The sequence below is a fragment of the Pholcus phalangioides genome, unplaced genomic scaffold, assembly GCF_987345545.1.
Source record: "Pholcus phalangioides strain wild (caught in Gottingen) unplaced genomic scaffold, Ppha-v1.0 ptg000043l_1, whole genome shotgun sequence".
NCBI lineage: Eukaryota > Metazoa > Arthropoda > Arachnida > Araneae > Pholcidae > Pholcus > Pholcus phalangioides.
Genome location: NW_028301629.1, coordinates 513,085 through 657,263, shown reverse-complemented (window position 1 = coordinate 657,263; position 144,179 = coordinate 513,085). Strand labels below are relative to the sequence as shown.

The window sequence follows — 144,179 nt, the reverse complement described above, 5'->3', positions numbered from 1 at the left end:
CGACTCGTCATAAGTTTTTAGTTCAGTGCCTTCAATTTATTTTAAAAATTCGATGTATGACATTAATGTCTATGGGAATATGATTAATTAAAATAATATGAAGCTGCAATAAAATGTAATTTCATAATTTTTTTCTTTTAACTGTTTATCTTGCCTTTTTGTTTCGTTCATCATTATGATAGATCCGGGACATTTCGAAAGTGTTTGAGGCCCGTGGGCGCTCGTCTTAAGCTTTACATGAAGAATTTTGATTTCTGAATCAATCCTGAGGTGCTCGAGCACCTTCTGACAGGGCCGTAGCTAGGATTTTTGGCACCCGGGGCAAACAGCATTTTGCCGCCCCCGTGCCTCAAACGGGGGGGGGGGGCAAAGGTGGAGTCGACTGATGTAATGTATATATGAGCTGACATCATCATCATCGTGCCCCCCCCCCCAGCAATAATGACCTTGCCCCCCAGACTTCCAAGTCAATCTCCGCCTATGGCCTCAAAGTACTGGAAGTGCTCGAGCGTCCTCCGCCACTGTGTATTTATGGTTTTGCTGCCTGTAGGCTGTACGGATTTCACCACCCTTCTTCCGTTCCACTCTCATATTCTTGAATACGTATTACTGGAAATATATGCCACCCATCCGAACTTTCCGCTATGTAGATGTATTGAGAAAAAAATATTAAAAAATAAAAAACTTTTTTTTACGAGCCGCGATAAGTCATCTCTCTCTGGCCTATAGTGTTTATAAAAATAATCTGGGCTTTTTTTTTCCTCTTCATTTTGTACCAATTACTTTGCTTTTAAAGTGGTACGTGTACGAAAATTTGACAAAAAAGTTTCGAATTGAATTCTAAATTGAAATCTAAAATTTTGTCTGTGTTCGTCGAGTTTTTGCCTGGAATGGAGAAATATTTCTACAATATTTTAATATAAACAGCTGAAAAGCGTTATATATGCTAATGTTTTGCATATATAATATGTTTTTCGCAAAAAAAGGCAGATTTTTTTTTCAAACACCGCTTGTTCAAGTGTCTTTAAACATTGTATTTCTCTCAGCACTGAGGTATTACATGTTTTGGCATAATATTTTTAAAATTAAAATGCCAAGAAGAAATTTTGTGGCACAAGATATGGGTAAATTTTGGTTATTTTTGCAAAAGGTTCCATGTTGTAGAAGTTGATATTCGAAAACAAATAACAACTAAAATTGTAAAAGCTCTCGTTCAATTGTATAAATATATCCAAAGAATTTGAGCAAAAAAAATCGAGTTCCTAAAGTGAATAGTAAATTTTTAAATGATTTTTAAAAACGGGGATGTTTCTCATAGAAAAACATGGGAAGCCACGGTTTGTTTGGGCTTACTTGGTCCCTTTAATAGAGCGATCACTGGCTTCATCTGGCAACCCAGATTCCCCATGCTTTCCCAACGGAGGCGCTGGTCGCGTCACCTCCTGTTATTTTCCTCCATGACATTATGTAAAAAATTTTAATGGCAGCAACCAGTTAGTGTGAGTGTGCACGCGAAAAATTTTCGCCACTCGCCATTTTCAAGGAATCGTTTCCATTAAGAGTTTTCTTCCCCACTCCTTCCATGGTGAGTAATTCATTTTTATTTAATCAAATTATTTATTATTATTAAAGGTGGAAAATATCCACCCAAACTGCCACGATTTCCGATGCCTGCTAAATTCTGCTACAACAACACCGAAACTGTTCAACTTTGCGCCATCTGGCGCCGAAAAACAGAATTTTCTAACAGGAAACTGAAATCGCGTTAAATGAAAATAGCTTTCAATGTCGTCACCTGGGCTAATTTTCCATAAACGTGCTCATCTCCAATGTGGCGATTTTTTTTTTTTTGGCAACTCTTTATATATCGACCGTATTAATTAACTTCATATTTCGTTAATTCAATTCTTTTTGTGTAAAATGTTTTCGTAGTCTTCCACATATTTCGGTTGATTGTAGCATATTAGATTGATTCATGCTTTAAATTACATTTTTTGTGTATTTTGTGCACGTGTTTTTCGTCGGCCATCTTGAATCACCGCCGCTAAAGTGGCGATTGCTTGGCACGAAAAAAACAGCCACGTTTTCGCTGACCATGAGCATGGAAAAATTAACCTCAAATACAATACAAATCGTGTTTTCCTCAGCTATATTTCTTTAAGGAAAAAGTTGATGCCTTTGATTAATGACTGTTCTGACCATTTTCGCTCGAGAAAAATACGGGATGTTGCCAATTATTGCCAAAAATAAGCAAAGTTGCCAACTCATGTTGAAATCACAAAGGAAAGTCGCCAATCGCTGGAAATGAAGTGCTACTGAAAATTGCAGTGAATAAATAAAAGAAAAAATCACAAATATGTGTGAGATGAATATTTTTATTTGTAAAAATAATTAAAATGAAAAATTATCGTAATGTAATTTCTGAGCTGAGAAGATAATTTTAATCGCTGATTTGAAGAATAAAATGAACAAAAAGTTAAGTTTGCTTCTTTGAAAACGAGTGAAAAACCGGGACATTTTTGCAAGAAAGTCGGGACAGGCAGAAAAATAGGGACTGTCCCGGAAAATACGGGGCAGTCACCCTATTGATGACTAGCTATGCCCAGCAAAAAGTACTTTGGGGAGAGTCGAGAACAAATACAATGAAATAGCTGCCAAGTCGTCAGAAGTTTGAATTTTTATCCTATCTACCCAATATTCTATGGAATTGCAAAAAATCCTTATGTTTTGGAAAAATGCCAAAGAATTTGTTCGGTAGTCTCTTGATTTTGCTTCTCCCCGCTTTCACTAAACGACGTCACATTAAATATTGCATCGTGCCAAATCTCGGCGAAATATTTGATTAGGGCGAGGAAAAAACAAAATTCGCCAAAATGCTGGTACCGAAGCGGCTTCTCAACATTGGATGACTTGCGTATTGCGGGACCATAAATCCCGTTTTCGCACGTTTTTTTCATCTCAATCTTTTTTTTTGGGCCATATATCAGGTGGGGGAAAAAGAAATCTATTATTTTTACTTGAACTTCAAAACTTTATTTACCATATTTCGGATTACCAATTTTGGTCAAATATGCACCGTTTTGTTCTATAATTTGTTGCCATTTTAAAGGTAGCTTCATAATGTCTCTCTCGTAGAAATATTGGTCCCTATTGGCGAAAAATTCTAGTAATCGATTTTCACAATCTTCTCTTGATCAGTGCCGTTTTAACGCATGGGCTCGACCGGGCACGGCCCGGGGGGCCTCAGGAGAAGAGGGGCCTCACAAAAATGAGATCCGATTGAAATTTTCTAGAATTTGCAAGGTAGGACCTCAGAAAAACCAATTGGCCTGGGGGCCCACGATGCTCTTAAGACGGCCCTGCTCTTGATGCCAATTTCTTATCACTAAGGAAGTTTTGCAATGCAAGAAAAACATGGTAATCGGTTGGTGAAAGGTCCGAACTATATGGTGGAAGCTTTAAAACTTTCCAACCAAGCTCCGTTTCCAACCAAGTTTCTGGCGAGTCACTATTGACGTGTGTGGCCTGGCGTTGTCCTGATGGAACACAACACCTCTCCTGTTGGCCAATTCTGGCCGTTTCTGGTCAATCACTAGCTTCAAACGGTTGAGTAAGTTGTAACCACTGTCAACAACTGGACATTGGCATCAAGAGAGGATTGTGAAAATAGATTACTAGAGTTTTTCGCCAATAGGGACCAAGACTTATGAAGCTACCTTTAAAATGGCAACAAATTACAGAACAAAACGGTGCATATTTGACCAAAATTAGTAATCCGAAATATGTTAAATAAATTCTTGAAGTTCACGTAAAAATAATGGATTTCTTTTTCCCCCAGCCTAATATTAGAGCAGCTGTGTTTTATTCAATTGAGTGCTTGTTAAATCCCAGGCGCCAGGCCATCATGGCGAATAAGGTGTTGGTGCCCAAAATTTTCTATGTGCGGTTGTTAAATAAGAATCCGAGGACAATACGAAATTTTTGAAATTTATATATTATCGTATCTATCAGTACCGACGGCGGCCACTATGTCCAGGAAGAGTCCAAATAAACATTATTTTTGACCAATTTTTTTTGTAGAAAATAATATTTGGTGCTTATATGTTTTTGCAATTTGTCATGCCCTGATTTTAACTTAACCTTTTTCCTCATTTGGTACTAGTTTTTCAATATTTCTTTTGATGCAGTTTTAGAATAACAATCAGAATTTTTGGTTGTTATTCCACTTGAGATCAGAAGGGAAAACAATCTCTACAATTCTACTTTCATCTAGGGCCTACTACATGCTTGTAGTAGCCTGGGCAAGCACGCATTTTGGCGTCCCCTTGTAATGTTGAAGAAGAGATGAAAAGATGAAATTCGCGCCTCCCTTTGGTTCGGCGCCCGGGGCACCGGACCCTCCTGCTCCTACCCAGTTGTGGCATTGCTTGCATCTGTGAAAAAAAAATCCCTTTTATTCCTGTTCCGCGGGGGGGGGGGGTACTGTTGCCCTTCAAAAAAAGTTTCCGTTGTTTCAATTCGGCTTTAATTGCTGTAATTAGCTCTCAACTACTTCTCTGTGAATTTAATCAGTTAGGCCTACACATTAGAATTTTACAGAAACAAGAAAAAATCCGACTTTTCTTTTATCAATTATTCGTATTATTAAGCGTCGATGTTTTTTTTTTTATACTAATAGCCAGAAAAATAAGATGGTAGCATTACAAATTTATTGCAGTGAAACCTCGCTACAACGATACTCGGTATAACGATAAATCTCTACAACGATAACTTTTCAAATCTTGTTTGGAAATGTCTACACAATCGCCCCTCCCCCGTATCCGCGGGAGTTACGTTCCAAGAGTGACCGCAAATACGGGAAATCCGCGAATAACCGAAACTATTGGTTTTTTTTCTTTGCATATCTCGTTTATTGAACATCATGAGAAGAGCAGAGTGACGCAGAGGCAGAAAGAATGTAAAATAGGTTGCAGCGATTTTTGGCGATGTTTTCTGAAAGAACATTGTGATTTCTGTTTGTCGTTTCTTCTTCATATCATCAAGTATGTTGATAAGGCTTCTTCTACCAATTTTTCTACATGTAAAGAACATACCATAGAGGGATCTATGTCATGAAAATAATTTATTGCTGATTTGAACTTGCGAAGCCCTTCCGCTATGTTACTCATGGTGAACTTGTCTTCCACTTCCTTATCTTGATCTTTTTCATCTGGTACCGCTTCGGTTTCAGGAGCAGTTAGCTGCATTAACTCCTCCACGATCAATGCCTCTGAATTGCTATTAATTAGCTGTTCGACTTCTTCTATATTCATATCATTGAACCCTTTTCCATCCACCTGTTTCGCTGTGACAATGTCTTATAATCCCTTCATTTGGCTCTGTAGAAATGGTTGTGTTCCGGAGCGCTCATTGCGGCCAAAGTTTAATCGAACCTGAGTTGATTTTCTCTCTTGAAAAAGAGCTGCCATGGCTCTAGTGATTATATTATCATTATAACGATAAATTTCTCTACAACGATAACTTATAACTGACGGTAAAGACATTAGCAATAGTGTAATTCTCCCATACCTTCAAGATATTTTCTGCATTTCCATCTTCTTCTATTGCGTGCACAATCATCTACATTGAGTGACGTGTATAGTGAGCCTTGAATGCTCGCATTACCCCTTGATCAAAGAACTGAATGACAGATGCTGTATTAGGACGCACATAAAGGACTTCCACACCATCAGCTTTGAACTCATTGATATCTGGGTGTCCAGGAGCATTATCCAATATCAAAAGAACTTTGAATGGCATGTCTTCATTCTCGAGGTACCTCCTGACTTCCGGAACGAAACACCATTTAAACCAATCCAGGAAAAGTGTTTTCGTAATCCAAACCTTTTTATTTTTCATCGGAAATACTGTGGGAGCTTTGACTTATCCTTTCCCTTCAATGCTCGCGGATTCGCAGATTTGAAAATGATGGTGGGCTTTATCATGTGCTCATACACATTTGCACAAAACAACATAGTAAGTCCATCTTAACTTGTCTTAAAACCAGGGGCTCGCTTTTCCTCTAGGATGATAAATGTTCTTTGTGGCATTTTCTTCCAAAATAGTACAGTTTCGTCAGCGTTAAACACCTGCTGAGGTGCATAAAACTTCTCTTCAATAATTTTCTGCATACTCTTTGGGAATTTTCCAACTGCCTCCTGGTCGGCGGTGGCTTGGTCGCCAGTGATTTTCACATTGCGCAATCCGAATCGTTTCTTAAACCTATGAAACCAATATTTACTTGCATAAAATTCTGATTAAATAGACGTTTCACTTTATAGAAGAGTAAAAACTTATTCGCCCTGTCCATTATAATATTATAATGAATTGGAATACCTTTCTTGTAGCAGTCTTTTTCTCATTATTATAATATCTATAATAATAATATATTCACACACAAGTCTGTCGGTTGTATTAATTTCATCAAAAAATCATTTCAATCTACCAAGTCAATGTCGTCGAGCATAAGCAGCCCCCCCCCCAACCAAAGCAGAATGTTTTGCATTGTTGTGCAACGATCCCATGGCTGACTATTTCCAGTCAGCCAAGGGATCGTTGCAGATCAATGGATGATAAATGTTCAAAAATGCGGTAAAAATTTCCACAATAGTGTGTTTCCTACACTTCTCTTGAAATTCTTTCAGATTGGTCTGCAGCAGCATGGATTGTTTTGCGACGTAGGTCGCAAATTTCGGCGCATTCTGCTTTTGGGACAGTTCCTAACAATACAAAAAAAATAAATAAATTGAAACATAATTTTCTTTCAAATTTTTGTAACTCCAGCCATTTTTGACCCCCACCCCTGTCAGTAAAATTTCGTTGGCAGCTTTGAATATTTCATATCTTCATAAAGGTGGTTGATGAAGTAAGCAACCTTCAACCTCCCCCCCCCCCCCACCCCGATGCTGACGTAATACTTGTATGACCTCTTTCCACAAAATTACTTATTTTCACAAAAATAAGAAAAATTTTCACAAAAACCGGACCGTACGAAAAAAATTGGAGATCCCTGCACAGTATGACTTGTTACCCTCGGGCTTCATGAATTTTTTTTTTTTTTTGGCCATTACTGAAAGATAAAACTTATTGTCTGAATGTGAAACTTATTTGTTAATATAGAAACGTTGTTACATCGCATTCCTTTATTTTTTTTTTCCAGGTACATATGCTTCAGCCGTCTTAATAGAATTGCAGGAAAACAGTCTAAAAACATAGTTTATCCGAAACTACGAGAGATTGTTACAGCAATATTCCGTTCTGCCAAGTTTCTTTCGTTTGCAGCTCTACATATTGTGTAATTGATTCGAGTTGAACCCGTGATAAAAATGGAAACGATATCCTTATTCGTATCAGAGACGAGTTCTTCCACAAACGATCAAACAAAGAGTCCTAAAGTCAATGGAAAGGACGTTGTAACGAATGAACATCGAAATCTCCAGATGGAAAAAAGTATCTCGAAGCAGAACAAGAAAGAAAAAGTTTGTGACGTTTGTGAAAAAGGATTCCCTACCAAACGTCGTCTTGATAGACACATGGGGATTCACGCGAGAGAGAAACCTCATGAATGTTTGGTTTGCAAGAAAAGGTTTGTACAGTTGAGGACTTTGAAAGATCACGAGAAAACTCATTCTGGGGATAAACAATACAAATGCGTTGTTTGCGATAAGGCTTTTTTGTTTCGACGTTATTTAAGTATTCACGAGAGGATTCACACCAAAGAAAGACTCTACAAATGTTTAATTTGCAGCAAGTCCTTCTCGAATCAATCGAACCTACGTATTCACAAAAGGATTCATACCGGGGAGAAACCTTATGAATGTCTCGTTTGCAGAAAAAAGTTTTCACAATCGAGCACTTTGAAAGCTCACGAGAGGACTCATTCGGGGGAGAAACCCTATCAATGCGTTATTTGTGGCAAGTCTTTCTCTTCTTACAGCAAAATTCACAGTCACGAAAGGATTCACACCGGAGAGCAACCTTACGAGTGCTTCGTTTGCCAAAGAAAGTTTGCGCGATCGAACAATTTGAAAGCTCATGAGAGGATTCACACCGGGCAAAAACCCCACGAATGTGCAATTTGCAGCAAGTCCTTTTTGTGTCGATGGAGCCTACGTGCTCACGAAAGGATCCACACCGGGGAGAAGTCCCACGAATGCTTCGTTTGCGAGAAAAAATTTTTACACTCGAGCAACTTGAAAGTCCACGAGAGGATCCACACCGAACAAAAACCTCACAAATGTGTAATTTGTGGCAAGTCCTTTTCGCGTCAATCGAACCTTCGTATTCACGGAAGGATTCACACCGGAGAGAAACCTCATGAATGTGACGTTTGCAATAAAGCATTCCGGTACACATCGACTTTAAGAGTTCATGAGCGAAAGCATGTTTCCCAGAATCATCACGGCGACTGTTCCGTTTGTGAAGAAAGGAGCTCGACGGTTTCAAATGTTAACAGGCATCAGAGGATCCTGACGAGAGTGAAGTCTCCGAAAGGTTCAACAAGCAATGGGAATCAATCTGCCATCGCAAGTCAACTTTCAAAGAAGGGAACGGTGGTTAGAGGTCCGGCGCTCACCCAGATGATTCGCATTGCTAGTCAATTACTGTAGTTGGTCAACTGTGATAGAATACGACCCGAGAACTCTTGCAAGAGCGTTATGAAACACATTCGGTAGTCATGAACTAGAGAAAATCATCGTTGAATACTTTTATTAGCCCAAAAAGGATAAAAAGTATTGGGATTCATCAAATGAAAAGGTGAAGATGAAATAGTTCTAGTATTTAGAAATATTAACCCTTACAGCAGCAATCCCGAGTTATCTCGCGTCCTTAAAATACTCTTATTTCGGCTATGCCGAGCTCAGATACCGTTGTAGGTTTCCTTCTCTTGATCACATGTTTTTCATTCCTCCTAAGAAAGAATGCATAAGGGTGGAGGAAGAGATGTCCGCACTTGGTAAAAAATGAAAAGGAGGATAGAGAAAATGACCGGAGGGGTTCTGAAATGTAAGGGTGTGTTTATGGTGATCCCCCTCCCCTCTCTACAGAAGAAGGAAACGGACCAATCAGCAGATAGCGAAAACCAGAAGATTGGGGTGAAGACAAACGGGGTCGTTCAATTCACCCATCTCGTTGAGTGGCTTCTTTCTCTCCTTCGCCTCGTTTCTTGAGAATGGGTGGTGTAGATACAATGGGCTGGTCTCTATTATACACTCCCGCACCTTAGTGTGCGACTTAACTAGTCAGACCAACTGTCAGTGGGTGGAGTTGGTTTTCTGTGGTTCCCAACTTCGAGGCGCGAATGCGAGCCGATCTCCACGTTAAATATCTCGCTACAGAGGCGTCTACAGATCTAAAATGGTACAAATATTCAAACATCACACTTCACTTAGAATTTGTAATATACATAGATGGCGCCACTAAAAATTCACACGCAACGCCGCTATATACGCACTCAGACCATTAGATACACGTACTCACAATTCCGGCTTAACTCAATCGGTAGATTGACCGGATTCGTGCTCGGTTTAAAAGGAAAGAAAGCAAGTGGATGGAGTGTTCATCTTAGTTGAAAGTTAAACAACAGAAAGATAGAGATGGCGTTTTTTCTTGACTATCCATGGCTCCCCAGAATAATCTAACAAAGAACCGGTTGAAAAAAAGCAAGTACGCACGCATCAATATCGGCAGCTCACCTCGACGCCCCTAGAAACCGCGACGCACACTTTGAGAATCGCTGCCCAAAGCTTTTAGGGGGTAACCATTGCATTGCAATTAAGCCTTCAGCATTAACATCCATTCCTCCAGATTGCGCTCTGCAAAATCACGTTCGGCTCTTACAAATTGCATATTTTTGCTGCAGCTCTCTTCATTTTTTCATTTGATTACACCTGTTATCATATTGTTTGCATGTATAACGTACCCAGTATGTATGATTGAGTTGTGTCTTTTCGATAATTTGCATTATGATGTTTTTTCCATGCTTTCTACGAAGGAAACTTGTATGAGTTTCCCTACGTCAACACAGTTCGAATCGCAAGATGTCGAGGGATAGATCGAGACAAAATCTCCGTCCGTGTGGGACCTATTTTTGGTGCCCAACCCCCAATTTACCCATCCCGAGAAACTCGTGAAATAAATAAAATTAAAATGGAAGATAGTTTTTGCTTTTTCTTGGACCCTTGAATATAAGGTCACTAAATTATGGTAACCCTGCACGAATTTCTTTTCGCTCAGTTCTCGAATAGTAATTTAATCACTTCACGATCAAGGATGTGGTATTGTGTCCAAAAGCCAGTGGAATAAATTCAAACAAGTTCTCTGTTTTCTTACCTCTACCCTCATCATCGCGAACTTTGTTGTAAATCAAGTTTGTTTCCTCTTCGTTTTTTCTATAACCTGATAGTGATTTTCCTCCCACATATGATGTATCTTATAAGAGTGAAAGAGGAAAATCTACTTTGTACCTACTTTCTTATATATTATACTGCTTTACTCTTTCGTTTGTTCTTTTTTCCATTCCCCTTCTTTTTCTTTTTATAACGCGCGATAAGGTTAGGACAAGGTTACCATATTTATCGCCGATTCGTGAGATAGAGATCATTCGAATTTGTTGCCAACCGCTTGTAAGTGAATGCCGTTAACGTCTAAATCCCATCAAGATCCAATTTCGGCCTTCTTTCACGATTGGTGTTTTTTCTATCTATGTACTTGCAGAGGTCTTCAACCTTTTTCTAGTCGTGAGCAATGCCTGTACATATCAACAGAAGAAGAGCTTCTTCCGGCAAGTATGACACACGAATGCATGGACTCGGGTTGATTTTAATCATTGGATGCAATTTGTACAAGGTGTTTAATTGGGACTTTGATTAAGTACTCACGATCATGAAATCATACACGAGCGTAGTATGGATTTGTGTATACGCTTCCGGGTTATACACATCCGGGTTGTATTTATCACAAAGGAAATAAATGTATTTTGTAGTGCTGCCATCTTTTGACAAACTCTGGAACTAGACACGCATGTTATGTGTGATTATTTTGTAGTTTCGTCGATAGATGCCAGCAGCGCATATACTGTACATGGCAAATATATGTTTAGAAAGGCGGGGGGGGGGGGGGGGAAAGAAAAAATAATTCTGGAAACCTGAAACAGACAACAAAAGCACGAATTTTCCGAAACGTAGGAGGACACTCGAAACGACAACAAAAAGGAGGACGGTTGGTAACCCTATTGTAGGTGAAAGACAATGGACGCGCTTTGCAAGTTCCCTTCCCCCCCCCCGGATAAAGGTTTTATTTCGCAAACCAGTGATGCAACTCATGGGGCAATATTCCACATTCGTGGGAAAAATTAGCCAAAATTCGTTCCCTTTGGAAATTTATTAATATTTGTGGAGAAAATTGAAAGTTCATCAAACAAAAGAATTTTTCTAGTCTAAAAATAGTTTAGCACGTATTTTCCCCGGTAGACGGCAGCACATTTTCGAAGTGTGTGTGTGGGGGGGGGGGGATATTTACTCAAAAATACGCTTACCAGATTCCAAAATTGAAAAAGGGAAACGCCTGCGCTCTCACCCTTAGGGACGTCACTTATCTCAATTTCACAACAGATGGCGCAACTATTCTGACCGCTAAAAAAAAACCGGCCAATAATTTTTCCGGACTGAAACAACCGCGCAGAAAAAAAAAAACATCTAGAGGTTTTGACGACTATTGGGCAATTGAGAAAAACCGAAAAAAAAACCACTCATGTTAATGACGATATGCAGGGGGTGGGAACTCTGCGCCAATTGCACCGCGCTGCGCCAAAATTAACATCTTGTGCCATCCTGCTCCAATAGTGTATTTTATTATCTTATGTTATCAATCTTATTTTTCGGCGCGAAATAGCGAATTTTGCTTCAGTATGCCCGAATTTTGGAAAGCACGCCAAAAAAAATTTTCTCCTGCTTTCCGCGAAACGATTCTTTCCGGGAGAAGAGCGTGTTTTATTCCACTGTACTTAAAATATCGCCTTATTTAAACTTTCGGCCTCTCATATCGGGCTTTCCATCGCGAAACCCCGATAATATTCGTGATCGTGCAACTGAAGAAGGTTTGCAATCTCCTTTCAGCTATTAAAACGTAAATGTGAGTCGGTTTCCGTTTCCAAAAAAAATCGCTATTGCAAGCAGTAGAAATTACTGTAGTCGATCGTCATTGCGTCAAATCCCGCTGTTTCGTGGAAAAAATTCATTCCAGGAGTAAAAAGAGCATGTCCGCCGAATTACGAATGCTAATTTAGAAACTTTGTCGAATTTGTTATTATTAAATCCAGCGTTAAATCACCGATGTTGCCGAATAACGAGTGTTAAATCGCCAATATTGTCAAATAACGAGTGTAAGATCGCCAATCTCGCCACAGAATGAGTGCTGAATCGCCAAACGTCGTGTTGATTCTTCCGAAATTCTATCCCATTTTGCAACAATTTCTTTCCGAGTATAAAAAAAATTTGAAAACTTATAGATATTTTTTAGCCCATTTGAAGAGCTGCTGCTCCGGACAGCAAATAGTAAGACAAAACATCTTAAATATACTGGTGTGAAAATTTTTACGACAGCCGCTCTTTCAAACAAGGTGTTAAAAGCCTGAAACACCAAAAAACAAAAAAACAAGCTGATGAAAAGATGCTTGATAACAAAAGACAGTGCAGTTGTTTTATTTCGAAAAGGGGTGAAGGTTAACGAAAATATTCTTGAAAGTCAATTTCGCTGCTCCAATTTATAAATATTTGCTCCGAATCCTATATTTTGCTGCTCCAAAAATACTCCAAATCCTGAATTTGCTGCTCCAAAACTGCTCCGAATCCTGAATTTTGCTGCTCCAAAACTGCTCTGACTTCGTCACTTCCAACCCCTGAGATATGTCTTTCAAAGTGGGAAAAAAAATTCTAAGGAAAAATGATTCCCGGAAACCTGAAAAGGATGACAAAAGGGTGAATTTCCCGAAACGTAGGAGGGCCATCGAGCTTATACAACTGGTGGGAGTGTGACGTCAGCGGTCTCCGCCTTGGCAGTGCTGAGAACAACATCATTCGTCGGGAGATCTCGTGACTCGTTGAAAAAACACACACAATCCCCCGTTATTTTCTAATGACATAAATAGGAGTTTAAAACAATAAACGAAAGAAATAATTTGAGCATCGATGAGATAATTCCTAAATTAATGAAAGCAATAATTACAGAATTAAGGAAAGAGACAATTCGAAAATTAATGAAAAAAAAATTCTGGAATCAATGAAAGTGGTAACTGCAAAATCAATGAAAGATATAATTCCAGAACTAATGAAAGAGAAAAAATTCTAGAATTAATGAAAGAGAATTTCAGCATTGATGAAGTGATAATTCCAAAATAAATAAAAGCAATAATTCCAGCATTAATGAAAAATAGTTCCAGAATTACTGAAAGATAATTTTAGAATTAATGAAAGAGAATTTCAGAATTAATGAGAAATAATTCCAGAATAAATGAGAAATAATTCCAGAATAAATGAGAAATAATTCCAGAATAAATGAAAGAAAATTCCAGAATAAATGAAAGAAAATTCCAGAATAAATGAAAGAAAATTCCAGAATAAATGAAAGAAAATTCCAGAATAAATGAAAGAAATTATTCCAGCATTAATTAAAGAAATGATTCCAGTATTAATGAAATGAATAAGTTAATCTTTTTTTTTATCTTAAGAAGTTCTCTCTATCCTTTTTTTTTAATCTTTAAAACGAAATGAAGACCGAATTGTACATTTCTATGGGGAAATTGCCAGACAGGAACTGTTTTCACCGAGTCACGTGATTTCCTTGCATTCGATGTTGACCCCGTCGCAGCGACTCGATGAGGAGGGCGCTTGAAATGACATCAAAAAGGAGTACGTCTGGTAACTCTACTCAAAAAGGGAAATTCCGGTCGACGAGATTACATTAGATGTAAATTAATGTTAATGGATATCAAAACGTGTTAAATTAGAGCTACAGACTGGTCTTTCTTGTATCCACAGAACGTTTTTTTGGACACTTCTCGAGATGAACGTCGTGTCGGTGTACTTTTTCAAGAGTTTTCATGGACAGTTGACGTCACTGAGTTCTGCGATCCAAGTGGTTCGCGGTTTGGAGGAAAGTCTATTTTTTTAGTTGTTTCTCGTATTTCTTTCCTTTCCTTCTTTTTCGTAGACCGAAAATTGCTGGGACGCCGTAAATTTTACTACACTGCTGGACTTCGTGAAACGCCGCACTTCGTGCAGTGCTGAGGTCAACCACAGGGGTTCCCGTGGTAGCCCCAGGTCTGACATCGCAAACACTGCTTTGGCGTGATCCGGTTGGGGGGGGGGGGTAATCACCTTCCGATCGGCTGAGAAGTTGGTTTTCTGAGTTCCCCAATTTCAAGGCGCAAATGTGAGAGCCGATCTCTTCGTTAAATAGTCTCGCCACAGAGAGCAACAGGCCTACAAACAGTACAAGTATTCAGCCATTACACTTCACTCACCTAACTTCTGAAATATAGATGGCAGCACTGCAAAAATCAGACGCAACATTGTGCACTTACACACACACGTTACTCTTCCGTCGCAACTTACTCGGTAGTAAATTGTCTATGGCGATGGACCTGAGTTGTGCTCGGTTTGGAAGAAAGAAAGATATGATTACGTTGGAACCTTTCCGTGGCAACAAAGAGAAGCTGCTTTAGATCGAAGATGTGGTTCGATTTCTCATTAATGGACTGTTCGATTTTCCAGAGAATATATATTTGTGTAACCGATACAATTATAGCCAACTAAATACGACTAAATATTATAGCCGACATTCCGCAGTTTCTGTCGCCGATAGCGTAAATAAATAAATGTGGGAAACAATTTGCAGACCTGGGGGTGTACCACCTTCTGATTCTTAATAAGAATCCGATTCTTAACTATGGATTTGATCTTTAGTTAAGAATCGAGAGGCAATTTTGCTACCACTATTCACTAAATTCCACCTGCGGCAGAAAAACCGATGTTATAAAAAAAAAAAAAAAGTGAAAATTACAGTGAAACCCTCTCTCAACGGACACCCCTCAGATGCGGTCACCCTTCTTTTACGGCCAAATAATATTTTCCTATTGTATAATAGAAGTATTCATTTCAAATTCCTGATCAACGGTCACCTCTCTTTTATGAACGAATTTTTTTTGTCCCACACGGTGACAGCAAAAGAGAGGTTTTTACTGTATTATTAGCACAATATCATTTGAAAGATTATAAAAAAGTGATTATGCTTAATATAAACTTTCAAAAATATGCACTTATTCTGAAAATTCTTCGATTTTATGCATTAATGCTAAAAAAAAAGGTCAAAATATGCAAATGCATATGCACATATGCATTTGCGTATAATCCGGGCTGTAGTTATTAAGAATCAGAACATAATATACCCTCAGGTAATGGCTAAGACAGGAATAAAAACCGATATAGAGACGGTTTAGGTTTCGTTAGAAATTTAGTCTGCACTAAGCTCAGTTGACTTTAAAATTAACAAATTTATTAGATTTTTTTTCGTATGTATCAAGAGGGGAAAAATCTTCACGAGTTAATGATTACCGCACGCTCTAAAAAAAAAGAGGAAAAAAAAAAAACCATTTCCCATTTTTCCTGTTTTTACACGAAAATTTAAGGGAACTACTTAATTCGGAAATAATTGAGAGGCAAGTAAAGTAGACATTTACCCCGTCAAGCAGCTACTAAAAACAAATTTAGATGACATTAAACAAAGTTGATTAACTCGCCGTACGAAATAACAAGAGATGTTTGACTCAACAAGCCGCGAGATGGCGCCAGTTGCGGAATTAAAAATTCGTTTCGTCTCTTCCCCCCCTTTTTCATTTTTTTTTTCCCCTTCCTCACTCATGCCTTTTCCAAAAATTAGCAGCTTTAATTTTTTTTTAATTTGCGTTTGCCTCCATTTTTTTTCACTCCTAGGCTTTCTTCACGATAGGAAGGAGGGGGGAAAGGCTAAAGTTGTTATTTTCCATTTAGAAATGTTTTCTGGAAACGAAAGGGGGATGGGGGGGGGGGGTAAAAAAGGGGGCGCTTTTCTCCCTTACGTCTTTTATGCGGATTTGATGCGTTAATTGTTCCGCTTCTTAAGTGGATTCTTGCTCTCTTTTTTTGGTTTTTATCTCTTGTTTTTAGCGTGAATATTTATTAATATGACCTTCGGTGATGATTTTTTGAGTATTCCTTGGATATCATCGATTTTTGAGACCTTCGTAGGACAAAAAAAAATGTCTCTGTAACGAGAGCAACAGCATGGAAATAGCCAGAATTACCCTAATTAGCATCACGGAGAGCTCCCGGGACAAAATAACACAGCGGCAAGCTGTGTTATTTTACACAAGCCTCCTACAAGCCTTAATTTCTTTCAAACTGAGCACAACTCTGCCGTGCCATCGGGACACGAACATGAGCATGTAACATATTGAAAAAAAAAATCACTGAAACATAACGCTGTCCCGCAATTAAAACTTTGAAATATTTAGACATTATCAAGTAATTAATCATAGAATGTAACCGCTTCGCGCACAAGCGATTGGCGGGAAATTCGGCTTGACCAATCGGCGATAAATCAGCACCTCATAGAGCAGCGGTTCCCAACCTTTGAAAGCCCGCGGCCAGGTCAATTTAATTTTCCAAGTGGAAGGCTCAGTCATACACACGAATAATAGGGAGTAAATGGGAAGACTTGAACGGCGAAATCATTCGTGGCCTGGTATCAATGATGTCAGTGCCCGGTACTGGGCTGCGGCCATTCGGTTGAGAAACACTGTCCTAAAGATAGAAGGCCTCCGCACGCCGCTTGTGACGTCAGTAAGTAGTCCATTTTCCCTCAGAATATTCAGAGAAAAAAAATTCCCTGCTCGCGCCACAGTATCATCGTAGTGCGGAAAAAAATGATCGGGCTCATGATTGGCGATTTCTATGCCCCACATCCAATCACTATGCGGTATTTGTGAGCCAATCAGGAAGATTATACTCCAAATAAGAAGAAACAAAATAGGATACTGTGTTTCAAAATGTGGCAACCTTGCTAGGTAATCTGGATGACGTTTATGGCAACCAGTGCGGAGATCTATCTCTAGGAGGTGCTGGATAAGTACGATACAAGTTTTGATAACCTTGCTCCAACACGAACTATATAGTTCCCAACCTTTTTTCCTTCCCGCACCCCTAGAGCAATGCGACTTACCTTCTCACACCCCCTTGGATAATATGTTTTTTATATGTTAGGAAAGTCATGTTTTTTTTTCTGTAATTGAATGCATTAGTTATCCGATAATTTATTTCTATGAATCCTTTTACGTATTGTTTAATGTCTCTTCTCGGCTATGGCTAATGTTTAATTTTGGCTTCATTTTTTGAAAATTAATTCAAAAACGAAACAAAAAGAATCGCAATATTTTTAAACATTTTTTTGAGATTTACAAAAAAAAAAAGATTCAATGAACTTATTGATTTTCCAGACGCAACAACTATAAATTAATGCTACTTTGACACTTGACTGAACTTTTTGACGTTTTTCCTGAGTCATGGGTGTTCACGACAGTATCAAATCTGAGCACAATATGCTAATAACACGAGGTATTGTACACCCACGCTGAGTTGGCCTCTGGCTACGTCATGAAACGTCACGATGGGCGATTCCATTTATCTTCTTTAGGTAAAAAAGGTCGCTGGGAAAAGGAGCAGGTTGGTATTTTCCGTTGGCGTCTTTCGCGCTATTTTAGCGAGTTTTATCCCCCTCTTTTCCCTTCCTTGGAAAATGAACCCTCCATTCGCTCGTCAAGGTCACAGGCCAACTCAGTATGGACATACAACACCAATGTAAACAAACCAAGAAATAGAGTGAGATAGATGGCTTTTTTTCTCAGCCCGACATATCAAGGAAACAGTTATTTTCCAGATATTATGCTGAGGTGAACTCGGAAAGACAAGTCATCACGTCTCCGCCGGGACTTGAACCCAGACCCTCTTGCATACCGGGCAAGCATGCTATCATCTACACCACTGGAGACAGGACCCTGCCTTCCTTATTTCACGCCCTTTGGCGTGAGGCGCTGAAGTAGAGGCATTAGTATCCTCTCAGGAAATGGCCCCCGGGTGGGACGGTTTAGAGTGAGATAGATGGCTTTTTTCTCAAATGACTTTTCTTTCCGAGTTCCCCTCAGCATATCCGGAAAATGACTGTTTCCTTGATATCTCGGGCTGAGAAAAAAGCCATCTATCTCACTCTAAACCGTCCCACCCGGGGGCCATTTCCTGAAGTTAAGAGAGGCTACTAATATCTCTACTTCAGCGCCTCACGCCACAGGGCGTGAAATAAGGAAGGCAGGGTCATGTCTCCAGTGGTGTAGGTGGTAGCATGCTTGCCCGGTATGCAAGAGGGTCTGGGTTCAAGTCCCGGAGGAGACGTGATGACTTTTCTTTCCGAATTCCTCTCAGCATAATATCCGGAAAATAACTGTTTCCTTGAAACCAAGAAATAGTTTAGTTAAGTCAATGGTATTTTCCTCAACCGAAATGGAAAACAATTACCATCGCTAATCGAAAATAGAAACTTTTACAATGAAAAATTTGTATGACACGGAAGCCAGCAGAAGTCAAAAGATGAGGCGTGTCAAAATATTGTTAGGCTAAGAACATAGTGGAAGCGGCGAGCAAAGAGACGAATGAGAAGGAAGAGAAGCGACACGAGAATATAGCTGCGAGCAAGGAACATAGTACACATAGGGGGGGGGGGGGCGTTTGATATAGCAGAGAGTATCGAATAGAAACTCGCAATCAGCTTGGTTTTTTTTAAATTAACCTTTTATACGCCGAACTATGAACAAAATCACTCATTGTTTTGGAATTTGAGGTCCTTTTGCATGCCCATGCATTCTTTTTCTTCGTTTTTCACTTGGGGAGAGGTGAAAGCGGAAACTGGTATCGCCTATATTCTGGCAGATTTTTTATTTCTGGAGTACAGTTATCTCACGAAATTTTCTATTTTGGACTACAATTTCAAATTCGCAACACACCGATTTCTTTAGCATAAAAATGTGTGCGTGTGTGTGTGTGTGTGTGAGTGAAGAAAATTCAATTTTTTTATAATGTTTGTGATAAAAGAAGGAAAACATCTTTGATAGACCCGTTTATCACATTGGTAGCATTTGTGTATAGAGTTTTTTGGCAAACCGCACACCGTCTTTGCGTCGCAGACACAATATAATGGCCATCAGATGACCTGACATCTTCTTTTCAGTTGACAACGTGGTCCTGGATGATTAATTAACCCCTCCTCCTTTCGTAGAAGGTTCATTGTCACTCCTCTTCGGAATTCCAAATGCAAAATAAGATCTGCTTCTCGCAACTCTGAATGAATTATCCCAACGTGCTATAATGGTTATATGCAGGGGCGGTCTTAGGGCAGCGCGAAATGAGAAGGGGCGCCGAAACGTGTTAAATATACATTACAAGAAAAATATCTTTAAGGTACTTATTTAAAAAAATACCTAAGTATACATGAAAAATGATCGAGATGAGAAAAAAATTGGAAGTTTGTGTGTATATAATATTACGGTTATTTTTCGAAAAGAAAGGTATCGATGGGCAGTGCACCTATATACGTACAGTACATAGCGATTTTGGTCAGATAAAAATACACGCTATATCTCTCTCTCGAGCTCTTTTCGTTTACCTATGCAGGAGATTTGGAGGGAAAGAAGCAATTTCTTCCTCTTTTGTTGTGCAGTAAAAAATAAAAATAATGGAGGAATCACCCTTGGTCACCCAATTTTTCTACTAATGAGAGCCAAAGTGTTTTTCGGTGTTGTGAGGAGTATTACAAGAGTTGGTGTCTTCTGATGTGGGAAAGATTTTGAGCCAGAGGCCTTTCATGCCTCTTTTTTCCCGACTTGCATTACTTTTATTAAAAACGCAGAACCGAATCGCCAACACAGTATTTAAAAAAAAAAATTGAATATAAATATTTAAAAAAAATGAATGAATAAAAACCTATGTGATTATTTGCTGTTTTAAATAGGGATCCTGCACTTGGGCCTCGTTCCTACCTGTCACACGAGGAGAAAGAAAACTGTGCTCACACGAGAAAACCCATGCACTTTGGCGTCCCCGATCACCGGTCAGTCTCCCGACCCGCCAGACTTTCCTATTAGTTCAACCAGGGGAAGCTTGGTGGACTGGGTGTGCTCGAGAAGGGCGTCTAATCCGAAGTGAAAGGGGGAAAAAATTAGGAAAAATTATTTGTGCCCGCTGTGTAAGAGGCGCGCCAAGTCTGAGGTAGACAGGGCGAAAAAAGTTAGGAGAAATGATTTCTGCCCGCTTTCTCTAGTAGAAGCACCAAATCCGGCGTAAAAGGGTGAAAGAAATTACATGATTATGACAAAATATCGCTGTTCCTTTGAACGCATCAAAACGAAGCGATTGAAACAACAGGTTTTTAATTGGGGAGGTCGGGGGGGGGCAAAAATAGGTCCCGCTCGGGTAGAGATTTTGTCTCGAGCCGCCCCTTAGTGCAACGTGTGTGTGTGTGTGTGCCGAAAATTGTAACAAACAGTACATACCCAATTGAATATCTTTTCAGAGTTTCGTGGATCTTGTTCCAGATACTATGAGGCTTGGCCGCCTCCTAGACAGACAGAGGTACTGTCTAGGAGGTCTTGGTAAGGTGTGGCCACAACGGGACTCTAAAAAGACATTTTTTCCCTTTCGAGGAACTAATGAGGAACGTATGTTGGAAATTCAATTTGATTTTTTTTAAACAGCTTTGTAAACCATATTCCACAATCATGACCCCCCACCCCCAATTCTGTTTTTGAAACTAAGAAAAAAAGTTTTGAGGTGCAAAATATGTATTGCTTTATTCCATTGGTATCGTTGTCCCTAAGATATGCTTCACAGCATTGTTTTGCATCTCGGTAAGGTACTAGGTATAAGAGCGATATGTCTCACCAAATAGGTTTATTAATTAAATAGTGTGCCAGTTTATTAAAACATGCAATTTTCCACTATGTTATACATTATTTGGGAATACGAATCATAGCGTGAACTTAATCTAGCTGCCTCATTTAACTGTATATTAATTACGATTTGAGGCAGAGTGGAAAACATTTGGGAAACATATTGGATACAAAACATATTGGGAAACTTTTGGATTGCCGCCGCGAAACGAGAAAAAAGTTCTGGAACTAAAAGTTCTTAAGAAATGGAAAGATAACATGTGAAAGAGAGAAATGCGAGATTTTCCAGGAGCAGATTGAGTGGTCTTTTGTTGCCATTAAAAGATGTAGGAAGTTATGATTAGCTGAGCAAATTCGAAATAATACAGTAGAACCATAGATCGAACTCCTTTTTCAGAACAGTTCGCTCTGTACAAGTCTCACGAACACCAATCGCCTCGATAAGTTTGATAAATTTCTCAACATTAATCCTTTTACCGGCGATTATGCATAATCCTTTTAGACCATTTATGCACAAACGTGCTGGTTGCTTCTTTTCACTTTAGATATTCTTTTTTTATCCTCAGGGATTTTCAGCCCAAACTTCAAGAATTGTGCGTTATCGCTGAAATTAAAGCCGAGGGGCACGGTAGCCCAGGTCAATAAGATACTCGCCTAAAGTACCAAAGGATGTTTAGAGGTGTCGGGAGTTCGATACCCGGTTCGTCCTTGTCAGAAAACTTTCCAGACACAGGGGTACAACAGAAATGTCGACATGACCGCAGAAAAAATTGCTACCGCAGGGAGTCCCCCATCGAGAGGTTAGCGCACCAACCTCTCGGTGAGTATAAAAAAGCAAGCCTGCCGTTCGGATTCGCCAATAAATTGTAGGTCCCGGTCTAATTAGCCCTCGTGTGCCGAAAATGACCGTGGTGTGGCAAAAATGGTCAAATGATTAAAGCCGAAGTCCACGAGGTTAAAAAAAATCTACAGAGAGAAAAAAAACAACCCCTTTCCAGTGCCGTCTTAACACGTGGGCCCACCCGGGCTCGGTCCGGAAGCCTCAAGAGTATACAGGGGCCTCACGAAAATAAGACCTAGTTGAAATTTTCTAGAATTTACTAGGTAGGGCCTCAGAAACAGCACTTGACCGGGGGGGGGGGGTATGATGCTCTAAAGACGGCCCTGCTCCTTCCTCAGTGCCATGGCGTGCTTTCTCGGGGGCAGTCTTTTCTTGGATTCTTGGAGTCTCCTTGAAATGGTTATGCCGAGAAAAAGGAGGTTACAAGGCCCCCCCCCCCCAATTCGGCTCGGGGCGCCGCCCAAGTTGCCTCAATTACGGGCCTGCCCAAGTCGCATGCAGGGCCCGGTGTTTTAGCTGGTGTTTGCCTGCCCCCCTTCTTTTCTTAGTACTGGGTCTGAAAGGGATAATTTCAAATGAAGAGTTCATGAGTTTTATAAATATGAAAGAAATCGTACGGAAGTATCACTTTAATTTAACCACTTTTATTATCAGCTTTGCCCGTACGTGATGCGTGCACTACATGAATTTTACCATAAAATTCAATTAAAATAAGTATGATGAAGATAGATGCTTTGTGATGATGAGTATCCTGCATAAATGTGTGACGTTTCGCTTTTTTAATGTTTTTAAATCTCATAATTAAATCAAACAAGTTGGGGGTTTATGCTTGTTTACTAGTTAAATAGCAGTAAGACGATCACCACACCTAGTCTGATAATATGGTAGAATGAATCTGTCCCGTATTTTACGGGACAGTAATGACTAGCAAAAATTGCCTCCTCTGACGCATCACTCTGGATTCACGCCTGTGGGGGGCGGGGGCGCTGACTACTGTTTTTGCACCGGGCACCACTAGGTCTAAGACCGGCCCTGGTTATATGGCAATCCGTGATGTTCCCATTTTCATTAGCAAGTAATTGTCATATATATGCGAGTTATAAATATCCCACTAATTATGTATATATACTTCATATATATATCTAAATGTTTCTAAATATCGTACAGCTTCTAATGTGAGATATCTTCCGGACATGGTTACATGCAGCTGAACATAAAAAGACTATCTACGATTACCGATCACGGTTTGATTAGTCTGCGGTTCACAAAAACATGTATTTCCAATATTGCAAGAATTAAAAGTACTCAATCAATATGAATAAAACAATTCACCCTCCACAAAGCACATTCCTCTGTTTCATATTACCCAGAATTCGCCCCCATACACATGTCGAATGATGACACCACCTTGGGGTTCGAACGGGAAAATCGAAGCAGCGTACTGCACATTAGATATCCCTAGAATCCAGCTCTCTTGAAAGGACAATGTTCCATAAATGGAACGTGCATATTAGAACGCGCGTAGCTCTTCAATGTTTAACAGTACAAAGAAACTAATTGATTTACTTTGATTGATGTATCAAGTGGTAGAAACACACAAAATAATTTCCAATTTACTTCAAAATTGAAATTTCGGTGAATTTTAATCCAAATGGGGGAAAAAATGCCCCAAAAATGTCAAATTTCAAATTTCTGTCAAAAAAGATTAAATTAAGAGGAAGTTTCCGAATTTATTTCAAAAAAATATTTTGAACTTTTCTCTATATACGATAAAAAAAACCGGAAATATTTGAATCAATTTTTATCTGATATTTTTGCAAGTAAAAACTATGTTCCATTTATAGAACATTAGCCTTTAAACGGCTAAAGATTGCTTAAAAATTTCATAATTATAAAAATAATTGCTCAGGCAACAGTTTAAGAAATAATAGTGTTGTGTGAATATCGCCATTTTTAAATATAACTACGGAAATATTCCTCATATTTTGGAATATATTTATATATTATTTTTCATATTTTAAATATTCCTCTGAACTTGGCATGTTCTTTACTTTGTATTCCGCGGAACTCCAAAAATGCTCTCACGGAACCCTAGGGTTGGTTCCGCGGAACACTGGTTTCTACTAAACCACACATGCACCTCGTCCATATTCCTCTGCGGAACCTCTAACGAATTGGTACATGCGGGAATGTGCGCGTACGCGTAGTGAAACCTGACGTGAAGTTTGTTTCTGTGTAATACTTGTTATATATATATATATACAGGGTGATTATAAAAAAACTATCCCGACATATGAGCCCCTAACTATTATACCATTCACAGAAACTGAATGAAATTTTGGCATAAGGTATTTTGATGTATGCGCTCAAGAATGATATGGAAAACAACAGTGTCACTCTAACAGTTACAGTGAGAAAATTTCGAAAATATCAAATGGCAACACCAAGTTTTTTGTATTGGAATGCGATCTCCATTGTGAAAAACCCTAAATAGCGTTCGAACGGCAACTGTAGCATGAAAATCACCGGCGGTAGATAGGCTAAAAGTGAGGACAACCAATAAGGACAGAGAAGCAGCATAAAATGAAGCATTTTATTGTGTTTTCCACATGACCTTGTGGAGGACTAATCAGGCTGGGATCGAAGAAACGGTGTGACGAATGAAACGAACATTAATGCTCTGGTGCACGGCAAAGTCCTTTTTTCCTTGCCTAGCTCCGGGGATTTTCGTGCTACAGGTGCCATTCCAACGCTATTTAGTGTTTTTCAGTATGGAGATCGCATTCCAATACAAAAAACTTGGTGTTGCCATTTGATATTTTCGAAATTTTCTCACTGTAACCGTAACTGTTAGAGTGACACTGTTGTTTTCCATATCATTCTTGAGCGCATACATCAAAATACCTTATGCCAAAATTTCATTCAGTTTCTGTGAATGGTATGATAGTTAGGGGCCCATATGTCGGGATAGTTTTTTTATAATCACCCCGTATATATATATATATATATATAGTGCTGCCATCTGCCACCAGCTTTTTCTAACTACGAGTGAAGTGTAATGATTGAATAATTTATCGTTGTAGGCCTGTTGCCCTCTGTGGCCAGACTTTTTAATGGGGAGATCGGCTCGCATTTGTGCCTCGAAGTTGGAAACCATAGGAAACCAACTTCAGCCCACCACGACTGCGGTGACGGTGGGGTTCGAACCCCGATCCTCGCGATGCGAGTCCGTCATTATGACCACTCGACCACCACAGCGGCGGCGGAACACTGGTTGGAAAACCCTGACCTAGAGTGCGTGCAAGATTGTGAATGGCCAAAAGAATGACCTAGATCAGCGGTTCTCAACCTTTTTTTGACTCGAGGAGCCCTTTTTGTATATAATTTTTACGGCGGGCGCCCCTGTAGATCTCTCTTTTTTTATTTATCTATCAAATTTACTGATTTATTTTATTTTCCTCGAGTCGCCGCGGAGCACCGGTTGAGAACCGCTGACCTAGATTATGTGTAAAAGTGTAAATGATCGAAAGATTGACCCAGCAAGAAACCGTGTCAGCGAGCAGTCACTCAAAAGAGTGACCTTTCACACGCTTTAGGCTTATCAACAGAGTGACCAAGAGCGCGTGCAAGAGCGCGAGTGACTTGAAGAGCATGGGAGTGACCAAAAGAATAACTCAGCAGCACAAATGTTCTTGTGGGACGAGGGGGGGGGGGCCTGGGCAAGCGGGATATAGCACAGGGTGGCTAATTCAAGAGTAGATGAAGAATTGAAAGAGTAGTCAAGGTAATTAGACCATAGTGGGAAATGAATTTCGTATGAATTTCATTGAATTCGCTTTCAGAATGAATTTCATTGAATCTGTTTTCAGAGTGAATTTCATTGAATCTGTTTTCAGAGTGAATTTCATTGAATCTGTTTTCAGAGTGAATTTCATTGAATCTGTTTTCAGAGTGAATTTCATTGAACTCGCTTTAAGAGTGAATTTCATTGAATTTGATTTCAGAATGAATTTCATTGAATCTGTTTTCAGAATGAATTTCATTGAATCTGTTTTCAGAGTGAATTTCATTGAATTTGCTTTCAGAATGAATTTCATTGAATTTGTTTTCAGAATGAATTTCATTGAATCTGTTTACAGAGTGAATTTCATTGAATTTGCTTTCAGAATGAATTTCATTGAATTTGCTTTCAGAATGAATTTCATTGAATCTGTTTTCAGAGTGAATTTCATTGAATTTTCTTTGAGAGTGAATTTCATTGAATTTGATTTCAGAATGAATTTCATTGAATCTGTTTTCAGAGTGAATTTCATTGAATTTGCTTTCAGAATGAATTTCATTGAATTTGCTTTCAGAATGAATTTCATTGAATTTGTTTTCAGAATGAATTTCATTGAATCTGTTTACAGAGTGAATTTCATTGAATTTGCTTTCAGAATGAATTTCATTGAATCTGTTTTCAGAGTGAATTTCATTGAATTTGCTTTCAGAATGAATTTCATTGAATTTGCTTTCAGAATGAATTTCATTGAATCTGTTTTCAGAGTGAATTTCATTGAATTTGCTTTCAGAATGAATTTCATTGAATTTGCTTTCAGAATGAATTTCATTGAATCTGTTTTCAGAGTGAATTTCATTGAATTTTCTTTGAGAGTGAATTTCATTGAATTTGATTTCAGAGTGAATTTCATTGAATCTGTTTTCAGAGTGAATTTCATTGAATTTGCTTTTAGAGTGAATTTCATTGAATTTGCTTTCAGAATGAATTTCATTGAATCTGTTTTCATAGTGAATTTCATTGAATTTGCTTTCAGAATGAATTTCATTGAATTTGCTTTCAGAATGAATTTCATTGAATTTGCTTTCAGAATGAATTTCATTGAATCTGTTTTCAGAGTGAATTTCATTGAATTTTCTTTGAGAGTGAATTTCATTGAATTTGATTTCAGAGTGAATTTCATTGAATCTGTTTTCAGAGTGAATTTCATTGAATTTGCTTTTAGAGTGAATTTCATTGAATTTGCTTTCAGAATGTATTTCATTGAATCTGTTTTCATAGTGAATTTCATTGAATTTGCTTTCAGAATGAATTCCATTGAATTCGCTTTCAGACTGAATTTCATTGAATTCGCTTTCAGAATGAATTTCATTGAATCTGTTTTCAGAGTGAATTTCATTCCCAAATAAGAAGAGTAAATTTCTCTTGCCAAATTACCAAAAAAAAAATTTCGGTAATTTTGGTAAGAGTTTCTTTACTGGAGGAAATGCATATCAAAATTTACTAATGAAACCATTTTTATTATCACATTTACTGCGACACTACATTAATGATATCACTATGTTAGAATAAAATTGAGAGCAACAAACAGGGGGAAAATAATAATACGATTTTCCATTATTTCTCTATTTTTTTTTCACGGCATTCCAATCTCTATCGGTTGGGAAAATTTCTCTCGCGTCCAATAATTCGAAAATAATCCGAAACATACAGTTTTGCAGCTGCTTCATGTGTAGAAAACTGCTTCTTATATATATATATATAGGAAGAAGTATCGGAGAGGAAAAATGATGTCAAACTAGAAATTCCGGAGAAATCAGTTGCTTGGAAACTCTCCATCCTGGAAACTGATTAAAAAGAGCTTCTTCTTTCCCAGGAAAAAAATAAATAAACAGAAATTGAGACATGATTGCCAAGAAGAAAAAGGAAAAAAAAAAATTGATATAAAAATTTTCCAGTTTTTTTTCCCACCCGTAAAACAATGGAGTTTTTTCCTGTCCACCCAATAAGGGAGTTATAAATGGGATGCCATCAGAGTTTTCATGGTCCCACCATCTTCTCTAAAATAGCTGGATCGATTAAAGCACAGAAAAATTGTCTTTTTTATAATCGCTATCGTCCCAAACACACACACACACACACACACACCAGGGCCGTCTTAAGAGTATCATGGGCCCCCGGGCCAATTGATTTTTCAGAGGCCCTACCAAACAAATTCTCGAAAATTTCAACCAGATCTCATTTTTGTGTGGCTCCTTTTCGCTTGAGGCCCCCGGGCCGCGCCCGGGTGGGCCCATGCCTTAAGATGGCACTGACACACACGTGAGGGGTGGCCAACCTTTTTCTCCAAGCCGCGAAACAATCGATGCGCGTGCCACGATTCGCGAATTTCAACTCGCATATTGTTACGAAAATTATGTAAATAGTGATTATTTATCCTTTAATACGCGCCATCTTTCACCTGTAAATAAGGGGTCATTCAAGTATTTCGTCAGCATCGGTGGGCGGGGTTCCTATTTGCTGACTTTTGATGACAAGGGGGTGGGGGGGGGGCGGTTGGACGATGCTTACGTCATCAACCACCCTTTATGAAGATATGAAATATTCTTAATGGCGTCTTATTCGGTGCGCCAAAAACGGAAAAAAAAACCTTTCGATAGTTATCGGGCACCTGAACTAATATTTTACCTATTGATAAGTCCCCTACAGAGCCACTTTTAATGATATCTAAATGTTTCACGGATCCTTCAAGTGCTCTGGAAATGTTTCCGGGTCGCTTAAGGGCTCTGGAACTGTGCCACGCATCACTCAAGCGATCCGTAATTATGCCACGGATCACTTAAGTAATATGTAGTATGTTAAGTAATATGTTAAGTAACTGGTAATGTTCCGCGGGTGACTTGAGTGATGTAGAACCGCACTGGGGACTGCTTAAGTGCTATAAAACTGTGCCACATGTCACTCAAGGGTTCTCTAAATGTGCCACGGATCGTTTAAGTCAGTTTTCCAACCTTTTTGTCCCATTGCCTCCCCCCACTTCTTCAGAAATTTTTTTCTCCCATCGCCCCCCAACGCAATCTAGTCTATAGGATCCTATGTCATACCCGGAGCTTCTACCACCCCCCTGGAACTTTTCATCGCTCCCTTGGGGGCGTTGGAAATCACTGGTTTAAGAGTTCTGTAACTTTGTCGCGGGTTACTTAGGTGATCTTTGAATATGAGAGTGATCTTTGACGCCTACTTCAGTGATCTGAAAATGTGCCACGGGCCACTTAAATGCTCTGGAATTGTGCCACAGGCCCCTTAAATGCTCTGGAATTGTGCCACAGGCCCCTTAAATGCTCTGGAATTGTGCCACAGGCCCCTTAAATGCTCTGGAATTGTGCCACTGGTCATTTAAGCGATTTGTAAAGGTGCCACTGGTCATTTAAGCGATTTGTAAATGTGCCACTGGTCATTTAAGCGATTTGTAAATGTGCCGCTAAGTTCATTTTTTAGAAAATTAGGTTTGGGGGGCAAGCCACATCAGATAACCTTCAGAACCACATTTGGTTTGCGGGTCAAAGGTTTACCATATATGGGTGGTTATTCATTATACCCAATTAAAGGGTGGGTCGCAATGAATGGTCGCGGTAGCCCAGGTCGTTAATAGTTAGTATACTCGCCAAAGTACCAAAGGATGTCACATACAAAGATATTTTTTTTCGAAATTTTAATTTTTAAAAAAAATATTTTTTTTGTCTGGGGGGGGGGAAAGGCGCATGAGCCCTCTATGCCCCTCCTCCTTTCGCGTACGTTTCTGATCCCACCAATATGCGTTAGGAGGTAGGGGCAGTGATGACGATATTCTGCTGACAAGGGGGGGGGGGTGGGGTTAAAGTTTTGCTGACTTTTGCTGACAAGGGGGAGGGGGGTTATAAATGGCTAAAAAATTGCTTACGTAATACTTGAACGGCCCCTAATCAGCGGCGCATATCTCTGTAAAAAAATCTCGCCAAATTAACGAGAAACTTGGCGCGGTTGGCGACGGCTCCGATTCCGGCGATGCCCTGATGCCGAAGGAGGAGGAATGTAAAGATGTTCCGAGAGAAGATGATAGAATAAACAAGAATGATCCCAAGCTCCTTCCATGCTTATAAAGTGGTTCCGCTTTTGCGGAACTAGAGCAGCTGTAAAATTTTAGTCGGAAGATATGGTCAGATCACTCTCGCTATTTATAGGTCGCGTTCCGCCGAGACCAAGCCCAATTTGGTATTCACCGCTTTCCCCCGTAGTTTTGAACGAAAAAACAGTAAACTCAGAGCCCTTCCTGATCTGGCACCCGTAGCACCAAACTACTAACTGCTGTGGTAGTCGAGTGGTCATAATGACGGGCTCGTACCGGACCCCGGGTGTGAATCCAACCGCCGCCACCACAGTGGTGGTCAGCTGAAGTTGGATATCTGTGGTTCCCAACTTCGAGCCGATCTCCCCAAGTCTCGCCACAGAGAGCATTGAACATTAAAGGACCGGACACATCACGCTTCCCACCTCCAGGAGATATCCAAAGCCACAGAAAGCAACAGGCCTACAACGGCCCCACAAATATTCAATCATCACACTTCATTCATTATTTGAAATGGCAGCACTAGCTCTGGTGAGCCCGTCGATTTGTGTGGCCAGCCCAGACGCTGGGCCACTTCTCTACAATCACTATTTCGGCTAGTTGGCTCTGATGAGCCCGTCGATGATGCGTGGCAAGCCCAGGTGCTGGGGCACTTCTGCGTAGTCACTTTTCCGGCTGAGTGGCTCCGATGAACCCGTCGATGTTGTGTGGCCACAACCTAGGTGCTAGGCCACTTCTTCATAGTCACTTTTACTGGCTAGGAGGTTTCAGATTTTTTATTTCCTCTGTCTTAAGCCTGTAATGTGGAGCCTTTCTCTTGGGGGGTTGGACGTTTATGGTGTCTTTTGTGGGCTCTTGGCCTCTTTTTTTGGGCTTTTGCCTCTTTTTTTGCACCTCGTCTCTTTTCAATCGTGGGTATCTGAGGAGATATAATATTCTGCGCTTTTCGACAGCGTATGCGATAGATGACACATTATGTGAGATGGCAAAGATATATGATACCGTATGAGTGGGGCTGGGTGGTGTCATGGTAGTTATTTGCCCGTGGCGATAGACCGGAGTTGTGCTCGGTTTGAAAGAAAAAGGGGAGCACAAAACTACCATCCCCGCCCTTCCCTAGTTGCGGCCTCTCAACAGACGTGACTAAGATTTTATTGAATTAAAAATTCAATAAAATATCTTAACGTTTACAATAGCGTAGAGAGCCTATGTATTTCAAGATTTTTGGCGTAGGAATTGGGATACTTGACTGCAATGACTACACGGTTGGTGTAAAAAAAAATTCTTCTGTTCTTCTGGTTCCAGAATGCATCTAACCTTCGGGAAAGTTGCAAATTGCTTAAATGGACACTGTGTGCATCTGGTTCTTCAGATCGATGTAAAAAAAGTAGGAAAGAGGAGGCCACAATAATTGGACTCGACTGTGTACAAGTTTTCAACTACACGATTCTCCCTCTTCAAAGAAACGCTGTTTCCCGTTATTATTTACACCAAAGGGGGCCCATTGTACCCAGAGCCATCGTCAAACGCTTAATCACGCAACTGTTCATCGATATGTCACCTACCCTCTAACCGCAGCAATAAAAACACCGTTAGATGTCGCTCCTGCAGCGTTTACAATAGCGCAGAGCTATTGTTTTGATTTGTGGCTGGCAATGGAGGGGGGGGGGTTGAGGCGAGGGAGTGGGAATGAGGAGAAACCGGAGTTTTTCCTTATTTTCCCTGAAATTTGATCTCGATGGGTTATTGAGATTCGATTCCCCTCGAAGGGCCAATAACAGTAAATTGCACACCGAAGATACATGGCAGGCCATTCTTAAACTACGCGCTTTTCTCGGTTACCCGAGGCTTTGGGAGGAGCAGGAGGCGATAGTGACAACATAAAAAAAAAAAGTTATATATGTATAAGTCGGTATACATGGAGGGTTACAAGTCTTAGAGCTCAACATAAACATGGCATACCATGAAGTCTGCAAGAGCGAATGTTATTGGTCTATCTATTTCAGTGTTTCTCAACCTATGGTTCGCGGGTGGTCCGTGACGATTGTATGATTGGTTAGGGAAGGCATAATTGATAATTTAATTCTCACTGAACGAAAAATTTATTCAACCGTTTTAATTGATATTTGTAATATCTAGGGGCTCGGATTTCCATGACTTTGCATATTTTTTTTTATGTTTTTGCATATTTCACATTTTTACGCATTTTTTCATGATTTCCCAGAATTTCGAGGAATTTTTTTTCGTGATTTCATAGAATTTTTCGAGGAATTTTTTCATGATATCCCAGAATTTCGAGGAATTTCTTTCATGATTTCCCAGAATTTCGAGATTTCTTTCATGATTTCCTAGAATTTCGGGGAATTTTTTTCATGATTTCCCAGAATTTTTCAGGGAATTTTTTGTCATGATTTACCAGAATTTCGGGGAATTTTTCTCCATGATTTACCAGAATTTCGGGGAATTTTTCTCCATGATTTACCAGAATTTCGGGGAATTTTTTTTCATGATTTACCAGAATCTCGGGGAATTTTTTTTCATGATTTACCAGAATCTCGGGGAATTTTTTTCATGATTTACCAGAATCTCGGGGAATTGTTTTTCATGATTTCCCAGAATTTTTCAGGGAATTTTTTTTCATGACTTCCAGAATTTCGGGGAATTTTTTCATGATTTACCAGAATTTCGGGGAATTTTTTTCCATGATTTACCAGAATTTCGGGGAATTTTTTTTCATGATTTACCAGAATTTCGGGGAATTTTTTTTCATGATTTACCAGAATTTCGGGGAATTTTTTTCATGATTTACCAGAATTTCGGGGAATTTTTTTTCATGATTTACCAGAATCTCGGGGAATTTTTTTTCATGATTTACCAGAATTTCGGGGAATTTTTCTCCATGATTTACCAGAATCTCGGGGAATTTTTTTTCATGATTTACCAGAATTTCGGGGAATTTTTTTTCATGACTTACCAGAATCTCGGGGAATTTTTTTTCATGATTTACCAGAATTTCGGGGAATTTTTCTTCATGATTTAAGAGAATTTCGGGGAATTTTTTTCATGATTTCCTAGAATTTTTCAGGGAATTTTTTTTCATGATTTACCAGAATTTCGGGGAATTTTTCTCCATGATTTACCAGAATTTCGGGGAATTTTTCTCCATGATTTACCAGAATTTCGGGGAATTTTTTTTCATGATTTACCAGAATCTCGGGGAATTTTTTTTCATGATTTACCAGAATCTCGGGGAATTTTTTTCATGATTTACCAGAATCTCGGGGAATTGTTTTTCATGATTTCCCAGAATTTTTCAGGGAATTTTTTTTCATGACTTCCCAGAATTTCGGGGAATTTTTTCATGATTTACCAGAATTTCGGGGAATTTTTTTCCATGATTTACCAGAATTTCGGGGAATTTTTTTCATGATTTACCAGAATTTCGGGGAATTTTTTTCATGATTTACCAGAATTTCGGGGAATTTTTTTTCATGATTTACCAGAATCTCGGGGAATTTTTTTTCATGATTTACCAGAATTTCGGGGAATTTTTCTCCATGATTTACCAGAATCTCGGGGAATTTTTTTTCATGATTTACCAGAATTTCGGGGAATTTTTTTTCATGACTTACCAGAATCTCGGGGAATTTTTTTTCATGATTTACCAGAATTTCGGGGAATTTTTCTTCATGATTTACCAGAATTTCGGGGAATTTTTTTTCATGATTTAAGAGAATTTCGGGGAATTTTTTTCATGATTTCCTAGAATTTTTCAGGGAATTTTTTTTCATGATTTACCAGAATTTCGGGGAATTTTTTTTCATGATTTACCAGAATTTCGGGGAATTTTTTTTCATGATTTACCAGAATTTCGGGGAAATTTTTTTCATGATTTACCAGAATTTCGGGGATTTTTTTTTCATGATTTACCAGAATCTCGGGGAATTTTTTTTCATGATTTACCAGAATTTCGGGGAATTTTTCTCCATGATTTACCAGAATTTCGGGGAATTTTTTTTCATGATTTACCAGAATTTCGGAGAATTTTTTTTCATTATTTACCAGAATTTCTGGGAATTTTTTTTCATGATTTACCAGAATTTCGGGGAATTTTTTTTCATGATTTACCAGAATCTCGGGGAATTGTTTTTCATGATTTCCCAGAATTTTTCAGGGGTTTTTTTTCATGATTTACCAGAATTTCGGGGAATTTTTTTTCATGATTTACCAGAATTTCGGAGAATTTTTTTTCATGATTTACCAGAATTTCGGGGAATTTTTTTTCATGATTTACCAGAATCTCGGGGAATTTTTTTCATGATTTACCAGAATCTCGGGGAATTGTTTTTCATGATTTCCCAGAATTTTTCAGGGAATTTTTTTTCATGACTTCCCAGAATTTCGGGGAATTTTTTCATGATTTACCAGAATTTCGGGGAATTTTTTTCCATGATTTACCAGAATTTCGGGGAATTTTTTTTCATGATTTACCAGAATTTCGGGGAATTTTTTTTCATGATTTACCAGAATTTCGGGGAATTTTTTTCATGATTTACCAGAATTTCGGGGAATTTTTTTTCATGATTTACCAGAATCTCGGGGAATTTTTTTTCATGATTTACCAGAATTTCGGGGAATTTTTCTCCATGATTTACCAGAATCTCGGGGAATTTTTTTTCATGATTTACCAGAATTTCGGGGAATTTTTTTTCATGACTTACCAGAATCTCGGGGAATTTTTTTTCATGATTTACCAGAATTTCGGGGAATTTTTCTTCATGATTTAAGAGAATTTCGGGGAATTTTTTTCATGATTTCCTAGAATTTTTCAGGGAATTTTTTTTCATGATTTACCAGAATTTCGGGGAATTTTTCTCCATGATTTACCAGAATTTCGGGGAATTTTTCTCCATGATTTACCAGAATTTCGGGGAATTTTTTTTCATGATTTACCAGAATCTCGGGGAATTTTTTTTCATGATTTACCAGAATCTCGGGGAATTTTTTTCATGATTTACCAGAATCTCGGGGAATTGTTTTTCATGATTTCCCAGAATTTTTCAGGGAATTTTTTTTCATGACTTCCCAGAATTTCGGGGAATTTTTTCATGATTTACCAGAATTTCGGGGAATTTTTTTCCATGATTTACCAGAATTTCGGGGAATTTTTTTTCATGATTTACCAGAATTTCGGGGAATTTTTTTCATGATTTACCAGAATTTCGGGGAATTTTTTTTCATGATTTACCAGAATCTCGGGGAATTTTTTTTCATGATTTACCAGAATTTCGGGGAATTTTTCTCCATGATTTACCAGAATCTCGGGGAATTTTTTTTCATGATTTACCAGAATTTCGGGGAATTTTTTTTCATGACTTACCAGAATCTCGGGGAATTTTTTTTCATGATTTACCAGAATTTCGGGGAATTTTTCTTCATGATTTACCAGAATTTCGGGGAATTTTTTTTCATGATTTAAGAGAATTTCGGGGAATTTTTTTCATGATTTCCTAGAATTTTTCAGGGAATTTTTTTTCATGATTTACCAGAATTTCGGGGAATTTTTTTTCATGATTTACCAGAATTTCGGGGAAATTTTTTTCATGATTTACCAGAATTTCGGGGATTTTTTTTTCATGATTTACCAGAATCTCGGGGAATTTTTTTTCATGATTTACCAGAATTTCGGGGAATTTTTCTCCATGATTTACCAGAATTTCGGGGAATTTTTTTTCATGATTTACCAGAATTTCGGAGAATTTTTTTTCATTATTTACCAGAATTTCTGGGAATTTTTTTTCATGATTTACCAGAATTTCGGGGAATTTTTTTTCATGATTTACCAGAATCTCGGGGAATTGTTTTTCATGATTTCCCAGAATTTTTCAGGGGTTTTTTTTCATGATTTACCAGAATTTCGGGGAATTTTTTTTCATGATTTACCAGAATTTCGGAGAATTTTTTTTCATGATTTACCAGAATTTCGGGGAATTTTTTTTCATGATTTACCAGAATCTCGGGGAATTTTTTTCATGATTTACCAGAATCTCGGGGAATTGTTTTTCATGATTTCCCAGAATTTTTCAGGGAATTTTTTTTCATGACTTCCCAGAATTTCGGGGAATTTTTTCATGATTTACCAGAATTTCGGGGAATTTTTTTCCATGATTTACCAGAATTTCGGGGAATTTTTTTTCATGATTTACCAGAATTTCGGGGAATTTTTTTTCATGATTTACCAGAATTTCGGGGAATTTTTTTCATGATTTACCAGAATTTCGGGGAATTTTTTTTCATGATTTACCAGAATCTCGGGGAATTTTTTTTCATGATTTACCAGAATTTCGGGGAATTTTTCTCCATGATTTACCAGAATCTCGGGGAATTTTTTTTCATGATTTACCAGAATTTCGGGGAATTTTTTTTCATGACTTACCAGAATCTCGGGGAATTTTTTTTCATGATTTACCAGAATTTCGGGGAATTTTTCTTCATGATTTAAGAGAATTTCGGGGAATTTTTTTCATGATTTCCTAGAATTTTTCAGGGAATTTTTTTTCATGATTTACCAGAATTTCGGGGAATTTTTCTCCATGATTTACCAGAATTTCGGGGAATTTTTCTCCATGATTTACCAGAATTTCGGGGAATTTTTTTTCATGATTTACCAGAATCTCGGGGAATTTTTTTTCATGACTTCCCAGAATTTCGGGGAATTTTTTCATGATTTACCAGAATTTCGGGGAATTTTTTTCCATGATTTACCAGAATTTCGGGGAATTTTTTTTCATGATTTACCAGAATTTCGGGGAATTTTTTTCATGATTTACCAGAATTTCGGGGAATTTTTTTTCATGATTTACCAGAATCTCGGGGAATTTTTTTTCATGATTTACCAGAATCTCGGGGAATTTTTTTTCATGATTTACCAGAATTTCGGGGAATTTTTTTTCATGACTTACCAGAATCTCGGGGAATTTTTTTTCATGATTTACCAGAATTTCGGGGAATTTTTCTTCATGATTTACCAGAATTTCGGGGAATTTTTTTTCATGATTTAAGAGAATTTCGGGGAATTTTTTTCATGATTTCCTAGAATTTTTCAGGGAATTTTTTTTCATGATTTACCAGAATTTCGGGGAATTTTTTTTCATGATTTACCAGAATTTCGGGGAAATTTTTTTCATGATTTACCAGAATTTCGGGGATTTTTTTTTCATGATTTACCAGAATCTCGGGGAATTTTTTTTCATGATTTACCAGAATTTCGGGGAATTTTTCTCCATGATTTACCAGAATTTCGGGGAATTTTTTTTCATGATTTACCAGAATTTCGGAGAATTTTTTTTCATTATTTACCAGAATTTCTGGGAATTTTTTTTCATGATTTACCAGAATTTCGGGGAATTTTTTTTCATGATTTACCAGAATCTCGGGGAATTGTTTTTCATGATTTCCCAGAATTTTTCAGGGGTTTTTTTTCATGATTTACCAGAATTTCGGGGAATTTTTTTTCATGATTTACCAGAATTTCGGAGAATTTTTTTTCATGATTTACCAGAATTTCGGGGAATTTTTTTTCATGATTTACCAGAATCTCGGGGAATTTTTTTTCATGATTTTCAGTAATTTAAGGCATATTTTCATATTTGAGAACATTATTTGCATATTTCAGCAGAACGGAGAAGAGGGACCCCCCCCCCTCCCCAAGCTCACTCTTCATTAGCTTCATTTTCCACACTTTGCATTTTTAGCAATAATTATCAATTTTACTCACCTTTTGCATCGTTTTCGACAATGGCGATTTTCCGATAATATTAGCAACTATTAGCAATTTTATTTGTGCACCTTGGGCATAATTTTTGACAATGATTGGCAATTTTTCGATGATATTAGCAACTACAATCGAATACCGTTATAGCGAAAATCTCGTTTTAACGAACACTTTTGTAATACCCCCCCCCCCCCTTTTAAGTTTATATAGCAGCAATGCAAAAACCTGGAATTCTTTTATAATGAAATTTCGTTATAACGGAGTGATTTCTCCGGTCTCTTGGAGTTCGTAAAAGTCAGCAAAACTCTAACCCCCTCGCCCCCCCGTCAGCAAAATTTCATCATCACTGCCCCCTACCTCCTAACGCATATTCGTGGGATCAGAAACGTACAGGGGAGGGGGTATAGGGAGCTCGTGCGCCCCCCCCCTCCCAGACGAAAAAAAAAAAAACGTTTTAATTCAAAAAATATTTTGAAAACTTTTTCGAAAGAAAATACAGTCAAACCTCGTTAATGAGTCAGTCTTGGGAGAGCAAAAATATCACTTGTTATGCGGAGTGACTCATTAAACGGAGTAATCCATAGCTGTGCCATTTCCTGCCTGAAGATAATAGGGACTTCCACAAAGTGATCCGGTAAGCGGAGTGACGTGCTAACCGGGTGACGCACTAACGAGGTTTGACTGTACCTTTTTAGTGTTATTATAATCAATTTCTGTGAATTTCAATGATATTTGAAGGTTAAGAACTCAAAATTTCTCTTCAAAAAATTCATTGCGACCCACCCTTTAAGCCATACATGGTAAACCCTTGACCCGCGGACTAAATGTGGCCTTGAAGGTTATCTGATGTAGGTTGCCCCACCAAACCTAATTTTCTAAAAAATGAACTTAGCACATTTTTACAAATCTCTTTACAAAGGACTTTAAGCCAGTGTTTCCCAAAGTGGGCAATATCGCCCCCTGGTGGGCGATAGAAGCCACGGGTATAACATAGGATCCTATGGGTTCGCTTGAGTTGGGGGGGGGGGGTGATGAGAGAAAATTTTCTCTGAAGAAGGGGGCGATGGAACAAAAAGTTTGGGAAACTATGCTTTAAGCCATACATGGTAAATACTTGACCCGCAGACCAAATGTGGCCCTGAAGGTTCTCTGATGTGGCTTGCCCCCCCCCCCCCAAACCTAATTTTGTAAAAATGAACTAACTGGCACATTTACAAATCACTTAAATCACCCGTGGCATAATTCCAGAGCATTTAAGTATTTCCAGATCACTGAAGTAGGCCTCAAAGATCACTTTCACATTCGAAGATCACTTAAGTGATCCGCGACATAGTTCCCGAACACTTAAACGATCCGTGGCACATTTAGAGATCCCTTGAGTGACATGTGGCACAGTTTTAGAGCACTTAAGCGGCCCCCGGTGTGGTTCTACATCGCTCAAATTACCGCGGCGCTGTTGCACACAAAGGCGCGGAAATTAAGAAAACATTGGGGGGGGGGGGCGGCTGAAAGTTGCTGATCTCGTCTCGTTTATATACTTTTCAGAAATTATTGGGGGGGGGGTCTCAAATGGTCTCAGCCCCTAGGTTGCGGCGCCTATGGTTGCACATTACTTAAAGGATCCACGGCACGTTTTCAGATCACTTCAGTCACACTTCGATGACCCGTGACATTTTTACAGACCACTTGAGTAACCCGCCCGCGATATACATCGTTCCAGCGATATAGTTACTCAAGCGGCCAGCGGCACACTTATACGTCACTCTAGTGATCCGCGACACAGTTCCAGACCACTGAAGAGGTTCGCCTCACATTTGCGAACTCACTTAAGTGGCCCGTGGCAAGTTTACATATCACTTAAGTGGCCCGTGGCAAGTTTACATATCACTTAAGTGGCCCGTGGCAAGTTTACATATCACTTAAGTGGCCCCACTACACTTTTTTCATACCACTGAAGTGGATAGAGGCGCCGATATGAAGAAAATATGGAGGGGCTGAAAGGTGCTGGTCGTCCTGTATATACGGGACTCAAGCGCGTACAACGTAGGAGAGGGGAAGAAGGTGCATTGCATTGCTTTTTCAGAAATTATTGGTGGGGGGGGGGTGCTCAGCCCCCTAAAAACATTATTATGGGCTCAAAAGGCCTCAGCACCTAGGTTTCGGTGCCTATGGAAGTGGCCCGCACTCAGTGCCGTCTTAACGCATGTGCCCGGGGGCCTCAAGAATAGAGGGGCCTCATAAAAATGAGATCTGATTAAAATTTGCTAGAATTTACCAGGTAGGGCCTCCGAAAAACCAATTGGCCCAGGGGCCCATGATGCTCTTAAGACGGCCCTGCCCGCACTCTCCTACAAGATCATCACCCTTGTTCTACACACTTTGCCTCTCTGGGGAATTTAATTATTATTATTTTTTAATGTGACGTATCATTAGTTTGTTTTCAAGCCAGGAGATGGCAGCACCCATTCCCACATCGCTCTATTAGTTTTTATATCTTCAGTATTTTCCTACGTTCCCCATAAGCATGGCCCCCACATCCTGAAGCAGGGCCCCTAGGCTGGGATCTTTCACGGGCCGCACGACCAAACTTTCACGAGGCCCCTTTATGATGAATTTATATCGTGAAAAACAAAAAAAAAATTATTAAAATCAACCCGGGCCCCAGGGCTGGAGCCTTGTCAGCCCACCCCTTGTGGGGGCCATGCCCATAAGATAGTTCTTTTTTATAATTTTGAATGGAGATAGCGAATTCAGAGGGCCGTGTAAATGCATAGGCCCATGGCCCCCCCTTGTGGGCTGACAAGGCTCCAGCCCTGGGGCCCGGGACGATTTTCACCATTTTTTTGCTTTTTAAAGCTATAAATTCATCATAAAGTTGCCCGTGAAAGTGTGGTCGGGGGGGGGGCACAAAAGATCCCAAACTAGGGGCCCTGCTGTAGGATGTGGGGGCTATGCATAGGTCCCACGACTCCACACTAAGAAAGGGGATGACAAGGCTCCAGCATGAGGGTCCGGGACAATTCTTCTCATTTTTTGTTTTTCACACTGCAAATTCTCTACATGTGGAGGGGGGGGGGGCGAGAAAGATTACAGACGAAGATCCTACTGTAGGATGTGGGGGCCATGCATAGGCTCCCACGACTCCACACTAAGAAAGGGGATGACAAGGCTCCAGCATGAGGGCCCGGGACGATTCTTCTCATTCTTCGTTTACAAATTCTCTACATTGGGAGAAAGATTACAGGAAAGGTCCTGCTGCAGGGCGGGGAAGCCATGACGGGCCCACTTTGGGAACGGCAGAAAAGGGGGTGGCGGAGGCGGGCGGGCGGGCTTAATTGCACAGGGGCGTCATGATAATGTGATCCGGTGCTATAGTTATTCTAACGCCTCCTAGATGGAGAGACTTGGGTTTTTCGCGTGAAAAGTACTGGCCTCACGTACGAAGCCGGACCCTGGGGCAAATTTGCCTCAGGGTCCCAAAATTTTTTTTTACATATTTCTTAGAAATTTTGACAGTTTCTTGTTTGAAAAATACTCTCGCCACTATTAAAATAATTTTTAAATTATTATTTCAACTATAACTTCCCGCTCGACCAATGCTCTTATTGGTAGCATTTTTCAACTTTTGTAAAAGAAAACTTTCATCAAACTTTTATAGTGTAATACCGGTCGTGTTTTTTACGGTGTGCTAAAAGCCAGCAGAGGTCTTCGACCTTTTTCTTCGTCGCGAGCACTGCCAGTACCCATCATCAAAAGAAGAGCACCCCCCCTACGGCGAATTTGGCATACGAATGCATGAAAAATCAGGGTGATTTCAGTCCTTGAATGCAATTAGAGTACAAGGTGTTCTGTTGGAACGTTGATTAAGTGCTCGCGAGCACTCTGGGTCCTTGCGGCACACAATCACAACCTCTTCTTCGTTACTTGGCCGATTGTTTCTGCAAGTGCTCAGAAATTGCCAGGATGTGTATCAAAAAGTTCTTAATTTGCAATATTCAAATATTGCCGTGCTATAATTTGTTGTCAACGTCAAGATGCCTACCTATGCGGAACGCGGGGATATTTTACCGAGCCTTGCCCTCAGGGCCATGGGCGGAGATACGGGGGGGGGGGCGTGGAAGACCCAGCGTCAAAGGTGGAGGCGTCTGATCTAATGTATATGTGTATATATGAATTGACATCATCATCATCATCATGCCGCCGCCCCCAGCAATAATGACAGTGCCCCATGGCTCCCACAAGGGGTGGGCTGACAAGGCTCCAGCCCTGGGGGCCCGGGATGATTTTAATCATATTTTTGTTTTTTCACGATATAAATTCATCATAAAGGGGGGGGGGCCCCCCGTAAAAGATCCCAGCCTAGGGGGGCCCTGCTTAAGGATGTGAGGGCCATGCCGTGCCCCCCCCCCCCAGACGTTCAAGTCTATCTCCGCCTATGCTTAGGGCGGTAACCAGCGGCTTATGCAACAGACTGGACACATTAATCGTATCCACCAGACAAGACCAGAACGAAATTTATCTTCCGGGCCTGGCCCTTAAGGGGGGCCATCTGCGGCTTACAAATTGTAGCCTCGGGGACTAGGTACGAAGGGAAACATTAGGGCTATGCGCTTTAAGTGAGTGCTTGTGTATGAGAAGGGAAAAGGTTTTTTTTGTCGATTTAGAGCAAAATGATCACTGGTCATTTAAAATTGAAAATCAAATTCAAATTCAATTATTAAAATATTACATTTATAATTTAAATGACATTTATAATTTAATAATATATATATATATATATACACTCCCATTAAACATCCCTTATCAACAGATGGCAGCACATAATATTTTTTTCCCCACTAAATCCTGAGTTGTAAGTGTTGTATAGTCGAATCCCGTTATAACGAACTCCGAGAGACCGGAGAAATCACTTTGTTATAACGAAATTTCGTCATAAAGGAATTCCAGGTTACCTAGCATTGTCCCTATGTAAACTTATCTGGGGGGGGTTTTAGAAAAGTGTTCGTTAAAACGAGATTTTCGCTATAACGGTATGCGTTAAAACGGGATTCGACTGTATTTTGAAATTGAAATTTAGGATTAAATTTTTTGCTCTTAATCCCCATTCAGTTGCAATTAAGGATTCAAGATTTCAACGAAATCACGCTTTCTTACACTGTCCGACATGAAAATATGCAATTCCAAATGATTTTGACCCCTGATGAACATTAATATCATCATTGAAAAGGTTTTATTGGCTCACGTTTTAGGGTGCTCTTGCAAGGGTGCTCTACACCTTTAGGACAGCTCGGGCCACTTCATTGGTTCGCAAACTTGTTGCGGGTCACTTAATTAAGGGATCAGCGCAGCAGGTTGCTTAAGTGATCGGTAACTGTGCCGCGGGCCACTTTAGTGGTCTGCCGCGGGTCACTCTGAAAATGTACCGTGGGTAACTTAAGCGATCTGAAAATGTGAAGCGGGCCACTTGAATGATCTGAAGGTGTGCCGCGGGTAACTTGAATAAGTTATAAATGTATATTAAATACCTACTGTGTGTGCTACAGTGCCGATTTTTAAATATTCTGCGTGTGCCTTAAGTGATCTTCTTGAACTGTGCGGTGAGAGCCGCTTAAGAGCTCCAAAACTGTGCCGCGGTGATAGGTAAATGTAGCTGGCGCCACTTGAGTGATTTGTAATTGTGCCGCGAACCGTTCAAACGACTGAGAATGTGACGTGGAACTACACAGTGGGTCACGTAAGTGATCTGACGCTTGGTTCACATTTGCAACAAAATGAGGTTGGAGGTCGCGTGCCACATCAGATGACTTGGAGGGCCATGGGTTGAGCCATTATCATGTTCATGGCCCCCACATCCAGGACTGAACCTCAGGTTAGACTTTACACGGGGCCTCATCTACAGTGGATTTATAGCGTGAAAAAGGATAAGAATCGTCCCGGGTTCCCCCGGGTCTGGAACCCTGTCAGCCCCACTCTTGTGGAGGATCTCGATATCACTTTAAAAAAAAAGTGCTTTTTCATCAGATCAGATTAAGAACAAAAGCTAGTATTTTTTTCCTGAGTTGCCCAAGGGGCCGTTCAAGTATTACGTCATCATCGATGGGGAGGGGGTTGCCGATTTGCTGACTTTTGATGACAAGGGGCGTCGGAGGTGTTTGGAAATTGTGGGTGCTCATTTTGATCTTTACATTGGAAATTTTGATTCCCGAATCATTTCAGGGGGGTGCTCAGACCCATGCCATAAATTACCGTGGGTGCTCGAGCACCCTGGCTCCGGCGTCACTGCTCATAACTATAACAAAAAAAAAATTGAAATGCATTTTTACAACTTTTATTTATGTGCTCCCACCTCTTTCTGGGATTCAGATTAAGCAGACTTTCTATGGTTATGGCCCCCACGTCCGAGGGCCCCCCCCTCCCCGAGATGAACAATTTACATTTTTTTCTTAGTTTTTATACTTCCATGATTGAGGCTCAAACACTTTGTTTTACTTATTACAAAATAATAATAACTGATGTATATTTTACTGCCAAAGCTCGAAGTGCATCCAATTCGCGAAGGGGCCAGTCACTTCGCGATTCGGCCGGAGATCCATGACCAAAGTTCGATGTGCTAAGCCAAAACCCATTATTTTCATCTCCATACACTGCTATATACAGGGTGCTCTGAAAGTGCTAGCACGGCATTTATCTCATCAACCGTCCGCCTTAGAGGCATGATTCTAATTTAAAAAATGCTCAACACAGACCTTCAAAAATTATCCTGCACTAGTTTTCAAAGTGAAAATACAGTGTGTAGCAAACTAGAAAAAATTTAAATTTTTATATGCTCCCCTTGTCCTCTAACTTCCAATTAGAAAATTGTTGCCCTGTCTGTCCTGATGCCAATCAAAAAAATCCCATCTTTCTACGTGCAATATTCACAGAGATATTCGATCTCGAAAAACTGAGCCCGGTCGATAAGATACTCGCCTAAAGTACCAAAGGATGTTTAGAGGTGTCCCGAGTTCGTTACCCGGTTCGTCCTTGTCAGAAAACTTTCCTGACACAGGGGTACAACAAAAACGGCGACTTGACCGCAGCAAAACATTGCTACCGCAGGGAGTCCCCCAAACGAGGGGTTAGCGCAACAACCTCTCGATGAGTATAAAAAACAAGCCTGCCGTTCGGAATCGGCAATAAATTGTAGGTCCTGGTCTAATTAGCCCTCGTGTACAGAAAATGACCGTGGTGCGACAAAAGTGGTCGAAAAACGGAGAAAATTTTGGAAAGTACAGTATTAGATGCGGAAAGAACGTTTTACCGTTTCATAACAAGATTATTCAAAAATTATTTTGATATTCTCAAACTTTTTGATGCCGTGGACCCCCTGTTGTGAAGGTCAATGCTCTGCGGACCCTCTTGTTGTAGATATCAGTGCTCTGCGGAACCTCTTGTTGTAGATATTAGTGTTCTGCGGAGCCTCTTGTTGCAGATATCAGTGCTCTGCGGAACCTCTTGTTGTAGATATTAGTGTTCTGCGGAGCCTCTTGTTGCAGATATCAGTGCTCTGCGGAACCTCTTGTTGTAGATATTAGTGTTCTGCGGAGCCTCTTGTTGCAGATATCAGTGCTCTGCGGAACCTCTTGTTGTAGATATCAGTGCTCTCTGAGGGCTCTCTTGTTGTAGATATCAATGCTATGCGGAACCTCTTCTTGTAGATATTAATGCTCTGCGGACCCTCTTGCTGTAGATATCAGTGTTCTGCAGAAACCCTGTAGCGTCAGAATGTCAATTTTGACACCACCCTCCCATAAAATGCACAATTTATTACTTTTTACCATAAAAATCGAATAAATTGCAATTTCTCGGTACAAAATGTATCATTCATTGCAATGGCAGTAAATGAAAATGATCCTGTGGACCTCTTACAAAGTCAACTCACGGACCGCAGTTTGAGAAACACCGATTCAGTCCATATGAAATATGCATATGGGAACCTAAAGCTCTTGCTACAAAGAACACACCACACATTAGAGTAAGGGGGTCTTCAACGTTTTACATCCGGGGGCCATATCAATACATTCGGCCTCCTCCTAATGGGATATCAACGATTCCAGCACACGATATCTAATTAAGCGGGGTATCCGATTATGCGGGAGGAACAATTCAACTGCCATTTTACAACGTTAGTATAGTTTGCATATTGAAAACTGATGAGAAGCGTATCAATATCAATAAAGCTTCTCGAATAAATGCGACATCAAAAATGAAAATTATATTTAATTACAATGATCATCAGGGCCCTCAAATGACATTTGCATTTTTTTGCATTTTTCAATACTTTTTCACTTTTAAGGCATTTTTTCAGGTTTTAGGACATTTTTAGGATATTTTTTTCACTTTTGGAATTTTTTTTCAAATTAAAAAGTAGGGTTAAAAAAAAAAATTATTACTTTTATCACTGAATTTGCATCTCCCTTTATAGATAGCAAACATAGTTTATACCACAGATACAGAAAACTGGCTAAGGACCGTATTCACCGACATGGTTTAAACTGTAGTCACAATTTTTGGATAAGAGATCGACACGGATTGGTTAAATTCAGGGTTTTAACCAATCTATGTTGATCTCTTATCCAAAAATTGTGACTACAGTTTAAACCATGTCGGTGAATACCGCCCTAAGTGAGGAGCTACTTATGTTTAGCTACTACTAGATGTTTCAGGAAAGGAAAATTCATCTCTGCCCTCACGGGGACACGAACCCCTTTCTCTCGCTTGCCGGACGAGTGCTCTACCAACTAAGCTATGAAGACAGAATTTTCTCTCCTCGGAGCGTATGTATATGCTGAATGGCTCCGTGCAATGGACGGAGGCAACATTCCACTAAAAGCTCGCAAATGACATCATGTCCCCGTGAGGGCAGAGATGAATTTTCCTTTGGGGCCGTTCAAGTATTACGTAAGCAAATTTTTAGCCATTTTTTACCCCCCTCCCCCCGCCCGTCAACAAAATTTCGTCATCAGCTCTGCCCCTCTGAATCCTAACTCATATTTTCATAATGGGGTGGTTGACAAACAAAGTTTATAATCAATTCCAGGTAAATTTAGTGTTTAGTAAAAATAAATAAACAATATACCAAACAATAAATGAAAATGAATTCAAGAAATTCTGATCCTTTATGGCAGCGGTTCTCTCACACACACACACACACACACACACACACACACACACACACACACACACACACACACAGCCCTTTTTAGTAAAAAAATTCTATGTCGGAGGCCCCGTATAAGCCAATTCTTTAATTATTCATCAAAGTTACTGATTTATTTTCGCTATTTAAAAACATAATTATTTATTAAATTTTATTGTTTTTTTTTTCCTCGAGCGGCTGCGGAGCCACCGGAGAGTGCACAAGGAGCTTCCAGGGCTCCGCGGAGCACCGGTTGAGAAACGCTGTTCCGTGGGAATGTTGAGACAGAGAAAGGAATTACCATTATATGAAAGGGAACTGGTATAGTACTTGCATGTACTGCAGAGAGAACTTTGAGATGTGCAAATTCTTGTTGAATGATTTTGATCCTTTGACCTTTGAAGACCGGACACACCCCGCTTCCCATGTCATAGAAATATCGAAGCGTTCCCGGAGGATGGGTGTTTCCGGAAAGTTTTATTATAAACAACAAAACATTGTCGCCTCAGACGAATCCAAAATAATAATAATAATAACAATAATAAAAATAAAATATATATAAAGACGATCGTCAATCTAAAATCATATAACGGGTGATTAAAATCGAAACAACAAACGGCAATAGGCAATCAAAATTATAACAAGATTATACGATGACAGCAAATAGTCCCTCCCATAAGAATCTGGCCATCGTCAGTTAATCGAATGATTGTCAATAATTTAAATCTAATGATTGCCAATAATAAATATAAAATTTCGAATCGCAGAGTAAATCAGCTAATCACATGATTTTGATCCGTAGGAATGCTGCATGCAGTAACATTTCGTAAGCTTTGTTTTGCCTTGGGAATGTTAAAGAACTGATGACGTACATAAGATCAATGTTCAGCATTCTCTCTGGTTTCCACCATTCAGTCGTGCACAGAAAAGTATGGGACAGAAAAGTAAGAGTCCCATGGAGTCACACGATATGCTGAAAGTGGGGTGGGCCAATTTACTATCACGGAATTCGAATATGTATGATATGTGCGTTTCTGGGCCGTGTGTACAGAGTAGTAGTGAAAAATGTGCGACGTCTCCCATAGAAGTTTCTACGGCCCAGAAACTCGCATTTCACTTCTACTAATGAAAAAAGGCGGACTTGTTTGCGTGCAGAAAATTTTTTTATGGCTTTCGGGAACGTCTAAAAGTTTTGAGAAAATGAAGAGAAATTAACACTGTGTGAGTAGATCAGATCCCAAGAGCATCTGTTGATGATGAGAGAAGTTCTCAAAAATTTCTGTTTTGTCTCTTGTGGATTTCTTAACCCATTCATAAATTGTGAATTGTGTTTATTTGGAAAATACCATTGGCAATTTCTGATGAAACGTAATGATGAGAATGAATGCGATTTTCAATAGATATAGGCAACCATATGAGTTTTTTCTTTCTTTCATCTCCAGTCAATGTAAGGACTGGTTCAGTTTCTAAAGAAATTTGTTTTGTGTTATTAGTATCTCTTAAAAGCATTTTTTATCATTTTAGGGGCATTTTTTCGATTTTTGGGGCCATTTTTTTATGGTCATTTTTCAGGATTTTTAAAGTCAACAACATCTGGGCACTGATGACCCACAATACCCAAGATTTTTACTTTCATTAGGGAAGTTAGCGCTCTCTATTGGCTCAGCAGAGTACAAAGATGAAATAATTATGTGTAATGTTTTTTCTGTATTGAAGATAACTTTAATTCTTTAAAAAGTTACCAGTACCTACTCTCAAATATGTCTTAAAGTAGTTACGTGTTTTCCATTAATTCCAAAGGTTTCATTTTCAATAAAAACCATTATGTGTGTAGTGGTTGATGTGCATTAACAGTTGGCGAGTGAAGCGTAATATTCGATTAACATAGATAAAATAGATTCGATAATTCATAGACATTAGATTAACACTAAAAGTATTTCTTGCATTTATTCAAAATTAATCATAAATTCTAGAAGTATTTCTTGCATTAATTCTGAATTATGATAGCGCTGGAATTATTTCTTGTATTTATTCTGAATATTGTTCGGTGCTGGAATTATTTCATTTCTCCATTGCATTTATTCTGAACATTCACGGGTGCTGGAATTATTTCATTTATTCTGAACATTCACGGGTGCTGGAATTATTTCATTTATTCAGAACATTCACGGGTGCTGGAATTATTTCATTTATCCATTGCATTTATTCTGAACATTCACGGGTGCTGGAATTATTTCATTTATTCTGAACATTCACGGGTGCTGGAATTATTTCATTTATTCATTTATTCTGAACATTCACGGGTGCTGGAATTATTTCCTTTATTCATTTATTCTGAACATTCACGGGTGCTGGAATTATTTCATTTATTCATTTCTTCTGAACATTCACGGGTGCTGGAATTATTTCATTTATTCATTTATTCTGAACATTCACGGGTGCTGGAATTATTTCATTTATTCATTTATTCTGAACATTCACGGGTGCTGGAATTATTTCATTTATTCATTTATTCTGAACATTCACGGGTGCTGGAATTATTTCATTTATCCATTGCATTTATTCTGAATTTTCATGGGTGCTGGAATTATTTCTTGCATTCATTCTGAATTTTCATGATTTTTATTTTCTGAATTTCGATTCCCTCCTCTCCCGCAGAATATACAAAATTCGGGGCTAAGGGGGGCCCCGAAATTATCAAGACGCCTCTGGCTCCGCGTCTGGTAAGGGCGGCCTAAAAAACTATCATATTAAGCGGGGAAATTTAACATTGTCTCTGTATGAGAGAAATTTTAGTGCCGGAGGATTTTGTTCTTTTAATCGAGCCGATTCTCTCTCTCTCATTTCTCTGTAATTTTTCCATTAGTTCTGAATTTTCAAAAATTATGGAATTATTTCTGAGTTTTCCTTGATGCTGGAATTATTTCTTCTATTAATTCTAAATTTTCACATTGGTGCTGCAGTTATTTATTTCAATTATTTCTAATTCATCAATTTTAAAATTTCCATTAGTTTCTGAAATTGTTCCTCTCATTTTAGTTTAACAATCAGGTACATCCAGTGTTGAATTTTCACCAATTTATTGTGTTATTTTCTATATTTAATTGTGTTTTCAAAATTATTTTGTATTGATATTTCTCGGCATTCCTGTATAGCAGTGGCTCAAAACTTTTGTCGCCCACTGCTCCCTTGCCCAATTCATGGTTCTTCTGCGGCTCCCTAGTAAGTAGTTAACAGTTAGTTTTTAGTAGATAGTTTAGCAGATATTTTCACTTGTAAAAGAACCACTTCAAAGCATAAATAGTTGTGGGGGGAAGGCAAAATAATGTTTGACGGGCGGCTGAGTCCTGTTTGCCCCGGACGGCTTAAGTTATAAATCCTAGTTACGGCCGTGACCCGGGATCTCATACCCATAGGGTACTCATACCTAGCCCTTCTTTTGGACCCGTATCTAGCCCAGGGCTCCAGAGATCGAACTTATTTATAAAATGTTTGCTCATTTTAAAATTTAATTTTGATTTAAATTCAATTCGATACGTAGAAAGGCTCTCACTCTTAGAAGAGGGCAGGCCACCCCGGATAAGACCGGAAAGCCACGAGAAGGAAATATGGTCCGAAGGGGGCCACTCGCGGACTTTTGCGATGGGCTACCGTTCCTAACCCCCCCTCCCCCCCCAGCACCCGCGATAGGAACGGAAGCAGACATCTTCAGATTCGAATAGCAGGCAGGCACCTGCGAATGGAATGAAGGCAGGCATCTTCAGCCGCGAATGGAGTGAAGGTAGGCACCTTCAGCTGCAAATTAATTGGAGGCAGAGATCCTTGGCTGCAAATGGAGCGGAGGCAGGCAACTTCAGCTGCGAATGGAGTGAAGGCAGGCATCTTCAGCTGCGAATGTAGTGAAGGTAGGCAACCTCAGCTGCGAATGAATCGAAGGCAGATATCTTCAGCTTCAGTTGAAACAGAGGTATGTGGTCCGAGAAGCGACTTGTTGTGCAGGTGCATCCGATCACCCCATATTTTACGGGACAGACCGACCAATTTACCTCATATTCAACGTTAGAAATGAAAATTGAAGGTCACTTGTCCCACGGACAGTGAAAACGAGAGCCTACTGGTCCGCAGATATTATGAATGGTCCGCTAAACGAAAAAACGAGAAGTAATTAAAAGAAAAACACCTTCGCATAAAATGCAAGTGGGTGTTTTTTTTTAGCATATTCAGCAATAAAGAAGACATTTTCAGATGTCAAAACTGACTGGTGACGTTTCCCGCTACTAGTCTCGCGGACCGCCGGAATTTTTGTTCCCGGTGGTCCGATTGCTTAATCACTGGGCTCGGACCACCAATGATTTCGAACGCTGATATTATTCGGCTTCTGGGAGGTGCGATCGTTCCCATCGCCCCACTTCTGGATTCGTGCTTGCCACGGACTAAAAAAGGGAGGTTGAGAAATACTTACTGGCTTAGAAAGATAGTGATGCAGAGAAGAGACATTCGAAGAAGAAGGAGAGAAGGGGAAAGAGAAAGAATAAACGTACGAGCTAATGGTACTGGAAAAAAAGGATCATTTAGTAAGAGGCGGAACTCAATACAAATCACACGACAAAAAATAAAATAAGAAGAGCACCCGTGCCACCACAACCCACAAAAACAAAACAAAAAAACTACATAAAGGAAGAACACATCATCCTTTTCCAAAGAGAGAAAGGGAAAAAGGCAACTTTCCAACTCTTTCCCACGGCACTCAATTAACTCCACCTACTTCGACTACTCCGTCAACCAATAGCAGACTCACACCGGTCCCGACGAACCACAACTTCCCCGTCAAGTAGTACCTCTAGTTCTCTGAGCCAATCAGGACTCTCCCTTTCCCTCTCTGGCTCCTCCTCCTCCGTCCAGCTTCAGTAGGAGGAGTTAGTTTTTTTTCTGGGAAAGAAGTAGTTATTCTAAGGGCGGGAGAGTAAAGTACTCTCCGTACTTGGAACTAGAGGGAGGCAAAAGTGAGTGCGAGTACTTTTTCCTCTTGTTGTTGCTGCTGCCTTTCCCTTCCATCTACTGCGCATACTGTACTGTACCGCCAGTTATTGGCAGAAGTTTCCTCGAGGAAGGATATTCCAACCACACCATCCATCCACCCGTCACTAGATTGAGTAGTTGGCAGTACACAGAACCGTTTCAGTCCACTGTGCTCTTCTCGTAGTGTGTAAGTGCGCGTAGTTTCCTCCGCGGCACTGCATAACAGTTCGGCAACTCGATCCACTGGAGTAGTACCTTTCGATGCGGATACGGTACTACATACTCTCGCTCTGAGCTGTATCCGAGTTAGCTCGGGAAACTAACCTGATGCGGACGGATGTCGATGCTTGACTGTTTTCGGATTTTGTAGTGATATCTCGATTATATTATCAAGTTTGGAGTTATGAAGAATGTGTTATAATTATATTTACGCTACTCGTTGGTAATTATTATCACGTACTGAAAAGCGTGTAGTTGTCTACTAGAGGTATTATACCAACAACTATGAGTAACCACGCTGATAGATTCCGGGGAAGGACTGGACTTTTACCACCTGGTTTCAAGTTCTCCGGATTCCAAGTGAGTATGATAACTTGTTATCGTTAATACAGGAGGGGCTCGGGGCCCAATTTTTTTTGGACCCTATGAGCCCAATGCGTATTGATTAAAACCTCGATAATGGCTCTGGGCCCGACTCCCCTAAGTATAATAATTCAGGCTTTTTTTGGATAAAAAATATGGAAACGCTAATCGCCTAATTGTTTTATAATGTCATTTTTACTCTATTAATGAAATTTTAATTGCAAGATAATACAAAGAGAACTGATAATTTTACTATCAACTATAAAATACATAATAATAGATTATTAACAGATTTTTGTTTATTGGTTGATAAATAAATAAATAAAATTAAAATAAGAATAAAATGGAATTTTTTATTTTGCGGTGGTTTCACTCTATTTACTGATCGTTCTTGTGCTATCCAGGTTGAAAGAAAGCACTGGATAACGTACAATACACAATAGCTGAGGTAGAGTCCAGTTCCGTCTTAAGGGCATCATGGGCCCCCCCCCCCCCCGAGCCTAGTGATTTTTCTGAGGTCATGCCTGACCAATTTTTGAAACTTTCAACCGGTTCTAGTTTTTGTGAGGGCCCCTTTTCTCTTGAGGCCCCCCGGGCCCCATGCGTTAAGACGGCGCTGGTAGAGTCGTGGCGCGAAAGAAGCAGGTTGTCAGAAATCCAACAAAAATCAGTATTTATGTGGGTGACCCGTCGGAATATCCTTCCCCCGAACCTCTCACATCACTATCAATGAAATTAACATTGGCCCGCGTCACCACCAAACCAAATATCTCGGCTTGATAAATAGACAAAACACTGAGCTTTCAAAAAGCACAGTGTAATAAAAACAAAGCAAAAATTGCTTCAGTAATGATCCGTCGCCTCTTCAGTGCCAGATCTACACTTTCGATCAACAATAAGTTAACAGCGGTTCTCAACCTTTTTCGACTCGCGGAGCCCTTTTCAGTACATAATTTTTATGGCAGAACCTTGTAGGCCTCTCTTATTTACTTATCTATCAAATTTACTGATTCGTTTTATTTCCTCCGAGTCGCCGCGGAGCCCCTGGAAGTTGCACACGGAGCACCGGTTGAGAACCGCTGCTCTATAAAATGCTGATCCGCACCCCACACTCCTGTATGCGTCACCTGTGTGGTGGATGTACAAAAAAAAAAAAAGAAACACTCGGGCGTCCGTATCAATTTAGCGGACGGAATTCCAGAAACCGGGCCTTGAAGGAGGGGTCTGAAACCAGAAATTATCCTTTCAGTCCCGCATCACCCTACTCACACACAACAACGACACATGATAACTAATCAACTGAATATTAATTACTCATCAACAGCAATAGCCAGTGAGGGTCGAACAACACCTGCCTGTGTGTTATTAGGGCCGTATAGGTAAGTGTTCCTCAAACGCCAGTACGTGAGAATTTCCTACCGGTCCGCCAAATATTTCGCCGAAATCACATGACCGCTACACAATTTATTCAGCGTGAGTTATTTCTCCCATTTAAATTCATTTTTGCCGGTCCGCAAACTATTCCTGATTATTTTAGGGGCTCAGTCCGCAAATATTTTCTCCCGTTAATATATTTATTTTTTGCCAGTTCTCAAACTATTTCTCTCATTGAGTTATTTTTTGCTGGTCCGCAAATTATTTTTACCAATTTATTTATTATCAAACATTTTTTTTTTCATTTACTCATTTTTCGCCGGTCGTCAAATTGTTTCCCACATCTGCAGTCGGTCCCGGTTATAGCGTAACCATTTCGGACGTTTTCCCCGACTTATTTTTGTGGTTCCAACTTTGAGTATAATCGCCATTAAGATTTCCCGTTTAAAGCGTTTTCCCGCCCACAACGGTTTTTTGAAAAACGCTATAAGCGGGACACTGTATTTATATTTTGCTTAATATTTCCCCTTATCTGTTTTTTCTCGTTTTTTTTTGTCGGTCCGCAAATTATTTCTATCATTTCTGCCGGTCCGCAGGTGTGAAAGTTTGAAGAACACGGATATAGAATAATTATAGAAGACCCTAGAATTGTAGGTTGGTGTCACCAATCTCTAGATCAGTGGTTCTTATCCAGGGGTCCTTGCAGAGGTTTCAGGAGGGGTCCGTGAGTTGGATAGGAAAACAGTTAAATTATTGTTTTATATTAAATTATGTTCCAAATGTTTTCCTGAGGGGACGTCCGCCGTCTCCATCTTATTAGTAAGGGAGGGCCCCCCCCCTGAAACATGTTGCATTTAAAAAAGTTACGGTATGATTTCGATTCATGTTGCACATGATCCCGACTGAGCTCTATGGCTTTATTTTTTTTTAATGGATTGATATGGATCCCTCGCGGTGATTCTGTGAGACCCTAAGCACAGGGCCGTATTAACTGTATCATGGGTCCGAGGGTAAAGAGATTTTTCGGGGGGGGCCCCCGCGGGAAGTACCAGCAACTCAAATTTAGAATCATGCATGTTGCAAAATGTGAATTCTTACGTCTTATAGATAACTGTGAAAATAAAATATGTAGAGAAGAGGTCTTCAACCTTTTCTAGTCGCGAGCACCGCTTTTACCCATCACCAAAGGAAGAGCACCTTAACGGCAAGCTTGACCATACTAATGCACGGAATCGGGATGATTTCAATCCTTGAATACAGTTTGTACAAGGAACCTTGATCAAGTGCTCGCAAGCATCAAATCAGACACGGGCATTGAGCACTCTGGGTGCTTCAGAAAGCACCACGGTGCAGGGCCGCACCGTAACAATATAACCTTAACTGTACGAATGTGTGTAGTCGTCGCATGTTCTTGGTCATGTTATAGGAGATCATGCTCTTCGTGCCACAAACTTGTGTATATTCTCAAGCACCCACAGCAACACCGGCTCTGACGCCACGGGACGCGGGACTGTTTTAAGAGTATCGTTGGCTCCCGCGCAAAGGGATTTTTCAGGCCCTCCCTTATACGTGGCTAGATATTTCTGCCTTCCGATTTGCATTCTTACTCTCAAAATTTCTAATCAGATCTCATTTTCATGAGGCCTTCGGGCCTTGCCGGGAGGGCCCAACGTCAAGACCGCACCCACTGAACTCCTAGAGGCTGTATTCCAAAATTTCTCTAAGTTATTCGGCCTGCTTGAAGACCCTATAACAGAGGTCTTCAACCTTTTTCCTAGACGCGAGCACTGCCTGCATCCATCATCGAAAGATGAGCACCTTTTACCGCAAGTTTGACATACGTCTGCATAAAATTGTGATGATTCTAATCATTGAATGTAAATTTGTACAAGGTGTTTAATTAGGACGGTGATCCAGTGCTCGCGAGCACGAAATCGGACACCAGCATCGAGCACTGAGTACTTCGTAACAGTATTATGGGCCCCTGGGAAAAAGAATGTCCCTTGGGAACTTCATCATCCTGCCACAATCAACGTGCGAGATTGTCACGAGGACCCTGCAACCGTGCACCTGGAGCCCCGAGGTTGACGACGGATTTCCGGGATATAGCTCGAACAGCTGTAAATGGTTCATCATGAACGGCTAACAGAATCGAGGGGGGGGGGGGCCTTCAGTGAAACACAAAAACAAAAATACCCAACAGTTCCCATGACGTGGTTCGCGGATCGACCGAGACCATTTAATTTCCCACATGAGCGCCGATCGATTTCCATCGTCTCCCAAATTAATCAATCGACTTAATGCTGATTCCGTGTCGATTTCGTTCATTTCAGATGCATTTTGTTTCCCACGAATGAATTTGAAAGGACGGTAAGGATTTTTCCCCCCTTAGAAAGGGAAAATTTTCCCCATTTTTGGGGAGAAAAACTACAAACAAAACTTGGTTCCCAGAAAGAAAGAGAGACCAAAACTTACTTATGCAGATTCAACCGGCATTTAGAAATGAGACGGGACATCATTAAAGTAATGGGACTCCAGATTCCGTACATTGGAATGAGAGAGAGAGAGAGAGAGAAGCTTCAATTTTAAATTGGATTGGAGAGCTTCTAACTTTGTTATAAGTTTCATAATACTAATTATTGGAAAAAGAAACGCATTTAAATTTATTGAAACCACTTAGAAGAGCCCCCTCCATAGTGGGGGGTCCAAGGTTTGGATAATTTTGAAAACACGGTCGAACGAACCCGCTTATAACGAAGTCGGAAAAAGCATCGAAATTCTTCGTTATAGGCGAAATTCGTCGTTACATCCGTACCGGCTTGAATAACGATGCGCTTTTAAGCAAAATATAACATTTTCACATGCATTATTGAATAATTCTTAAAATGAAAATTGATAAAAATTACATTTTTTAAATTCAAAAATCAATTTGATTAAAAAATTCAATTAAAATCTCATGAAATTGATCGAAAACAAAAATGTGTGTCAACCATCGTATTTGTTCCTCCCCTCCCTCTTGACATTTTTGTGGACGTTTTCCGTTCAAATAATTTTTGCCAAATAAGCACGCAAAAAATGCAATTTCTTTTCTTTTAATAAGATACTGGAGAATGTTTTCAAACCATTTAACACTTTAAGCGGTTTTTGAAATGTTCCTGATCAGCATTAAAACTGCCACATTTGAAATTGTGAAACCTTCCCAAATTGCCACGCATTTTTCAGGAATTTTTTTCCGATTGCAGAGCAGATAATTGCTTCTTCTCCCCCCTCCCCAACAAAAAAATTCGCTGCGCCCATCGCTTTTGTTTCCCTCACTATGATACAAAAACAAGTGTGTGGCTTTCTAGGGAAAGAAATACTTTTTATGGGGGGGGGGGGATCTTTTTGTATCATTTATACTGAGAGCGTATATTTCTTTTGCTCTTTTTCTCGCTTCTTCTTATTACAAGAGCTGACTCCGCCCATTGACAGTTGATTGGTTTGGGGGTGGGGGGATATTGCAAACAGGTTTTATTGAAAATACAGATGCATCTAGTTTTTAGAAGACGAAATATATCTCGGGGGTGACAGAATATGAAGCAGATCAAGTTTGACGAATGTCTCGGGATTGCCGATCTAAAAGGGTGCAGGGGAAAATATCGAAAACTTCGGTAATCCCAATTTTTTTGTTTTTACCCTGATACCTTACTTTCTTTTTACATTTTTCGCTTTCAACCAACTGCATGGCTAAAACTTTTGAAGCAATGAATTGGGGATGGGACGAACAATGATTTGGTCGAATACCGAATATTTTCGGCTAATGTTTTTGCCGAAAACAGAATATTTTCGGCGGCCCAATATCAATTTTCTCAAGATTCATCACAATTATAAATAAACTTGATGTTTTTAACCCCTTAACTGCCGCGGCCAAATACGCCTTTAATCTTTATAATCGGAAAAGGGTGGCACTGGGGAGCGAATCCGTGTAAGATTTCGTCGTAAGTTACGGGAATTAATTAAGTGACATTTTCAAATAATTGATAATGCATTTTAATTATATAATTTATTATTTAAGTAAACATTAAAAAACTGGTTATTGAATTATTTTTATTGCCGTGGTACCGACGATCAAATTTAACGATGTTACATTGTATTTTAAAACTGCTTACCGAATCGATTTTTTGTAACACTTGTTACAATTTTACTATATAATATATACTTTTATAATTATACTTTAAATAATAAATTACGTAATTAAAATGCATTATCAATTATTTGGCAATATTATCATGGCAATGAAAATAATTCAACAACCAGTTTTTTAATGTTTATTATATAATTTCTTTCTCTTAGTACTTTTTAAGGGGAAAAATTCGGATAAAAGGGCCGAAAAACAGCCGAATATTCGTCCCGTCTCTACAATGAGTAGCATTTTGCTCTCGAACATTAACAAAATTAATTTTCACACGATGAAACCGTCATAACTAACGTCTGGATCTAGCTTGGGAATGGCAAATATGCACTATGCACTAAAGGTGGTTTAGAGGTTAGATTCTCTTGGGGATAAATAACCTCGATCCTTTTTTAATGTTTTCTGGAAATAAAATAACATTGTATAACAGAGAAAAGAAGGAAAATGGGATTTTGTAGTACCCAAAACAGTCCTATACACTAGAACAGTGGTTCTCAACCTGGGGCCATATGGCCCCCCTCGCGGTCCTGGGATATTCTAGTGGGGGGGCCACGGGAGAAAATCAGAAGAAAGGTGATCCACGACAGGTGGTGAAGGGAGTCATAGAGAGCTGTGAAGAGAAAAAAGCTTTAAAAGTGAAACATGGTTGAACAAAATATTGCTACTTTCAGAATTCATCAGATCCGTTCATTGAACCAGGGTCATCTTAACCATCGGGTCTATGTGGGCATGACCCGGGTCTTCATGTCTATAATGGAGGGAGAGGGGGGGGGCTGCACTATATGGGATCTGGATCTACTATGATTTTCATCTGTTACTTCCAACTAGGTATGGAGGGCCACCAGAGCAACGGTTGATATGTTGGAAGGGTCGATTTATCGTGCATGTTCTATGGATCGTACCGTATTTTACACAGACTGGTTTTTAACATACAATTTGATTCCTGGGAGAGATGATAATCCGCCGTTTTTGAGTCCGTGCCTAGCCAGGATTCCAGAAATTGATCCGATTTATTAAAATTTCATTCATAATCAAAAAATAGAAAGTATCTCAATCTTTGATGAGGGTAGAGGGGGCCCTGGACAGGACAGGGGGGGGGGGGCACGAGAAAAAAATGTGATCCATAGGGGGCCATGAGCTGAAAAAGGTTAAGAAACACTGCACTAGAACGTATTCCAGGGAAAGAAAGGAGACATCATATCAGTTGCAGAAAAAGGTAAATTTACAAATAAGCAGATTTAGGTAAGATTACAAAGAAAGTTAGTGAAAATTCCATGTTTCAAAATCGGCCTAAAATTCGTTCTAGGCCACGGGTTTCCAACTGATGTTCCGCGGAACCCTGGGGGTTCTGTGGCAGTTTCTTTGGGGTTCCGCATTATCAAACGCCACGGAACCCTTGAAAATCCTGGATCGCGGAAAGCTTTCAAAGAAGAAAACATTCTTAATGCTGATATTCGCAAAACTGTTCTTTGAACTGAATTTTAACGAGATAGTGTCACGCTTAAAAAAAAATCCGGACCACTTGGATGACTAACCTAGAGAATGTGGAGGCATGAGAGTGACCAAAAGAATGACATGGTGAGTAAGGGAGGAAAACAGTGAAATAGAGGGTGTGAAAGCATGTGAACAGCCGAAAGATAGGTGACTCAGAGGCATATTTACGGAATAGGAGGGGGGAAGGGCTGAACAGGTTATAGTCCGGGGGGGGGGGGAGGAGCTAATTTGGAGGAATGTATAGTCAAGAAAACTAGACTAAAATGAGTGCGTGAATGGTGGCAAAGTAATTTGTGTGTGTAGCTCACAGGCCGCAAAACGATAATCCGCATCCTGAGGAGAGGGGGAGGCAAAGCCCTCATCGGAGTGGCCAAAGTTTTGTGGTCCTTGTCAAATGGTCGAATTTCGTGGGAAAATGGGGCTGAAATTAGGGGAAAAATCCTACTGAGCTGAATAATTTTTTTTTATTTCGTGATACCAAGGATCCGTTTTATTTCCCAGATATATAGTGGGCACATTCTCTTTAATTTACACCTGCACAGACCTGTTGTTTCTCTGCACACAAAATTTCGATATCTGTGCGGAATGAAAATAATATACTACCTCATATACACAATACAGGGAAATTTTTTCTTTTTTTGCGCTGAAGTACTCTCATTCTCAGTTATTCTCAGACTCTGAATGTCCATATTTTGTAAACTTATTAACCATGATAAAATGGTTCCTTTCTTAGTTACGTTCGTTCATAACCAACAAATGGGTAAAAAGAAAAAAATTACCAGTCAAAATATCCCTTTTAGAAAATGACTATACGGTACAGGATGTATTATACAGGGTGTTCCCTGAACTCATGGGCACCAAACTTTAAGGGAAGGTATAACACACATAAAGAAGCAATTTCTGTATAGCAATGTGAGGTCGGAAATGCAAATTGCTAGTGAAAAAACACGAAAAATGCTGGAATAATGAAAAAGCTTTTTATTTACGTTAATAATTAGTGTAATAAGTGCTCAAATGTGCTACCACCAACATCGATACAAGCCTGGCAGCGTCTACCAAGTGATTGGCGAACTCTTTCGAAGATGCCAAATGTCTCATGAAGCGTGGCGTGGTGGTTGCTGTCATGGACCCGGGTTCGAACCCGTGGGAGGATATAGATAAGATATTTTCCCTAACGAACTTGAAGCGACCACCAATAGACAGCGCCTTCGCTTCCAACCCACCTCATTAATGGCAGTAAATTGCAATATAGTGATATGACCAGAGTTGGTGTTTCATGAACAGTTGCAGCAGCGACTGAAAGTTTTGCAATGAAAACATGGTCCGCATCAGAGTTTTTTTCCGCCAACACTTTTCATTTCCGACCCCACATTGCTATACAGAAAAAAATGCTTCTTTATGCGTATTTTACCATCCCTTAAAGTTTGACCCCATCGGTTCAGGGACGCCCTGTATTGAGAAGCATCATTTCAGTGGAACCCCTTCTGCCACAACTGTTTATGATCCTTCAAAATATGATTGGTGAAGAATAATGTTGCCGCATGAAAAAACAGTATATTATGACATTAATAAATATTTTTTAAGCAATAATATAAATTGAATTATCAAGTTTACTGCAAAATTTCAACAGTTGATGTCTGTGTGCAGTATAATAATGTTAGTAACACGCGCAAAATGCAATCCTCATTAGTTTCGTGATTATAATCAAAAAGAATATAAACCGACAAAAAATTTCCGTTCTATATGCTTTTCGATTATGTTCACAATTAACCAAAGAGAGGTTTGCTTGCGAGTAATTAACGCTATTTTACTGTACGCAAACATCAGCTGTGAATCAAACTTGATAATTCAACTAATATTATTGCTTATATAAAATATTTACTAATATCATACCGTATTGTTTTTTTCATGGGCCACATTATTAAAAAAAAAAAACAGTCACCCAATTGCAATCGAATAATCATAACAATCGCGTTTTTTATTTGATAGGTGGCGCAAGGGGTTCCAGCTTGATGATGTTTTCCCAATTTAATACATCCTATGCTGTATAGTTGTTTTCTGGAAGGCATATTTTGTGGTTGATAAAATTTTAATTTTACCCGTTTTTGTTGGTTATGGACAAAAGTCACCAACCCAAGCACCGCGCACGTAGTGTGGTGACCAAGAGGTACGGGAGTGCATATTAGAGACTGGCGACGAAAACAATTGTATTGCTTTGTTCTAAACTGCACATACTCGAGAAGCGAGGTGAAAGAGAGTCAGTTGCCACTCAAAGAGGTGTGCGATTTGAACAAATCTGTTTGTTTTCACCTCGATCTGCTGATTTTCGCTATCTGCTGATTTGGCACGTTTCTCCCTTTTTTTTTCTTTCCGTCTTCTCCGGGGTCATCATCATCATCATCAAACCCTTACATTTCATGAACCCTTTTCCGATAATTTTCTCTACCCTCTTCCTCTTTCACTATGTGCGGACATTGCTTCCTCCCCCTCTTGTGTATTTTTTTTCCCTTTCCAGTCGCAATTCTTGTCTCACTCTACCTCTTCGCTCCACTACAAGCGCAGCATTAAAAAGGCCCCATTTTTTCATGGTTCATAAGTTTGCAAAATATGGACGTTATAGTCTGAGAATGCTTCTACGTGTTCATAGAGTTTTTGCTGCGGACCTATAGGGACACATTTGTTTTTGGATAAATATTCAAAACTTTGTTCCTCATTATCATCAAAGGGCTCCGCTAGACATGCTTATAATCATCAAGGGGTTCCGCTAGACATGCTTATAATCATCAAGGGGTTCCGCTAGACATGCTTATAATCATCAAGGGGTTCCGCTAGACATGCTTATAATCATCAAGGGGTTCCACGAGCAACGCTACGTTGAAAACCCCTGTTCTAGGCGTACGTTTGCTGAAATAGGTGTTCGTTATACATTTATAAGCAATCGCAATAGTATAGACAAGCAATACGAAGTTCACGGAAAAACTTGTATCCGTGTTCGTTATAAGCGAATGGCACTTGAGGCTTCGATAAGATAGGCTGAGATAAGGCCGTAGCCAAAAAAAGGGGGAGCGGGAAACCAGTGAACTGGTGCTCCCGAAATACTAGAAATGACTGATTTACATGGAATAACATGGTTAACATCGTTTTGATATATTTGGCATCATAATTTTTTGTGGGCATCTTTTTTTTCGGCCACTTCGTTGCGCATTTTGCTTGCTGCGGCTTTTGTATTTGCATTTGGAGCCCAGGAAATACGTTTCTGGCTACGGCCCTGGGCTGTCAAGACATTTTGTGAGTGAGAACGTATCTCGAAAGTTATGCTGGACTTTCTAGCCCAGGATGAGTGTTTGCTTTACTTGGCCTTCGAATGTATTTAGCTTCATTTGTCGTTCGAAGCAGCTATTCAGCCTTCAATAGAAATAAATAACCTCTTTCGAGGTTTTCAGCCTTTTCACGACCCGTTAAGTTATTTAGCTTCCACATTGCTCCGAAAAAGAATCTATTCAGATTAAATACGGCCCTAAAGAAACTTCGCGGTTATTCAGCTTTTACACACGCCTCGGATAAAAATAATTAGGCCTTCGATAAAACCCCATAAATAATTATTCAATTTATATACACCTCTTGAAGAAATTATTCAGTCTTTCATACTGTATTTAAAGAAATTATACAGCTTCAATACGGCCCCGAAAGAAGTTATTCAGCTAGGGGGTAGTTAATTACCACTTACTCGTTCCTCGATAAAGTTGTTCGGCATTGACACGCCTCGAAAAAAAGTATTCAGCCCTTTTATATAGCCCGTAAGTAGCTATTCTGTTTATATACACCTCTCGAAATTATTCAGCCTTTCACACAGCCCCGAAAGAAGTTAATTCAGCTTTAATACTGTCCTGGAGGTAGCTAATCCGCACTAACTCTTCCCTTGAAGAATTAATGTATCTTTTACAAACCCCTCGGAAAAATTATTCAGCCCTTGATTCGGCCCCGAAGGAAGTTACTTGGGTTCTATATGACCCTGGAAGAAGTAATTTAACTTTTACTCGTCCCTGGTGGTTATTCAGCTTTTGTTAGTTCCTTGAAAAGGTGAAATACATACACTCATCACGACAATTAAGGGCACCACCGGAGTTCCTCGATACATCCAAGCCCCGATACATAAATAGCCCCGAAGTATTTGGAAATTTTTTCCAGTTTCTAATCCAGGAAAGCTGACAGGCACCGAAACCTGGGGGCCGAGTCTAATTCAGCCCCCCTCCCCATAAATTTTGTGAGGGGGGGGGCGATGAAGAAGCCTGCAATGGTGGCACATCAAAGATAATGGTCTAGGAGTCCCTTAGGCCCCCCTTTTTTTATTAATTTATAAAATTTACTGTCCCATTTATTAATTTGTCTCTGCGTATGCGAGGCTCTACTCCCACTTATTTTGTTGTAATGACCGCGAAATCTTTCGGGAAATGCCTACGGAGTGCTAAAGGCTCCACTGAGTACACAGTGAAACCACTGGAGTGATCAGTGACCGCGAAGCTTCTGGGATATGCACACGGAACCCCGAGGGCTCCACGAAGCACCGGTTGAAAACCGCTGTATTAGCCTATTGATAGCCTATGTTTTTTTTTATCCATTTGGAGAATATACGCTTGGCAACGCATTGGTCAACACAAACAGCCTCACAGGGGCTAGTTCAACAGGCTTGGATTCCAGAACAGTTTCCAAACTGTAGATCAGTGTCTAGTAGTCAGCTTAGGCTATGAATGATCAGCGGGCCGAATGTGGCTCTTGGAGTTATGAGATGTGGCCCGCGAACCCAAACCTAATTTTGTAAAAATGGACATAAAAGCGAAACATTTGCAGATTACTTAAGGGACCCGCATCGCATTCCCCGATCACTAAAGTTTTAAGTGATCTGCGGCATGCACCCCCCCCCCCCACAAAGGTGGGGGCTGACAGGGGTTTAGGTCGGGAGGAATGAGGCGATTCATGTCATTTTTTTGGTTTTTCATCACACCACAAATTCACTATAGATGTGACCGTGAAATGTCCGGCCGGAGGTCCCGTCAAGGATCCCAGCCAAAGGGGCCCCTGATGCATGGCATGATGCGGGGGAGTAAGCATAGCCCACGACATATTTTCAGATTACTTGAGTATATCTGTGACACAGTTCCAGATCACTTACGTGGCCCCCGGCATGTTCCCGAACGAATGAAGTAACCCGCACTGTCCTAAAAGTTGAGCACCCTTGGCCTAGGTTTGATAATTAATTTTAAGAAGTCAAATAAATCCAATAGCCTTGTCTGGGAAATGACCGCATGTCCAAAAAGGAGGATTAGGCTCAGTTAGGTCCAGGCATAAAACAAACCTCGTTATTTTTATCGTTTCCACCAGGCTTTAAATCCATGGCCCTATATCCGCCTAGGACAACGACGTCCCGTATGCTAATGGCCTAAAGTCGTTTCCACTTAATTCTGTTAGGGGGGTGTATATGCATATGTATAATCGGATTATAAAATGATAATTCATTCCCCCTCCTTCCCCCCCCCCGCATTCTCCTCCTCCACCTCCTACTCTCTAACCCCCGTATGTCTATCTATCTATCTGTCTATATACTCTATTCTTCTTCAGGGCCTATGTATGGGCGGCCTGGATAGCTCGGCTTATCTCTCAAGCGCAATGGCCGCCGCCTCGCCGGCCGTGATGGTGTTGACTTCTACGACGGGAGCCGATTCCAGCGGGTCTCACGGTCAGGCTGGTCCAACCTTCGCAAGTAGACAGCGGTCAGACAAAGAAGTCGCAAACACGGTCGCCTCGGCTGCCGGTGCTGCTGCTGCTGCAGCTCATCATCTCTCTTTTCCTAATCCACCCTTCCCGGTAAGTTCCACTCTCTCTTTCTCTCTCTCTGCTCTCTGATAACTGCTCTCTCTTTTCTGTCCCGTTCCCCCTCAAAACTCTCGCTCTGATCATGGTAGGGATTCCCGGCCGGAGTCGATGACTGACAGTCATCGGAAGAAGGGGGAACTTCTGTTGACTTAGAGACAAGTCGTATTAAGCGGGTAAACGGGTTCTGTGAGGGAACGTTGTAAGCGGGGTGCTTCAAAGGCCGTATTAAAGATGAATAATTTCTTTTTCGGGGATGAATAACTTCCTAAAAGGATGAGTAACTTTTTTAGACTGACAGTCATCGAAAGAAGGGGAGCTACTGTAAGTCGTATTAAGCGGGTAAACGTGTTCTATGAGGGAACGTTGTAAGCGGGGTGCTTCAAAGGTCATATTAAAGATGAATAATTTCTTTTTCGGGGATGAATAACTTACTAAAAGGATGATTAACTTCTTTAGAGGCCGTATAAAAGCTTCTTAAGTTCTGCGAGGGTCGAGTAGAAGCAGCATCAACTCTTCGAGAGGCGAATAAAAACTGAATTACTTATTTCGGAGCCATGTAGGAGGCTGAGTAACTTCTTTCGGTGCCGAATAAAAGGCTGAATAACTTCTTTTTGGGCCATATGCATGAGCGGCGATACATGGAAGCAATGACCGCCTCCGCAGCGTCAAAGATGGAGCCGACTTATCTATTGTATATGCGTAACGATGTCAATGTAATGATGTCAATACATTAATTGACATCATTATCTTCATCATGGCCCCCAGTCGTGTCCCAACTCCCCCAGACATTCATGTCTATGTCCGCCTATGGCCATATAAAAGACTGAATAATTTCTCAACTTCTTTCGCGAACTCATAAAAGCTGCATTCGTTTTGCGAGGGACAAGTAAAAGTTGAATACGATAGATCCCGCTTAGAACGTTTTTCAAAAAGTCCCCATGAAAAAATGCTATAAGTGAGAAAACGCTTTGAATGGGAGATATCGATGGGTATTGATAAAAGTTTAGACAAGAAAATAAGTCGTAGTAAGCGGGAAAGCGTTCTTAGAGAGAACGTTGTCAGCGGAATTCACTGCAGCTACTTCTAGGGCCGTATATTAAAGATGAATAGATTCTTCCGGAGCCATATAAAAAGGCTGAATAATTTTTTCGAGTAGTGTATGAAAGCTGCATTATTGAATAATTTCTTTCGGAGCCGAATAAAAAGGCTGAATAACTTATTTTGGGAAACGTATAAAAGCTGCATTAGTTCTGCGAAGTACGAGTAAAAACTGTATTAGTTCTGCGAGGGACGAATAAAAGCTGAATATACAATGGATCCCGCTTAAAACGTTTTTCGGAAAACCGCCGTGAAAAACGCTATAAGCGAGAAAACGCTTTAAAGGGGAAATATCGATGAGTATTAGTAAAAGTTAAGACAAGAAAATGAGTCTTGTAAGCGGGAAAAACGTTGTTAGCGGGATTCACTGTAGCTATTTTTAAGCTTGTATTATTAAAGCGGAATAGCTTCTTTCGGGGCCGTATAAAGAGGCTGAATAATTTTTTGGAGTTTCATATGCGAAAGCTGCATCAGTTCTTCGAGAGAAGAGTAAAAGCTGAATAACTAGCAGAATAATATTGGGGGCTTCTCGGTCTAGGAGGAGGAGGAAGGAAGGGGGGCTTCTGAGTTGAATTTCGTGAATTCGGGGGTCCTTGGGATTCAGAGTTTTTCCAATTCCGCCAGACCCACTGCTTTGCCCATAGCTTCTCACAGGATTGGATCTGGGGCGATTAATTCTGTGTGTTTGTAAGATAGTCCCGTATTTTACGTAACAGACCAATTTTTTGCCCTATTCTCCGGCTCCGGAAGAAGTTGTTCAGCCGTAAGTTATTCAGCTTTAGTGAGGACCTGGAAGTAACTAAACTTATGTAACCTAACCTAGACAATGATGTAATGTATATGCATATACATATTATATGAATTGGCATCATCATCATCATCATCCTCCACCAGCCTTTCATATCTTACCACCACCCGTGAGACCCACCGATTCCTGCTTTGCCCAGGACCCTAAACAGGAGCAGATCAAGGGGGATTAATTAATTGTGTGGGTTCGATAGTCCGGTATTTTACGGGGGCAGACCAATTTTTGCCATATTATACGGCTCATATACGGCGCGAAAGAAGTTATTCAGCTTTAATACGGACATGGAAGTAGCTGAGGAACTTTCACCCGTCCCCCGAAATACTAATACAGCTATCACACAGCCCTTCAAAAAAATTTACTCAGCCTCTTTATAATGATCTGAGACAAGTTATTCAGCGTTTTACACGGCTTCGAAAGAGTTGGCTTTCATACGGCCCATAAAGAAGTTATTTAACTGTACCCTGGAAATAGCTAATCAGCTTTTACTCGTCCCAGGGTCAACCTTACCAGACACTGCCACAGGAATGCAAATAATTACGCCCCTTTCCCTTGGGTGGGAGATGAAAAATTTTCACCATAGTCCCCCCCCCCCCCGCACCCCTGAAAGAGTAGGGATCGCATACCACTAAGCTCAGCTTTGAATACAGACCAAAGATCTAGATCGGCGTTTCTCAACCGGGAGCAACATGGCCTTTCTGGCATCTTGGGATATTCTGGGGAGGGGGGGGGGGGGACACCACGGGCTCCACGTAACTCAAGTTCCAGGTGAGCCCCAGTGCGCAAAGTGGGGTGGAAGTGTCCTTCTGAAACTTTGGTCAAGGATATTTGGTTAGTCAGTAAATATATGTTTACATTTTTTCTTTAGGTGGGGGGAGGGGGGGGAGGCAATTATGAGTAAAATTCAGAGACAGCTCCTCTTGCGGAAAATAAAGGAACCTATCACCGCCGAACTAAGCGAAATTGAGAAGGAAATACTCGTGGCCCCCACAAGGGGGGGGGGGCTGACAGTGCCCCACCCCCGTAGACCCCAGACGATTCCTACAATTTTTTTCCTTTTTCACACTTTGAATTCGCTATAGAGGGGGCCCGAGAAAATTATGATCTGGGGGGCCGCTTAAAATCTTAAGTGACCTTAGGATCAAATATGGTCCGTGACCTCAAACATTCCCAGATCACTTCAGTGACCCGCAAAAAAAAAAATTTCAGATCACTTAAGTGACCCAGAAAAAAAAAAAATTCAGATCCCCTAAATAACCCACGGTGCAGTTCCACATCATTTATATGGTCCGCCGTACAATCTCATCATCCGCACATCTCAGATCACCTAAGTAACCTGGGGCACATTCTCACTTCAATTAAGTGGTCCGCGGAACATGTTGCTTAACATTGCTTAACTTGCTGGGCACATTCCCAGATACCGTGGTATATTAAAGATCACTTAAGTATCCCACGGCACATTTCCAGTTCAATTAAGTGGACTGCGACACCTTTTCAAACCAATGTAGTGGCCCGCACTATACAGAAGGCTGTGCACCCTTGACACGTAGGATCTCCCATAAGGGAGGCCAACCGTACTTCTCCGGGAATGGCCCCTTAAGAGTGGGGGGGGGGCTGATGGGAATCCAGTCGGGAGGATGACGAAGATAATAGCCTGAGGGCTCTGTTGCGGGCCCCGTAGGAAGTATTTGTGTGAATATCATAATACATGTATATGCATTTTTGTGAACTGTTTCCTAATGATTGTTTTTCCTTTGGCAGGTCAGGCCAATATTTGGCCAGGGCGATCCCTACGGCTCGCTGTCGTCACCCCTGCTGTCCCTCCACCACCCGCTGCTGGCCAGCCACGCCCTCAGCCGCGGCTACCTGAACGCGGCCGCGAGCGGTGGCGCGTTCCGGCCGCTGGGGATGGCGGCCGACGAGCGCAACGGGTTCCACGGCTCGGCCTTCGTGCCGGCGGCCAAATGCATGAAGCTCGACGCGTCCCCGACTGACCTGAGCTCCCAGCACCTGCTGCTGCCCTCGTGCTACCCGGGCAGCGATGGCAGCTTCCAGAGCCCCGCCAACAGCCACGCCTCGACCGGCTCCCTGCACGGGGGTGCGGGTTCCGCGGGCTCGTTCCTCGACGGCAAAGACGATGACCACAGGGACAGTGATTCCGTCATGGACGGAGTGGACAGGATGTCCGAGACGCCGAACCTCTCCGAGGAATCCAGGTCCATCGAAAGGTCGACGCCGGAAGAAGGTGGAGCTACGCCTAAACGTGAGTAGATCTGATCACCCCACCCCCCATCTCTGGGGAGTCCCGTTTTCCTTTTTTTTTCTATTCCCCGTTTCATGCATAAGAATCACCTCAAACACTAAGACGATAGCCCTGGGGCTGACAGGACTCCAGCCCTGGGCCCGGGACAATTAATTAATGACATTTTTTGTTTTTTTATGCTGCAAATCACTATAGAAGGGCTAGGGGCCCTGCTCCATCATGGTGGGCATGAGTAAGACGAACAAACTATTAGTAGGGCTACTCATCAAGAGAGAGTAGCCATAAGAACAATACGTACGGGCAATAATCAAACGAGAATGCAAAAACACACGTCCAAACACACCATGGGTGCAGAAAGTTTTCAGCTTGCGGGCCATATTTCGACCAGGATTACTTTTGTGGGCTTGGCAAAGCCTCTAGATACTTTGTCAGGCTCGGCAAGCACGCATTTTGGCCCCGCCCCGTGTAATATTGTGGGAGCATCTTTTTATATAAAGTAAGGGTGCTCAACATTTAGGAGAGTGCTGGCCACTATATTGGTTTGAAAACTCGTCGCGGACCATTCAAAAGATCTGCAAACATGCCGCTGGTCACTTAAGTGATCGAAATGTGCCGCGGGTAATTTAATCATGTGGAAATGTGACGTCGTGGGAAAACGTCGCGAGTCACTTGAGAGGTCTGTAAATACGTCGCGAGTCACGGCTCCGCCGTGGAATTTTCTTACTAAAAAGGGCTCCGCAAGCCAAAAAATGTTGAGAACCGCTGGTTTGAACGAACTTATCAAAAATTGTTTCGTGGGCCTCATAGAAATCTTTAACGGGCCAGATTGGCCCGAATCCGGAATTCTTAAACCCGTGTTATACAGTGAGGACTTACATTCAATCGACCACCCAATACTAAAAATGCTCAACTCAGGCCTATGTCTGTTAAATCACTTTCGGCTTAGAGAAATAGTTTCAAAGCCCACCCACATCACGAAGGAAGGCCTTTTTTCCTTTCTAAATTTAATCCCAGATCCGAAACCAAACAGTAGTGGGCCTTTTTTTTTCAAGCGGTAAAGGGCAAAAGGGCCTGTGGCAAGTGAAATCCACTGGAAAAGGATCCAAACTTTGCAAGAAACTGAGAGGCTTAAGATATCCAGTTGAAAAGTAACATGCTAAGGCGGGGCGGAATGGCGATTTTACCATGTTGACATCTCGGGATTAACTTTGTCGAGTCTCGGCTCCCTACTGGGGATTAGGGCCACACTTTCTGGAGAAATTGAACTCCAGACACATGTTTGTCGGGGCGCATTCATGTGTGGGAGCTTTTTTTTTTTTTACGGTCCCAGACTACGGGGTTTTTAAGGTTAAGACCACCCAATACTCGTAATAGATTCTTTACGTCTTTTGAGTGTTCTATTTTCTGACCAATTTTTCAGTTAAGTCTCTACCGTTAATCGATGTTGCGGAATCACTGTGATTTGGTGAAGTGTCACTGATGTATTAGCGATGTCGGGATCGGAATCCTGGCAGCGTCTGGGAGAATTATCGATTTGCCAGGCATTTCCGAGGCTGGAAAGGGGGGAAATGTAATTAAAATTATATATATAGGAAATGCGTATTCGTACGAATCGGGCGAAGTTTTCGAGGCAACTGTTGATTGGAAAGAACTGCTGCACGGCAGGCCTGGGCGCAGTGCCGTCTTAACGCTAGCGTTGAATGGAGAAGTGTTTAAGATTCTTAAACGGCCACCATGGAAATTCCGGATGTATTGCCGTCTTAATTCGAATGGAGTAGAGTAGTGTTAGTAGTAGTATAGGTCCTTAAACGGCTACCACGGCATACCTGGACGCAGTGCCGTCTTAACGCGTTGGCCCACCCGGGCATGGTCCGGTTTCCTCCAGTGCAGAGAAGACCTCAAGAAAATATGGTCTGAATCTAAAATATCGTTGAAAAAAGGCACGAATGTATAAAAAAAAAATCGGAACAACGAAAATTACAGAGATGTCCCGTAATACGGGCCACAAGTGTTCCGCCAAATTGTTTCACTCATTTCACTGGTCCTTGTTTTCCCAAAGGTTGAGAAACACACACCCACACACACACACACACACACACACACACACATCCGCCTTTTTTTCACAAACCTTCCTATTCAAAGGGTCGATAATCACGATTCACGGAAAATTCACCGCCACTCAAAATTCATGGAATCGTCAAATTCATTTCAATCTCGATTTACAATTGGTCGGCATCATCCGAATCACGAAATATATTAAGAGCACCATCTGATGGAATTAACTATTAAACTGCATAGTTTCCGACATTTTTCTTTCTGTTTAATAAATATTTTCTTAAATAAAACTTAAAAAATATTTCTGTTATTTTTAAAAATTACTAAAAAGTTACTAAAATTTGTCTATTTATTTTCAATCACTTTTATTGTAAGTTGTACTTATTCACAGGGGCGTCGGAAGTGTTTCGAACTTGTGGGTGCTCGTCTTGAGTCCCATGTAGGAAATTTCGATTTCTGAATCAATTCTGTGGGTGCTTGGACCCGTTTTACAAACTTCCGTGGGTGGGAGCACCCACAGCACCCCCGGCTCCGACGCCACTGCTTATTCATATAAAATTATTACTTTTAATTAATCACAAATTGCGCCATACTTAAGCCCCAAAATCGATCAAGGGTTGGACTAAGAGATGCCGATCCTGAATCAGCAGCGCTTGCCATTCAATGACGCCGAGGTCTTGAACGCATTTGGCAACTCGGGAGGTTTTTGTCGTTGCCCGCCGATCATTTTAAGCATTTTAACATTGAAAAAACGATCAATTCTAGAATTAATGAAAGAAATAACTAAAAAAACAGTTTTTTTTTTCCGCAACCTTCTCTCTATTTTTCTCGTCATGTCTCACCAAAGCATCTCGTAAATTCCTCTCTGATGGCTACCCCCTCCCCACATGAAAGACGCATACACGAGGGGAGGCGGGGTATATGCTGCCCAAAATTATCGAAAATTTGGAAAAAAAAGTGTAAAATATATTGAAAAAATTCTTTATATAAGTGCTGTTTCAATCTATTTTTCCGTGAATTTGAACCACTCTCCGAAAGTTTCTTTGTTTCTCTCTGCGCTCTTCTGAACCTTGAATTAGCCCTGTGTCTCAGGGCCGTCATTTCAACTTTTTCCAGGGGGGGGGGGCAAAGCACATGTACTCAATGTATGCATATATATACCATTTCTAGTCTATTTTCAAAAGCCGGGAAGGGGGAAACGGCCCCCTGCCCCCCCTAAATGATGGGCCTGCCCTGTGTCCTACCCCAAGCCCCGTGGATTCTGGGGGTAGCCCAAAATCTGGAAAGCCCTAAAACCTGGTCCAAAAATAAATAAATAAAAATCATGAGCGTAGGCCAAAAAAAAAAAAATTTCCATGGAGCCCAGTTGGGCCAATAAGCCATGCGTGGTATCTTTATTCTCAATGGGTAAAACCACAGAATTAGAATAATATCTTTAAATAATTATAATTAATATCTTTAAATAATTATAATTAATATCTTTAAATAATTATAATTAATATCTTTAAATAATTATAATTAATATCTTTAAATAAATAATCATATCTTTAGTCTATGGATAAAACCAACGGGGCCCAGGGCATCGGAGCGAATAGGGAGGCCCTACATTACTGGAACATTTTACGTATTCTAAGATCATTTTTCCATTGTTGTGTGTGTGAATATTAAGTTTCATTGTTACTCTTAAATTATTTCCTCATTAAATATGACATTTTATTAATTTGTCAATTATTTTTTTTCATTGGGCATGAATTTCTTTATTGCAGAAATTATTTTTTCATTCATTAATTGTGGATTTTCATTGATTCTGAAATTATTTCCTTATCAAATATTAATTTCCCATTAAACATGAATTTTTATTAACTCTCAAATTATTTTGCCGCTAAATATGAATTTTCATTAATTCTCAAATTATATCCAGCTAATTCTTCATTAATTCTGAGAAATTATTTTTCCATCAACTATATAAACTTTCACAAATCATGATTGACACATCTCTTTAATAATCAAAAATTGCCCCCCTTTTCTCTTAAAAATCATATTGACCTCCCGGGGGCGTGGATCCCACGTTGGGAATGACGGATTTAAAGCAATGAATTGCAATTATTTTGCAGTTTAGTGATATCCCGTATTTAGGATCGTGATTTTCTGTATTCTCCTCGATGATGTATGGTAAACCCAAGTATGAAAGCATATTTTTATTTGAACTCATATGGATAATTACCAATATCAGTTACAACGGGTGATAAATTTTATCAAGTCTTCCCGCGGACCAGTGTTTCCCAACCAACGGGCCGCGACCCTGGCATCATTCATACCGGGCCGCTACTGATTGGTCGTTTAATTTTTCCCCATTCGTTCGCCGTTAGTCTAGTGTGTTTGACCGGGCCTTCTACTTACAAAAATTAATGATACCCGGCCGCGTGCTTCCAAAGGTTGAGAACCACTGACCTATGCTTTCGTCGCTGACCATAGGTCGAGAAAGGCTGATATATCTGAAAAAAAAAAAAAAAAAATTGATAGGGGGGCCCCAGAAATATTCAAGATGGCTGTCTTCAGTCTGGCTGTACCGTCCTTGAGTCCCGTGACATGACAAACTTGAAATATTTCATGGACATCAAAAGCTTCTCATCAAAAGCATCCTTAGACAAATCTTGAATCACTCCAATGCCCTTTTTTTCCGGTTATACCAAAGAATGTCCTCCCGACATTCCTCAAGAGCCATACTTGAAATATTCACATCACAATTTTATTCATGTACACAAATTCTGGAGTCACCGGAGGAGTCATGGATCATCCTCTCGAAAAAGCCAAAGAAAGAGAATCGACAATAGGACTCTCTCCTTGGAGAAATGTTCTTGTCCTCCATTCTAAAGTACACCTTCACATTGAAAATGTGTATGCGAGTACTCCCCCATTTCTTTGGCACATTCCATGAGAAGAAACCCGTCAATGTGTTCGCACCTGCACCGAGTATCGGCCTAACAATGAAGGCCTTTTTTTTTTCTCTATTTTGGCCTTCCCGAAAAGAATAATAAGAATTGGAAAGTCAAGTAGTGTTGGTGGCCGCAGAGAGGGAAAAAAAGCCCACCGGACTCTCTAAAAAAAAAGGGCTACTGGTATTGACTCCGACTGTTATCCGAGGGGGCCTTTGATGTTTATACACAAACGTGTTGAAAAAGTCATATTCAAATGGACTAGGCGGCCTCGTAACACGTGCGCTGTTCTATCGTGAGATAAAGTGGACGGCGGTCATTCAAGTATGAGTTATCTGGGCCCGTCCAGGTGTCGGTGGGAATGGATATTTGAGAGGAGGGGGGGGGCGGTGTAGCCGAAACTGACGAATTATTTTTGCATAAAACTGAATTATTTTTGGCTGACAGGGCTATGGCCCGGGCCAAATCTTGGCCTAGGAGATCCCGTCAAAAAAAAAGCCCCCCAGTCTATGAGCCCGGCTTTAAGATGTGGGAATCCTATGTTAATGCTATCAGGTCCTTATGATTTTTTGAAAGTACGTACGTACGCTGTGCAGATTGAAAGGTTGCTACTTGGGATGCCTCAAAACAAGGGTGCTCAACATTTAGGAACACCCTTTGTTTTGAGGACTCCTACACAACTTGAAGTAGCAGCCTCTCAGTTCGCTCAGCGTACATACTTTCAAAAAATCATAAGTTTACTTCATTAGTTTAAAAACTTGTCGCGGGCCACTTAAGTCTGTGAATGTGCCGCAGCCATTTGAGTGATCTGGAATTGTGTCACGGATTAATCAAGTGATTTATAAATATGCCGTGGGTCACTCAAGTGATCTGAAAATATTCAGCGAGCTTTTTGAGAAATCTGAAACTTTGCCGAGAGTCACTCAATTCATCTGTAAATATTCCAGCATATCACTTAAGTGATCTATAAATGTGCCGATTAGAGAGTTTGTTTCTACAAAATTAGGTTTGTTGTCGTGGGCCATATCTTATGACTCTTGATAATATTTGGCCCGTGGGCCATGGGTTCGGCATGTACTCCTTAAAACATGATTTTACCCTTGAACCATTGCTATAACTAGAAATTATGTCAGAGAGGCCGTGGAACTAGAAGGATATCTACAGTAAAATGTTTTTGTTACCCCTAAAACTTGCCACCCGGAATAGCGGGCCAAATGTGGTTCCTGAAGTCATCTGATGCGACCCTCAAAGCAAACCGAAGAAAATCGATGCCGCTTATAACGTTTTTCATAAAGTTGCTGTGGAAAAATGTTGTAAGCGGGTAAAAGCTTTAAACGGGAAATTTCTCTCTCTCTGTGAGTATTATTAATATTTAGAACCACAAAAATCAGTCGTACAAAGTGGGAAAACGTTCTAAGTGGGAACGTTACAAGCAGGATGCAGTGCGTAATGAATGGGAATATGTGGGTTAATGGAAAAATATGAAATGTTTCAATTGATGAAGGATAGTCACTTCCGGATCTGTGTCGTGAAAATCTATTGCGAGCAGCGCCGTCTTAAGGCATGGGCCCGGGGGGGGGGCCTCAAGAGAAAAAGGGGCCTCACATAAATGAGATCTGGTTCAGACTTTCGAGAATTTGCCTGGTAGGGGCTCAGAAAAGTCATTTGGCCCGGGCCCATAATGCTCTTAAGACGGACCTGATTGCGAGTGGCACTATTTCCGAGAAAAAATGGTAATCCTAATCAGGGCCATTTTAACGAGTTCGGAGGCTCCTAACCCCGAACATTTTTTGGAGTCCCCCCACTTTTTTGACTTCTTACCTCTATAAATATTGCCTTTTTGCCATCGCCCAGCCCCCCCCCCCTCACCCGGGGCAATGGCTAAAATTGGCAATGGTCGATAGAGCCTGGGCGGTGCACGGTATGAAATGCCTTTTTGCCATTAAAAATCATTGAATGAAGGTAATAGAATTGTAAAAAAACAAAAATTTACAGAATAATTCAAGATCATAAATACAATCTTCAATGATTAGGGAGCCCCTGTTTGACTCGAGCCCTTTGAAAATCATTATTATATGACATTTTCATCACGATATTTGGAAGTTTTTGTTCATTAATTTTCAATATGGGGCCCGTGAACAGTTAAAAAAAGCATTCAAGTGACCTGCGGCTAGTTAAAAGGCCATTTAAGTGGGCCCAGATTATAAAAAGGTTGATCATTATCTATGTCATAGACAGTGCTCAAGGCGTGGATCCAGTGACGATGTGTCGGGAGGGGGGAGGGAACTGTTTAAGGTCTCTGAATCATCCCGTATTTTACGGAACAGACTAATTTTTCCATATGGCTCCTGGACGGGACAATTGTTCCTATCCCTCTCGCAACTGGATCCGCGACTCGAACGTAGACATGTTCAGCTGTGAATGAAGCCGAGGCAGATATCTTCAGCTGCAAATATAGCGTGAGGCAGACATCTTCGGATTCGAAAGGAGCTTAGGTGGACATCTTCAACTGCAAATGAAGTCGAAGCAGATATCTTAAGATACGTACTAAGCGAAGGCAGATATCTTAAGATGCGTACTAAGCGAAGGCAGATATCTTCAGCTGCTTAATGGAGGGAAAGCAGATATCTTCAGCTTCGAATGGAGCGAAGACAGACACCTTCAGCTGCTAATCGTGCGGAGTCAGTTGGATTCAGGGTTATGTGTCGGAGAAGAGACTTATTGTGTTGGTGCATTGGATCATCCCGCATTTTACGGGACAAACAAATGTAACCAATGTTATTGGGTTCTTGGGAGAGATTAGATAGCTGGATCCACGATTGCAGTTCTCGGGATTTTTGAAACAATCGAAGAATCCTACTCTGTCTGTGTGCGCGCGACAGTTTTTCATCTTCAGAAAACGTCTGTGAACCAAATTCACACTTTATATTCTTGAATGCGCGTACAAATACACATAGGTCTCGAGGGGGTTCATCCATGGACACTTCGTCAAGACGCTACTGGGCGGACCTTCGGAATCAAATGACCATTTAAATGGAAGTAACTGTCAAATGCAGATCAGGAATTATATATCCTGCGAAAAAAAACCAGAGAAGTACTCGGTACACACACACACACACACTCCGCAAAATATACCCGGATTTATAACCGTTTTAACATGGATTTAGAATCGGGAAAAAACAAAATGACGGCGTTTATGTATTTCTCTACCATAGTAGTGGGGGAGGATTCCCTCCTATTTTCTGTGAAAAATGAAAAATACGCATGTTCCGCAAGATAAGCACCTCGAGGGATCACTTTTTGCGGTAACTTTGCTTTTCCCTCCTCAAACAAAAAAAAAAACAAAAACGGCTTTAAGTTCACTAAAGTGCTCGGATGGGATATAATGCGGGGGGGGGGGGGAGGAAAATGGTCATGGGAATGTATGTGGTCATGGGAAAGAGTGGAGAAAAGGAGTATAATGTAAAATTCTCTGGAGTATCCCCAAGAAAAAAAAAAAAAAAAAAACGAGATGTAAAAGTGGAAGAGGTGCTCGGGTACTAATGACCCTAATGACTACGTGATATCCTGATCCAGCTGTTTCCCGGGGTTGTTGTTGTTGGTGGTGGTAGTGGTGGTAGGGAAATGGCACAGGGATGGTTTTAAAGCTCCCGGAGAGAGAGAGATGAATCCCCTTGTTTTTATATCCGAGATGTATTTTTTACCCGAGAAAGACGTCAAGATGAGTGAAGAGATCACTGAGAGTGAGCGGGAACAGGTGAATAATAAGTGCACAGTTTTGGAGAAAAACAAAACCAACAAAAATCCGGGAAAATTTCCAAAATAGGGGATCGGGAGTTTCTTTCGTATATTTAAGAACCGAGTGAAATATATTTAAGGGTATGTTATTTGGTGGAACGTCTCATTGAAATGGTTTTTCATTTTGTATTAAGAGCTTGCCCTCCATATGGAATGATATTGATTTTAATTTATAAATATGCCTTTTTTTCCTTTAAAACCAAATGGTGTTCCCAGGAGAGGAAAACCGGATCACATAGAAATTGACAAGGTTTACGGTGGCGATGCCTACGAGACTTGCCACCAAGATCAGACAATGCCGAGCGTTTCGAGAGAGTGGGGGGGGGGCCACCACCAAAACAAAGCCTAACTCAGTAATAACGACCGCAATGGAATATGAACGACGTGTGGCTCAGTAGTAGTCTAACTCGGTTATAACGGCATCGAAGATTCTACTAAATTCTGTCGTTATATCCGAGCCGTCGTTAAAACCGAATTTGAAGTTTTCAAGACCTATTTTTGGTGAAAAATATAATCAGGTTTAATCAAACATTGTGCATGCATAAAGTAGCTATTTCATTGTTACATGTTGGGGTAAATCGAGAAGCTCTGTCCATTCTTAGAATAAGACAACCATAAGTATTCTTTATGGGCATTGTATAGTATTTTATCATGTGTATATATTGTTTATAATTTGTGTTAATTGCATTTTTAATGGGGTTGCTGTATTTTGAAATATATGACATCCATATTTATTTATGGGCATCTTTTTCTCAGCCACCTCGTTGGGCATTTTGCTTGTTGTGGCGTTGTGTTTGTATTTGTACTCGGCGCTGACCATAATTGATCTACAAAAGTACGGGATATTGGGGATCTCTTAATTTTTACCAATTCTTGCTAAAATTATTGCCAGTTGTAGATGAAATCACCAAATATTGCTTATAAAAATTAACCCTGGGCGAAAATATAGCAATACAGCAAATCTGCAGTGATTTCTAGTGTGCTTCACAAAAAATGAAGAAAAGAAAATAATTCTGAAAATAAATTAACGAAATAATTTCAAATTTATATCGAAAACTCGGAATTATTGAAAGATAATTTCAGAATAGTTTGTACATTAGATAGCTAGAAAAGATGATTTCCGAATTGATCAAAGTTTTCATTAATTTATATCCCAGGACCCCCCTTCTCATATCTGACGCCCTATATCAAAGACATCTTCACTTGCGACAAGCTGAGCACTGTGGTGCTCACTTAAATACCCAAGAGTGCTCGGTCCTCAATCCCGATTTAATTTTCACCTCTAACTTCATGGACTCAGCATATGGTCAATTTCATAAGGGGGTGCTCTAATTCTTCATAGACGGTGCGCGGGTTCGCGCCCTACCCAGAAAAATCGATTACACGGTGGAAAAAAATATTGATATTATTATGATAAAATTTATTAAGGCCCGTCATTTGGGGGGGGGGGGAGGGGGGCCGTTGCCCCCCCGGCTTTTGACAATACACTAAAAATGGTTGTGTGTGTGTATATATACATACAATTGAGTACATGTGATTCCCCCCCCCCCCCCCGGAAAAAGTTGAAATGACGGCCCTGAAATTATTACCAAATTAATTACATTTCAAATAATTTTATAGAATAATGAATTAATTTCGGAATTGTTGAAAGCTCAAAATTAATGAAAGAAATGCAGTAATTTAAAAATTATTGACAATTCAGAACTGAAAGAATAAGTAATTTTGGAAGTTGAAGAATTCTGAAGAGTGTGTGCTTTTTCTTCAGAAAGATTTAATATAGGCCTAACATCAGAAATACTGAAATTTCAGAATAGTTGAACCTATTATCAGCATTAATGGAAGAAATTCAGAAATTAATGGAAGAATAAGAATTTCAGAGTAAATTCTAGTAAGAATTTATTCTGAATTTTCTTTCCAGAATTATCGGTCAATATGAAACAATTAATTTCAGAATTATCCACCAATAAGAAACAAACCATTATTATCCGTCAGTATGAAACAAACTATTTCAGAACTACTGGAAAATTGCAGGAATGATTGGAAACACAGAATTGCGTAATAAAAACGGGAAATTATTAAAAGAAAAACAGGTTCAGGATTTCATGATAATTCATGGGAAAAAAACAAAGAGAAATTCAGAATTATCAAACTTTTAAAACAATTAAAAGATATCATTCCCGAAATTACGAAAGTCTTTACAATAGTCCCGGTTCGAAACCTCCCTCGCCCCCACTGTCTTGACCGTTAAGATGTTTCCATAGATCACCCCCCCCCTCCCCCTCCCGCATATCACAGACATCTTCAACCTGGTGCTCGCTGAAACATCCAAGAGTGCTCGATTCTTAATCTCAATTTTATCCTCAGGATGCTCATCCTTTAGAAGAGAGCGGGCCACTTCATTGGTTTGGGAACGTATCGCGAGCCGTTTAAGTGATCCAGGAACGTGCCTAACGCCACTTGAGTCATGGGGGAAATGTGCCGCCGGCGGCTTGAGTGATCTGAAACTGTGCCACGGGTAACTTAAGTGATCTGAAACTGCATGAATGAATGAACGCCAGGGTCTCTGCCACCGGACTTATCCCGTTGCCGAGATCTCTTCCAGCCCAGCTTCGTGGCAGGGTCTGGAACAAAGTGAGTGCACCTAACAGTCTGAGTGTGTAGCTAGTGTTGTGTGCTAGTATTTGAGTGCTGCCATCTATACTTCAAATTGTGAGTGAAGTGTAATGATTGAATATTTGTAACGTTGTAGGCCTGTTGCTCGCTGTGGCGAGACTTTTTAACGGGGAGATCAGCTGGAACTGCACCGCGAGCCGCTTATGTGCTCTAGAACTTGCTGCACATCACTTAAGTGGTTTGTAAATATGTTGCGGACCGCTTGACTGATCTGTAAATGTGCCACGGGTCACTTAAGTGATGTGGAAATGTGTCGAGGGTCACTCAAGTGATCAGAAATGTGTCGTGGATCATTTGAATAATCTGTCAATATGCGACGACTCCCTCAAGTGATCAGTAAATGAGTCGCTTAATTTTAACTTGGGCTTAATTTAAGGTCGTGGGCCACATCAGATGACTGCGAGGGCCACATTTGGCCCACGGGACATGGGTTGGGCATATGCACACTAAGTCCGGTCTGCACAATTGAACACCACATGCAAAAATCACGTTCAAATATTGTCGTAATCCCGATTAATTTGAGCATTCGGTCAGTACATTGTATATAGGGGGGGGGGTGCTCTTCATCTTCAACAACGGTGCTCGCGTCCTACCCGAAAAAAAAAAAAGGATGACACGGTGGGAAAAAAAAATCCTATTAAAAAAATAATCCGATTCTCCGACAAAAGAATCACAAAGAAAGAGGGCGATAAATCCGATGACCTCTCTTCAAGTCGCAACCTAAAAAAAAAGGGGGGGGGGCCACGGGAAGACCCTTGTCCGTGTAAATTGAACAAGGGCAAGGCGTTTCACCGGCGATCATCTGCTACTATGCCATAGGAAGACTTAAAGGCAGGAGAGAGAGAGAGAAAGAGCGAGCGGGGGTGGGCGAATAATGCCCAGTGGCCATCCAGTTGGATGTAGGGAGGGGTCCTCCCTCCTTGAAAGTGAACGAGGTGGGGGCGATCGAACCTGGCGTTATATATATATATAAAGCATTGACTAAGATCGATGGGTTTTCATTTATCCTCAGATTGCTACTGATTAACGTCCATCAGGCCTCTGGACGATGACCTTTTTTTTTCCTATTCCCCCTTTTCGCCCCCATATGGTTTTTTTTTTGTCGGCAATATTGTTATTGTGAGCATTCCTGTGCCGCTATATCGTACATATTTTTAGGCACTAGTCACATTATGGCACCCGGGGGGAGGGGGAAATTTACTAGAAAATCGATACAGGATGATGAGCGTTCTATCCTTGGGCCAAGTAAAAATACTTTGGAGGGGGGCGTTTGGGTGTCTGAATGACCAGGGGGGGGGGCCCTCAAGTGCATTACAGACCTCGTCATTATGGAAATTTGTAGGCAGGTACCTCATATTGGGTAGGAGCCTCAGACCATCACTTTGCCGAGGGCCCTCGGTACTGTTTAGACGGTCCCTGGGCGGTGTTTTCAAATGTGTCCACACCCGCTGAATTCCGGGGCGCAAAAAAGCGGTTTTGGTAATTTTTATCACATTATATTCACCATAAATCACATTTGCGTACGTGTGCTTTCATGGCTCTTTGTGGGCCCTCCAATTACCTGCGATGGTTCGCCATTTTATTTTTCACCCATGGCCGTCCACCTCCATTTGATATCCCAGGGCCGCGAGAGATCCACTGTCCTTACCCATCTGCTGTACGAAAATTTTGGATCGAGGATTGTTGATGGATAACATGATTCTTGAAAAGGTGTACCATGTATTCAACGAGCTGCCCATGGTCCCCCATAAGGTTGGGACTGAAAGGGTCCGGGACGATTATTATATATATTTTTTGGCACTGCAAATTCACTATTATGGGGCGCTGATATGTGAAGCGAGGGCATATTATCATATCTGAAGCCCTCTATTACATGATCATATCTGGGCCCCATGATCATGTATATACTACTTATGCATTACAATATTTTTTTTTTTCTTTGGAGTCTTCCCACAGTCTGTCAACTGTCTCCGACAATGCACAGCAAATTATGAAAACACTGCAAGGCCCAATGTAAATAAGTCAAGGTGAACGGGATGGTTTTACTGCGTTGTCCATTTTCTTTTGAAGGGATTTGTTTACATTTTTCAGTTCAATGATATTGTAATCGTTTTTGACAAATGCAGCATTGTAGTTTCTAGCTCATTGCCGAGCATTATAAATATTGTTTATGCCTCTGCATGTCCTAAAAGTACAGAAGACAATTGAATGCTACATACCTAGAATAGGCCTGTGTATCCAACTGCTTTGTTATGCAAAACAGTTATTTCACCAATGCACAAAACGTGCACCATAATTTTGAATGAATGATGAATGTTTGTTACTGTCCAAGACCATGAAGCAGAGCCGTCTTAAGAGCATCATGGGCCCCCGGGCCAAGTGGTTTTTTCTGAGACCCTACTTGGTTGGTAAAGTCAAGAAAATTTTAGAAAAATCTCATTTTTGTGAGGTCCCTCTCCTCTTGAGGCCCGGGTGGTTCCATGCGTTAAGACGGCACTACCATGAAGTAGCAAATACAAAATTACTTTTGCCCTCCAGACAGAACTTTTTAATGACTAGTAGGGTTGAACTACTAGTTGAACCCTCGAACTGAGTAACAGAGAGATTAATAAACACAATGGTCCCCATACGCCCCTCCCACAAATAACTTGAAAAACGATACAATATCCGCTTTGGCAGAATCATTAATTGCAATCTGCATTTGTATTATTTGACAATATATCGATGATCAATTAAAATCAATTACACAAATTTTGTTGGTAGGATTTTGTAAAAAAAAGTTGGAAAGGTAGGACAAAACCTAGAAAGTATGACAAAAAAAAAAAAATTACAAAAAGTAGGACAAGTGGGAGCCCTACAGATACATATAATTGAATAATTTTCTATAGAGCTAAATTTTTGAATCGGCCGCGGACCATTAGTTGAGAAACGCTGCCCTAATAATAACTAGTCGGTATACCTGTAAAATAACGAGGAGAGAGTAGTTTATTTCGAATGGGAAGAAACGGAATTCTCAAAGGAAGTCCCGGATGTTCGAGAGCAGCCAATCCAAACGAAGGATCGTCCCCTCAAATATTATTACGGGAGACCTTAACCGACGCGCCGCGATACAGAAACTGTTTCTTGCGCGGAAAGGAGGTCGGATCATCGCTGAGATTTCGCGGTTCCCAACCGGGATGCCGCAGCGTGTAAGCTCCTATGACGTCACTAGCACCTAGTTTCCCGAATGAAATCTTATTTGAAGAAAAAAAAATTGTGTTGATTGGATTATTGGTCGCATATTTTCGAATATCTGGCGGCACTCTAGGGTAGTGTTCTTCAACCACTGGTTTAACGACCGGTGCCGGTCCGCAAAAGAATTTCGTCAAATCTATGAATTCGTTACATAATTGCAGATTTAAAAAATAACAATGTCTATAAATTTGGTATATTTGTAAGTTTGCTGTCAGCCGGTATGTAAATTATTCCTCCTGTTTATTAATCTTTCGCCGATCCGCAAATTATTAAGCGCATTCATTTTTTGTCGACACGTGCGAATTATTTTACATAATTATTTTTTTTGCCGATCCGCAAGTTATTTTTCCTATTTATTAATTTTTTTTCTGCCCCAAATTCTTTGCTACATTTATTTTTTGCCAGTCCGCAAACTATTTGGCAATATTATGGCAAATTATTGGCAACACCATACTTCTTTGCCGGTCCACAAATTGCTTCTCATACTTATTTTTTGCCGGTCTGCAAACTGTTTCCCACATTCATTTTTTGCCGGTCCGCAAGTTATTCCTCATATCTCTTTCTGCCGATCGGCAAATTATTTCTCATATTTATTTTTCACTGGCCCACAAATTATTAATCACATTTTTTTCCCGGTCCAAAAAATTATTTCACATTCTTCTTTGCCGGTCCACAAATTGTTTCTCACATTCATTTTTTGCCGGTCCGCAAATTATTTCTCACGTTTATTTTCGCCGGTTCGCAAATTGCTTCTCATACTTATTTTTGACCGGTCAGCAAGTATCCCCGGAATAGTGCTCCTAATTTAGTAGGCCTACTTTTGGTGCCCCCCCCCCCCAAGTCCTGGTTTCACGGGTTCCTTTCTGGTAAGTTTTTAATGTGACAAAAATCATGAAATTCTTTGATTTATTTCGGAAACTTCTTCCTCCCATTGGAACGGACATGGCATTTATATGAGGCATCTATACGAGGGCTGCAACCCAGGGGTCCAAGATGGATGTCATAATTTTCTTAGTTTTTGCACAATAAATTCCTTATGCAGGACCCGTAAAAAAATCCTGGCCGGGGGCACCTGCTCCAGTGTGTTGGGAGGGCGCGGGTGTCACGATGCTCTGTACAAACACAATTATATTTTGATCCCTTAATATTTTCATATGACATGAATGTCGCTCTCCAATTGTAAGTACAAGATATACAGAAGACTGGATGTTGTAAAGATATTTATTCTGTATATCTTGTATTAACAAGTGGAGAGCAACATTCATGTCATATATATAGCCATCTGGTGGCTCGTCGTCCATGAGCTATTAGCTGATCGGTTTCACCGTCCATTGCACGGTTCCGTTCGGCATATATACGCTCTAGCGAAGAAATATCTCTATCGCCTCTGTAGCTTAGTGGTCAGAGCATTCGTCCGGCAATCGAAGGATCTGGGTTCGACTCCCGGTAGAGGCAGAGCTGAGTTTTTTCCTTCCTTAAAAAATTAACATCTTAAATAATAAATATCTTCACAACATCCAGTCTTCTCTATATTTTCATATTTTTTCTAAGATGTATGTAGGACGTAAGAGAAAATAGTTTGATAAAGCTTACAAACTTTTTATTTGAACTAAATTATGAAAGAAAAGGTAACTTGTGTGGATTATGAATACTTTTTATCCATCCTATGGAACATTCTTAGAGGAAAAAAGGCAGGTTGGCAAATAGAGAAAATGGAAATCAAATCGCTATATTTATACTGATGCTTATTTCTCGATGGAAAATCATTAGATGGATTCTTATCAGTGTAGGTTAATGTTTATGACTATAACCACTACACTACCGCAGAGCTGATAGAATTACTGCTTATAAACTTAAAGTTTGTTTACTATCATTAATAAAACGAGGAGACGTGATTATATCTGGGAGACCCCCACTGCTACATGATCATATTATGAGAAGAGACAGAAAAGAATTATCTCCGTGATTGCTAATACCCTATTTTGGCCAAAAACTGTTTTTATTACCAAATCATTTCTGTCATTTTGCTTTGGAAGATTATAGGCCCCCCCCCCCCCCACCATCCTACTTTTTCTAATTTTTTGAGTGGGAGCCCTGTATCTGTCACTGATACAGGGCTCCCACTCAAAAAATATTTTACTATCTCACTATCTTAATTTGAGACAATAAGGAACGAAACAGATACCCAAATAAAAGAAGAATAATGAATCAGAAACGATATTTTTGTAAAGTTTTAGCTCAGGTGTGAAGAGGATAAGAAAAATTAGGACACACACACACACACTAATCTAAATGGGAAGGAATAAGGATCCGAATAAGTACAAATAGGGATCCAAACAGAACACAAAGTAATGACAAAAAAGATAAATAAGTGATTTACACCAGGGCTTGACATATCGAAAGAATATTTAGGTGCCAGCATGATTTCTTTGGAGCCAATCATGGTATTTTGCTCAAGAAAATCGGTCCTAAATATTGTTGTTTTCCTTTACTTTTTTTTCACATTAAAAGGTGTAATGTAATGAAATTAGAAAATTTCGCGTCACTCTTAAACTCCAATTTAGCAATCACAATTAGAAGCCAATACCAATTTAGGTGCGACGCCAATCATTCTAAGTGCCCATACTAATTTTCTAGTCATGTATGGCAACCTGGTGACTAGAATTCGCTCAGCACGGATTTACACAGAATGAATATAACAAGGGCAAATAAGATTCTGAGCATATCGAAATAAAGACAATAAGTGTCAAAATAGATTCAAATAAGGACGAATAAAAGGATGCAACATATCTCAGAGGAGATGAGGACCCGAAAAAATCTGAATAAATGATTCAGAAAGAACCAATAAATATTACATAAGAACCAATTGAATTATTTAAAGAAACCAAATGAGGACCTAAATGGATTGAAATAAAGACAGAAAAATTATCCAGACACAACCAAATACGTGGGAAATTATGGATTCAGAAAGATCCAGTAAGGAAAAAAATGATGATCCAAGCGATATCTAAAGAAGAACAAATAAGGATTCTAACAGATCCAGGTAAGGATCCAGGGGCTGTACTACCTGATCATGCTTATTCTCACCCGATCCGAATCATAAGCATGACGTTAAGAATAATCCAAAAAACGATACCAAGGAATTATTCGTAGGCTCACTCCTTAACGTCACGTGACGTGAAAGAGGGAAAATCAAAGAAATCGCTTTCTACACAGGGAAAAGCGATTTTTCCAGTGGCCGATCGACCACTGACCAATCAAAATTAAGCTTGGGGTATACAACTACTACTATACATTTACTGAATTTTTTGTTCAGCGACGGTGGCAACGCAATTCATTTTTAATGCACGTGCAGAACATTTGCATTATCTCTTTTCATGCTTATCGGGAATCCGATCCGTATCCCCGACTATTACGACAATATAAGCATGAAAGGAAAATTTCCGTACTCCGAAAACAAGCATCGTATTTCTCCGAACATTCGGATGACGATAAGGATAGGGGAGACCCACTTCTTAAGCATCGGATGATCGTATTTTCTACTCGCCATCGCAAGTAGAAAATACGAAAAATTAAAAATTTATTTCTTGGACTTGGAAATTTATTACGATGACTTGAGTGGTGTTTTTCCTTGAAAGAAAACTGTGCAATTTCGTCGGCTTTTTACAATTGATTGGATGGATTCAATTAGAAATCCAAGTGTATAGTATACAGTGGAACCTCGCTACAACGATGTTCGATATAACGATAATTCCCTCTACAGCTATATTTTTTCGAGATTTTTTTTTTCACGGTATATTTCTCGATGATATAATTATATTATCCTAAAATTATATACATATATATATATATAAAATAAATGAAGCAAAGTGTAATAATCACCCACGTCCATCAAAATAGGCAATGGAGGACAATACATTATTATCCCAATGTGATTTCGGTAGTTCCTTATGAAGTACGCGGCTTAAAAAGAACTTCAACAAATTAATTAGAATGCTGAAATATCTTTCTGAATAATATTTACACGCTGAAAAATATATTTTAATTATAGAAATAACTCTTCATATACTCTTATTTTCCATCCTCCCCATTTAAAAAGAATGAAAAAATGTATCTAGCTGATAGCCCCGCTAACACCTTCCGTTTTTAACGTTAAAGAATGTGCAAAACAACAACAACAAATGTCCTGCACGTGCATTACATGGAGGAAAGAATTAGTAAAACTGAATTGCGTTGCCACCGTCGTTGAACAAAAAATTCAGTAAATGTATAGTAGTAGTTGTATACCCCAAGCTTAATTTTGATTGGTCAGTGGTCGATCGGCCAAAGGGAAAAATCACTTTTCCCTGTGTAGAAAGCGATTTTCCCTCTTTCACGTCACGTGACGTTAAGGAGTGAGCCTACGAATAATTCCTTGGTATCGTTTTTCGGATTATTCTTAACGTCATGCTTATGAACCGATGCTTATAATTCGGATCGGATGAGAATAAGCATGAGGAGGTAGTACAGCCCCAGACGTATCCAAATACGTGGTGAAAATGAAAATGAATAAGGATGCAGAAAAGGTAAAAAAAGAACAAATTGGGGGGTCCTAATCAGATTAAAGTAAAGGAAATAGAGACGGAAAACTATCCAGACATATCCAAATACGTGTGGAAATAAGGATACAGAAAAATCCAATAAGAAAAAAATAAGGATCCAAATATGTAAGAAAAAACAAGCATTCAAACAGATTCAGATGTATCCAAAAAAGTAGGAAAATGAATAGAGATTCAGGAAGATCCAATAAGAACGAATAAGGATCCAAACAGATCCAAAACTAAGGATCCAGATATATCCTAATACGTGAAAGAATTAATGCGGAACCAAACCGATCAAAATAAGGATAGAAAAAAGAATTCAATGAGAACAAATGATGATCTCTCCAAGCAGTAATCAAGGGGGGGATCCGCGTTTTTCCAGTAGAAGTAGAAGCTTCCGAACTCGTACAAATACAGTAAAACCCCCCTTTTAACGGACATCCCCTCTTTTATTGCCAAATAACAGTTTCCCCGTGTTCAATAAGAGAGTATACTTTTCAAACCCCTGATTAACGGTCACCCCTCTTTTACGGATGCATTTTTTCGTCCCACCGTTGTCCGCAGAAGAGAGATTTTATTGCAGTCAGATCTGTAAGATGATTGGCATTCCGACGATTGTAATTTCTCAGCAATGATGGTACAGTAAAACCTCTCATTTGCGGACGTTGGCGGGACGAAAAAAAAAACAAAAAAACTCGACCGTAAAAGAGAGGGGGTGGCCGTTAATGAAGGGGTTTGAAATGCATACTTTTATTACGCAAGGGGAAATTATTATTTGGCCGTAAAAAAAAGGGGGTGACTGTATCTGAGGGGTTTCACTGTATTATAATTTACCAGCAATGATGATCACCACGGAAAACCAAGTTCATCAGATAGTGATCATGTGACTTGACCATCACAAACGAATCTCTTGTATATCTCCTTCAGGGAAAACTTCTCCGGAAAAGCAACTTATTATAAATGGCTTTACATTCACGGCTCTCTATACAGTGACCAAATAATAAAAAATAAAACGGACATCCCCTCCTCGCAGTTCTTCTACAGCGCCTTAGCGCGCCACGCAGAAGCTATTATAGAACCGCAGCTCCCCCCGCCCCCCTCAGTTTTGTTGAGAGTATGTGGCCCGTCTCTTTCAGTATCTAGTATTTTTTTTTTATTCGTTCCGGATTCCCAAGAGCCTTATACCCGGCTCGGGAAAAAAAACTAAAAAAAATCCTCTCCGCCCTATGGACACAATTCAGCCTTGCTCCCCCACTTTTTTTACGTCTCCCCACCCCCGTGACAAATCGTTAGAAAATCCCGGAAATTTGTCAAGGGCCCAAGCACCCGGATGAGAGGAGAATCGGGCCCCGGATACGGATATATATCCTGGAAAGAGAGAGAGAGAGTGAGAGATGAGTGTAGATTTGGGAACAACATGCATTTTGTGGTGGCCGGTCATCTCTAAAGCTGTTGGGGGGAGGAGGGGGGGGGGGAGGAATGGTTGGCAAAATACAGCGGGAGTCGGAAAGGGGGGCGCCGGAGATTGGGGGTGGTTATAAAAAAAACCCTCCAGGAGCGTGCAGGAAATGTAAAACAGTGCCAAAAAAGATGGTCATACATCTCTCCTGTTCCCATTTTGGGATTCAAAGCTTGTGAATATCATGGGATGGTTTTTCTCCCCATGTTAATCATGACCGATCGGTCACGAGTGACTCCACTTTTGGTGTGTGGAGCTTTCAACAAAAATCCGCGCTTTGAATGTTATTATTATGATGATGGTGATGAAAGAATCTTTGGTATGTTTGGAATGCTATATGTTTAAAATAATAATAATTATTATTATGGAATATACATGAATACCATACAGGTATAATTTTCTGTTTCTTTGGAATTTAGCAAGTGACGTTGTGGGAATAATTGTGAGAGAGAAAAGGTTTGGATTATTATTGGAGAATAATTATAGATGTGCTCGTGATGATTATCAGTGACCATTGACCAATTACGAACTTTTGTCATGAACCAAATTCTGTGCCTACTTTCTACATTAACGGCATCCCTGCGGCAGGGCCGTCTTAAAAGCATCAATGGACCCCCCCGGGCCAAGTAGTTTTTTCTGAGGCCCTGCCTGGTAAATTCTATAAAATTTCAACCAAATCTCATTTTTATGAGGCCCCCCTCTTCTCTTTAGGCCCCACGGTGGGCCCATGCGTTAAACGGCACTGTCCCTGCCTGATGCATATCATGGTGTTTATTTATTTTTCCGGGAAGGACCCCAGAAATACCTCATGTACAGTAAATGCGGTATGATACGCTGTACTTAAAATTTTATTCTTATTCTGAAAAATTTGTGGTTCTTCATTTAATTATTTTCCCATGTGTCAGCTTCCCATTTATAGCGTCATAGGCCCCCATAAGCAAACTTCAGATTTTGTCTGATTTAAATGTTTTCCTATTTGGCCAGTCTTTTAGCATTCGTTCCACTCTCTAATGCAGCGCTTTTCAACCTTTCTGAAGCCAAGGACAAATAAAATGTCTGAAACAATTCGACGGACCGATTATGTCCCGTATTACGGGACATTCCCTTATTTTTGGTTGTTCTGATTTTTTTTTTGTTCATTTATCCGTTTTTTTCCACGATGCGTATTTGAATTCGTAAAATTTACTACAATTGTGAAGAAAGATAATCTTCATAACTTACATATACAGTCGAATCCCGTTTTAACCAATATTGTTATAGCGAAAATATCGTTTTAACGAACTCGTTTCTAATTCCCCCAGATAAGTTTACATAGGAACAATGCAAAAACTTGGAATTCCTTCATAACGAAATTTCATTATAACGAAGTGATTTCTCCGGTTTCTTGGAGTTCGTTATAACGGGATTCGACTCTATACATATCTCACATATTTGTCAGGTGACGAAAGTTCAACGCGCGCGTTTTTTGCTTGTCTACCCCTTTTCAATTCCCCACAATCTCCAGTAGTCCTTAATGCTCCCTTCCGTTTCGACATTTTCAACAACAATTGGTGATTTTGCATCGTTTTTGGTGACATTTGGCAATGCCTCTATTTTACCGCATTTAAAGATAACCGTTTCCCGTATTTTTCTCAATGAGATATGGTCACTTGGTCATTTGAATGCGAGTGTTTTTTGTCTATAATTGTTTTTCCGCCCCGTGAAATACATTCTGGTTTACTGTGATTCGTAGAAAGCCTGTCCCCTTTAACAAGCAGTAATTGGAAAAAATTGCCGTAAATTGCATGTTCCTCTACAGTCATTGATGAGCCGTATTTAGGATGGTAATTTCCCCGATGCGATATGACGAACCTGAGTACGAGTACGTGAACGTGTAATTTTTATCTGGACACTTTAGCTATTACTAATATCAATAACAATTGAATAATTTTCAATTTAAAATTGAATTATCAAGTCTGCCGACGGACCGCTTATGCCATCGTCGTACTCCGCTGACCATAGGTTGAGAAACACTTTACGGTTGTATCGTAGCACTGGGTTTAGGGCCGTTTTCACCGACATGGTTTAAACCAGTGGTTCTAAACCTTCTGTGATCGCGGAGCCCTTTCCAGTGTTATAATTTCGATAGCGGAGCCTTGTTTGACTCGAGGAGGTGTTTTTGGTTTTTAATTTATACGTCGGAACCCTATAAGCCTCGTGTTTTTATTTATTTATCAAATTTAGTGATTTATTTTATTTTATTGGAGTGGCTGCGGAGCCTCTGGGAAGTGCACACGGAGCCCCAGGGTGCTCCTGGGGCACCGGTTGATAACCGCTGGTTTAAACTGTAGTCACAATTTTTGGATAAGAGATCAACATAGATTGGTTAAAAACCTGAATTTAACCAATCCGTGTTGATCTTATCAAAAAATTGTGACTATAGTTTGAACTATGTCAGTGAATACCGCCCTTAGCAATATAAACCAAGGTTTAACGATTCCCATGGGAACTAGGGATATTGGAATTGGTGCCCGGAATTTTCTATGTGACTGCACTGAATTGGCATCCGAGGACAACACAGTTTTTCGAAATTTATGCAGCATATGAAGGGCGTCACAAAGCCTCAGAAAAGTGTGCAAAGAAATTTCGGACTTATTTTGTCCGAAATTTCTCTCCACGCAATATGATTTGCTTGCCAAGAAATTTTACGAATGCCTATTTGTTCTTTTCGATTTGGCAAGTATTCTGTTGGCTACTTAGACGAAATCAAACAATTTTCTTGTTTACTTAGCGTCATTACTACCAATATATCACCGATTAGATTACCAAGATTATCATTCAAGATCACGTTCCGGATATTGCTGATTGTGATTCTGGAATTTTACGGTCTGTTGCGCGATTACGATGCTGCAGATTTACGGTATGGGGCTCGATTATTGATCATGCAGTTTTACGGTCTTTTGTGCGGTTATGATGCTGCAATTTTACGGTGTTTTACTCGATTTTTAAGCTAATTGAAATGCTGTAACTTTAATCGTAAAGTTCCAGACAAAACGAGATAAACATCTATCGGCATTGAAGATATCATCCCAAGATGAAGGTTTAGAATAATGTGACCAGTTGTTTTGGATTATGACCTTTCACGGTGTCCCTTGCAGTGGTTCTCAACCGTTGGAAGCCCGCGGTCCGGTTGATTTCTTTTATGTGAGTGGAAGGCCCGGCCATACGCACGCCTAATCGGGAATATAAATGGGTGAAAATGAATCGGTGAGCTATTCACGACCCGGTGTGACTGGTGTCAGGACCCAGTACAGGGCCGCGGTACGGCAGTTGAGAAACACTGTCCTTAGAGAACATAATTTAATCGTAAACAGGCAACATTTGGCGATAACCAGCGAGATTTCCCTGTATCGTCTCACTAAAATCTCCATCAAAATGAAAAAAAAAAAGAAGTGCGAGAGAAATTACGCACATGAATTTTTCGAGAGAAAATGATGCGAATCAAAGACAATTTTATTTTGTCCCAGTCCATACTTTACCAGAAATATTTCAAAAACTTCTAAACCAAAAACTCTTAATTACGCTAATTAACCCCGTAAAACGCAAGCTAATTCCTTCCAACAGTCTGCATCTGACGTCTCGTTCATCATGGATTAGCACTCGAATCTCATCATTCCCTCAATTTAACAAATTTAAATTCTAAAAATAAAATAAAATAAAATTCAGACTTGGCGAAAACACGCACACAAGCTGTCATTTCAGCGGCTGCGGATTCATCGCCAAAGGTACAAATTGCTGTTTGATGAGGCCCGAAACTTTTCAGCCCATCTGGTTCTTCTCCTAACCACATCACTTATATATATAAAGGCCGTAATCTCAAGGAGGTATGTCTGCTGTCTCTCTCTTTTGTTCTCTCACAGAAAAACGAAACTATACATTTTATATATATATATATATATATAAGAAATAGGGATAGAGGGAAAAAAACTCTAAGAAATTCATCTTCTATTTTTCAAAAAACCCTACGGAAGGTATTTGAGGGGATAATAGAACTTTCCAGAGAAACAGGAGCAGGGTGAATTTTCTCATACCCTTCTTATACACTTTTCTTTTGTGTGTGTGGAGTGAGAATTTTCGTAATTTTCTTTTTTGAGTTTGTGTGTGTTTTTCTTGAATCTAGACGAATGTACCGAGAGAGGTTGTCCCGGTAAATCCGTTCTCTTCGGATATATATATATATATATATATATTTTCTCCTGTATCCAGGACGGTGAGAGCGTATCCCGACTTTTCCCGTATTCTCGTGGAAGTTGATGGAGGGATCAAACTTAGGGTAGCAGATGCACTTTTCCCTGGATGTACATCGAAGGTAATGGGTATATGGAAATCAGAATGTCTATCACATTGTGCTGTTCTTTGGCATCTTTGGCATTTTGTTGTTTTTCTTCTTCTTCTTCTTTCTATGTGATACGTACTTGTATTTTTGAGAGCTCTTACGTCTATTTTTCCTTGGGAAACGAAAATGGCAGTTTCTTGTTTTCTTTGCTCTTTGGTTGTTTTTTTGTTACTTTTTGCAATTTTTTTTTGTTTCTGAAATGCAAAAATTCTCTTTTTTTCCTTTTAAGATGGTGGTTGCGGGTTCGTTTTTTTTTTTTTAATAGAAACATTCATGTACGGGTGGGAAAAATTTTCACTGAAAACATACAACTCTATTGATTCATATGGTGTGATCGCATAGGTGCCACTGCTTTTGGTTTTTTTCAGCCTTGTTAAAATTTTCCTGTGGGAAACCGGATTCTCCAGATTTTTCTCGTATATTAAAGAAAAAAACCCCTAAAAATCTTCAAATTGTGGCTCCGAACGAACTGAAAAACTTTAAAGAAAATCCTTCAGTCCTTGCGATCCTAGGTTGATCAAGTTTTCTCGACAGAAATACGGAAAATATTGAGATTCCATCACACTAATTGTCGCCTAATACGATGCCAAAAGTAACAAATTTGCCAACCAACGCTAAATTCGCCAAAGAATCGCTAATGGTAGGAAATGAAGAGCTAAGTTCTACGAAAAAAAGGTTTGAAATGACTAGTATTAAAATGACCAATAATTTATACTCACTTGTAAACGACTAATATATATTAATATATATGTATTAAAATGACCAATAATTTATACTCACTTGTAAACGACTAATATATATTAATATATATGTATTAAAATGACCAATAATTTATACTCACTTGTAAACGACTAATATATATTAATATATATGTATTAAAATGACCAATAACTATGTATTTAGAATGACTAATGTTCTTAGTCGAATTATCATGACATAGTAGTAGTTTATAAATTGGCAAAATAATTTTAACCCTTGATTTCAGTTAAGAATAAAAATTCAAGAGGCTTCATCGAAAATGCGGGTTATTGCTATTTAACAAGGTCGGGACGGCCAAAACTGTGGCAAAAAAGGGTAATGTCCTAGGAAAACCGATCATATGGTCACCATATGCAATCTTCAATTTTACTTTTTTATTTGTATGACGTTTTTTCCGGCAGCGAAATATTTCATCACGTGACAAACTACATATTCTTATCAAGGAAACAGTTATTTTCCGGATATTATGCTGAGGTGAGCTCGGAAAGAAAAGTCATCATGTCTCCGCCGGGACTCGAACCCAGGCCTCTTGCATACCGGGCAAGCATGCTACCATCTACACCACTGGAGACACATGAATCTGCCTTCCTAATTTCACGCACTGTGTCGTGAGGCGCTGAAGTGACTTTTGATGAATGACTTTTCTTTCCGAGCTCACCTCAGCATAATATCCGGAAAATAACTGTTTCCTTGATATCTCTGGCTGAGAAAGAAGCCATCTATATCTCTCTAAATCGTCCCACCCGGGGGCCATTTCCTGAAGTTAAGAGGCTACTAATGCCTCTACTTCAGCGCCTCACGACACAGTGCGTGAAATTAGGAAGGCAGATTCATGTGTCTCCAGTGGTGTAGATGGTAGCATGCTTGCCCGGTATGCAAGAGGCCTGGGTTCGAGTCCCGGCGGACACATGATGACTTTTCTTTCCGAGCTCACCTCAGCATAATATCCTGAAAATAACTGTTTCCTTGATATCTCTGGCTGAGAAAGAAGCCATCTATATCTCTACATATTCTTAGTTTTAGAATTGGCACCTATGTGATGTGATTCTGTACGGTCCGAAACCAGTGTCGTCTTAAGGCATGGGGGGCCTCACAAAAATGAGATCTGGTTCAAATTTTCGAGAACTTGTTTGGTAGGGCCCCAGAAAAATCAATTGGCCCTGGGGCCCATGATACTCTTACGACGGCCCTGTCCGGAACTGGTCGTAACTTGAACTGAAAATCTTGCAGTTAACGAATATCTTAGTTGACTTGAAAAGATATCAACTCATCTCGAGTCATGAGCAGGGTCGGGCTTGGGCATTTGGCTTAAAAGTTGGTGGTGAAAACAATTTCGTGGCCCTCTAGAGTATCTGTATGCATAGTTGAACAAGCGAATGGCTGAGTATAGACTTCAGCGTAGATGTCTGGGGTGATTTTCATTTGTTCATTTGATTTGTAAACAGGTATTGACAAAAAGCAAACAAGGAAACGCATCAAGGGTTGGACTTCTAGAGTAAGAATAAGAAAGAGTAGGTACTATTCTATGTCTATGGTTGGACTGATGTATACTGATGGACACGAATTTTGTACTATAAATTCCTTGTATAGTATATATGGGGCCCCGGGAAAAATCTGGCTTGGGGGCCGCCGAATATCCCGGATTAGGGGCCCTGCTGCAGGATGTGAAGGCCGTTAAGACACCACATATGAATCTAGGTACCGCAGCATGGCTTGTTGAGCTTCGAGTTTCATGGGAAATTTTTTTTGTTGGGCCCGCAACGTTGAAGATCAGTTGTTTTTTGGATATCTGACTAGAACCAAAGCAGCTTAGAAGTTATGGATTAATTTACGGAAAGTTTTTGGACTTGCAGCTTTGGACTAGAGCAGTGTTTCCCAAAGTGGGCAATGGAATGTTCCAGGGGCCGATAAAAGCTACAGATTCAACAAAGGGTCCTATGGGTTCATTCGAGTTGGGGGGCGAGGAAAGGAAAGAAATTCCGATGAATGGGGGCGATGGAATAAAAAGTTTGGGAAACTGTGGACTAGAGGCTTTCATCAGAGAAAATCCCACGACATTTCGGGCACCACATCCCTTTCGGAATATGGGGATTTTCGTGGCGCTAACCGCCATGATACCCGGTGACGACACAATGCTCAGATTTCCCATGGAATCATAACACTAAAGCCGGGTCCACAACAATTTCCCTCCTGTTTTGCACCCATGTTAATTTTTTTTGTTTAATAAAACAACCTGGGAACTTTTTGGACCCGGTTGCAGGGGTGTGGCTGGGGCCCCTTTGGCCATCGCTCGGATTCGTGGGCTCATCCGGGACTTGTCTGGGATGGGGGAAGCAGCTGCTACTGAGGGGTTACAACCTAAAAGACCAGGATTTGCGCTTGCAGCTAGGACTTAGACAGAGTGTCGGGAAGGGGCGCCTGCTGGTGGTTCATTGGCGGGCGCTCCGGCCCGGCACCCCTGGCCCTACCGAGCACGATCCAACCCACACGGATAAGGGCTTACATCCCAGAAGGGACAAAGCCCGGGTCGTGTCTGGTTTGACGGAGCAGAATTCCGCAGCTCAAAATACCGGTTTTGAGGTATGTCTAGCACAGTGCTGGTGATTTGAATGATCGCTTTTGATTTGCCATACCACAAAACCGGTTTTTGTGCTTCAGAATTCTGCAGATTTCTGCCAACACCTTCTATAGCAGAAAGCCTCCGCGCGAAGCTTTGACGTCACCGAAGTCGTCCATTTCACTTGTAGCCATTGGATATAGCAGTCCTACGTACGCAAAAATCTTTACCTTTTTTTGCAGTATATTCAATGACTATAGGTGAAGGGGACGACTTCAGTGACTTCACGAGCTTCTCGCGTAGGCTTTCTGCTGTAGAAGGTGTTGGTTCTGCTGGTGCGGAACCGGCATCACGGGTCATCGACAGCAAGATTCTTAACCGGAGGTAGAAGATGCATGTTGTTTTTCGGTGCTGGGTCCGAGCCAAAATCAACTACCCCCGTGACGCGTCTGACAAAGAGTGAATTGTTTTGTAACAACATGAATAAGATTGTTTTTTCTTTCGGTGCGGGTTGCAATAAATAAAATAAGGCGAGACTCGACGAATGTGAATGCAGCTGGAGGTTTAGAAGCCGTGTGTGTGTAAAAACGGCAAAAAGACAGTTTACGGTGGGATAAACGTCCATCGCGAGGGGAGGGAGGAACCAAGGAGGAATGTTTATGCTCGAGTATGGGGTCTCCGGGTCCCCATCACGTGTGACACGAAGGGGAGGATTCCGCCGAGGGTTTTTTTTTTTTTGGTCGTTTCTGGTTGTGGGGGGGATAAACTGCGAGAGTTTAGCGAATTTTCCGCACCATTACCATGTCAGAGGTGAAGCAAAAAAAAAAAAGAGGCGAGAGATTCCTTTACAAAAACGTTCCTGTCCTATTCACTTTGTTCTTGCAGGTGATAAAGATAATCCCAAAGTGCTGCCAGATGAAGATCTTCTCTCATAATACTACACAATGGTACCCACTTCCCTCTTTCTTTGCTTATAAACTCATCCCGGGGAGGAAGAACAACGGCAATAAACCACCCAGAAAGGGCTCTTTCCTAAGTTAAGACGACGATGGGGACGACGACACGGGTACCCTTCCTCTTATACGTGTAGGAACTTGATGGCGTAATCATCCACGAACTTGTGGAATTTTTCTGGTCGTTAATTTGCTTTGCATTGAGTAAATTTTCGAAGACAGAATTAAGCATAGTTTCTTGATAAGGAGCAACAGGAATAGTTTGGTACAGGGCCGTCTTAAGAGCATCATGGGCCCCCGGGTCAAATGATTTTTCAGAGGCCCTGCCTGGACTATTCTCGAAAAATTAGACTACTTCTCGTTTTTCTGAGGTCCCTCTTCTCCATAGGCTCCCGGGCCGTGCCCGTGTGAGCCCATGAGTTAAGACGGCACTGGTTTGGTAGTGTTTTTAGACTATAGATTCAGCATTTGGGTGCCGTATCGCCAGGACCACCCAAAAAAATTCGCAAATTGAACCAAAATCTGGGAAGGTAATATCAAACATCTTTGATGGCTAATGCTGATTGAGTTACACCTGAAAACGAAGCCACTGTCAACAGAAAGGTGTTATTCTTAGGGCCGTATTCACCGACATGGTTTAAACTGTAGTCACAATTTTTGGATAAGAGATCAACATAGATTGGTTAAAAACCTGAATTTAACCAATCCATGTTTGATCTCTTATCAAAAAAATTGTGACTGGTTTTTAAACCATGTCGGTGAATACGGTCCTTAGACGGCACTTTCCTACGTCTACGTTCGCTCTATGTCATGAAAAATTGCGGTGCTGCAAGTTTGCAGCGTGATGCTCGATTGCGATGCTGGAATTTTACGGTCTGCTGCTCAATTTGCGATTCTCAATTTCGCAGTCGATTATGATACTGCTATTTCATCGTCTGCTGCCCGATTGTGGTGTTGCAATTTTGTGGTCTGCTGCTAGAACGCGATGCTGCAAGTTTTCGGTCTGCTTCCCGATTATGATACTGATATTTTACGGTCTGCTGCTCGATTGCGATTCTCAATTTCACAGTCGATTGTGATGCCGTAATTTTACAGCCTCCTACTCGATTATGATGCTATAATTTCGCGGTCTGCTGCTTGAATGAGATGCTTCAAGTTTGCGGTCTGCTTCCAGGTAAAATGATGTCGAAATATTATGCTCTATTGCTCAAGATCAAAATGATGAAATTTTACTGCCTATTGCTAGACCTAGAATGCGATGCTGCAATTCTAACGGCCTGCTGCTCGATTGTGATACCGCTATTTTGGGGCTTGCTGCCCGATTACGAGGCTGCAAGTTTGTGGTCTGCTGCTCGATTGCAATGTGTCAAGTTTGCGGTCTGCTGCTTGAAAGCGATGCTGTACGTTTGTGTTCTGCTTCTAGATAAAATGATGCTGAAATTTCATGCTCTAATGCGATGCTGCAGTTATATAGTCTGCTGCTCGATTACGATGCTACAATTTTGTGGCCTGCTGTCCGATTGTGATGCGGCAATTTTACAATTTTCCACTTTTCTTCTGTATTGCAATTTTAATGTATGCAGCTCAGTTTTGCGGTATTATTTTTCTGCTACAATTTCACATTCTGTTGCTTGATGCTGCAATTTTATGGTTTGCTGCTCTCACGGTAAGTAATATTTCTTCTTCTTTGACTACTCCCCACCTAAATGCTCCAGTTCTCATAGAAAATTTTGAGCCCTGGCCTTAAGAACAAAATTATGTTGGAAACTTTAGCCCTAACAGCATCTGATACCCAGAAATTGTCCATCCCGCAGCAATCCAGAACCAAACCAACACTCAATTCGTAGCAATCCGTAATGCTGCAATTTTATGGTCCCTCACATAAAATCCGATACTTTCCATCACAGCCCAATTACAAGAGTTCCTTTAATGACACTCACATAAATACTTGAAACGTCTGTCCACTCGGCTCTATGTAACCCCATCCAGAAATGACTACACTTATTTTGATTGCAGCCGCTTGTCACTGTTTTGTATCCAACGACGGTCAAGGTTATATATAAAAAAGATGCGGTCCGAGACTATTTTACGATTGTTATCCTTCCATCCTTCATACGCCCCAGAATCAGAGGGTAAAACGGGATAGAGATTCACGATGACAGACGGGGGCCCCCGATTCCTCAAAATCAAGAACTCGACCATTCGACTGATCCAGTTGGCATCTGGTATCGAGTTCAAAAACACTTTAACCGCGGATAAATTAATCGTCGCACGTCTGGTGTGATGCGATACGAAAGGCGAAACCAACGAAATACATACACGTACATGATATATTTATTACATTCAGAGAACACCCTTTTACCCCTCAGATATTTCTACAAGGAATTCGTCGACTAATACCCTCAAAAGCAGCGCCCGCAGCAGAAAAAACACATCAAGTTAGATCTTATAATATGGACGCGGAACAATTTCCTCCCTCAACCCATAAATAATTTGGACCGCTGTTCCGGATGTTGGAACCGGGAGAATATATATATAAAAAAACAAAATGGAGTATGTTCCACATATGGCTTTTGATGAGAATCCATACTGCTGCTCCTGCAAACAGCACCTCGTTTATACATACAGCTGTGATAATGGGCTTAGGGATAAGGGTTTGGCCATCTCCTCATTCTTCAGATGGTATATCGGTAAATCTGCCGGCAACTTGTTGAAGGAACAACAGTGTACTTGTGGTGTGGTACATAGAGTGAGGAGGTACGGGGCCCCCCTCATCCATTGCACGTGAGAAAACAACTCTGTCGACACGTTTGGCAAAAAAAAGTGAGAAGGGGAAAGTGCAAATAACTCAACGAGAATTTATTACATGGCATATTATAGTTTGGAGCCTACAGGAAATAACACAAAAAGAGCCGGGATTCTTCTTGTTTCTCATGGTTTAGCATCTTTTTTTTGCCACGAGACAAGACGTATGGCCACTTGGAATGCTTGGAAAAGTTGGTTGGCCACCTCCGACATTTTCTTTGATGTCTCACTCACGCAACGTTGTCATTTTATTTTTTCCTCTGATGGCCCTTTGATAAATTTGCTGCAATTGACGGTGCAATTCGAATTTGTCTCTTTGAGGTAATTCAAATGATTCTTTGGGTACTGCCCAAATGATTTTATTCTTTCCTCCGTTCGCGAGGCATAATTAGAATTATTCTCAAGATACTCTAATTAATATGTTGTTAGGTATTTAATTGCGCTATATAACTTGTCCAATCAGTTATTTCATTTCAATGCATCTTCGGATAACATTGAGCTCAGTTTTTAGGTATTCAAACGTGTTTTTAGGTATTCATGTGCGTCTTCAAATATTCAATCGCGTCTCCGGTTATTTGAATGCACCTTGTGTTATTCAAATGCGTCTCCGGTTATTCAAATGAGTCTTCAGAAATTCAATCGCATCTTTGGACATTCGAATTCGTCTTTTCAAACGCGTTTTCGGATGTTCAGTCGGGTCTTCATGTGTCTTCAGTATTCAAATTCATCTTCAGATATCATTCAAATTCGTTTTCAGATTCCATTCAAATTCATCTTCAGATATCATTCAAATTCGTTTTCAGATTCCATTCAAATTCATCTTCAGATTCCATTCAAATTCGTTTTCAGATTCTATTCAAATTCATCTTCAGATTCCATTCAAATTCATCTTCAGATTCTTTATCAGATGTTAAAATTCATATAAAGATGTTAAGATTCATATAAAGATTCGTTATAAGATGTTAAAATTCATATAAAGATTCGTTATCAGATGTTAAAATTCATATAAAGATTCGTTATCAGATGTTAAAATTCATATAAAGATTCGTTATCAGATGTTAAAATTCATATAAAGATTCGTTATCAGATGTTAAAATTCATATAAAGATTCGTTATCAGATGTTAAAATTCATATAAAGATTCGTTATAAGATGTTAAAATTCATATAAAGATTCGTTATCAGATGTTAAAATTCATATAAAGATTCGTTATCAGATGTTAAAATTCATATAAAGATTCGTTATCAGATGTTAAAATTACACATTCGTCTTTAGATATCGTTCAAATTCATCTTCAGATACCCTTTTTAAATACATCCATTTAAATTTAGATACATATTCGAACAAGTCTTTTGATATAATTAATATTTTACAAATACGTTGTATTTAAATTTATCTTCAGACACAAAAATGCATTTAATACTTTTTCGAATACCATTTAAAATTTCATTCACTATCATCAGATTCACTGTGTTTTCGGACATTTTCTAATAACTTCCTCCCGATTTTTATTTGCACGGTTTTCTCAGGATATTAGTAGGCTTATGTTCCCGATAATCAAGAAGAAATTTCCAATCGTATCTTCGAAAATTCTCAGGAAATGAACAAACTCTATTATTATAGTGGAAATTTGCAATTTTATTAAATTTCCTAAAAATCAAGGGCAACATTTCCATCGTAATTCCTCACAAATGCAAGAATTCTCGAGAAATGATCATTTTTGTGTCTTAAGAAAAGTAAATAATATCGAATCAATCACATTGAAAAATGATGATCACGATTTTAGTTTCGTTTTTGAATCGCAATTGGCAATTTCCGGCACCAAATCTTTTTAGTAAATGTTCACGAGGCACACGGAATGCCTACGAGCGTTTCCGTCACACATCCCTCATGCGAAAATGACACAAAACGGAGCTTATCTCAATTGTGCCGCAAACCAAAGAATGACAATAAAATAAATAAATCATAAATAAAATCTTGACACTTGCATTTTGTGCATCAAAGATCAGAAAGGAAGCATCTTATTGATAAATGAATCAAATTTATTCCTTCGAAATGTATTCAAAAAACGCATTTGTATGTTCTCATACGTATGTATACAATATGTCATACGCACAATAGAGATATCGCGCTATTATGTATGGCATATTTACCAGCCCGTTGATGTTCCTTGGGACCATAATGGCTTCTATTTTGTCCAAAGGGCTCTTTTTTAAGGGGAGAAAAACGCATTTTTATAAGAAGGCTTCCTGTTTTTTAGCGAACGTTGCGTTGTAGGCGTTTACTCTTGCGGGCAATATTTTATCCGGGATTTTTTTCCAGTTGGGATAAAAGATGTTTTACCTCATTAACACGTTTATGATCATTCCTTCCTGCACTTTGAATTCCATTTCGATGTTGGAATATTTTGTTGAAATTGCATCAATTGAGAATATTTCAAGAAATTTTTTTGATTAATTTTTGTAACTTTTTTAAAATTAATTTTAACAAGAAGTTTGAAACTGGGCGACATGTTATCCTAAATTGAGGGCAACAAAATATGACGACATATTTGAAAACAAAAAAAGTTGAAGTGAAACGAAACTGAATTGTGTTAGTTATTCACATTTAACTGTAGGCTAATTTAAATTAATCAATTACAAAAGAATCACTTGCATGGAAAATAACAATATAATACCGATTCGGACCCACGTTTAACTTACGAATTGAATATTATTACTATCCCGGATGTGCAACAAGAGGATCGCCGATTTGGGAACTCTCATTCACGAGCGGCTTAGGTTTTCTGAATATTGTTCAGCGGTGGTCAAAAAATCGAATAGTATGCTCGGTTTCATTCTTAAAAAGTCTTCCCGTTCTCCTAAAGCAGGCATCTTCAACCCCACTTTGCTCTCGCGAGCACCACGGTACTCCCCGAAGCACGCAGATTGCTCGATGCTAGTGTCCTATTTTGTGCTCGCTTGATCAACGTCCCTAGTAAGTACCTCGTACATATTATATTGATGGATTGAAATCACATCCTGATTTCATGCATTGGTATGCCAAACTTGAACTTGCCGTAAGGTAAGTAAAGTATATCTTAGCTCAGTTGTTCTCAACCTGGGACCATATGGTCTCCTTGCGGTCCTGGGATATTCTAGGGGGGGGGGGGGCACGGGAGAAAATCAGAAAAATAGGTGATCCACGACAGGTTAAGGGAGTCATAGAGAGCTGTGAAGAGAAAAGCTTTAAAAGGGAAAAACATGGTTGAAAAATATTAATACTTTCATAATCCATCAGATCCGTCCATAGAACCAGGGACATCTTAATCCTTGGGTCTATGTGGGCATGATCCGGGTCTTCGTGTCTATAATGGAGGGGGAATGCACTATATGGGATCTGGGACTATGGTTTTCATGCGTAAGCTGTTACTTCCAGCTAAGTATGGAGGGCCGCAAGAGCAACGGTTGATGTGTTTGGAAGGTCGATTTATCGTGCAGGTTCGTAGGATCGTCCAGTATTTTACACAGACCGTTTTTTACCATATAATTTGACTCCTGGGAGAGATGAAAATCCACCATTTGAATCCGTGCCTAGCCAGGATTATAGATTGATCTGATTTATTAAAACTTCAATCATAATAAAAAAATAGAAAGTATCTTACTCTTGGAAGAGGGTGGGGGGCCCTAGATGGAGCAGGGGGGCCACGAGAAAAAAATGTCATCCATAGGGGGTGCCATGAGTTGAAAAAGGTTAAGAACCATAGCCATCAACAATTGCACAGCAATATGTCTCCACCCTCACTATTTCTCTCCTTAAAATTGCAAGGTCAAAAATCATTCTTGTTTGGCTTGTCAAGAAATAGGACTCTTCGGCTACTTAACCGCACACCAACTCCAGTCATATATCGACACATGGCAATTTCCAACTAGTGGATGGGAAATGAAGGCGCCATCCATCGGTGGTCACTCCAGGCTCGTTAGGTAAAGAATTTTTTCCTGTTGTTTTGGCTGTATTCGAACCTATGGACCTTGAAAACTTCATAGTGCAAGACGAGCATCTTACCACTGGGGGGGCATTCTGTTGGTAATTATGGAAACTTCATGAACAACTCACGCGTAAGAATCGAATATTTAAGAGTTGCTTGGAACCGCGTTTCTCAGCCCGTGGTCAGCGGACCAGAGGTGATGCACGACGATGTCACAGGTGGTCCACAGGGAGACTTGGTAATTGAATTCCAACTGAACGAAAAATTATTGAATTGTTATTATTGATATATATAAGTATGGTCTAAAGTAGGACTTCGTTTTTTAGGGTCATGGCCTCACAAGAGTCCGACAAATCTCTTCTTTTTTTTCACACTTTAAATTCACTATAGAGGCTGCCCCGTCAAAATCTCAGCCTAGGGGGCCCCGGACCTAAGAAGGAGCGGGCTCCACGCTTAATGTTAAACCGAAAAATCTTTACGAGAAAATACGGGAAATTGTGATACTAAATACAGGATATACCTGTAGCCAAAAATTGTAGTTACGACGAAATTGTTAATTATTGCTGAAATTACTGAAGGACATACAACTACTACTTAACAGTAAATGCACCTCGTACGCAAGAGTTGCAGAAAATTGCATTTTAAACTAGAATTTATTTCAATACAAAAACATTCACCAAGACTTGGGTGACCATATTTCATTCAGAAAAATGCGGGAAAGTGGGAGCTTAGTTAAATATGGTAAGAGATACGGAACATCGGCGGTTTTCAACAAAAACGGTTACATACGGTAAGTCGAAAAAATCGCTAATTGTTGCTTAAAAATTACCAATCAGTAGGAAATAAAGAATTACTGTCAATCGCAGAAAACTGAAAAGTAGTTCACAGAAAAAACTTTAAACAAGACAAATATGTTTGGATGTGTGTGAATATTCACATATTTGTAGTCATAATTATCATAATATATTTTATGAGTGATGAAAATTATCTTCATTCACAATTTTCATAAAGATTGCAAATTCAAGTATACGCTTCGTTCCTTACACAAGTTCCTTAAATGAGCAGAGGGAGAAACAAAATGTGGGACGTCATAGATTTATTTCACAGAACAGCTATTTGTACGTATCTACAGAGATTTTGACGGAACGTGACCTACAAATAGAGTACGATCGACAAATAACATCTCGTCTTCCCGATAAAATTTCAACAACTGGACATAGTTCCGTTTCGGTGGTGCCACTTATGTATGAAGGCAAAAGAACCCTTCTCCAGGCAAAAGAGAAAAAACCTTCTCCAGGCAATTTTGGCATCAAGACATCGCTAACTTATAGCCGTCGCCAAACGTACCAACTTCGCGATATCTACGGAGAATTGCAGTAACGATTATTTACAGGTGAAAAATTATAAATAATGATTATTTACATAATTTTCGAAACAATACGTATTTTGCTCCTGAATTTAAACGTACCGTATTTATAAGACATGATCACACTACTTGTACTGTAAGTGGAGAAAGTCCATCGAATTGCTTCAAACATTTTACTGGTCCTTGGAATCAGAAAGGTTCAGAAACGTTGGCTTAAGAAGAAGCATCAATGCCGAAACGAACTCAAAATATACAATGGCTTTACTTGAAAAAATATAAGAAAACCATGTTGATTAAGGGCATCACTGCCAAATAAAGGGTTAAAGGACTGTATTTGGCCTGGGATTCAGCATCATCATCATCTTTGGTGTCATGTAGGAAGAGCTTAGGCAATTTTTCCCATTACTCTAGCACCAAGCAGTGTAACATTAATTGTGGGTCATGCGTTTGTGAAGAAATATTCTGTGAATTCTCAAAAGAGTTTTGCAACCGGCGTAGTGGGTTTGAGGTATGGTGTCTGTTACCATATTGTTGAGCCCCCTGAGTGGGAAAATGGTGTAACTGCAAACCGATGTGGGCCATATTAAAATAATTGAGGAGGTTGCTCCTATCTGCGGTGCCCTTTTAAAGGGAAAAAGGAGCAGAGGAGATCTCCTAAGGATATGGTCAAAACTCAACATGAGGTTATTGAAAATAAGTCACGAGAGTATGAATCAGAGCAGAAAATTTATACTTACCATGAGTTGATATGTTTGGTATAATTGAGAAAATTTACCAAGTTGTGAATGCTGATTGCATTTACTACATCACTTAGTGTCACCTGATGATCACCAAAGTAGTTCCTTCTCGGGATTGAGAAAGCGGGGCATCGTCCCACATGGTTTAAGTGGAGTTTCATCTTCCTCTCCACACACAGGACAAATAGGCGAATCTGTATAGTCACATTTATGTAGGTGTTTCGCTAGGTTAGCATGACCAGTGATGATCTGTGTATAACCAGTCGAATCTGTTTTCTATGCAGGGAAATAAGTTTATTGGAAATATTTGGTTGGGTTCCCAAAGCCAGTTTGGCTCGTCTGCAGTCCCGCCGTGAGTTCCATTGCCGAAAATGTCAATTTTCTGTCCATCGTTTGACATCTCCTTTTATGGTTGACATGGAGACAGGATAGAAAGGTTCAGATCCAGATAGCATCGGGTTCGCTGCCTCTTTGGCTATCTGGTCTGCTAGTTCGTTTCCCTGGAAACTTTCATGTCCAGGAATCCAGTAAAGATTAATGTTGTTGCCAAATACTGCAAATTAAGTTTAAGTTTCCTTTATTTAAGATTTTTAAGTTAAACATTACACCGTTAAAAACATTTAGGGGCTAAGCAAGCTTGTGAGCCCACGAAACAATATCCGATACATATCTGTCGGCATAAATAATAACGAGAGAAAATAAGTGGCAACAGGAATGAAAATGATAAACAAAAAAAATTTGGCATTTAGCGGCGTTTGCAAGATAAAAGAAGATTACATTACAATATCAAACAGATAATTTAAATCTTCTTGAGTTAACAACCAAGATTTTAAATTGATAAAAGAAGATGTACATGAAGATTGTTCTTTTATTAACTGAGGAAGTAAATTGAATATTTTGGGAGCTAAAATAAAGAAAAATTTTTGGAAACGAGTTTTATTTGGCCTTGGTACCTGTATTGTATGACGTCTAAATTGCATTCCAGACTTATGTAATTTCAGATTGAGATGGCCACTTCTTTTATAAAACATTTTTAAACTTTTATAAACGTACAGATGTTGCAGAGGGAGTAGCTTTAATTGATTGAAAAGTGGAAGTGTATGCGTGAGTCTATTTTTTTACTCAGAATGATACGGATGAAGGACTTCTGTGTGACAAAAAGTGAAGAAAGATTGCTGAAGTATGTCCCAACCCCAACATGTAATGCCGTAACTCAATCTAGATTCTACCACCGCAAAATAAAGAAGTTTTAAAATGGATTGGGAACATTTATTCCTGATAAAATAAAATTTCCTAATGTTGCGATTTAATTCTACACTCAAATAATTAATATGTGAAGGTTTTTTAACAACTGGCTGTTGCGAAGATATATTTCGGAAAGAGAGAAAATTCAATTTCCCCTGCGGGGAATCGAACCCACGCCCTAGACCACTAGACTACAGAGGCACAGAATCTCTCAATCTTTCTTTATGGCAACAGCCAGTTGTTAAAAAACCTTCGTATGGTAGCGGAGAGTGACGTCATCCTTGTATAATTAATATGTGTTTTCCAGGATAGTTTTGAATCTAAAAAAGTTCCTAAATACTTAAAGGTGTCTACTCTATTTACAACACTGTACACATACAATCCGAGATACAGCCATCTGTCACACTATGATATTTCAATAAATATCATAATTAAATAATATATAAATATCATCGCAAAATTTATTCAGCGTATCAGTGCAGTATTTGACGCACAGTTGGAACTTGGGGATATTGTCAAGAGAGCCTTTAATGCTGCCTGGCCCAATCCAAGAAGATAACAATTTTACTGGTCCCTGGAATCAGAAAGGTTCAGAAACGTTGGCTTAAGACAGCGGTTCTCAACCGGTGCTCCGCGGAGTCCTTGGGGCTCCGCGAAAATTCTAAGAATATAGAATTTTTTTACTAAAGAGGGCTCCGCGCGAGTCAGAAAGGTTGAGAAGCGCTGGCTTAAGAAGAAGCATCAATGCCGAAACGAGCTCAAAATATGCAATGCCTTTTACTGTACTTGAAAAATAATAAGAAAACCATGTTGCTTAAGAGCATCACTGCCAAATAAAGAGCTAAAGGACTGTATTTGGCCTGGGATTAATCAATAATACAAAATGGGCATCTTGTTATTGCTGAAAATTAATTCGGTTATATCCGATTCTCCAGGAAGAAAAGGAGGAGCTCCAGTGTGTTCTGTACTTGAAGTATTACTGGCACGAAATTAAAATGGGACTTCTGTTGATTGAAATAAATGCTTACGTCACCGTGGTAAAAATGAAATCGAATTACTTGGAAGAGAAAGTCGCGTTCCACCATTCGACGGAATATTGTCGGAAGAGGAACGCAGACCATTTGTAAGTTGGCGGATGGGCGGTCCGCCAACTTGATTATGGACGTTGTTAACATAATTATGACTTCCCGTTGTCCATTTTTGCTGGGTTTTTCAAGATTCTCGGTAAAAGTTATTATTAGAAGTTTTCCCCCGTGAGAGGCAGTATAAGACACATTATCTTGCGTCTTTGCAGCTCGTTCAGACCGAGTCGCATTTTACAGTGAATGTAGATGCGTTTCTATACAGGGCTATGGCAGCCCAGGGCAGCAAATTCGGGGGGGGGGGGGAGAATGGGTGGTGAAGAAAATTCAACTAGAAAGGGAAGATGGCGCTAAAACCATATACAAGTTGACACTCGTTATAACAACCCCTTATATCGACAATTCCATTACAACGACCGGTAGGATAAGTCCTAAATATATTCATATAGAACGGCTATCATATATGTTTTACTTTCGATATAACGACCGTTTTCGACGGGACGAAGGGAGGGTTTCGTTATATGGATCGTCGAGTCAAGAACCAGAGGACTTTGAAGCATGCACTGTATGTGTTTGTTCTACTGTATTTATGGAAGATTAATTGTTATTATTTTTATAGGACATAAGAAATGTTTCTTGGATGGTCAGACACCGTTTTGTCCGATCTGCGGACAGACGCTTCAACTACCAGAGCTGGCCACTCATTTCGAGATGGAGGTCGAGCGACTCATCGACATAAGCAAGTAAGAACTCCACATGGTTATTTGTCTATTCTAGTTCAATGGTTCTCTCTCTAGGTTTTGCGACCCCGCGGCTTCCCAGGATTGTCTGACGAAGAACCACTTCAAAGCACTGAACAGAGCAATATCGACTGCTCGCCGTGATGCCTCTGACATACGTAGTTTGGCGACATCCCCGGGAGCCACGAAGCATACTTTGAGAATCACTGGACTAGTTTTTTTTATCACTTATTATCAATGTTTCCCTGCTGGAATTTCGAGTAACCTCATGGTTTCATCAAACATCTATAGGGAAGATTGGTATTTCTTAACTTTTTTACATCCATGGCCCCCCTTTTGAACTGTATATTCTTCTTGTGGCCGCTTGTCTTATCTAGGGCCCTCATCTAAAAGTGGGACCACTTCAACTTATTGAGTTGAATTTAGTCAAAAATGAATTTATAATGAACAAAGATTTGATGTGAAGATCGATCTGGGCCCCCAGGGTCAGGTGCGGATCCAGAGAGGGGAGATCATTCCTTCCATGGAATAGGTCTGTATTACAGTGGGTCCCGTTTATAACGTTCTAACTTGGAACGTTGTACCTCTTGGTAGGACTCATTTTTGTGGTACAAACTCTTACGTACATTCATCAAGATTTCCTGTTTAAAACGTTTTCCCGTCTAGAACGGTTTTCTCTGACGGTTTTTTAAAAACGTTATAAGTGGAATCTACTGTATATACAGGGCCGTAACTGGGGGGGGGGGGCAACTGCCCAGGGTGGCAGAATTTAGGGGGTGGCCGTTTTTGGCGGGAACAAAGAACACCATAACAAAATTATCGAATTTTGGGGATTTTGGGGTTGAAGTTGTGGGGGTGGCAAAATAATATTTGCCCCGGGCTGCAAAAATCCTAGTGGCCCGGCCCTGATATATAGGGAAAAGATTTTTTTTTGTCTCGTAAAATACGTGACGATACACCGAACATACTCAATAAATCGTCCCACCGGACATATCACTCTGGATCCACGCGTACCCTGGTACCCTTAGTTCACTTAGCTTCCTTCTTGTGGGCAGCCTCTATGCAAGGCGTCTCAATTTTATGGGAAAAGTAATGTTATAGGGCCCCATACTTAACTGGAAGTAACAGCTTACATCACTAGTAAAAATGTCATAGACAGTAAAACCCTTCTTAACGGACACACATCCTTCGGATGCGGTCAACCCCCCCCCCCCCCCCCAAATAATTTGCGGCCAAATAATAATTTCCCTTTGTATACTGAAAGTATGCATTTCAAACCCCTGATTAACGGCCACCCTTTTTTTTTACGGACGAATATTTCTTGTCCCTCCGGTTACCGCAAAATAGAGGTTTTACTGTATACCAGACCTAATTATTTTACCAGACTTTCTATGGACATACACCTTGGTCATGCCCGGATGGGTGCATAGTTTTATTGAGTATTCTGTATATATTTTGTTATACTGCCAAAGTCCGAAATTGGTCAATTTCGTTAAATATTGACCCGACCAGTTCGAGAAGCTGCCGACGATCCCTGGCCAAAGTACGATAACAGAAGACCTGATTCGGGATCATCGCCCTGTTGTCGTATTTTCACGTTAGTTATGGCAACCCATCAAATCGCAGTCACAATGTGGGTAATCATTTTTTCTCCCCAAAATTTGGCGGAAAAAACTAGTCTAATTAAAACTTATCTCGCTTATAACATTCCCCCTTAGAACGTTTTCCCCGCTTAGTGCGATTTATTCTCAAAAAGTCCCAATATTCTAACAAATTCTAATTAAAATTTGCCGTTTAAAGTATTTTCCCAGCATAAAACGTTTTTTTTTTACGACGGTATTTTGAAAAAACGTTATAAACGGGATCCACTTTATGTGATTAAACAGTTAGTTTCATAGTTTTTTTCTGTCTCAAATTTCACTTTTATCCCCTCGTCACATGAAGCTAATCCAATACAGCTGCTACATATAGACATGTATCACATGTTGGCGATTAAAAAAATGGATTTGGCTCCTATCGGGCTGTCTTATATCAGCACATTGGACTTTGGCCAGGAATCTCCAGCCACCAATTCACGAATTGGCCGGACTTCGGGCTTTGGCAGTAACATATATGTATATATATTGTACTTATAAATGTGCTCATTTTAATTAAAGATGATTATTTCATGATTCTGCAGGTGCATGAGCCAACAAATGGATACATCATCATTAAGATCAGTGAGTACCTTATTTATCCTTCCTTTCATGTCCAATTTGTAAATCATGAAATCCATTGTGATCAGGTTCGTGGCCCCCCCCCCCCACAATCTTTAGCGGAGTTCCTGGTTTTGGTGGGTTCTCCAGGCCAAGAATATCATAGCGGGGCCTCCCTTTTATAGATGTTTTTAGTTAATTTATAGAATAAAATAAGTAGAATAATTAACGAAGCCTTCTCTTGATTTTTTAACCTTTACTGGAGTCATGGATGAATCTCCATAATTATTTTTATTAATTATATTTATGATAATTATGACTATAAACACAAATATTAATCTCGCATGTTTGCCATTTTTTCTCGTGAAATACATTTAGACTTCGCTTTGCAGCAACCCTTTATTTGTCCATCTGTAAATTTACCGATATCTGGTGACTTTACTGACAATTGGCAGCTTTTTAGGAGAAAATTGGTGATTTAGGTAGTAATATCAACTAGGTAGATAATATCGATTTAGGTAGTAGTTTCCCGTATTTTTAGTAGGATTTGCAGTCAGCCTATTTCAGGCTAGCGGGCCAAATGCGGCCTGCCAAGGGATTTCGTCCGTCAGCGAAAGTTGTTCCGGTAGATAAGTATCAATCTTCACAATACGATAAATACTTAGGCTGACCTTTTTCATAAAAATATAGGATATCGTCAGAAAAGTCATCAAGGGAAGTAAACGTCAGAAATACCGCATATGTGGCCCGCGTACTGAAAGGGTTGTGCATCCCTGGCCTAAATCATGGCTAATGACCTCGTGAAAAAACTTGGAATCATGGGATATCTTTGACATCTAAAGTATCTAAGGCCGGGATTACACTGTAAAAGTTTGATAAAAGTTCTTTTATAGAACTTGAAAAAAATGCAACCGATGGCTGCATTTTCTAAATTTTATAAAATAACTTTTATCTAACTTCCATAGTGTAATCCCGGCCTATAAGCTCAATCCAGATAATACATCTCTTTGAGGCTGGTATTACACTATAAAAGTTTGATAAAAAATATTTTATAAAACTTGAAATTTGAAAAATGCAACCAATAAGCACATCAATTACATCCGAGCGAACTTAACTGACCCGTCTATTGGTGGCATTTTTCAAGTTTTATAAACGAACTTTTATCAAACTTTTATAGTGTAATGCTGGCCTGACACTTATGTTATTATGGGATTTTAAGTGATGTGTTTAATATATATTTTTAAATCTAAAATAATTATTCTGAATAATTGCGCATTAAGCATTAGAGTTATCAGCCGCTGTGGTGGTCGAGTGGTTATAGTGAGGGACTCGCGATGCGAGGATCCGGGTTCGAACCCCACAGTGGTGGTCGGCTGAAGTTGGTTTTCTGTGGTTCCCAACTTCAAGGCGCAAATGCGAGCCGATCTCCCCGTTAAAAAGTCTCGCCACAGAGAGCAACAGTCCTACAACGAAAAATCATTCAATCATAACACTTCACTCATAGTTTGAAAAACTGGTGGCAGATGGCAGCACTGCACATAACAAGCATTACAGAGAAACAAAAAAAAACTTCACGTCAGGTTTCACTACACGTACACGCACATTCCCGCATGTACCGATTCGTTGGGGGTTCCGCGGGGGGTTGTGGGCGGGGTGCATGTGTGGTGTAGCAGTAGTAGGTAGGGCTCGTAGGTAGGGTAAAAAAAAAAGGGCTCGGGGATCCATGATGTTCTTAAGTCAGCCACCTCGTTGGGCAATTTGCCTGTTGTGGTGTTGTATTTGTATTTGTATAATTATTAAATAAGGTGATTATTGAATTGTCTTTTCCTTTTTCAGCCATTTTCTTCACCTCTACACATGAACAGGAAAGACGAGAAAGGCAAACCCCAATCCCGGTGGGAGGTGAGTACATTATGGTCAATAGATTGATTCATAATTTATCAGCCAAATCAATAGAATTGTCAAGAAAAATCAATGCCCATGATGATTTCATATTTCTTACCTCATTTTACAGACTTACCAAAGGGTCAAGGGAAACAGAACTTCCCGTTTAACAAGTAAGTTTGAATGTAAAATAAATATAACCATGGGAAATGTGTGTAAATCTTATTGAAATCATGGTTCATTAATCGAAACTTCTACTGAATAATCGATTGTTGAATTTTTTTTACCCAGCGCGATGTCTAATCAAAAGGAAGAAGTGGGAAGAGCCTGTGTCACCGAGCAGCAGTGACCGTGGGTCAGAAGACGCTCACCACCATCACCACCTGATGAGTCAAGCGATGAGAAAAGTGAGTTTGATATTCAGATTTCTCAATATCGGTTTTGGCGTCACCTGCAGGTCTGAAACTATATGCCTCTCTCTGCCTGCTGCAGGCACAGATCCAATGGGGAGGGGGGGGGGTGAGCGAATACCCAAGAGCCAAATGATATGGTAAGTCGTCTCTCCCGACTCATCACTCATTTTCACACAACTCCATTCGCAGCTAAATATGCTGCTGCTAAGAGCTGAGTCTCGGCTCTTTAGCAGTAGCCGAAGATGCCTACCTCCACTCCATTCGAAGCTGAAGATGGCTGCCATTGCTCCGTTAGCAGCAGCAGCAGCTGAAAGATGCCTGCCTTTCGCTCCATTCGCAGCTGAAAATGCCTCCCTCCACCCCATTCGCAGCTAAAGATGTGTGCCTCCGCCCCCATTCTCAGCTAAAGATGTGTGCCTCCGCCCCCATTCTCAGCTAAAGATGTCTGCCTCCACTCCATTTGAAGCTGAAGATTTTTGCATCCACCTCATTAGCAGCTGAAGATGCCTGTCTCGGTTTCATTTGCAGCTGAAGATATTTACCTCCGGTCAGGCGTGGAACGAAGGGTCAGCTGTCACTCCTTCTAAGGAAAGTTCGGCCCGAAAATACGGGACGACCCATAGAACCTACACAATAAGTCACCCATCCCGATACATCGCTCTGAATCCGCCCCCGGGCAGCTGGGGGAAAGCACAGATTTTGCCGCCTTCCTCCGACTGCTGCATCAACCTCTGATGCGGGGGGAGGGGGGGGCGATGAGAGGGAGCTATCGCCCCTTCCAAGAGACAGAAATACGGAGCGAAATAATAGTAGGCTACTACTAGTTTTGTCCTGTAAAATACGGGACGTATATATTCACCGTATAACCTTTACTCCCACGAATTCGTTCACCGCAACAACAGGGGCGAACGCAAGATTGACCTATGGAGGTGGCCCTATGCCCTCTCTACTTGCGTACGCCTCTGCCGGACACACAGCCCTGAATTCACGCCTGCCCCAAAAGCCGAAATCAGAAAATTGTCATTATTATGTCTTTTCACGGACGTCTTTTATTGTTTTCAGGATCAAATGATGGAACCAGAGACATCTATAGACAGTCGGGCCACTGCCGAGTTCAATTGGGCATTGACATCCAGGCTCCACGCCTTCGCGCAGCTTCAGAGAGGCCTCACGGGTAACTAATGGATCAATTATATATTGAATTCGTGGCGTAATTAACTTTACTAATCCGATGTATTGACGTACTGATCATCCGAATTTCGTTTCAGAATTCAACGCCGCGAGGAAATTCGAAGCTCCGTCCGAAGACGAGAACCAAGAACTCAACGTGGACGGCGACGACAGCGCCACCTATGGGCAACCACAGTATCCTTGAAATTGAGAAAAAAAATTATTACTCGTCATCAATACAAATACAAATACAATGCCACAACAGGCAAATTGTCCAACGAGGTGGCTGACTTAAGAACATCATGGATCCCCTAGCCATTTTTTGGAGGCCCTACCTGCTACTGCTACACCACACATACAACCGCGGAACATTTGAGGCCCGCGGAACATTTCAGATCACTTGACGTGACCTACGACGAGTTTACAAATCATTCACGTGAGGCCGTGATTTGTAAATCACGCAGCCCCACATTACCAGATCACTTGAGTGACTCACCAAACCAAACATGGCCCCCTGCTCTGTCCCTTGAGGGATATAAGCAGATTATCTTGCGGCTGGGCCAACTTGGAGACCCACGAAACATTTCCAGATCGCTTGAGTGACTAGCGACGCATTCCCAAATCACTTGAGTCACTAGTGGTACATTCCCAGATAACTCAACTGATCAGTCCCAAATCACTTTTGAGTAACCTGCGATACATTTTCATAACCAGTAAAGTGACCCATTGCATATATTTATAGCACACTTAAGCAGGGCCGGAACTAAGGGGTTGGGGACAACTGCCCCGCGTGGCAAAATTTAGAGTGTGGCAAATTTTAGGTGGGAACAAAGAACACCGTAAAATTATCGAATTTTAAAAGTGATTGGGAACGGCAAAATCATGTTTGCCCCGGACGGCAGAAAATGACATAAAAATTCTAGTTATGGCGCTGACTTTAGTGACCCGCGGAACAGTTCCACATCATTGAAGTGGTCCACAAAAACATTTTTGATCACTTCTATGACCCGAGGCATAGTTCTAGAGCATTTGAGCGGCCCGCGGCACATTTTCAAATCACTTCCGTGACCTATAGCGCATTTTCTAATCACTTGAGTGACTTGCGCCACATTTCCATTTCTCTTAAGTGGCCCGCGGCACATTTCCAGAACACAAAAGCGACCCGCGACATATTCACAGATCACTTGAGTGACCTGCGACGGAGCAGTTCCACATAGCTTAAGTGGGCCCGACACGCTTACATATCAGTGAAATGGCCCGCATTTTCGAAAAGGTTGAACACCCTTGATTTTTTGGCATTGATGGTCACTGCTGTCCAGTATTTTGGGGCAGTAATGGGACAGACCCATTTTCTCATATTATCGGGAGTGGGGGAGACATCGCCACCCTCTGGATGAAGGGCGCTCACCCTTTATTCAGAAGAGTGTGGGCCACTTGATTGGTTTGCGAACGTGTCGCGGGTCACTTAATTGATCAGGAACAGTGCCGCAGTTCACTAAAGTGATTTATAATGGTGTGGTGACTCACGGTATGGGAATAGGCCGCGGAACTCTTGAGTGACCTGGAACTGCACTGCCTGCCACTTAAGCGATTTGTAAATATCTCGCGGTTTCTTAAGTGACCTGGAACTGTGCTGCGGGCCACTCAAGTGATTTGTGAATATGATGCGAGTCCTTTTTTTAAGTGATTTGGAAATGTTCTGCGGTCTGCTGTAATAGTGATGTGGAACTGCACCGTGGGTCACTCAAAGTGATCAGTGGATGCGCTGTGATTCCCTTAAATGATCTAGAAATGTGTCACTTGTTTCATTTCTAAAAAATTAGGTTCGATGTCGTGGGGGGGGGGGGCACCATGGCCCCCACATCCTGAAGCAGGGCCCCTAGGCTGGGATCTTTTACGGGGGGCCCCCGACCAGATTCACCCCTTTATGGGGTGAAAGAACAAAAAAACGATTAAAATCACACCGGGTCCCAGGGCTGGAGCCTTGTCAGCCCACCCCTTTTGGGGCCATGGAGGGAACATCAGGGGACTTCGAGGGCCTCATTTGGCCCGCAGACCATAGGTTGAGTGGCATTCTGTGGCTCCACGATTGCGACCCGTAATGATTGATATGTTCGATGCTTATTACGTGATTTCTATCTTTAACTGATACATTAGTTATACTGAAGCGGATGTAATATCCTGCTCCACAGAAGATAATCCGGATAACAAGGATAATGTGAAGAGGCTGTAAGTATCGATGACCGGTTATTATTATAGCACCAGTTGTGCATGTTTGAAATGCTTCGTGTTATAACAAAAATACGGTGAAATCTCGATATAACGATACTCTGGGGACCAAGAAAAACTATCGTTACATCGAGATGCAGCAGTTTAACACTAGAGTATAGGCATTTCCAAACAGTTTTGGGGAAAATATCTTTGTAGAGATAGATTTATCGTTATATCGAGTATCGTTGTAGCGAGGTTTCACTGTAAGTTATAATCATTGTTTTACAATTGAAACATGCGATTTTGTTTTCCTTGCAGGGATTCCAATAATTACCAAAGAATCTCTGAAGCTGGCAATTGGAATAGCAGCAGCGGTAAGTGTTTCTGATGTGCATATGTTACGGTGAATGGGATAAATCGGGCATTATGCATAATGACACGGTTATTGTGCGCCATTCGTTATTGTATAATTGCCATTCGTTGGTGGAAATGATAAATGCTGAAAAAAAAAAATCCCTTTTACCGGTGATTATATATAATACCCAAGTGTCGTCGGTAAATTTGTTAAATGTAAAATTATCACTTTTACTGGTGATTATACATGATACCCACAAGCGTCGTTGGTTATACGTTGGTTGTTAAGTGCGAGTTCTTGCTATCCTTTTATCGGGGGTACAATCGTAAAATTTGTCAAATAAGAGTTCGTTATATCGAGGTTCGGTTGTAGAATTCGTCAAATTGAAGTTAATTATATCGGGGCCCGACTGTAGAATTTGTAAAATAGGAGTTTGTGGGATACAATATCGGGATCTGATTGTATACACACAAAAACTTGTAAAAATCCGATAAATCAAAGAATTCGCTAAATTAGAGTTCGTTATATCGGTGTAGGATAGCAAAACTTTTTAGATGAGAATTTCTTATATCGAGGTTATTTCAGAATTCATGAAAAAGGAGTTAATTATAGGATTTATTTCGGGGGGGGGGGGGGGTACTTGAAAAAATTCGTTAAATCAGAGTTCATTATATCCGGCTCAGACTCTGTTCGCATCTGTGTTCATCTGAATAACAAAGCTTATCGCGGTTGAGACCGATTTACCGTATTTATCAATACGAAATGGTGATTATGCATAATAATCGGCGAATGGGATACATTTAGTACAATTGATCATTTTTACAAACGACGCTTGGGTATTGTTACAAACAATCGCTGGTAAAAGTTATAAATTTAGGGAAATTTAATGCAACTTACCATAATGGTCAGTAATTATGCATAATGATTATAAATCCAATATTTGACATCATCGCTAAGTCATGCCATGTCATTAAAGTTCGTTTTAAAGATGTAGGTACCTTGCAGATTTTTTTACTATTTTCAAGTTTTGATCTAAATTTTTGCTGGTATGTAAAAATTTTGTATAAGGCCGGGATTACCCTATAAAAATTTTATAAAATCCCTTTTATAAAACTTGAAAATTCCAGCCAATGAAGCTCATTGGTTATATTCGAGCAAGTGCAACCCATAATCTCACTAGTTGAAATTTTTCAAATTTTATAAAATAACTTTTAGAAAACTTTTATAGCGTAATCCCGGCCTAAAGGCCGGTAGTAACGGCTCGAATGTAACCTATGAGCTTTATTGGTTGGATTTTTTTTGAGTTTTATAAAAGGGATTTTATCATACTTCTATTGAGTAATACCGGATTAAGGCCAGCTATATTACATTACAAAAATAACAAAAATTTTCTTTTATAAAACTTGGAAAATACAACCAATAAACGTATCGGTTGTATTCGAGCGAATGTAACCAGAGGCTTATTGGTTGCTTTTTTTTCAAGTACTGTAGAAGATCGTTTATCAAACTTTTATAATATAATCATGGCCTTAAAAAGAAAAGAGACGAGTACCCCTGCCATAAGCAGGTACATATTACACTATGAAAGTGTGATAAAAGTTTTTTTTTTTATAAAATTTGTAAAATGCGACCAATAAGCGTATCGGTTATATTCGAGCGAATGCAACCAGGTCCGTCATTTGGGGGGCAACGGCCCCCCCCACACCCCCCCGGCTTTTGAAAATACAGTATAGAAATGGTATATATAATTATAAATACATTGAGTACATGTCCTTTGCCTCCTCCCCCCCTGGAAAAAGTTGAAATGACGGCCCTGAATGCAACGGATAGGCTTATTAGTTGGTTTTTTTTTCAAGTTTTGTAAAAGATCGTTCATCTGTTTTTCGTAAAAGAAAAAGGTGAGAACCCCTGCCGGTATTATACAAGTTATTTTATAAAACTTCAAAAATGCGATTGATGAAACGCATCGGTTACATTCGAGTGAATGTAACTAAGGCAATTAGTTAAGTTTTTGTAAAAGATCGTTCATCAAACTTTTATAGTGTGTAACGCCGATCATAAACTACAGTGTTCACGAACAAATAGCTCTACATCGGCAGGATCGAAGTCCAGCATCGACAACGATTCCCATCTTGTTCCCATTTGAGGCTCGCTTTTATGTGTGGCCAGCAGCTCTTGCCATTGCCGAAAGCTTGAACCGAAATAGAAAAAGCCACAAAACGGCTACAATATTCTTCAGGGTCTTTTCCTAGCCCATCAGATAGCGCTCGACAATGGCTAATTGACACTGTCCTTTCATTTAGGGACCTGCAAGTGAATGATAATAATATCCTCAAAGATTCATCTGTCCTCCATCATGATAGTACGCACACCATTCTCTGCCGGGAAAGTTCTGTACCGGAAAGCCCTTGAGGGAATGGTATAAGTACACCTGCGATAAAAGACCTATTCAGGAAGGTCGAAGGCAGTAAACTTTGTAGAAAGTGAGAAGATGAGAGAGAGAGAGAGAGAGAGAGGGTCAATGTTGGACCAGCAATGGTGGAGTTCGGGAACAACAACAACAACAACGGGCCACCCACAGAGACCATTGTGTCATTTTCTGGTGTCAACGACTCTTTCTTTCTGGCTTCCCATTGATGAAGTTTGGCAAAGGTTTTTAAGTGGCCGAACCAGAGATGGATTCCCGCCCTTTTAACTTGTTGTTCCCATTGAAATATTACTAGAGTCCTTCAAAATTTTCTGAACCAGGTGTCCCTTGAAACTGAATTTTTCAATAGGTGGTCATTCTGATGTTACATGATAAACGTACGTGTGTTGGCCCGTCGATTGTCCCAAATGAAAATGTGTTGATTGGTGTCGTTGCAGGTGCGAACGGTGAAGGACCCGAAGTGACCAGCACTTGTGCCAGTAATAACGAAGTCAGGTAAGATCTATATCGATTGATATTACTGTGTTTTAGTGGATCCCGCTTATAACGTTTTTCAAAAGACCGTCATGGGGGGGAAAAAAAGCGAGAAAACGCCTTGACAATGGGAAATCTCGGTAAGTACAGTGAAACCTCTCTTTTGCGGACAAAAAAAATTCGTCCGTAAAAGAGGAGTGACCGCTAATCAGAAATTTGAAATGCGTACTTTTAGTATACAGAGAGGGAAATTTTATAATTTGGCCGTTAAAGGGGGGGGGGGTTACCGCCTCTTAACTTGTGACCCCTCTTAAGAGAGGTTTCATCGTATTCGTGAAAGATGGAAGGTCCACGAAAATAAGTCGTAGAAAACGGAAAATGTGGGAATGCTATAAGCGGGATCTACTGTAGTTCATTTCAGCTGAATGAATGTGTGAATATCGAAATTTTCAAGTCTGGAGAAATTTTATGAATTTCTGGAGTAAAATTTAATTCTTGAATAACACTGTTGATTTTTGAATTAAAGAAACAATTTAAAAAGTTTTCGTGATTATATTATCATGTGTGATCGTAAAGAAATTTCCATTAAAATTTTCTTTTCACCTGTTAGTGTTTAAGGATTCGATTTTTTTTTTCTGACTTTGAAGAAATTTTGATTATTTTCTAAACTAAAAAGAAATTTTGATTTTTTCAATTTTAAGAAATTTTTATTTTTTTCAATTTCAAGAAATTTTGATTTTTTCAATTTTAAGAAATTTTTATTTTTTTCAATTTCAAGAAATTTTGATTTTTTCAATTTTAAGAAATTTTTATTTTTTTCAATTTCAAGAAATTTTTTATTTTTTTCAATTTCAAGAAATTTTTATTTTTTTTTCAATTTTGATTTTTCAAACTCAAAGAAATTTTTTTTCCTCCTGAATTTGAAGAAATTTCTGTTTCTGAATGAAAAAGAAATGAATTTTTTTCTGTCTCTAAATGGAAAGAAATTAATTTTTCAATCTTTAAATGGAAAGAAATTTCTACTTTGCATGTGATTACAAATTTAATTTTCTGAAAAAATGGAATGAAATTTCAATTTTTTAACACGTGAATACCAAAAAATTTAATTTTCTAAGCGAAAACAAATTTTTGTTTCTGAATGGAAATAAATTTATATACTTCATTCTCCGGCTATTATTATGAAATTTCTTCTTTGATTTCTATACGAAGACAAATTTCTTTTCCGATTTCTGAACAATAAGAAATTTTATTTTTGATTTATGAATAGAGAGATGTTTTTTATTGTTTTCTGAATATGAAGAAATTTTCAAGTATTTTATTTTTTTATGAAAAAGATGAAAAAATTTATCTAAATACATACAATGTTTAGTTAGATGTGTTAGTTATACAAATTCAAATTTTTTACAAAAATTTTGAAAAATTTATTGAAGTTTTTCCCTGAATGAAAAAAAAAAAAAACCTTTCTGGAGTAAATATAATTTTTTTTTTTGCACGTGCGATTCAATAGATAATTATTTAATTTGAAAATTTCTGTTTATGAACTAAAAGAAATTTGAATATGAATTTTTTTTAAAAAATTTCAGTGGCGATTTTCCGTCATCCGATACACCGAAACCTGGTAAAGAGAACGGATCCGCATCAAAAGAATCGGCTGAAGATGGAATCAAATGTTTGATTTGCATGGTAATTATACTTAATTTGCGTAATCACCGCACTATATTAGTGATTATTCAACTAAAATTTACCCGAGGACCCCGTTTATCGAACAAAAGGCCCACTGCGGGCTATTCACGTCAGGTTTCACTACACGTACACGCACATTCCCGCATGTACCGATTCGTTGGGGGTTCCGCGGGGGGCGGGGGTTGTGGGCTGGGTGCATGTGTGATGTAGCAGTAGTAGGTAGGGCTCGGGGATCCATGATGCTCTTAAGTCAGCCATCTCGTTGGGCAATCTGCCTGTTGTGGCGTTGTATTTGTATTGTATTGTATGCATTGGCAGCAGTACTAATACAGTATATATCTCAGAGGTCTTCAAACTTTTTCTATTCGCGTGCACTGCTTGTAGGTATCATCAAAAGAAGCAAGTTTGACATAGGAATGCATGGAAAAGCAGGATAATTTCAATCCTTGAATGCAATTCGTACAGGGTGGTATAATTGGACAATGATCAAGCGAGCGTGAGTACGAAATCGGAAACGAAAATCGAGCACTCTGGGTGCTTCAGGGAGCACCGTGATACCCGCGAGCAACGGGTTGAAGATGCTTGGTATACCTCGTAGTGCAGGGGGTTTCTTAAAGTGTGGGTTAGAAATCCACTTGCATCAATAGTTTCAAGAACGTCTTGACGATTTGGAAGTCCTGGAGCCCAGACAGTTTTTAGGACACCCCGCCACCCTCTTGAACAGCGCCGTTCAAGGGCGCATGGGCCCACCCGGGCACGGCCCGGGGCCTCATGAGAAGAGGGGCCTCAGAAAAACGAGAAGTATTTGAAGTTTTCGAGAATTTTCCAGGTAGGGTGTCAGAAAAATCACTTGGCCCGGGGGGGTTCCCCCATGATGCCCTTAAGACGGCCCTGCTCTTGAACTCTGACATTAAATATTTGGAGGAAGGGAACTCAGCATCCGAAAAAGACATGAATAATGCTGTTCAAAATTCACGGCAATGCCGAAAAATGTATATGCAAAATTATGGACACACTAAACGAGAATTAACCCTCTTTGACAGAGTTTTTTCAACCTTTGGAAAGGTTCTGTGAGTATTTCTATGACTTTATGTCCTCATGTGATCACTTTATGTCCTACCATCGCTTTTACTGGCGATTATGCATAATAACCCATCCAAGTGTAGTTCGTAAATTTGATATAAATTTGAATAATAAAAATAAGTCTGTAATTTTGACGAATAAATAAAAAATAGGCCTACGGGGCTCCGCCATAGAAATTATATACTGGAAAGGGCTCCGTGGGTCAAAAAAGGTTGAGAACCACTGCCCTAGTGTAATTGGTGAATTTTATAAATATGAAAAAAAATTACAAATGAGTCTAGTATGTGTGGCGAATATAGTCGGGCCCCGATATAATGATAACAAATTTCACGATCGCACCCCGATATAATGATACATGTATGAATTATCATATATAGTATAACATATAGTACGATTTGTCATGTTTACCAACGACGCGACGCTTGGGTATTATGTATAACCGCCGGTAAATGTGATTAGTTCGGGAAATTTATCAAACTTATCAAAATGCTCGGCGATTATGCATAATGTCTTCCATAAATTCAGAATTAATGGAAGAAGTAACCAATAAGAGAAATGACAGCAGAACTAATGGAAAACAAGAACTGATGAAAGAAATAACTTGAAATTATTGATATGATTGCAGAATTAATGGAAATTAAGAATTAAAGGAATAATAGTAAAATACATGAGAAATAATCATAGAATTAATGAAAAATCAGTATTAATGAGAAATAACTCAAAATTAATAAAAAAATAATTGAAAATTTATGAAAAAATAACTGAAAATTAATGAAAAAATAACTGAAAATTTATGAAAAAATAACTGAAAATTAATGAAAAAATAACTGAAAATTAATGAAAAAATAACTGAAAATTAATGAAAAAATAACTGAAAATTAATGTGGGAAATGATCGCAAAAATAATGGAAATTCAGAATTAGTGAAAGAAATAACTGAAAATATAAAGAGAGATAAAATCATAGAATTAATGAAAAATCATAATTAATGAGAGAAATAATTACAGGAGTAATGGAATTCGAAGAATAGAAGAAACTATTGAAAATAATGCCGAAAGTAAATGCAAATTCCGCATTAATGCCTGCACAAATGCGTTTTCAGTGCTATCTTTTGCCCCACCAGACCTAAAAAAACGCCAACTGGTCAAGTTGTTTGTCATCGATAAGTACTCATATACAGAGCAATACACATTATGTACACGTCAATTAGTATTTCCTGCTGTTCAGTATCCGGACATGGCCAAAGAATCCTCATTCTGATGCATGAATGACCATTATCTGTCACGCCGTGAGGTGTTGTAAAAAGGGGGATCGGTATCGTATATAATGACCGTCATAAATATTCTAAATTACCTACAGCCTACGTACCTACCTTGTTGATGATTTTATGGACTGCCCTTTTTAGGCCAGGATACTTTTCGGCATTGTGATGAAAGACCTTCCCCCCCCCCGCCCCCCGAAGGAAACTGCTTTCGATGGCATTCATGGGTGTTTCCCGCTAGGAATAATCAAGCGGGGGTCCCAATTTTGGGGACCTATTGCCCCCCCCCCCTTTCCTCCTGTAGGCCTAGGGATGGTTACGGAAAGACGAAAAAACAGGAATGTGCAGTTGGACCGGAAATTGATTTTTTTTTTCCCCAGAAATTCGAAAAAGTAATAATGCACTAATTTCGGTGCAACAATATTACTATACATGCCCCCAGGGACGTCTCGACAGCGCCATAGGCCCCTTCCGGGTAAAGTGATAGTCTGGGGACCCTCCTAACTAGCAAACTATCTCTCAAAAATAATAGCACTTGATCAAATTATCACGAGGGCCCCCGGACCGTGCCTGGATGGGCCAATGTGTTATTACTGCATACCCCCTCATCGCTCTCACAAGGGTGGAGGTGACACCAGGGCCGTCTTAGGGGCATCATGGGCCTCGGGCAAAGGGATTTTTTGCCCCCCCCCCCCTCCTCTTACCCGGCTAGAAACTTTCTGCCTAACAATTTACACGATTACTCTCGAAAATGTTAACCAGATTTCATTTTCATGGGCCCCCCCCCCCTCCTTCCTCTCTGCACTTGAGTGACCGGTTGGGCCCATGCGTTATTTAAGATGGAACCATTGCCATGCCATGCGTCCATTAAGATGGAATGCTGACACGGCTTTCTCGAAAGGGGCGGGGGGGGGGGGAGAGACAATGCCTATCATCGGCCAACATTACAATTAAATACCTCAGGGGAATTGCATTCAAGGATTTAAATCGCCATCATTTCAAGCATTCGTATGTTATACTTGCCCTAAGGGGTGCTCTCCCTTCGATGACGTGTACAGGCAGTGCTCGCGACTGAAGAAGGTTGAAGACCTCTGTCCTAAAAGTTGAACAACCTCGAATTTGGCCTCGTGTGTGTGTTTGAAAATGATCAATGATTTAAGAACGGGAACTTATGTTAGTGTAGAGCAGGGATCTTCAACCCGTTGCTCGCGAGCACCACGGTGCTCCCCTGAAGCACCCATAGTTTTCGATGTTCGTGTCCGATTTGGTGCTCGCGAGCACTTGTGTGTGATCAACGTTCCAATTAAACACCCTGAACAAACAAGGATTGAAATGATCATGATTTCATGCATTCGTATGTCAAACATGCCGTGATGAGGGGCGTGCTCTTCTTTTGATGATGTGTACAGGCAGTAGTGCTCGCGACTAGGAAAAAGGTTGAAGACCTCTAGTGTGTAGAGGGTTAGGTATGTAATTTTGCGTTAGTTACGCCTGAGGAAAGTGTCCGTTGAATCTGGAGGGGGGGGGGGTTATCAGGGGTTATCAGCACTATTCAAACCGCGAGCACTTTCTACGCCTATTATTAAGAGAATGGCACCTATATGGGACACTTCTTACGCATGCTAAAACTCAAATCATTAACTGCTTAATTATGGCGGCAATCGGAAACTCGGTTGAAGCATCGAGCACTTTGGGGATGCTGGACTCGCGAGCAATACGTTAAAGACGCCCGAACAAGAAAAATCCATTTTTGTCAATATGCTTCCCTAGACACCATGAATTCACCCCTACAACGGGCCTGAAAAGGCCCACGCCCTGATGGAGAGCGATTAAGAAAGAAGGGTATACAAAAAACTTTGAATGTTTTCACATTCAACCATTTATGAACTCTTTTTTTTGCTTCACAAAACATACCCTTCTCCAAAGCATTGACTCTTCAGCAAATGGCCCACCTCCTGGGAATTGAGGCTCCCCAAAGGTGGCGGTAGTTCATTATGCATTATAAAAACCAGGTAATAAAAGAGGCACAACATTCGAAAGCGAAGTTCATGGCAACAACGAGGTATCTCGGGGGGGGGGGGTCTATTGTAAGGACCAAGCTCCAGGTTCTCTTGAGTTTTCCTTGAGCTTATGAATGAATTGAGGAATTGTCTGGAAAAAGTATACGCCACAATTCTCAATATAGCCTAGCAATCGATAGCCTACCCTCTCTCAATATAGCCTTTAAGTGGCTTGCGGATCTCATCGGATTTTGTTTTATATCGATCAGTTTTCATTTTAATGTTCAGTAGTTATTTTCCTCAAAATGGCTGGCTGGTCTTGTCAAAAACGCCCACGTGATAGCTTGCTAGTCGTGCGTTGAAGAACAATGTTGTATGTAGTGTATGCCAGTGTTTCTCAACCGCCATGCCGCGGCCCGTTACCGGCCCCCCGACCTCAGTCCGTGAGTGGTTTACCGCTTCGTTGTTATCAATTTATTTTCACATTAATCGTATGTATTGATCGGGCCTTCCACGAAAACGAAACCAACCGGGCCGGGGGGTTTCCAAACGTTGAGAACCACTGGTGTATACGATGACTGGTAGCTGTGCTAATACTGTCTGGTCACTTCGCTTATTAGGTATATTTACCGTTATCTGTCAGGTTGGAATGAGCCAATTGACAGATGCAACGTAATTTTAATAAAAAATAATTTGTAACTTCATTAAAATCATATTGGAACTGTTATTTATAAGAAACAAATAATAGTAGGTACTATTAATTAGATTAACTGGATGAAATTGTTGAAGGTTTTGTTTTTGATTGAAAAATGGGCTGAAAATATATTATTATACATAATGCCATAATGTCTTCTGTTTGGGCATTGGTCATTTGGTTGATGTGACCATGATAAATGATAGGAAAAGAGTGCTCGGAAGTCTCCCTCCCCGACTTTGCTTGCGGCAATGCTCAGAATTCTCTCTAAAAAGTGCTCTGAGCAGTGGCGTTCGTAAAGGCGGGGAAAGGGAGATTTCTGAGCACTTTTCGTTAATAACAGGAGTCTTCAACGCATGGTCCGCGGGTCACAGTTCGCCCTCGGAACTGTTTGTTGTGACCCGCCGATCATTTTCAGCAAATGGTTGAAAACATTGAACAAAAAAAAAAAAGGGATAAATTCTAGAATTAATGGAAATGCGAGCCGATCTCCCCGTTAAAAAAAGTCTCGCCACAGAGAGCAACAAGCATACAAACGGTGCAAATATTCAATCATAATTTTCTCACTTTATTCTGAAATATAGATGGCGGCACTGCAAAAACCACGCACAATACCAGATGGCACTCAAATTGTTCCCACTTACATTTCCGACACAACTTACTGGGTAGTGAATTGTCCATGGTGATAGACCTTAGTTGTGCTCGGTTCGGAAGAAAAAGAAAGAAAGAATTAATGAAAGAAATAATTTTAGAATAAATGAAAGAAACAGTTCCCCAGAATTGATGAATACTCAGAATGAATGAATGAAATGGTTTTATAATTTTCTAACTAAATAATCTCAGAATTAGTGCGAAAATAACTTTTCAATTAATGAGAGAAATAATTTCGTAATTTCTGATATTGTCCTACAATCGGTGTGAGACACGTCGTCACGGGGAGTAAGAAAAGGTAATAATCTGTCTTTTTCCGACACAAACCGGGCAAACCAACCCCCCAAAACTCCATTTTCTCACACGGCCGAACCTCTATTGACATTCCCACCACAACCCATTTGCTTCTCGGACCTTCATCACACAATCAGTTAGTGGAAAAAGAAAGTTGGACTTCGAGGAAAAAAGAAATCGTTTCACTTTTTGTGATGAATTTCCTCTCCCTCACAGAAATTCACTGTTATGTCGCTATAGAAGTTTACTGTCAAAAACGATAAATGGGACGGGGGGGGGGGGGAGAATATTTGTGTGGACCCGCCAAAAACATTCAGGAGAGAAAAAATAAATAATTTGCGGACTCTGTAAAAATAAATGAGGAAAAACGGCTAAGACAGAGATAAAATCCAATATAGAAACGTGTGATATTTAATTAAATTTAAAATTATTATGCAGCGGTTATGCTGCATGAATTGGGCGAAATGTTTCGCGAACCGGTACGAAATTCCCACGAACCAGCGGCTGAAGAATACTGCTCTAAAGTCACATCAAAGAACCTTGAATACGGGGCACCGATTTTGAGGTCTGATTAGCACGAATTCCTTTGCAATATCAATTCACTGAAACAAAATTTGTTATTTTATCATTTCAGGAGCCCTTCATCAAACCAGTCGTCTCCATCTGCTGCTGGCATGTACACTGCGAAGAATGTTGGCTCAAAACACTAGTGAGTTGAATGCTTCTGTTACTGAATTGCTTTTGAGTAAAAGACATTGTGATGTTTTACGTTTTTTTTAATTGTACTTAGGGCACTAAGAAAGCTTGGTAACTCGAGATAATAGCTACAGAGAGAGACGGATAGTTTTTGTTTTGAAGGGAATTTAGACTTTCTATTATGATAAACACTAGGGGGATTTGTATCTGTGAGCAGCCGTTCTGTCAGTGATATATGAATATTTTGTAAATTTCTGCTCTATTCCCTTTTTTCTGAATTTTTGCTCTCTGCTATTTTCTGAATTTCTGCTGTCTGTCATTTTTTGAATTTCAACCTTTAACTTGTCTTTAAATTTCCGCTCTCCGCCCTTCTCGGAATTTTCGTTCTCCGCCCTGTCCTGAATATCTGTCTTCTCTACCGTTTTCTGAATTTTCACCTTCTCTGCTGTTTTCTGAATTTCTTTCTTGCCTTCTCCCTGAATTTCTTTCTTGCCTTCTCTCTGAATTTCTTTCTTGCCTTCTCTCTGAATTTCTTTCTTGTCTTCTCTCTGAATTTCTTTCTTGCCTTCTCTCTGAATTTCTTTTTCTGCCTTCTCTCTGAATTTCTTTTTCTGCCTTCTCTGAATTTCTTTCTTGCATTCTCTGAATTTCTTTCTTGCCTTCTCTCTGAATTTCTTCCTTGCCTTCTCTCTGAATTTCTTTTTCTGCCTTCTCTCTGAATTTCTTTCTTGCCTTCTCTGAATTTTTTTTCTTGTCTTCTCTCTGAATTTCTTTCTTGCCTTCTCTCTGAATTTCTTTTTTGCCTTCTCTGAATTTCTTTTTCTGCCTTCTCTCTGAATTTCTTTCTTGCCTTCTCTGCCGTTTTCTGAATTTGTCCCTGCTTTCTTTTTTACACTTCCGCTCTCTACATTTTCCCGAATTTCCGCTCTCCGCCCATTTCTGAAAAATTTGTGCCTTCTCCGCCATTTTCTGAATTTCTGCCTCCCCCCACCCTACTTTTTTTTTAATGAAATTTCTGCTCTCTGCACTTTTCTGAATTTCTGCTCTCTGCCTTTTTTTTCAAATTTCTGCTCCTGCCTTTTTCAAATTTTTGCCATTGCTTTTTTCGGAATTCCGTCCTTCTTTGCCCTGTTCTGAATTTCTGTTCAATGCAGTTTTCTGAATTGTGCTTTCTCAGATTTTTTTTTTAGCGCCTGCCCCCGCCCTTTTTGAATCTCTGCTATATTCTTTGTTCACCATTTTTCAAATTTCGGCTCTCTGCTATTTTATGAATTTTCTAAATTTTCGCCAAAACGTTTTCTTACGTTCTCTGACCCTTCCTTTTCTAAATTTCTGATCGACACCCCCACCTTTTTCTAAATTTTCGCTCTTTTGTGCCCCACCTTCTCAATTTTGACACCCGAATTTCTTTTTCGAATTTCCCATTTTTTGCCCTTTATGAATTTCTGCCCTCTTTCTTTTCGGCTCGCGGCATCCTTACTCATTCCCCACAGAAGTAACCGATGGAGGACATGCATCCGGATGGAACCCGTACTCAATATTGCAGAATTTCCTGCGTGAAATTGCCTGTACCGTCTGAAAAATGGAAGCCCGATGAGGTCAGGCAATCATTTCCTACCGTACAGTGTTACCAACGGTCAAAAATATTTTTCAACCAGATTATTCATCAAAAACAACTATAAACAGGATTTGAACAACCAGAATTAATTTTAGTCACTATTAAGATGACCTTACGTTCCGTATTCCCCGGGACATTCCAGTATTTTCGCGTAATTTAATAATAGACTACTAGTACACAGGAAAATTTTTGGAAAAAGACTAGCAAAAAACAACTAGAAGGGTTATTTTTTTCCAACTAAATGGACGGAAAAAAAAAGACCAGATCTAGTTGGAAAATAACTAGGCTGACACAGGCGGCAAAACCGCCTGTGGACAATACAAATTTTACCGCCGATTCTCCCATTCAATTATAATTTTATTGACTCAAACTTGCAGTCCTGCGCCATAACCCTCTTGGCCCCCGTGTCTGTAAATACACCTCTGACTCTAGGTCACTCTTATGGTCACTCGCATGCTATTTTAGTCACTTAAATGCTTGCACTGTTCTAGACGGTCACTGTCTTGGTCCCTCGCTCTGTAGGTCACCCTGTTGGTCATTCACGTGCTTACACAATGTTTTGGTCTCCCACTAACCTGACCCCTTGATCTCTAGGTCAAATCCCGTGCTCCTACACTACCTGGATCCACTATTTTGGTCGTTCATTGACCTAATAGTTCGCTCTCTAGGCCACTCTTTTGGTCACTCACTAACATAGTACTTCGCTTTCTAGTTTACTCTCTTGGTCCTCTCACATACTTGCACACTTTATTGGGCGCTCACTGACCTGGTCCCTAACTCCTCTAGGTCATTCTTTTGGTCACTCACTAACATAGTACCTTTCTCTCTAGGTTATTCTCTTGGTACCCTCACATGCTTGCACACTTTTTGGTCGCTCTTTCGGTCACTCACTAACCTGGTTCCCTGATCTCTATGTCACTTCCACGCTCAGATCTGTCTAGGTCACATTTTTGGTCACATTCTGACCTGGCCCCTCACTCTCTAGGTCACGCTTTTGGTCACTTTTTTATCTGATCCTCGCTCTTTTGGTCACTCACGGACAGATTCGTTGCTCTCTTGGTCACTCTTTTGATCCCTCACGTGCTTACATATTCTTTTGTTCACACTCACATGCTTGCAAACCCTGCAAGTCACTCGTTTGTTCGCTCTCTTGACATAGTCCCTCACTCTCTAGGCCAGTGTTTCTCAACCGCCGGGCCGCAACCCGGTACTGGGCCCCGACATCGGTCAAACCGGGCCGTGAATGATACACTGTCTCATTTTCCCCCCATTTTGCCGATTCCCTATTAGTCGTGTGTGTATGACAGGGCTTCCCTCCTCCCACAAAAAAAAAAAAAAAATCAATGGTGCCGCGGGCTTCCAAAGGTTGAAAACCACTGCTCTAGGCAGAGGCAGACTTACGGTTTCACTGCTTGTAGGCTCTATAAAACGTTTTACCACGCTTTTCTCCCATTCTATAATAATCTTCTTTACCACTCGTTTCTCAAAATTGCCGCCCTGGGCTATATTAGCCCGCTAAGGCCCTTCCCCCCCCCCCGTTAATACACATCTGACTCAATTTTACTGCCGAGGCTTCTCACAGCACCTGGTGTTTATTATAAAAAGCTTACGTTTTCGCCGATACAAAAACAGATCTCTCTCTCTGCTAGCTCCTAGCTTTACTCAGCTTTGGCTAGCTGTAATCTCGAACCGTGAAACTTTCCTAGAGCTCCCCCTAACGACATCATTCACTGAACTTTTGGCTCTTTTTTTCACCTTTAGGGAGCCAAGAAACTGTGTCCTCAGTGCAATATGATCACTTCGGTGCGAGATCTGAGAAGAATATACCTCTAGAATAGATTATACAGAAGAGAAATAAGAGAAAAGATCTAGTCAAGAGAATCATTGTTTGAGGATAATGATCGAGGAATCATTAGAGGACAATTTACGGGACTCGAACTCGGAACCAAGCGTGTAAAATATTCGAGGTTGATTGTCTTTTTTATGTATAGAATAATGTAATTTCTCTCCGGATGATGTTTTATGTATGAATGTGTGGGTGTTTATGTGTAAATATGTATATCATATTCGTGGAATTTCGATCGAATAATTAGCAGCATAATGTCTGTAGTGAGCTTTGAAGTTGTTAATCGACGAGAAGATTCGTGTTCGATTATTTGTTGAGACCTTTTTCATTGGATACTTGTTTTATCATCGATTTAGCGTGTGAATAATTTCAATCGATTAAACATTGGCGAAATTTCTCTGTTGCGAAGTTTGATCAAAATTATGAATCCGAAATGGCGAGAAAATTCAATGTTTCGAAATTTGTTTTTAAACCAGGAATAGACTCAATAATTCACTGATTGAGTAATTTTTCATTCAATTTTAAAATTAAATTACCAAGTCTGCTTGTGTGGGGCACTTGTCCCATATTCAAGGACCATTTAGACCCGTTCAGAAACGATGGGGTCGAAGATCCGAAAGGGGCGACGTATTGTCTATTCATTCTGTTTAAAAAAAAAAAGGATTCCTAAATTGTTACGGATCACTTCAGTGTCTCGCGGCACATTCCTAAATAACTTAATTGACCCACTGGATATATACAGGTCATCGCGGTACTGTTCTGGAGCACTTGAGTGAGCGCGACCCGTCGCTCAGTTCCAGATCACTCAAGCGGCCCCCCGACTCATTTTCAGATCATCATCACCGCGACACAGTTCTACGTCACTTAAGTGACCCGCGGCATATTCCCAGATAACTTGAGTGACATAGTTCGAGATCACTCAAGCGGCCCGCGACACGTTTTTAAATCAAAGAAGTGGCCCGCACTCTCCTAAAGGTTGAACACCCTCGTTCCAAGCTTCCCTACGTGGCTGGAAACGCGAACCTATGAATTTAAATGCTCACTTTCAAGAATCATGTGGCAACAGATCTTTTCATTATCATGAGATTCCCCCCCCCCCCGCATACACCCGAGGCTTCCGGGCCATGGGAAAAGTAGGGCGATGCGTTTGAACGGCCCCTGAATGCGTTTGAACGGCGTGCCTGACGTCCACAAGCACGACTAATTTACCTCCAACATATCCAGCAATATCCATAGCGAATTTAGCGGCACGGTTTTAAATTGCTCATGGCTCCCACATCCTGGAGCCAGGCCAACAGTCTGGGAATCTAGCGTAAAGACCAAAGAACTAATCGGATTTATAATTTGCCGGAGCCCCTGTCAGCGTATGTGGCCGATTCTACCCGAACCAAAATCGGGAACTATTCAAGAAACAAATCATCGAAATATTATTGTTGATGTTGAAAGAATATATAATTTTTCCTTATTATCAATTTTTAATGAAAAAAATTGTATATTGTAAATTTTTCTATTTTGCATTTTCTCGTTGGAATTTTTCGAGGGAAAAAAAGGAAATTCGATGTTTTTTTCGGATCAAAAAAATTTTTTTTGCCTGTACTTGTTGAACCGGTTTTGAATATAATTTCATTTTTTTTTTTTTTTTTGTGCTTTAATGTTGTACAGAAAACTGAATAAAAATTGGTGTGTATTACAGTAAATTTATTGTACAGTATATATTTTTTCATAATTTTTAAAATTTTTGTCCAAGTTGTACCTACTGTAAGTATTCAAATCCTATACTTTCATGTCCTTTTAAAATGGGATTCCTAGACCAGAAATTTTAGCCGGCTGCAGGCCAAAAACTTTAGTGGGGCTTGATTGATCTTCCTACCAGTGCTTTTTTAATGCCGGGTCCGGCCCGGTGGCCTCAAGACAAGATGGGCCTCAGAAAAACGAGAAGTAGTCGAATTTTTCGAGAATTGTTCAGGCAGGGCCTCTGAAAAATCATTTGGCCCGGGGGCCCATGATGCTCTTGAGACGACCCTGCTTTCCACTGAACATTTTGACCGTAGTTTTTTCAAACTTTTCTGTTCCATCACCCCCTTCTTCAAAAATTGTTTTCTCACATCGCCCTTCAACTCAAACAAGCCCATAGACTAGTTCCGTCTTAACGCATGGGCTCACCCGGGCACCTCAACATTGAAGGGGCCTCACGAAAATGAGAGTAAGGCCCCTTTCACACGGAGCGGATGCGGACGCGGATGCGGGTCCGCATACCCTTTCAAACGAGCGCTGAAGATGCGGACGAATCGCCCGCATCTTTAGTTCGAAATTCGTGCATATAAACTGTTTTTTCGCAATTTTTGTAATTATTTTTCTCCTTCACCCCTGATTCAGTGCACATAGGCAGCCTAGAGACATTCTTTGGTGGTTTAATCTAGAGCCACATAGAATATGGGAATAAAGATGTCTTCATTCCGATCCTCACAAGTAGTCGATGGGAGAAAATGTCTTCAAATATTTTCAAAATATTTTGAAAAAAAAAATCCGTCTTTTCGGAAAAATATGGAAAAAAAATTCCAACAACATCCAATGTTCGAAAAATCAAATCCAAAAACATCCACAACATTCGATGTTCCAAAAAAAAGAAAAAAAAATTCATGAGATATCAAAGAATTTGCAAGTAGAAAAAAAGGGGAGGGGTGGAGACTTTCAAAATGCCTGTGCTTAGAAATATTCACATCACAATTCTGTCTTAGGCCGGGATTACACTATAAAAGTTCGTTTATAAAACTTGCAAAATGCAACCAATAGGCGGATCAGTTAAGTTCTCTCGAATGTAACAGATGTGTTTATTGGTTACATTTTTCAAGTTTTATAAAATAACTTTCATAAACCTTTTAGAGTGAAATCCCATCCTTAGATTAGTCTCACTTCTGAAATATAAAATTTCATTTTTTCAGTTTATAGACTGAATATTGAGTAAAATATACTTGTAGGTATCGGGGGAACCACCAAAAATATTCAAGTGCTTTGGGCCTTCAAACGTCTTAATCCGGCCCTCAGTGAACACCGTACGTGGATAACGTTGTTTAATAAAAGTATTTTTTTTAAAGTTTAAAAAAATTAAGTTAAAAAATTTAAAGAAATAACAAATATTTAAAATAATATTTCAGATATTTTTAAATAATTTTAAAAATTTAAAAAGAAAAAAATTAAAATTTTTAAATTAAATTTAAAAGTTATTAAAGTATTAAATTAATATTAAATATTCGTAATGAACAGAACGACTTATAATTTTGGTCCCGTCAGTGGCCCTCGTTGGCAGGTTTTATTGTATAAAATCGTGAAATATGGACAAAAGGCAGTTGAAGTTGCTATATCTCCATCTCAGAAGGAAACGGAGGGATAGACGTATGTAGGTACATTACCGGTATATTAATGAGCAGGGACCATCATATGGTGTTTTTAAGGGTATTTATAGCAAATAATTAAGAAAATTCCGTGAAAAATCACCTTCAAAAAGTAGCCAAAGATGCGGACGAATTCGCTCCGCATCCGCATCGTGTGAATAGCTCCGAATAAACCTATTGTCAAAACTTCTATGTGCGGATGCGGAGCCCGCACTTAGGTTTTGACGCATGCGGACGACGTCCGGACCCGCATGAACATTTCCTAGGTGCGGAGATTTTTCGGCTCGTCTGAAAGGCGCAGTATATTCCAATTGTTAAAACTTCTTCCGGACCCGCATCCGCTCCGTGTGAAAGGGCCCTTAGTTAAACTTTTCTAGAATTTATCTGGTAGGGTCTCAGAAAAACCACTTGGCCCGGGGGGCCCATGATGCTTCTAAAACGGCCCTGCCATAGACTCCTATGTTATAACCGTAGCTTCCATCGCCCAATTGCCCACTTTTGGAAAACACTGATTTTCACAATCGGCATTGGTATTGAATGGTGATTCGCTGATCATAATTTTGGCAATAGGACCTTGTACTTTGTGGATCTAAATTTTCATTCACTGACCATTATTTTGACAATCAAATATTGGACACGGAGGATTTGAATGGTGGATCCCTAATCATCATTTTCACAATCGGACATTGAACTTGTGGATCTGAATGGTGATTCGTTTATCGCCTGATTTCCACATGGGCAAGTAGGGAAATTTGCCCTAGGCCTCACGATTTTAGCGCCTCAAAATTGAAACAATATTTCTTTACGGACTAACCAAATAACTTCTATCCAGTTGCAAAGGACCTCCCACCAATTTTTCCTTTGCTCAGGGCCCTTCTCATCAAAATCGGGCCCCAGATTTGCTGATCATTTCGATTATCGAATCTTGGACTTTTTGGTATCTATATGCGGTCCAGGCTGACCATTTTGATAATCGGTTCTTGAAATTATGTGGATCTGAATGACAATTTGAAGACATATTTTCGACAGTTAGATTTTGGAAAATGTGGGATCAGAATGATGACTTAGGTCCCGCACATAGTGGGCGACCAAGAGGTACGGGATTGTATAATAGAGAAAAGCGACGAAAACAATTGTATTGTTTTGTTCTACGTAACTAGAAAAGCCAGACGAAGGAGAGAAAGAGGTCACTCGAGGTGCGCGCGCGACTGAACAAAGATTTGCTGATTTTCTCTATCTGCTCATTGGTCCGTTTTCTCCCTTGTTTTTAATTCTCATATTTATAAGAAGAAAAGAGCTTATGCGGAGGGATAATCATCATCATCATCATCAACACACCCTGACATTTCAGAACCCTCTAAGGTCATTTTCTCTATCCTCTTACTGTTTTAGTACGTGCGGATAACTCTTTCTCCCCCCCTCCCCCCAGTGACCTCTTCGTCCCAGTGTGCGCTGCATTGCGCTTATAGTAAAGCGAAGAGGTGAGTCGGTTCGAGAATTGCGACCAGGAAGAAAAAAATGCACAGGGGTGGAGAAAGAGACGTCCGCGCATAGTAGAAGAGAGAAGGGGATAGGGAAAACAGCCGGAGGGGGATTCTGTTGCTGCCCCGGGCAAACTTAATTTTGCTTCCCCCCCCCCCCCCCCACAACTTAAAAATTCGATAGACGATCTCCTCTGATAATTTTATAACAGTTTTATTCTTTGTTCCCACCTAAAACTGCTGCTTTCTAAATTTTGCTACCCGGGACAGTGCCGTCTTAACGCATGGGTCCAACCGGGGGGCCTCAAGCAATGAGAGGCCTCACAAAAATGAGAAATTTTCGAGAATGAGCGTGTATATGTGTCAGGGAGGGACCCAGAAAAATCACTTGGCCCGGGGGCCCATGACGGTCTTGAGACGACCCTGACCTGGGGTATAGTTGCTTCCCCCTCCCCCCGACACCTCTTGTTCCGGCCCTGGCGCCGTGGACTTCAGATTTCGGATCTGATCGCACTGGTCATCTTCGGACACGATCATAATCTTTTGATGAATGTGAATGAATCGTGCTCTAGAAATCTGATGATATCGATCTCGGCTTTATTCACAGCTAAAGATGCCTGCCTGACTCCATTCGTAGCTGAAGACGTATGCCTTCGTTCAGGCGCAGATCCGGGGGGTGTTAGGCGATCGCATCAACCCCCTCCCCCACCAATCCCAAGAGTCAAAATGGGAAAGTTCGTCTGCCCCGTAAAATACGGGACGACCAAACGAACTTACACAATTCGCCGCTCCCGTCACGTCGTCCTGTATTGGGCATGACCACTACGCGAAACATTTCCGTGTTATGCTTTTCCCGGCCATTTTTTATAAAAATGCCCCGTTTGTTTAAAAAATGAACCCCAAATCTTTTCTTGCAACCAGGACAGGTTGTAACAATGGTAATTTGCATGATTTATAAATTGTGTCATAATGAATATGACACAATATTTGATAAGTTTTAATTTTTTTTCCCGTGAAAAACATTCCAGCACATTTGCTGTAGCAATTTTTTTTTCTCGCCAACGGTTACTTGTAAGTTATATATAAATAATACATATTTGGTAATTTTGTCGCCATTTGGCGGCGATATGTCGAATTAATTATCCTAATTTCCTGTAGCTTTCTCGATAAAAGTGGTCGTTCCAATCCCGGTGTGGGGGGGGGGGGGTTCTTCAACGCATGGGCCGACGCATGTGGTCTTCGGAACTTTTTATCGTGGACCACCGACCATTTTTAGACAATGGCTAAAAACATTAAAAGGGTCCATTCAGGAATTACGTCAGCAGATTTTTAGCCATTTTTGACCCCCCCCCCCCGCGTCAGCTAAACACTGACCCCCCTCCCACCCTGTCAGCAAAGCAGTTTAGAATATTTCATAGCTTCAAATGGGGTGGTTGATGACGTAAGCAACCTTCAAATCCCCCCCTCCCCTTGTCATTAAAAGTTAGCAAATCCGATACCACCCCCTCGACGCTGACGTAATAATTGAATGACCCCAAAGACGGTCAAATTAAAATAATAATAATAATAATAATTTGATTGATCCCGCAGACCACACCGAGAATTGCACTGCGGCATTATTGAAAGAAACAATTTCAAGATTTACTGAAAGAAATGATTTCAAGTGAATGACCAAGAAAGGGACTGACTGTGTGCGTGACCAAATGGTTTGTTGGGTGACCGTATGAGTGTTCTTCTAAGTGGGAGAGCAACCACACAAGTGGGTGATCGAATGAGTGACTATATAAGTAGGTGAGCGAGTGTATCAGCGACTATATAAGTGTGGGTGAGTGACTACATGAGTGACCGTATAAGTGAGTGAGTGACTATGTGGGTGACCAAGTGCCTGAGCGTATGAGTAACCAAGTGAGTGACCGTATAAGTGAGTGGGTGACCAAGTGAGTGACCGTATAAGTGAGCGAGTGACTATGTGGGTGACCAAGTGAATGACCGTATTAGCGATCAAGTTGACAACCGTATAAGTGACCAACTGCGTGGTAATGATAAAGTCGGTGACCATATGAGTGACCACACTCACTCAATTGGTCACGCACCCACTCACTCACTTGCCCACTCATACGGTCTCTGAATTTATTACTAAAATGGGCACTCAATTATAGTCGCTCATATGGTGATTAACTTCATCACTCATACAGTCACTGACTTGATCATCATATGCCCATTCACTCATGCGGTCACTCTCCCACTCACTCGATCACTCATACAGTCACTTACTTGGTATCACTCACGCGGTCAGGGCGGGCGAACTTACATGGCCACACAAAACCAACCACTTCGTCACTCACTCGGTCACTCATACGGTCAGGGCAGGCGAAACGTGCCAGGGAAGAGGGAAAATATCGGAGGCGAAATTTCCCTATAAACCGCCGATTACAACGAAGAAAACATTCGCTAAATACGCAGTCGTTACAATCATTTTTAATTTCCGTGTCGTTATAACCGAATTTGGCTGAATTTCAAAAAAATAAACAATACTTCAATCTCTCGTTGGACAGAAAAATAAGAAATTTCGGACTCCGAATTCATTTTTCATGCACATAATTTTTCCCTAAAAACAAGGAAAAAACAAACAATTATTTTGTCTTTCATTTTAGAGACTTTTTCCCCTCAAAAACGATTTATCAACAACCGTCGGAGAGAGACACGGTGTTTATAGCCCCTTTAAAAAAAAAAAAAAAACGCTAAAACGGGATTTTTTTCCCCCCGCCCCGTGTTTAAGGAGGGGGCTGTAAACGACAAACGTTTTAAAAGCCATCCATTTTAAGGAAAAATTCTCGTAAAAAAAAAACCCTAAAAACGAGGGAAACAACGTCATTTTGTTTCCAACTCATTAGATTTGGTCTCAAATCGACGGGAAAAAAAGCGTTAAAGCGTTTTTATATGCGTTCGTTTAAGGCTCGTTTTAAATGCATGAGAAACATTTTAAGTTTATTCGATGAATTTTGTTTTATACGAAAAATATTTATTTTTGAGGGAAACGTATTTTGAATTTAAAATCCGATTTTAAAATTCAATATTTCCGTGTTGAATATGATGAATGGGGTGAGCTTTAAATAAAACGGGAGAAAAATTTTCCCGGGAGAGATGATTTATTGGATGATATTGCGAATAACAGGGATATTTAAATATTATTATTATTTTTTGGAATATTTTTTGATTAATATTATTGTCGAATCCCGTTTTAACGAATACCGTTATAGTGAAAATGTCGTTTTAAAACGAACACTTTTCTAATCCCCCCCAAATAAGTTTACGTAGGAACAATGCTAGGTAATCTGGAATTCCTTTTATAACGAAATTTCGTTTTAACGAAGTGATTCCTCCGGTCTCTCTTGGCCTTCGTTATAACGGGATTCGACTATTTTATCCAACGATAGGAATATAATACAAATTGAACTGTAACGTGTTAATATATCGATAAATTTAATTTTATTCAAATACAAGGAGAGAGAGAGAGAGAAGAACATTTTAATAAATATTTCTTGCTGTAGAATAAACAAAAATTTGGGATTTTATTCATTTGTGGCAAATTTAAATTCGATTAATATATTTTACCTCCTAATGATATCCTAAAAAGTCTGAATTCAAAAAGATATTCACCGCTAGAAAAAATTTACCTTTAAGAAAATTCTCCATCCAACAACTGACCGCCATGAAATTCACTACTAGGAAATTCACTGATGGAAAAATTTACCGCTAAGAAAATTCACTGACCACCATTTCAGGAAAATTCACCGCTAGAAAAATTTGCCGCTAAGAAAAGTCAACGACAAACAACTCACCCCCATGCAATTCACTGGTAGGAAATTCCCCACCATGCTATTCAAATTCACCGCCAGGAAAATTCACTGCTATTAAAATTTACCGCTAAGAAAATTCACTGACCAACAATTCACCGTCAGGAAAATCTATCGCTGGGAGAGTTCACCGACAAACAACTCACCGCCATGCAATTCACTGCTAGGAAATACGCCGCTAGGAAAATTCACTGATTAACAATTCATTGTCAGGAAAATTCACTGCCATGCAATACACCGCTAGGAAAATTCACCGCTAAGAAATTTCACTGACCAACTATTCATCGCTGGGAAAATTTACCGTTAAGAAAATTCTCCATCCAATGATTCACCGCCATGCAATTCACTACTAGGAAATTCACTATTAGGAAAATTCACCGCTAACAAAATTCACTGACCACTATTTCACAGTCAGGAAAATTCACCGCCATGCAACTCACCGCTAGGAAATTCTCCACCATGCTATTCAAATTCACCGCCAGGAAATTCCCCACCATGCTATTCAAATTCACCGCCAGGAAATTCCCCACCATGCTATTCAAATTCACCGCCAGGAAAATTCACTGCTATTAAAATTTACCGCTAAGAAAATTCACTGACCAACAATTCACCGTCAGGAAAATCTATCGCTAGGAGAATTCACCGACGAACAACTCACCGCCATGCAATTCACTGCTAGGAAATACGCCGCTAGGAAAATTCACTGATTAACAATTCATTGTCAGGAAAATTCACTGCCATGCAGTACACCGCTAGGAAAATTCACCGCTAAGAAATTTCACTGACCAACAACTCACCGCCATGCAATTTACTACTAGGAAATTCACCGCTCAAAAATTTCACTGACCAACTATTCATCGCTGGGAAAATTTACCGTTAAGAAAATTCTCCATCCAACGACTCACCGCCATGCAATTCACTACTAGGAAATTCACTATTAGGAAAATTCACCGCTAAGAAAATTCACTGACCACTATTTCACAGTCAGGAAAATTCACCGCCATGCAACTCACCGCTAGGAAATTCCCCACCATGCTATTCAAATTCACCGCCAGGAAAATTCATCGCTAGGAAAATTTACCGGTAAGAAAATTCACCGACAAACAACTCACCGCCATTCAATTCACTGCTAGGAAATACGCCACTAGGAAAATTCACCGACCAACAATTCACAGATGGAAAATTCACAGCCGAGAAAATTTACTGACAACAGGATACTAGTTGTCTAGTGAGTGAATGACAAAGTAAGTGACCTCGGAAGTAAGTGAGTGACATAGGGAGTAAGTAAGAGAACTAGTGAGTGAGTGAGTGATAGAATGAGCTGTCTAGTGATTGACTGAGTGACCATACCAGTGAGTGAGCAAGAGCGAGCTAGCTCCAGTGACAAGCCGGTTCCGCTCATTCATTCACTCAATCGTTGAATTGCTCACGTGATCATTCATTTACTCGTGTCAAATTGATGTCGGAGGAATTGTTGTTGAACATTCGTGACACGATCTAGAACCAATGTTTATGAAAATTGCACTTGCCATTGGGGCAATTGAAATTGAAAATATAATTTTTCTTTAAAAAAAATTGGAAATTCTTCGTGAAAATTTCACCGCATGATTTTAAAAATGGTTCAGTACAATTCCCAATATTTTCATAAAAGACCAAGTTTTGACGTAATAATAGAAATTAACACTTAACACCCGGACCATTCTCACCTGGAAATTCATCGCCAAGGGCGTACTTACGGTCGCCAAGCCTTCATA

General features: G+C 40.1%; 1 protein-coding gene and 2 non-coding genes across 4 annotated transcripts; 2 read left to right on the top strand and 1 right to left on the bottom strand.

Annotated features, from left to right (window-relative positions):
- The first annotated feature begins 51,720 nt into the window (after nucleotides 1-51,720).
- On the top strand, nucleotides 51,721-135,389 carry LOC149063755 (E3 ubiquitin-protein ligase Rnf220-like). Of its 2 annotated transcripts, XM_089255644.1 has the most exons (16): nucleotides 52,189-52,341; nucleotides 65,000-65,245; nucleotides 68,919-69,420; nucleotides 110,620-110,743; nucleotides 112,920-112,959; nucleotides 114,772-114,837; nucleotides 114,950-114,992; nucleotides 115,111-115,226; nucleotides 116,295-116,406; nucleotides 116,501-116,597; nucleotides 118,560-118,631; nucleotides 118,932-118,987; nucleotides 121,834-121,891; nucleotides 123,454-123,553; nucleotides 130,170-130,244; nucleotides 133,611-135,389. In XM_089255644.1, the coding sequence occupies exons 1-16, from the start codon at nucleotides 52,267-52,269 to the stop codon at nucleotides 133,680-133,682; spliced, it is 1,854 nt and encodes a 617-aa protein (XP_089111770.1). In that variant the 5' UTR covers nucleotides 52,189-52,266; the 3' UTR covers nucleotides 133,683-135,389. The 2 variants fall into 2 exon arrangements, with proteins under 2 accessions (XP_089111771.1, XP_089111770.1); XM_089255645.1 differs by lacking the exon at nucleotides 65,000-65,245 and having other exon boundaries at nucleotides 51,721-52,341.
- Nucleotides 85,500-85,571, top strand: TRNAA-GGC (transfer RNA alanine (anticodon GGC)). The gene has a single exon. It is a non-coding gene; the product is annotated as a tRNA-Ala (tRNA).
- TRNAT-GGU (transfer RNA threonine (anticodon GGU)) lies at nucleotides 95,789-95,861 on the bottom strand. Its single transcript has one exon. It is a non-coding gene; the product is annotated as a tRNA-Thr (tRNA).
- Nucleotides 135,390-144,179: the final 8,790 nt, after the last annotated feature.

Bases quoted from the DNA above. Each gene is read 5' to 3' on its own strand.
- LOC149063755 (XM_089255644.1), top strand. From the start codon at position 52,267: ATGAGTAACCACGCTGATAGATTCCGGGGAAGGACTGGACTTTTACCA. The intron at 112,960-114,771 runs GTGAGTACCTTA...TTCCTTTTTCAG, and splicing joins ATACATCATCATTAAGATCA to CCATTTTCTTCACCTCTACA. The intron at 114,838-114,949 runs GTGAGTACATTA...CTCATTTTACAG, and splicing joins AACCCCAATCCCGGTGGGAG to ACTTACCAAAGGGTCAAGGG.